General features: G+C 36.1%; 2 protein-coding genes across 2 annotated transcripts; both read left to right on the plus strand.

Moving 5' to 3' along the window:
• Nucleotides 1–4,607: 4,607 nt before the first annotated feature.
• On the plus strand, nucleotides 4,608–114,059 carry LOC114358031 (TWiK family of potassium channels protein 9). Its single transcript, XM_028311891.1, has 5 exons — nucleotides 4,608–4,645; nucleotides 62,827–62,857; nucleotides 106,084–106,116; nucleotides 111,810–112,595; nucleotides 112,675–114,059. The coding sequence occupies exons 4-5, from the start codon at nucleotides 111,869–111,871 to the stop codon at nucleotides 113,481–113,483; spliced, it is 1,536 nt and encodes a 511-aa protein (XP_028167692.1). The 5' UTR covers nucleotides 4,608–4,645; nucleotides 62,827–62,857; nucleotides 106,084–106,116; nucleotides 111,810–111,868; the 3' UTR covers nucleotides 113,484–114,059.
• On the plus strand, nucleotides 48,059–51,731 carry LOC114358032 (sulfotransferase family cytosolic 1B member 1-like). The gene is made up of 7 exons (XM_028311892.1): nucleotides 48,059–48,146; nucleotides 48,988–49,122; nucleotides 49,291–49,390; nucleotides 49,461–49,786; nucleotides 50,634–50,728; nucleotides 51,198–51,381; nucleotides 51,586–51,731. Exons 1-7 carry the CDS (start codon nucleotides 48,059–48,061, stop codon nucleotides 51,720–51,722), a joined length of 1,065 nt encoding a protein of 354 aa, XP_028167693.1. The 3' UTR covers nucleotides 51,723–51,731.
• Nucleotides 114,060–144,179: the final 30,120 nt, after the last annotated feature.

Consider the following 144,179-nt stretch of genomic DNA (forward strand, 5'->3'; position numbering starts at 1 on the left):
TTGCCTCAGACCAGGTCATACTGTTTCCACGTGTCGCTCACGAGGCTGTAAATATTGTAACGAAAAGCATAATTCGCATCTTCACGTGGATTCAGAAACTACGACCAATTCTCAGGCTGTAATGAAAATCGAAACCGCGACTCTTGACCAAGTGTTATTGTCAACAGCATCAGTGCAACTCAGCCTAAAACTAAGAAAGATTGAAGAAAAAGAAACATTTCGTTTTAAACCTTAACCCTATGACAATAAAGTGCACAATGGTATTTCGTATTGCAACCTAAGCCCTGATTGTCTCTTATTGGTCGTAGTAAAAATATAGTAAAATGCGTAACCAATTAGAGACGGGGTGAGCACGTGACCGGAGCGATGCGCTTACGCTAAAATTTCTACAAAGTGGTCAGGCGGAAGAGTCCCCGATAGTACCTAGCCTTCCCTTCAACAACATTCATGTAGGTTATTATTCTACATATTGAAACAATAAAATTTGTATTGGCTCGTTGATGTAATTCGAGAAATTCGAGAGAATCGAGTGACATTTGAGATGAAAAATATTGACAGAAGGAAAAACGAAAAAAAGGAAATATTCTTGCTGGCCAGTGCGCGCAGCCAAGGAGGCCGCCGTTGCGGCCGCAACAGTTTGTCTACATAAGTATCTAGCTATTTCGCAAGTTTTCGTTTTTCTAGAAAACTAACTTGACTAGAGAATAGCAGTTTAAAGACCAGCTATCAGCAATTCAAATGATCAAAGTTGCTGATAGCCTCATCCTGCGACATTACAATTGCCTAAATGTGCGTGAACACTTTAAGTGCTTTTAATCAAGGCCACTGATTCTCAAAGTGAAACCATGAAGGGTTGCTTCTTCTTCTTCTTGTCGTGTCAACAACAAACCTACACAGCATCAGCCCAAAACTCCGCCACAAGAGTGGCGTTGTCAGTAGCCTTCATTAAATCTTCCTGCGTGCAGTTGTTTGGGCACGCAGGGCACGACATCATGGGCTTCGCCGACTGGGGAACAAAACCACACTTGGGTGGCTCAATTCCCAAAACAAAGACCAAGAAGATGAATGTAAATACATCGTGTACCCTATACTCGTACACAATATAGATACTAAAGTACACGCACAGCAAGCTATTAAACAATATACCTATACCTGAAATACGAACTAAAGTCGCTGACATAGCCCGACGGATTTAACGAGCTGAAGTGGCAAGGTTCTGGAGTGGATGCTACGTACTGGAAAGCGCAGCAAGCGGCTTTTGAATGCATTCCTATTTCCTACATGCATGTACGTTCATCAAGCACACTATTTTCAAAATAAGAATTTTATTCTACTTTTATAAAGGTCAAATTATATCTGGATGCAGGCCGCCACCAACCGGCTATTGCATTATGGAACAACCGGCCTATGTACTGCAGTGAGCGCCCTATGGCTGAAATGTTGATCTTTTAAAATAAATACGTCATAATTTGACACTTTCAACGGGGTTAAAGAAAACAATGGAAAGGGGGAAACTGTACCAAGTTTGGGAATCTCTGATCCGGGCCAAGCAGTTCAAATCGTCTTACAATTAGTGTTATTAAGCCACTTAGCTGGGTAATCCTTAGATGGCTCCCCTTGACTTTCTTCGACCTCCTGATGGCTTTCAGATCCGATAGTTTGAGACGGACGGGATCAGCTAAATTGAATTCATTACGGCCTGACAAGTCTTAGTCAAGAACAGACGGCAGATCAAACTATACATTTTTGCTGCAAAATAGCCTGTATCACAAGGAAATAAGACGCCACTGTGTTTAGCTTGACGTGCTGTCGACTGTATAAAATGAAATCATCTGCTACTTCTGTACTTAACGAATTTGGGCAAATCTAATTTATTTTACCGTTGAAATACAAGCTTTAAACGTAGCTATGTTTCAACGAAAGAAAACAGTTTTTTGTTGTGGTTTTGGTGGATGCACAAAGCATATTTTTGCTTTTTTCGTGAGGTTTCATGATGTAGCGCAAACAATGTTTTTGTCACGAATGCCAGTTTATTTAGTGCCACATCCATACACATGGTATTTGAAAAATTACAGTGTGTCTAATTTTTAGGGTTCTGTGCAAATAAAAAAAGTTTTAAATAAAAAAAATAGAAAGAAAGAAAATGGATCTATCAAAAATACAGATAAGATCTTTTTTTCATACCTAAAGTGGTTACGAATAAATAATAAATTAATTAGATTTATGTAAGCAGCCACTTAATCATTTATTCAAACAATTTTCAATTGTTTTCTAGAGTCATTGATTATCATAAGTGCCACTTGTGGTCTAAACTGAATAAATATTTTAGATTTTGATTTTAGATTTTTTTTTATTTATGCTGTTCAATGTACACTCAAACTTTCCGACGATTTATACGGTTTTTAAGTTAAGGAATGCAGTAGACATAATACTAACTTTATTAAATATCTTCCAAAGTAAAACTTTCAAGTTTATTGCAACGTTTAGTTGAAAATAAACCCGCAATTTTTTGCGCCATACTATAAAATAAACATGAAATATTGTAATCCTATCCAATAAAGTCTGAATAAATTCGACCAAAATTTAAACTATGTACCTACTTGCTTATTCCATTTCCTGACCAAATTTTTGCCAAGTTTAAGCTTCGCAGCACTGTGCAGCGACAAAATTATGAGCCTTAACGCGGTTTCGGTGACACCTACCCTAATCCCATACTTTATGATGTACTGCAGTACGCTGTATTCTGTTTTGCTGAGAGTAAGGGGACATGCACGTTTGAGAATTATGCTGCACAGTGGTACAGAGACAAAAACTTATAATAAAATTATAATTTGGAAAAAATATATATAGGGATGAATTTGTAAAAAGGATAATAAAAACGTACATAGACGTAGACAATAATTAATATGAAAATGAAAAATTATGTCAAGGTGTGAAAAAGAGTGCAAAATGATTTGTGATACTAATTAATTTCAGCGCACACTGTCGCTAGAGTTTTGCCTAGCAATCTATGTTTGATTAAATACATTAAAGTTTCTAAGAAAAATCAGCCAAAAACAAATTAAGTTTAATTAAGCGTTTCGTCTTACAGTATTATTAGCATGTTTCTACTGAAGTACCTCATGCCAGCTAAAACGAAATGTCTTGAAAAGTATCACATTTCATTTAAATTGGATACGTTGGTTTTCGTTCACGTTTTAAAGTGTGTTGAAAATAGTGTTTTCTGCTTTGCACAGCAGAGACCCGCTTGAAAAACGTACTTTGCACAGTGGTAACGTGTTGTTATTTGTCAGACGTGTTAGGTGTTTGGCATCTTGAATTTTTCCACAAGAAGTTTGGTTGGTTTTTTTTTGGGTTTTCGGAATAAGTTTTAACTCTACATTTTCTTGAAAGCATGGAATCCTTAGTTTATATTTATAAAATAATGACATTAAATCTTTGTTGTCTAAAAATAATTTTCACTTTATTTTGGTTTACGTAAAAAAGTATTTAATTAAAGGCGGTAGTAATGTAAAGGAATCCTAACAGACGAAGCTTACCTGGAATTGCCCCGTAAAGTGCTACCTAATTTCGCTCCCGCATTTTTAGTGCAACCGCGTTTACTAAGGCAAAGGCGTAAACTGCAAACGGCTTATCACTGTCACGGAATATTATCTGTGAGATTTTACGTCAATTTAGGGCTTGTTATTACGAAGACATCCCGTTTTTTGAAGGATCGCATGTAGTAGTATAGGGCTCAATTTTTCCCTTAGGCAGTTCGATTTTTTCAAGTTACTTATTTATAATTTTCAAATTAGTAGCATAGGTGTTTTAATAGTAGGTAACACACTGTTCTGTTCACATGAACAGTATCCCGTTTGCAGTGCCCTGTAAAAATCCGATCCGTTCGAATTTGGAATTCGAATTTCAAACACATGTGTTCACATGAGAGTCCAGTTTTGCGGGACCCAGTGGTACGATCAATGAATTTAAGTCTGGTGGCCATCGCTACACGCCGGCTGATCGCTTGTGTGGTCGTGGTAACGGGTCCTTAGTTTATATTCTGTTAATCTCGAAATAAGTCCTTATTACCAAAGATAGAATCGATTTTAAAAAGAGTTTCTTCGTATTCGATTTTGAAGTTTATTGAGGCCTCAATTAATTGTTCTTATACAAAAGTCCCTTGAGTTCCAACCATTGGCCAACGTTTCCGCTCGTGTGAATTTCTATCCAGGACACCATGAATTAGAATCGGTGTATTTATCAGCTTATTCCACTCGAAATGCTATAGATCGTTTCATCCACGAAGACGCGCCCTTCCAATTTTTGGTCGAGGGAAGCGCGGGGTGCGGCGAGTTTGATCCGAGCAATCCGAGCGTCATTATTATAGTGTGCGTGCGCACTCATGGATAATTTAGCGTGTACCGATAACACTCAAACATTAGCGGAAGAATGGTGGGGCGCGTCTTTGTGGATGAAACGATCTATACTAATGTGACAGTTTGAGGACAGTACATTTCTTCTTTTGTAAGAGACATTGCTGCTTTCTGTAATGGCTCAGTGACAGACTAGAAGTAGATTTGACTTAATAACTTTACTTATAATTAACAAGTGCTTTTAATTGTTTCAGGATTGCAGCGATAATTGGAAATAGCATCGAAAACTGGTAAGTTGTATTTTTTCATTAAATACCTTTTCACAGTTTGGTTATCAACACAAAACATTTTTCAATATTTTCAACAATCATTCTGCAATCATACCTACACCCTTATTCACACAAATGATGCTTGCTTAAGTGAGCCAGAAAATCGAACGCACAGCATTGAATAGAGCTCTGTATTGATTTGGTAAGTGTGACACCCTGTGCGTCCACGCGAACTGTGAGACCTCATAGTAATGTTTGTGAATACGGGCGTAAGTTTGTTAAAATTGGTGCAGGCTACATCACATCAAATTTTACAATGCTGTTGCAACATCGCTTTTATTACAACTGTATAAGACACCACAGTCTAACTTGATATGCCGTCCACACCTGTAACATAGCTTATTTCAAGATACCAGACAGATTGCTGCTTCAAGATAAATGATCACCATCGCGCACAGACAATCGAAGCTCTGCTGAAGGGGAAAACCAATTGGTCCTCCTGAAACACAGGGTGAAATTGCAAACAGTTGCCAACATTTTTAGTAAGCTCTAAGAACAAAATAACTTTATCGCAATTTTTTTAAACGTAGTATTTTTTGAAAAAATAAATTAATGGCTAAATAAATTAAATAAGTTAAAGGCTTATTTTTGCGCACCATATGTTTAGCTTTGCATTTGACTGTGTATGCGTATTTTTTCTATGAACGAAGTAAGGTAATTTACTTCGTTCACATTAGCACACGTGTGCTAATTTTGACCCGCTCACAGAGGATGAAAAAAATTAAACATGAAAAAATATTTTTTTTTTACATAAATCGATCAAATAACGCTCTAAAAAGTGGCAACTGTTCGCAAAGTCACCCTGTATACTGAAAAACCTTTGTGATTGTATTGTAACACTCCATCTTGGCAAGGGCACTCGATGGTTAACGGAGATTTATTTTTACAACTCCGTTTTGTAATGGCGCCGATAAGGCGTTTATTTGGAATGTGTGAGGGTTTTTATGATTTTTGGGTTGAACCTGGTGACTGTATGGGCATTGTATTTTACAAATGCCAAATGATGTCCACTGCTGGACAAAAGCCTCCCCCAAAGATTTCCACTGCATGCTTCTCTAAAAATATGACTTTTCTTTGTAAATAAATTATAATAAGAACTTTGTGTAATTTTATTTAGGGGACAATTTTGGTTTATTTGGCAGTTCTTGAAAATTCAGCAAATAAAATAATCATAATAATCTTCAGAAAATTTTATTTTTTTTAAAGAAAAGGAAAAATGTTCTCGCAAATCCTATTACGATGCTCACGATGCATTTGCCTGTTTCATGCATTATAAGAAGAAATGGGAAACATTTTCCCACCAACCCATAACACAATTAGCGGCGCATGTGAGCACAGCCGTACCATCCAATCAATTCAACCAAAAAATCGCATTACGTTTCTCCATACGCAGAACACGTTCCGTTTTTACAATTTCATTGTAATACGCTAAATCACGAACGCTGTAGGTAAACGCACTTTGAACACGTGTAATGAAATGAATAATGGAACGGCTAGCTCCATATTGGATTTAGTAGGGTTTCGTGGGTATTGAATTCGCAACGGAAAAATAGAAGTTTGTCGATAGTATTTTTTTCTGGTTCCGCAGGTTGACATTGTTTTTTTGACCTAGGAGTGTTGTGACAATTTCGATTTTTTAAAACTTATTAACTACTAGCGAGCTTGTAACAGTGCGCGTTTTTTAGTTCAAGTCTCGAGCTAATAAATTTACGTTGTTGCGAGCTCGCTGATAGTTAATAGGTTTCCAAAAATCGACAATGTCACAGCTTTCCTCTGCCACAACTGTCCTCGGTCTCCCCTACCTTTTGATTTGACAAAAGAAAAAGGAGCCTCATTTGCTAGGTTTTGACGTCCTATCCGTCGTCCCGGTTAAGTGACTACAAACGCTGCAACGCGACGCGATGCGATGCGACGCGAACAGATACGAAAATATCAAGTAGGTAGGGTAGTCACTGTGTAACCAAACACCCTGTATAATAATGGCTTATACTATAGTCGTGTCTCATATGGGTACGTGTCGTGAAGTATTGGTCGCATTACGGCTCATCTTGGACGACGAATTACACTCTTTACTCATAATCTTTATTCATTAATGAACGAGCTAACAAAGCTCCAAACATAACTAAACTTCTAAGAAAACCTACGTGAGATTTAATATATTATGAATGTTGCGCATCCCTGCCTCCGATACTGAATATCTGATTGAACTAAATGTATTCTACGAAACTGTCCAAGTGACGAAGGCACAAAAACTCAGCTCAAGACAAAGAAAAGAAATAACATAGATTATACGGATATAGAGAATTACTATAAGCGACAATTTTATACTAAGTAAAAGTAGCGCTTTAGTACTGTAATGAGGGCTATCGTTTTAGCGCTCACCAGTTAGCGCCACTGTAGAGTAAGGTCCTGTCACTTGCTAGTAGCGAAGACAGTGGCGCCAACTTGTGAGCGCTAAAGTGGTAGGAGGACTATCGTATTTGCATTCATCAAGATGGCGCCACTGTGAAGTAAGGTCCTGTCAATCGCCAGGGGTGCCAACTGTTAAGTATAAAAACGATAGCCCTCATTACATTGAAATCAGCATAGCTCATTAGTTAGATATCTACTGAAAGTTGACATTCAAATCTAAAAAAAATGACGTTTCGTCAAACGTCAGAGAAACTTCACATGGTTCAGAAATTGTATGCTCTGTCAGGTCATGATATGTCAATGTCACCCCTCCCGTGCTGCTCCCATACCTCAGGCACTGACTGAGTTAAGTTAGACCTTTAATTTTATAGAAGGTACATATTTTTGTTAACTCCGAAAAAAAAAACGGTATCGGAGAGCGTATCTTCACCTTAAAGGCCGGCAACGCACCTGTAACGCCCCTAGGTCTGCGGGTGTCTATGGGCGACGGTAATCACTTACCATCAGGTGACCCGTCTGCTCGTTTGCCTCAGGAGGCATTTTTTTATGTGACAGCTCACATTAAAAAAAACCTTTTTTGACCTAAAATAAGTATCATAATCTGTGTGTGGGGTTGTAAAACATAACGTACTATTTCCTTCAAACTGTCACAATACAAACAACAAAGCATATTAATTTATTTCACCCTAGCCATTGTTTAAATGTCCGTCCATAACACCATTCGTTAAAACGGTTGCTATTTAAATAATGCGCGGACATTTAAATGAAACTTTTGCTTACTATATTCGAGGTTAAAACTTTTACCATAATATACGAGTACTGTGTGCTTACCATGAGTTCACGTTAGGTATGCTCGCTAGCGAGTACGTCAAAAAAATCTATGAAGATTTTATTTCTTGAAAGTAGCCGCTACGAGGCGCTGCACAATAAGTCATACATTTAATGTCATTTTTTTACGCAGTCGCTAGCGAGCACACCTAACGTAAACTCATGGTAAGCACACTGGTCATCACAAAAATCGGCCCACCTACGTTTTACAGGAAAACTCGTTTCTACTGGCTCAATCATGGTGCCCCAACAATATTGGTGTTATTTGAAAGCCCAATAAATATCCTTAATAAAAAACCGGCCAAGTGCGAGTCGGACTCGTGCACCGAGGGTTCCGTACAAACCTGCAAGGTTTACAAAGTTCGTTCATTACGACAATCGAGTCATAACTATGGTATTTTTATTGCAAAATGAAATTCATAACATTACAATGGGGAAAGATGGAGGAGCATAAATTTAAGACAAAGATCTCTTTATCGTTTAAGTAATCCTTTATTTTATAGTATTTGATATGAATTTCAACTTGATAGCTCTACGCGTTCATGAGGAAAAAAGTAATAAGTTTATATTTATTAAAAAATATATATTTTGTAATGTAACTAAAAATTTAAGGTTTTCGGAATTTTTCCTTTATGTGTGCTATAAAACGTTGCTTCATGCCAAATTTCAAGATTCTAGGTCGACTGGAAGTACCCTTTAGGTTTTGATTCCCTTGCGAGTACTTGCGAGTTTCAAAATATGCAGCTTAAATTGCTGTTTCTTTTGATTGCGTTGACATAGAAGTTTGATTTTGTTATGCATACTTACCTACATACGTACCTCATTACAAATAAGTAGATTAATTATTTTTTCACTAGACAGTAGCAACCCTAACAGCGTAAGAAGAGTTCAGAGACACGCGATAGAAAGAGACAAAACTTGTAGGTGAATAAAATTGTAGGTACGTAGTTCTGTGCGAGCTGAATTCCACTGTATCGCGTCGTAGCAAGACTCGCATTTATTTAAATCGTCTTGCGGAGTAATCCTTCTGTACCTGTACTATTACTTATTCTGTGCTATAAGGGTTCCGTTTTTTCCTTTTGAGGTACGGAATCCTAAAAACACATTTTATGTCTTAATAAACGATTATAAACGCGATCAATAAATGTGACTTGAAAAAAGACTCACTTTGGGCTCACCTCTGGGATCAATTAGACCAATTTTTATGGTTATAAAACCAAATAATGATCTCACGTGTCCTCTTTAACAGATGGACAGCGATTAATCCCAACTTAACAGTTTTATAGCCATAAAAGTTGGCTCAATCGTAACTACCTATTTTTACCCTGTCCCCGCAGGGTAGGTATACGATTCAATGCATTTTTTTCCCGTAAAAAAAAGGCCTATAGTATGAACCAAGTAAAGCTGTCATCCATTTAAAATATGGAAAGGTGTTACAAATTCCTGCAAATGTCTTAGTACCTACCTACTTACCTATTAAATTAATTACCAAATGTGCTGACATAATAACTTGATTAATTGCTAATCAGACGCCCCGTCAGTTTTTAGAGATAATAAGGTAACTTAATATCCATCGACTTTAGGGTGAACGTACAGCTTTCCCATTAGACACAAAAATATTTTTTTCACGAAATTAAATAAACTAAACGTAGTAAAATCTATTTTTCTCTTTGTCAAAGATGTAAATTACTTCCAATAAATAAAAATCTAAACGTAAGTTTGTCAAATTGCAATCCTCCTTTTACTTTAGTCTATTAAAGCAAATACATGATAGGATAGATACTTATTAAGTTACTGGATTATTATAAACTCATGAATCTAGTCGAATGCATTTTTTAATAAGGGTGGGATCGACCAAACAAGAGTATATATTAATCTCAGAATAAATCGTAAGTTTTGACTTATATTATTTCCCAAACTGAAACTGTTAATATGTCAGTTATACCAGGAGTTATTCTCGGAAAGTTTGATCGAATCGGGCCTGAGAAACATGACTAGTAATAGTTTATACCCCATCTAGATTATTTATAACTGTGACCACGCAATCTAGCCCGGAATCTGTGATTCGCTAGTATGGCACGCGCGGGGTTAACCACGACCGCCACTAAGCTACGTTTCTTTATTTCTTTTGCGTCCTACGAAAACCTCTTTCTTGTTTTAAGTCTGTTCTTTTTTGAAGACAGAATAATTCTCTATCTTGATACTCGATTTCTGTATATTATTATAAACTTTCATGATCACTAATATAATAATAATTATTGACGGTATTGCTATCATTTACCTTACCTTACCTTGCTCGTTTTCATAATCAAAATAGGTATAGGTATGAATTAGATTCAGCTGTAGTTTGCCGCAATATACGACTTAATTTTAAAATGTAAATTACATTGCAAATTATTCCCACAAGCTATGTTCTTGTTCGTGCAAGTTTGTATATTACTATCACTTCATATTATAAAACAAAGTCGCTTTCCACTGTCTGTCCCTATGTACCTATGCTCAGATCTTTAGAACTACGCAACGGATTTTGATGCGTTTTTTTAAATAGAGTGATTCAACAGGAAGGTTTATAATAATATGTAAACTTAGCACCCTTGCGAAGCCGGGGAGGGTCGCTAGTTTAACTATAATATACAGAGAAGCACTCATACTCTTAAAATATTTTATACAGTGCAAATCCTATAATATGGCATCTCAAATCTGCAAATATTTTTAGCATTTTGACTGTAAATATTTGTTATGAATTTGCCGACTTTCAACAAACTAATTTGATTCTGTTATTTAAAATAATGTTAAAATGTAATATGGTAACATAAATTATTATAGTTTTGTGTTTGTGTTTTAGTCAATTATTTACTAAAATGAAATTTATTATAGCTTAATTTACTGTCAGTTTATTTTAAAATAATCAATATGCCGAGCAGTTATTATATTTAAATAGCTATTAATAAGTAGGTACTGATGTAGAAAAATAAAACGTTTGCCTGGCTTAGGGGCTTGCGGAATACAAAGCCGTTGCAGGTTTGAATTCCGCTGGGGAAAAATGAGTATGGATAATCTAGCATGTATTGTAGAGTCAATGAAAAAGTACATTTCACTCTGATTCTAAGTTACTCCAAACCTAGCCCAAACAGACTTATAAAGGCAACGTAAAGATAATTAACTTTTTTTAAAAATAAAACCGACTTCAAATGCGTGAACACAAAAAAAAACTAAAAATTGAAAATATTGCGTATAAAAAAGTTCATCCCCAATTTTCCACCCTTGGGGGTGAAATATTTTCTTCAAATTCGCATGAAACCACCCTTTTGATAATACCTATTCAACAAAAAAATAATCGTTCAAATTGATTTATAATCGGCGGGGATATTGCGTATAAAAAAGTTCATCNTTTTGAATTAAAACCAAACCAAATCAAAGAACACTAGCAATTATCTAGCTTCAAACCCATAATTCAGCAATCCACTTGCTCGTATAACCTCGCCCTAAGTAGGGGTCAACAATAAATCCGTGTTGAATCAACCGCGTAATTATTCTTTGCCTGGGATAAATCATCTCGTGGTGCCCGATAGGGTCGCTATCAATCATAAACTGCGACAGAGGTGAGAATTTACGGGGAGATTACGTTTGACGATAAAGATGTGGATTTTAGGATAACTTTTGTGTAATGTCTGAGCAATGCTCGGAGTTAAGTTTAAGAAAAACACGATGAAAAAGTTTAAATGAATGCCCGTTTTCACCATTAATCCCTAATTTGAAGTGACCTATTAGGTAATATTTATCAGGAATGGTGAAACACACAAGTGAGCTTAATGCCCGTTGCATCAATTCCACTTTTGTGTTTTAAATTATTCAACATCATAAAACTTAAAAAAGCTTCATGAAGAAACAGCTTCGACATTAAACAGTAAGCATAATGAAAAATGCATCCGTTGATTGTGGCTTGTGGCCATTAGAATATGCACTCTTTGATAGAAATTCTTTATAACGTTAATGCGAATGCATTATTAAACTTGACATTGGACACTGAAGCAAAACGTATTGGTATTGAACTTTCTAACTTATTTGCTTAAATATGCAGTTTTTTTTATTCATGTACATCAGACTTAGCAAAATAGCACATTACCACTGTATAAGATGTCACAGTTTTTTAGCTAGACGTGTTTGTTTGAACTAATATAAAATTAATACTGAAAATGGAAACGGTCTCGCCAAATGTATGAGTTTTTTACGATAACTTTAATTTTTCCTCCATGATTTTTAATCTCAACACAATAAGTCCAAAAAAGAATCCGTTTTACTTTCAATAAAGAGAGCGGAACTCCACTCTCAAATTTCATTTCCGGCGAGAGATAAAGGTTGGATTGCGAGAAATCCGCATTATCCTTCGTCTCCTTTGCTTGGACGGCAGGCTTTATTGCCTGGACTTGTCTAGGCTCAAATTAAACTTAGATATGCCATAGTTGGATTCTAATATGGAAAGAAATGATGTGTGTTGATATAGATTGCATACCACCGATGCTTGAACTCTTTTATTAAGAAAGTTCCATGTATTTAATCGATTTATATAGTACATAATAATAATTAATAGCCACGTACCGGAAAGCGCAGAGTTGACGTCCACCCATGACCTCATAAAGGCGCTGGATGCAGGCCGCTACCAACCGGTCATTATGGAAGTCATTGGGGGAGGCCTATGTTCAGCAGTGGACATCCTATGGCTAAAATGATATGATGATTTATTTAATGAAATTTTTATACTTTTTTAAAAAATATTGAAAAAAGTAATGAATATTGGATAGGATCACATCACTATCATCATTTTAGTATTAAAGGTACTGAATGGTAACTACCTTATAGAATCGACCTGCATCCAGTGGCTTTCTACAACCTTTAAAAGGTCTATCCAACTTGTTAGTTGTTCCATACTGCTAAATTAATAAAACATGTGAGTATCAGAGAAGAAAACAATTTCAACGAAATATTGTTTCAAATAACTATTGGCATCGAAATAAATTTCCAAGCTGGCAACTTTTATTAAAAACCAATCCCGATTGTCTTTTATCCCGCATGACATCTGTTTCATCGTCAATTTCTAAGTTGTGACATTGGAGCTGAGTTCAACTAAAAACAATTTACAAGTCGGTGGCTCCACGAGATCCTATTATGCAAATATCAAAGCTTGTATTGATCGGGGCCCGATATTGGCTTTTGATTTGCAAACAAATGCCGCCTTTTGTTTTTTAAAGGCAATGAAGTCTAGGCTCTGCAGCGAGACTTTGTTTTCGTCTTTTTTGTTAAGTTGGCACTAAAAGGAGTTTATTTAGGCTTTGAGTTTTATTGCTAAGTGGGAAAAAAAGAAAACTTCAAGTTTATTGACAGAAAAAGTATCCAAAAAGGCCAAAAAGCAGACAGTAGAATCTCTGTAATTTGCAACTAAATTCGCTTCAAGTTTTACATTAAAACATTCCCACAGTAATATTAAATTACTTATACTAATCATTTAATAGTGCCTATACATACACATAATAAATGCTCGCATTTTAGTACTTCCGACGATATAACTAGTCTGGCTAGTATTTCCTAGAAACTAGGGGATTATTGTTTGGTATGATTAATAATCTTGGTTATCTACAAATATTAATGCTTTAAGCAGTGTCATATTGTGTTTTTTGATCACCTTCATGGTAAGCCTGGAACCTTAACTTATTAGTTAATCTGTGGCGGAACTCTATAAATCCTTATGGTTCAAGTGTAATAATAATTACATACATTCAACCTGAAATTTTGAGCTACACGTCATTAGTTCATTAAATAGGTACCATAAGTTTTTGGATTGTAATCTATATCACATGTAATAAACACCATGAAATTATCGATAACTTACCAATAGCCCACTGATTTACGACCTCTCTATTTTTCCTCATCACACTTCTACCCCTACTAGGGTAGAAATAAATATACCCCTCCATATATTAGTCCAGACTATCGCAAGTGGAGTCCGGTCTAGACAAATAGCTCGCAGATAAACGCTCGCATTTCACCGTTTCCGAGACCTGGGACTATGACACACGACTGGTTGAAATTGCGACAAATATCTATCCTTAGATAATACAGGGTGTCCTAAAAAGTAGTGTCAAGCCGAAGCCCAGGAGGTAGAGCATCACTAAGGCTGGGTTGCACCATCTTACTTTAACTTTGACAAACGTCAAAAATCGGGACTATTTCCATCTCTCGTTCCCACCACTGCAACTCCTGTATGGTCAAGATATACAGCTTGATCGCCAATAGAAACCCAACCAGTAAAGGTCAAGTTTGTCCCGAGGGAAAAGTTATAGTGACATTGGACCCGCGACGAAATTAATCAGAAGAACATAATAAGAGTTTGAAGTTAAGGTACGACTTCACACCAGTGTAAGTAAAACGGATGACAGGAGACAAAAAAGGTTTAAGTACCTTTAAGTAAAGGGGTAGTAATTATTTCCCTTAATAATATTATTACGTTTGGAAACATTTCAATAAAAAACTGGAATATAGTAGTAAAATACTTGGCTTAGTTAGAGGGGCGGGTCCATTAGTAATTTGTGCGAATAAAATTTCATTATTAAAACTTAAAAAGTGCTAAAAGAGCAATAATATTCTAAGTTAAGAAACTCAAAGGCCAGACCGTTTATTGTTCTAAAAAAAATAGAAAATTGGGACGGTCGAGGCTATTTCAGTCTTCAATTGTTTGAAAAGTATTGGAATAACTTTACGAGTTACTTTAGCGTTGATTCAGTTCAATATAACTTCCTTCGCTTATTATTTAAGGCCGGTATTCATTACAGAAATTACTCCTATAAATGTGCTCGATAGCCTAACTTTTCCTATCACTATTAGAAGTAAGTATGAACAGTCCTTAAACTTGACCGACATAACATTCAGGGACAACAGTTCAATAGTTCATCCCAACAATATGCAAGTAATGAGGAGGTTGGGGATAAACGGATCAGAAACACCACTCAAAGCGTCATCTCGCAAAAACAAAGGGCTGCGCGACATCAACTTCTGAATGAGGCCTAAACTAACAACTGACAACCCTCGTGTCAACCCGCACGCTGCGGTCATAGAATGAGGGCCTAACTACAGTTAGAGCACAATGTAGTAAGGGACGCAAGGATCTCCATAAACCTTTGTTCTTAGTCGTCTACCACTGAATGAAGGTCTTTCTTGCCAGGGCAATCTCAAAATTTCATAATCAACAGTCGCACGGTCAACCTAATAAAAAGCTGACAGTGTCCAATGGTTCTGGAACTCGGGATATCACCATCCGTAATTGACTATCTATTCGTCTGCGTTACCTGGCTGGACAAAGGTATCGCCCAAGGATTTCCACAAAACCGGTCTAAGGCTGCCCACATTCCGTTGATTCCCGGGAAGTAAGTAATCAAGTAACCAATCCGCCAAGTATTTTTTTACATTCGCATAGTGATTTATGTCTAATCTGTGAGTCGAACCTAGTCCTTTCGATTCTAAAGAGTCCAAACTTAATACTGGACCACGGAAGACGTCAATTAACTTTATGGGTGTTTGTACCACCACTAAGTTACCAATTCATTTGTTACGTAAGTCCCTGTCCGCCCAGGTACATTGATCTAGGCGACAAACGGGTGCAAAAGACGTAATAGAACGTGAACTAACGTGATAATACTATTACTAGGGATGTGTGAATGTCGATGGTTTAAATGTCGATAGTTACCTTAAATCAAATGTCAATTTCTATAGCGCTATGGATAGGATTCATTTGTAATTCCGATTATCCCAATTCCCTAAGGTTACTGGAAGATAATGTCTTACACAAGGCATTAAGTTCAATTTAGACTCATTTATGAGATATTAAAGATAAAATAAAATAATAAGTAGGTAAATGAATGGATAAATTATTTGAAATAGCTGTCAATTAGCTTATATCGAGAAATAAAAACATTCATTTCCCACGCATGAAAACTGAGGTATTACTGGATAGCGAGATTACTGTATCTACTTTGATATATCCTAACTACAGTTGAAGAGCGGAAGGACAAAGTAAGCCCAAGGGCAATAGACATGTGGCGTTAACCCAGCATTTTAGTACCTACTTTCCTTTCAACAATCAAATACAGCGGTAGAAATTATATTTAGAATTTACTTGTATGTACTATGTACCCGTGACTTTGTACGCTTCGAGTAGCCTATTTTTTACTGTTAGAGTAGGCGCACTCCGTTGATTTTTAGTTGGCCGATAGTTGTGCCCGATTTTAATTTGTATGAAGAATCGGCCAAATCGAATCGGCGTAGTGTGCGCACTCCCATACATGCCCCTACTGATCAACTGCCCGACTAAATTATCGGCCGACGAAAAATCAACGGTGTGCGCCTACTCTTAGTTTTAATGCGTCAACTTTCTAGAAAATCTATCCAGCAGCGTAGACGTCCAAAACATTATTCAAAAAAGAAAAAATTTCAAAGAAATCCAGTATAATCTAAAACTAGACGTGCTAAACTCAGATTACCTAAACAAGATTGTAGTAAGCTCCTTAAAATGATGTCTTACTACGAAACGACAAATCTTATAACGCAAAAAAAAAAAAGAAAAACATGAAAAAGATCTAAATCTAATTTATTTCAAAGTCCAGTAATAAAGGAGATTACATTTGACATCATCAAAGTTAATTTAGGTACTTTAAATAAACGCATTTTGGAATGATTCATTTAATTTTGCAAAATGTTTTATTGCGTAATAGGTACAGAGCTTAATTATCAGACTATACTTATATTTTTGTTGCTAAATATCACCTAAGTTTTTATCCGACTGCGCCAGAAATGAAATAAATGAAAATCCGTAACACTAAGCGTAGTTTCAACGATAACTTCGTTTTAATTGCTTTTAAAACGTCCATTTACAGATCGTCGATAAACCATTCTATCTAAATACATCACTATTCCCAAATAATAGAGTATCATTAACGGTTTCGAATAATAATTTTGTCTAAATATTTCTCTATTTACATTTACCGGTAATCCGGAGTCGACAGATCTGGATCGGGTGCCAATATTTGCCAATCTCTAAAATTTAGTACCTATGTGACAGAAAACCTTTCATTCGATACCCACCAGTCTGCCACTAAGGCTAAATGTGAAGTCAACAACGTCGTTCAAATTGCTTGCAAATCGTCTATCCGACGATAAATCATTTAGTTTATGTGCCACTTCCATATTTAGGGCACCGCTGATCATTTCTGCGTAAACACAATGCACCTTGGGAGCACCCGGTAATCCGGAGTCAACAGATCCGGATAGGGCGCCAATATTTGCCAACCTCTAAAATATGAGTAGACAATACTAAAACTATTGTTTACTAGCAAGTTCTGCTAAATACCGACTATTGTCACTATCACTACATAAAGAAGCAGCACAGTGTTTATTTTGATGAGTTGTAGTCTGTACTTACCTACTTATCTGAGAGTCTTATTCAAAACGCTAAGCTCAGAAACGTCACTGAAATTGCTTCAAAACGTTTATTTTACGACTGATAACCCATTCAATCTAAATACACCACTATTATCTTATAATTAAGCACCATTTAGTGTAAATACTTCACTTTTTCCATTTAGGGTATCGCTGATCATTTCTGCGTAAACACAATGCACCTCGGGAGTACCCGGTAATCCGGAGTCAACAGATCCGGATCGGGCGCCAATATTTGCCGGCCTATGATCGGCATTTGCACGTGCATTAATTAGCAGTTTGGTTGAATGCTCGTTTTCAAATGGTATCTTGTTTAGTAAATTGTTCCTAATTGAATTTAGCTTGTAAGCTATTAGGTTGGAGGTTATTTGAAGAGGAATTTCAATTTTCAGATGTACAGAAATTTTAGGTCTGTATCGTGTAAATCAATGTTCACCACTGTCCGTTTAGATATAGATAAGCCTTGCAAAAACCTTGTAAATCTAAATTATTTTTATTATCTCTGCATAATCCATTTTCTCTTGACATAATTTAACCATTCCGCTCCTTGATACTTTAGTCGACAGTACAGCGAGCTGAACTGAAAACTGTAGCACCTTATGTAGTTTTATTTGATGCTATTTTGCCAGATATGTACTATGTTTATCTTCTATTTAATTAGGTATGTCTAATTAAATAGAAGATAAACCTACCTACCTATACCTACCTATGTCTAACATGTGTTGACTAGGTATAACCTCTTCGGGAGTAATGTTATGCCCGTTTTCACCATCAATCCCTATTTTTTAAGTGACCCCTATGAATACAAAATTCCTGTTATGTGTTACCATAGGGGTCACTTAAAACTTAGGGATTAATGGTGAAAACGGGCATTAGGCGTCTATAGTGGCTCTTAAAGTCTAACACCAATTCTGACCATTTTGATACAGTCCTCAAAATAAAAAAAGACTTCTAAAGAACCGGTTAATCCGGGTCAACAGATCCGGTCGGACGGTGGTTAGTATTTGTCTGACTTTACAGCTGCATTAATTAGTAGCAGTACTGTTTCAATGTTCATTTTCAGTTTCAAGGCAAACTTACAAAATAAATGAAACTTGGAAGCTGCTTTAGTACACAAAGTTATCTGACCGGCATTTTGGTGGATGCTTAAATTATTTGAATTTCAAGATAAAATACTGGAGTTAACTGGAACTCTCAAAAATGCTGAGAACTTGATTGAAACTCTAAAATAAATTCGAGACTAGCATTTTAAATTAAACCAATCACAGGCTTATTGGTTTAAATTAGATCTTTCAAAACCAATGATTTTTAAAAAATAATTAAAACCTAAATAATGCAAAGGAAATAGTAGAAATTAGTTCCCCAAAACAAATTCCCGGAATGATTACCATAACTTTGGCATTTAAATGGGCAAATAAACCTTCATCAAAGCATCCAAAATTACAAGAAAAAACGTCGGAATGATTATTTATTCACAAAAGGCCTTGCAAAATGAGAACGCAAACCGCAATTTTCATTTCAATAACAGTGTTCTACTCGTTTCATCACAAGTGCTTTCAAATCCCCAGAATTGAGATTAAATAAAATTCAAACTCAAAAAGATGTAGCTACGCATAAAGGAAACCATTTCGTAAATTCAACATTTATTCTGGTCTAATTTAAAATTTCTGTGTCCGGACCGGGGCAGTGTTGACAAGCCGTCTTGTCTGTCCCGGGGTACCGGATTTTGTGTAGCGTAAAATCGCTGGCATAATGTAAATGGAGACAGTGTCCTCTCTGCTAGACAAACTAGTCACTCTTAAATGCAGTGGGCATCTTGTTGGTGAATGGGTGGCACTGCTCAGTTTACTCTTGTTTTTAGGTTTTTTCTTCTTCCATTATTATGTGCCACTGTCATGTCTATGTAATTGCCTGTATTTGTGTGTCAATTGTAATAAATGTATATTTCTTTCATTCTTTCTTTCAAATGTTGTGACAGAAGCCTCTATTCGCTTAAACAGACACTATAGCGTTCTCTTCCTTGTAGCTTTAATAATAGCATATTATTGTTATTTATTAACATGTGACACGTTGTCTTTGACGATAGCCTAGCAACGGGATTTTGGATAACCGATTAATCCCCTTATATTAGGGGAATTTTGGAAAGTATTTCTTAGCGGATGCCAATGTCTTAATAAACCATCTGCGTGCCTTTCAGCTCAATCTATTCAATGGTTTGAGTCAGTCGTTCGTGGATATCCATCCATGTGGGTTGGGCTGGTTTTAGAATCGCGCTGACCGCTCGCTGATCGTCGGGCTAATAAATCGAAATGTATGTAATTGAAGCAAACGTTCCTGAGTGACGCTGATCGCTCGGCGCCGACACTTCATACAATTTGGCTGTGAGCGCTGACGGTCAGCGTGCGTCAGCGTGATTCTAAAACCAGCCTTAGTATACCATTTAGACTGTCACACTGCAAAAATTAATAAGGAACAAAGGAATATTCTGGGTTAACAGGACTTACAGGTGACATACCGGGCCTTCTGAATATTTTTACCTTAGCCGTACTAAGGACCGGTACTTACAATTAGTTAGGAACGATTAGCGATCTAAACACAGTTGAAATAAGGTCCTCATTTGGATACGAGTGAATTTAGTAATTTTAGCAACGTTTACTGTTTTGGATTTAGATTTTTTAACGCTGACGATTTAAAAATAAGAAATTGCAAACCTTGGAGATATTGTGTTGAAAAAAGAACCAGAAATTAAAAGAAGTAAAAGTATTTATAAGAAAATAAATGACAAAATTTCAAATTGAGGTGAGCTTTGCGTTTCTGTCTTAAAAAATGAAAATAACATTAGAAAAATGTTTTAGAAAATATACCGACAAAAAAGACGAAAATCTGAGACATAATAACAGCCTGATAAAGATTCATTCTGCGATTAAAATTAGGTACATAATTCGTTTATCGTCCGTATTCACAAACATTACTATGAGGTCTCACAGTGCGCGTGGACGCACAGGGTGACACACGACCCAATCAAAGAGCATACATTTGCTGCTTCACTTAAGCAAGCAACTCTTATGAATACGGGCGATTGTAACTTATGTATATGAAGCTGTCAAATAGATCGTGACATCCAAAGTTCGTAAAGATTCGAAAAGAACGGACACAAAGAAATGTTGCAATCTTTTTGACTATTTTGGGATTACGAAATGTTTGAGTCTGACTGTACAATGTGTTAGGGGCGAATGCAATGAATATGACGTATAGTCTGATGTACTATACGTACATAATATTATTTTTGATCGACTATGATAATTCTAAAATATTCCAAAAATCAACATCTTCAAATCTGTACAAAATAACTAGTTACTTATCATAGACCGGATATTGCCACCTTCTTGCTCATTTCCGAAGAACCGCAATCTCCAATTCGGAGTTTTCTTTTGATTTTCGTTTACACGTGGAAAGTTTTGGGCTTTTAGTTCATTAACCTGTGCTTTGTTCTAGGACTTTCATGACATTTTAGGGTTCGTTCCTATGGCTATCCAGTTTTGCTGGGACGAGTTGCACGATCCCGCAAAAAAAATTGTGTTTGAAATATTAACGGATCGGTTTTTTGCCAGACACTGCAAACGGAAATACGGAAAGTTCTTGTGAACGTTAATATTAAAACACGTAATCCTACTAAACGATATTCTGCAAAAAACGGGATGCCTCCATGGGAACAAGCGCCATATACTCCAAGACTGGAACAATACAGTATTTTTTTCCAAAATATTTTGTTGCTTTCCTAAGAAGGTGCTTTTAAATTTTCTGGAAACATTTCGGATATGGCAGAAACTATCCTCTTTTCTTTGGAATACTTTGTATTTCTGTGGGGAAAGTAAAGACAATAATGAAAAGAAAAGGTTAAAACAATACCCTCACTAAAATATTATAAAAGCGTTGGTATTCATACAAATAAAGTATCAAGAATTTGCCTTTTTCCCCATTTCTTACACAACAATAGTTCAATCGCAACAATCCGCCTCAATTTGTAGGTGTTTTCCTTCCCACTCGGGCTCTCGGGTTGAGAAGCCACGAAGGCAACTTGACCTAGATCCCGCGGTCAAGGAAACGAACCCTTAAAAGCATTAATATGAATAATAATATCAATATGATGCAGGTTGAGCTTAAGTACGCAATATTGAAAGGAATAAAAATGAAGTGAGTTCACGCCATAATACCCCTAATGGAAAAGGCTGGGCATTTACCCAAGTTTTCCTTGAATAGGTAATAGTAACTGTGGAATTATTAATGTAGAGAAATTCAGTTTCACTAAATGTTGACTTTGGAAATGAATGCGGTCCTTTTGAATTGAAACACTTGCCAAATGTTTGTCTCGAAGCGCTTGTAGGGCAAAAAAAGAATGAGACATGTATAGGCTCCTTAAGAGCATTTGAAGATTTGTAAGTACTAATTTAATTAGTCTAAACAAATAAAGATAATTTTGATTTTTTATTTTGATTTACCGCTTTACCTAATCTAGAATCTAGATTCAATCTCAAGTCTGATTGATTGCTGTATATTTGATACCGTTATCGAATCTATGTTTGATACCATAGATTTGTTAAGTCTTTATACGAATAAAATGTAGAACATGGAATGCAAGAAAGATATTAATTAACTATTGTATGTCGATAGTATACATAGGCAGAATCTATTATACATAATATACTGAAATTGAATCGAGTTTTGAGCGTTCCTTTAAAGTATGGACCTGAGGATATCATTGGCATTAGCAACTCTACAAAAAACCACGACTTTTTAACGAAAATTTGGGAGCTCCCCAAGGTCAATCATTAGACCTATACTATTCCTCATCCTCATTAATGACGTTCAAACTAATCTAAAACAACCCTTTCATCACCTATTATATAAGCTGGCATGTGAACACTTTATATGTCAATTATTCACCGTATCAATAGATATATTGGTGCAGATATATTAGCACATCGACCCTCATCCGAAGCTTAATTACTGTTCATCGGGTGCGATGGTGGCTTCGCTAAATGGGCCCGCATTATATTTTGATTCCGGGAGATTAAACTGATATTGTAACATGTGACGGTTTTCGCTAGATCTCTGTTTGAAAATTAAGCTAGTTGATTCGCGATTTAGATTGTGAATTGTGAATAAAAACCCATATCAAGACTGAAATGAGATGCAGGCCAAGAGCTTCTTCGTTGTGGATAAAAAAAACTTTTTGAAAGAACACTAAGGACGATACGAGCGTTACTCACCTCACTCTTTAAGTTAATTTAAGTTGACATTATGATTTTCTGTAATAATAATTATTATAGCTCTTTTTATTGAAATTGGGTTTTGTGCCTGTACTACATTGAGGTCGTCTGTCCTTTATACCGATACTTCAATTTACGACGGCCTCGGCTAACAATCAATAAAATACACACGACAAGACATGTTTGAGTGGACCTGGACACACTTATTTTTTTACAGCTTACGCAGTGCCAAAACATAAAAATATTGGGGCATTGACTCGACCGAATTTGGTGATGCTACATTCATATTTTTAAAGATAACACCAGTTTCAAATGAAATTGTATTAAACTAAGTATGATAAATACAAAGTTCTTGCCTTGTATAAATAGAATTAGTTATTTATTCGAAACAAGGGAACAATCTTTAAAAATAACTTTTACGAGTAGGCCAGTAGATGACATGAATATTATTTAAATCGGAAATAATTCTTACAAAAGGTTTTATTGTTTAAGCTTCATTTGTTACTCATTAACGGTTCCTAGAGATTGAAAACATTGAACATGTCGTATGGAAGTGCGTACAATACACCGATTTGGTATCGGTCGATTCTTCATACAAATTGGAAGCCGACTCAACTACCAGCCAGTAAAAAAATTGTTATCTGCGGGGTATCTTATAGTGCTAACTAAAACAAACTCTACCAAGACGTACTTATCCCACTATCTACTAATAATTTAGATACAGTCTTCAAGAATTTCATATCAAGTTTATGAACGTTGTTACAGTAAAAACTTTGAAGAATTTTGTTGATTAAGCTGGACATCTTAAATAACAAGATATGAGTAGGTAAGTGCTCTATTATTTTCGACCAATTTGATATTACGGAGTTTTGATGGAATTTAAAGTATAATTGTTGTCTAAAGATAAAAGATCCGTATCTAATCAAATTTTTGAAGTAAACTAAAATGTAAATTAATAAGTCTATACCCTACCTATTTGTTTATGGCTTTGTAATCGTACTTCACTCAAAAATAAAGGAGATTCTAAACATACGAGTGCTTATTATTTAAGTACACGAGTACGTCGAACTTCTTTATTTATAAAATCCTCAATTACATCAAAGCCAATGAGTTGATTCATGTTACAAGTAGTAAAATTTGACTTTCGCATTCTATTTTAATCCATAGCAGACTCATTTCTCAGAAATACTTAGCAATTACACAATTTCCAACTCGTAAGTAAATCATATGAGAAGTACTGAAAGAGTTTCGGCAACAAAATAAGGGAGTCTTAAGGGCTCTTGAGTTAAGTCTAATTATAAAGCCTATTACTCTTTTGAAGCTTGACTTCTGAAGGCGTATATTTTTGATACGAACCAAAGGATGTTTTTTGAATTTCTCAACTCATATGAAGTTCCTGAGAACGCCAACTAAAAAGAAACAAAAGTTTGACTACGAGGTCGGTCTTTACAACCATATTTTTGAAAAATTTGCGCCAACCACCATTGTCGCGCGGCCAAATAAGTTTTAAATAAATAAAAATTAAACTGAAACATAAAAAGGAAAATAATAAAATACTCGTACATTAAGTTGTGTCGCAAGTAACACGAAAGACCTGAATAGAGTCGAAGTCAAACACACAGTAGCGGCAAAACAGTAGGTCGCATTCAACTTAAGTTATTAAAGTATTTGGGGTTAATGAAGTCAGGGTAACTCAGTAGAGGTTGTAAAAAAAGAAAAGACCAAAAGACATAAAAAAGAAAAGTGATTAATTAGAAAGAGGGGATGTTGTTGGTAACACAATTGACAGTTATTGTTTCGTTACTATTAGAATTTTTACGTTGAGGATCGTAAAGTTAAGTACAATAGGTAGGTATACCGCATCCAAAAATATTCATTAGCTCTATGTATCAGCTTGATGTTCCTCGTAGAAAGCACGATTTGCTGGACTATTAGTATTTTTTCACCTGTTGCTCACCTACTTTTCGTGAAGTTTACGTACTGTACCTCACTACACTGTATCAGTTGTGTGAACACTGTAGTTGGCAGCGTCCTCGCACAAATTATATAATTAATAACCGAAATTTTAAAGTTAACGAAATATTACCACGACTTTAATGTCAGTTGGATTGGGTCCAAATCGACTGGCCAGATCTTTGACCCGAGTTTTTTGTTTCCTTTAATTGCGAGTACATTTGGAGCTTTTAATATTCATTAGATTTGTGCTGAGAATTTTTATTGTGAGTGATTTATGATGGCGGGGATCTTAATTATGTTTTTGTAAAGATGATAAAGAACAAGTCATCTCTTTCAAGGTTAAAGAGGGTCAATTGTAAGAGCATTTAGCTTATTCCTTGTTTTTAAAGATAGTATTGTTACTTCCGATTCCCGCCTTTTGTCATTCTTAATTTCAGCCAAATGTCTTGCCTGGAAAAAGGCCACCCCCAATGATTTATACTTATAACTATCGCTTCTGCTTTCCGCGACCTTCACAAAGTCGTCGGTCCATCAAGTTGAGGCCTGCATTCAAGTCTTCCAGTCCGTCCGTCCGTTGCCACTGGATAACTTTTTTGCCCCAAAGGCTTTGTGTATATGATTGATTCCGCCACTTCTTTTGCAGCATCAGCCAATAATGTTGTCCCTAAGTGAGGGTGGTATAGCAAGCTGTATTTGGGACCTGTAAAATTCTAAAGAATTTGAATTTGAATGAATAGCATACAAAAACTCTTCTGCTAAGCAAAACAAACAATATTTCACACAAGTTACATCGTTTCTACCAAAAATCATAATGTTCGCGGTAAAGCAACAGGTTCATTTGGTTGAAGCTCGCTTCCACCAATAGTAATCCAAGTGTACAATATTCAGAGGCACGTAATAGTATTGTTTAGCTGCAAATCCCTTGTGATCAATCGGCGTGCTGCAATATGACCCTTGTACTTTATAAATGGGTACTTCTCATTTACACTCAAATTTGATGGTCACACAATAATATTTCATAAACGGTATAAGTTAGAACAATAACTTTGAAATCAGATGATAAAATATCTATTTAGCTACATACAAAATAAATNTTACAAATCGAGAGCCATTTTCAGTTTCGTTGATAACGAAGCTTTGAATGGCGCGCCCGGAGAGGCTTAGTTCAAACGATCATTGCAAACGTTGTGATAAGGATAGAGACATGCGATTTTTGGTTTTACGAAGGTAATACGATAGAGAATAATACAAAGTAATAAAAACCACCGGTTATAGGGCCATTTTTTGGAGAAATTTATCAAATAACCAAAAAAACACGAATTATAAAGCAGATTTTTTTTCAAAAAGTATCATTTTTTATTATTTGTTGGCCTTTTTTGTGTATTTCATGTATTTTTTTAGTATCGCCTGCTATTTAGCATTATTACTGTTTTTATTTTATCAGGATATACCGCTTAGTTTAAAAGTTATTACGTTTTCTTTACAATAAGTAATTGGAAGAAAAAATATTCTATAAAAAATTAAAAAAAAATCTCAAAAATTTTTTGACCTCTTTTTTGTCCATAAAAATAGGTCTAGTTTCATCTATTTTCATATGTACACTTTAACGTGACTCACACTGTATATGTTTTATAAACACTTAAGAGGCATTTACAGTAATAAAGTTTGAAAAAATTATTGCTGTGAAGTACAGAATCACTTTCGTGGCATCAAAAAATTCAAAACGTGAAAGCTTCCAAACGAGACTCACTATTTGTCTGATTTACTGAGAATACAGTCTTCACATCAAGCGCTACAATTTTTGTTTACAAAAAGTTGAAATAAGTTAGAAATAAAATTCGCCACGAAGGTGACGATGAGAACCGTGGCGATGAGAAATACCCAAATAAGTGGTAACGGCTCCGGGATTTGGATGGAAGATTGGGTCTTCTTGGACTGTCTTGGATTCAATTTCCATGAAGGACCCACTAAAATCACAGGGATTAAACGTACTTACTACTAAAGTTCGTATTGTAGCTAAGTAATCAAACTTAGATTACGAATTCCTCTCAACATCTAACGTAATAAGATTTTTGGTAGAATGCTGATCCAGAATAACTACTCTTATCTCTACATTTTGTAGCTTTCATTTTCGATATTTCGTACATGCTACAATCCCATTATAAGTGTCAGTACTAACCACGAAATCGTAAAACAAAAATACTGGTGTGTACTTTATCAACTAATCATGACGTATGTGTTGACAGTGGCCCGGTAGTTTGCATTGTGGACTGCAGCTACACCAAAGGTCGCGCTTTCGATCTCCATACAACACAAACTTGTGTGTGCATAAACATAATACAATATACATAGTACAGTACGAGCCTTACAGAACTTAGAACTAGATGGGCGCAGTGTAAACGTCTCTAGACATTTTTTTACATTTTATTTCTCCAACAGACAATAAACATACTGAACATATTTACACTGTGGCTTTGCCAACAAACCCTTGGGGTTTCGCCTTACGTGTTCTCTTATGTTATTTGCTATCTCCACGAATTGTATCGCGGTGGTTAGTTTGTAATGCATTAATAAAAGCTTAGATTGCTGGAATCGGGCAAGAGTGGTTATTTCTAATTCAGTACCTTAATTATGTATTGGGTTTTACTGATAGCGGTGGAAAGGTTGTTTGTTAATGCCAATAATTAAGGGGATTTGGTATTGGAAGTATTGACTATTGGAGTATCTTTGGTATTCTGGCATTCTAGTCTGTTGTTCTATTCATATTGTGTTTATTAATTTTATTAGAGCAAGGCTGAGTGGCACCACCTGATATTTACCGTAACTATAATGATAACCGGTGTTTTTTGTATGGAGTTTTTTTTTTTTTTTTTTTTTTTTNTCGGTATTACTGGATTCTGTGGCCCATCTAACAGCACGTTCAATGGCTAACAGTTCCGCTTGAAAGACGGTACAGCTGTTGTGGAGCTTAAGTTTGTAAGTTATAGGCGTTTGGTTAGGCTTCACAATGACATACGCTGCTCCAACTTTACCATCCTCCAGCTTACTGCCATCGGTGAAGATCTTGGTGCCGTCAGATGGGCAAAGTCTATCAATATCTTGCTCGGTATATGCCGAAGAGAATTTGATGCCCTGTCGCACTGCAGGGTGGGGAAGTTTTGCTGGTGGTGTGGGTTTTTGTAACTTGATGTTCGAAGGGAGATATGGGGAGCATTCCGAGAGTTTTGCACGCTCGGTGACGCAAACCTCGTGGACTTTTAGGTCAAGTGGAGTGAGCCGTGCAAGCGAGATAGCAGCAATAGTTGATACAGTACGGAAACCACGTATTATCTTAACAGCAAACCCACGCTGCAAGGACAAGAGACTTCTTTTAACNGAGTAAGACAGATTTTTGACATTTGTCAAAATTAAAGTAAGATAGTGCAACCCAGCCGTAGTTCCAATTATTATAACAGACACAGGTATGCAAAAAATTACTGTAACTAGTAATAAAGATAAGTGAGAGGTAATTGGTTGGGTAATATTTAAAGATTTTTTGATATTATACAATACCAATCTTTTATAGATAATAATAGAGTCTGATAAAAATTATTATGTCTTACATAGTTACATTAGTCTTGTTATTTGGTATTAAAAAGCAATGAAACAATAGAAGAGTACAAGAACACAATAGGACATTTTGTTGAAAACTAATTTCGAATTTTTATCTTGATGAGCCATCGTTCGTACATTAAGCCATTAAGCAGAACTATTAATGTTATAAAACAAAACAGTAATTTAAGCATTTTCCTTTTACACCACATCATCAATCACTACACCATCTCTTTACGATTTTTAACCTTATAATCCTACACTTAAAACAGATAATTCCCTGACACCAGAATAGTCACTTTCACAGCCCATCCAATCTCCGAAATTATCATTTCGTCCAAACCAGACATTTCTACGCGGGACGTCAAGTCACGTAATATCTCTTGCAGCAGCCAGGGTATAGTAAAAGTTAACGGTATGGTTCAGAATTGTGTGGTTTCTACGCCATTGGTGTTTAAAATTAGATTGTTATTAAAAGGATTTTCAACGTTATTTCATAAGTAAATTGGTGCTTGATTATTATAAATTAAAATCACATAGCCACGATACCCGAACGGTGAAGGGGTCGGAGTGGCCGACTCGAGATCCGAGGTACGCGGGTTCGAATACCACCACCGCTCGACTATTGTGGTGAGCCCACTACGAGTGGGCTCACAAGCTTATTTAGCTTACCATGAGGGGCTAATAATCTTTAAAAAAATCATTAAATGCATCTTTGGCGCGAACCAACTCATGCATTTATATTATGTGCTGTGCAGAATTTTTGTCTGAAATCCTTTGCTTGATAGTTTTGTTGATCCTTAAGCCATGGCTAATCGGTATCGTAAATCCACATCAAATAACAATAAATAAATTATTTTATGCCTTAACTTCATCACTGTAACTGTTCTAAATAGGGCGGTGAAAATTTGCTAAGAATTGAAGAGCAGTGTGTTACTATCATGATAATGACATGACTTACTCTGTTTACTTTTACTATGACAGAGCCCATGGAAACCATGAATTTAACATGAACAAAGATTGTTGGTTCAAATGAGCTATTGTTTTGGCATGACAATGTGGAGTCCCGTATTTTTAAAGAAGGCGAATAAGGTTTTTCTTTTAAGCCTCATATCACCCGTAAATTCGTTCGTAGAGCCTTTCGTAGACGTGAGATTGGGTGTTATATTATGATACGGCTTTTTATACAAAAACCTAATATAATTTTGCTTGAAAAATCTGGTGTTGATTTTATATTATTCAAAAATCTTTCGCTTTTTTTTTGTATTACCAACGAGGAAGTTCTTGGCCTGCTTCTCACCTGATGAAAAGTAATGATCAGGTGGAGGCAAAGTTCACCCGGAATCCTCAAATTGATCATATGGTTTTGTATAATTATTTTCTTGTGATAAAAATAATGTAGCCATTTATGACAATAGAGAAGATCAAAAAAGCTTAAGCATCAGGAGACGTTTTTTGAAGCGAAAGAATTCCTGCCACAGCAACTCAACCATTGTATTCGACAATAAAATTGATGATGAGTGATAAACTCGCAATTGATGATGAGTGATAAACTTGCCGTGTGGTGACGGCAGAGTAGAATACATTTCTCACCAACCCCTACTCTTCCCGCAGGTGTCGTAAGAGGCGACTTAGGGACTACACATCAAACAGAGAATGGGCAGCAGCGCTCTCTGAAAAACATCAATCTTTTAAACTGCGATCTCCAACCCGCCTGCCAAGCGTGGAGATTATGGCAAAACCCTCCACTATAGTGGAGGAGGCTCATAGTCCAGCAGTGGACTGTAAAGGGCTGTTGATGATGATGATAAACTCGCATGCTATTAAAAACGTGACTTGATTACATGACAATCCCAACTACCAACCTAATATTATAAATGCGAAAGTAACTCTGTCTGTCTGTCTGTCTGTCTGTCTGTCTGTCTGTCTGTTACGCTTTCCCGCTTAAACCTCGCAACCGATTTTGATGAAATTTGGCATAGAGATAGTTTGAGTCCCGAGAAAGAACATAGGATAGTTTTTATCCCGGTTTTTGAAACAGGGACGCGCGCGATAAAGTTTTTCTGTGACAGACAAAATTCCACTCGGGCGAAGCCGCGGGCGGAAAGCTAGTAAAATATAAAAGTGCCATGGAAAATTTCCCGGGCCATCACTTCCGAATAGTTATTCGCCGACAGGTACTTGCGGCGTCCCTTTATCGATTAAAACGAGGCATCGAGGTGCGAATAATCGCGTTCACAGGGTGTTCTCCCAATGAATCGATTAGGCGACTCCATTTGTCCGTTATTTGTTACTATCACGATGTAACCAAACCCCTTTTCCGTGCCATTTGTTCTGAACCTATTTTCCGTTCGCAACGATACATTTAACCAAAGATTAAGTGCCCTATTTGTTTACAGAAGGCTCGACTGTTGAATGCGATTTATTGCCACTTTTGGTTTTTATGTAGTTCCGTTTGCGTTTCGCGTATTACGTCATACTTCCGCGAAGACGGCAATCTGGTCAATATTGATCAAAATTGCAAAATTAAATGTGAAGGTAATTTTTGTGTGAATTGTTTACCTTAGAAACCACTTGAAGATCACAAATCACGTAGATACCTACTTTCAAGATTATTCCAGAATTAATTACTCCAGAACCAACCATTGCAGATACTATCAATCATCCACACCTTCAACTTTCAAGAAGCGATTTTAAGTAGTTGAAACAGAAGACTTATAAATAGGATTATATTGGAATCTATGACTTTACCTGTTTGTCAAATCAAATTGACTATAAATAATTTCAAAGCTGAAAAATACTTTCATACTGAATCAAACAGCAATTGACTTTTAAATATGTTAATTTTTTTAAAGTAGTTTTTATGTGTACGGTAATGGTATCAACTACCTTTCAGCACCATCTATCCGTCGTCCGCCTTAAGCACCCCATACAATAAACTATTTTCTTATTACCCTCCAAAAAGGCGCCCTAAAACTTGTCCCGCCCAGTTTACAAGTCGCCGACTGAAAGAGTGGCAATTCCATGAGGTCGTTAACCGAGTCGGAAAGTGTGAAAGCGCCTTAATCTTCGGCTGTAAAAAGTACTTTTGTGTTACGGTACGTGTGAAACGTAATTGGTTGGGACAGAATGGGCGGGTCATATAAGTGGGTTCTGTACAATCGAGGGTTTTGTATTGAAAGCTTCAAAAGATGTCTGAATTTACTTTTCAGCGGTCGGGGTTACACGGATTTTGGAGGATCGCGAAACGTATCGGGAGAGACGGTTGGCAGATGTTTTGAACGAGGTTTCGGGCTACAGCACAACCAAGTTACATTTAAAAACTGATTTTATTCCCACTTTTTGGCTCCATCATCAGACCAGCTATATGAAATAATTATATTGCATTATCTGAATTACATAATTATGTACCTATGCAATATTTCAATTCAATCGGTTGTCAGGAAGTGAGTCTAATTCAGCTTGCAAGGTTTGACTCAAACATAATATACCTACTTACTGACATAATTATTTTATATTGTAGGTTAAAATTAAAAAAGCTTGTAAAAAATCTCCCTCTACGTCTTCGATTTTACCTACAGAGCCAGCAGAGTTATTATGAATAACTTAAATTAACTCTTCAAATGCGACAATTTTAATTTTTGACTTCAAATTACTACGAGATTATTGAATAAGGTAATCGAATCTTCTTTAAAGCAATTAGAACGCTTTATTTCTACTCAACATGTCATTACTTCTAAGATTTTCCAATCCCGACATCCCGTTTCTACTAATATTACTAACAAAAGCTTAGGATATACGACCTTACATTATCTCTGTCTAGTTTACGATCATAAGCACCTACAGCCAATAAACTTATACCGACGTCAAGATATGAACGACGAACGTATATCGTGCTAAGAACAATAACTGGAATGTAAATGAAATCTGGTGGTAGAGGATACTATTGTGTTGTGTTTGGTAGTAATAGTTGTTCAGAACATTGGTTTTAGGATTAAAATGCTTTCAAATCGAAGTTCTTATGAATAAGATAGCTGAACAAGATTGAGAATTAACTTCTTGTCATCATCGAGCATAACCCTCTCTAATTTGATAGAGGCAAATGGAGGATTAGATCTACCTATAAGCATCTAATCCCTACGCACTGGCCAGGCGGGTTGGGAAGGCACTACTAGTTTTAAATCATACACATAAATTCAATGTTAAGTAATAATTATGTAGCAAGTGAAATAACTTTAGAATCACAGAGATTTTATGTACCCAATTGAAACGTTACTTTGAAAAGGACCTTACATACCAAACTATCAATAATGCAAAAAGCAGAAATAGGTTACGTAATATGAAAAAAAAAATTACAAACAAAACAAAACCCAATAATTTTATTTCCCCATTTGTTTTCCCATGTGCAGATTAACAATAAGGCCGCTTGTAAACATTCGTTTTTTTACCGGACTACGGCCCGATTTTTTCGCTGAAATTGGCGGTAGTATATGGTTTTTAGTGAACGTGTGCACATGCATCAGGCATAGGTCCGACGAGAAAATTGACAGCAAACAAAGGATATCCCTTTTTGACGGTCTGAGCCATCACGTTACCATACCATTTTGAAATGCAGATAAAAGCAAAAGTAGCTTATGGCGTAGAATTCCACATGTAAATGTAAGCAACGGGGTGCAAAAGGAATCCAAAAACGTACCGCTTATTCGATATTTCCTGCCACGTTCTCGATAAAATTGAAGCCGTTGTGCTTTTATTGATATTTTGACGTGTGCTGAGAAGTTACGTGGCGTGTGTGAGTCTGTCACCGATAAAATTATCATGTGTGTAACAAGAACGATTTATGGTACAGACTAAGGTAAGATTGTGTGTTAAAAATGTGCGACACTCTTTAATGCTTCTATTATAATTAGGACTTTATTTTCTAACAGTCATTTGTTTATAAAGCATGGTCCGTGAGCACGTAGAATCCCGTCCAATGACCCCAATGTTGCTGTCACGCTCGCACACTCACTGCGGGCGCGCGTCGCACAGTCGCGACAGCAATATAATTACGCGCGAGCGATAAGGATGGGTAGCTTGGGTCATTGGACGGGATTCTACGTGCTCACGGACCAGGCTTTAGCTAACAGTTATTAGATATTTTTGTTAAGCTTCAACCACACCAAACGCGTGCAGATCGCCATTGCTGGCGCGATAAAAGGCCAATGACAGGTCGTGCGACCCATGACTGTCCGCGTAACCTGTCATTTGCCTATGACTGCGCCGTGATCGCACCGCCAATGGCGATCTGCACGCGTTGGTGTGGTTAAAGCATTACATTATTAATTAATAACTACATTTAAGATACCGACAGACATACATATTTAGCTTAACGCCTATGCATACCTACAATGAATGGTTAGGTAGGTACTTTCACTGCTATGAAAACAATAATTCTCTCAGTTGTACTAAAAAAATAAATCGTTACGTCTCTGTATTTCCTTCCATACTTCTAACTTCAGAGCATATCATTTTGAGCTTAAAATGTTCTGAAAACACTTTTTACGATATTTCAACCACAGTACAGAGCAAGAAGTGTGTTACAATTCTCTGTACAAAAGGTTACATTGTGTCCGTGTCACTTTTCGGACGAGTTATTTGACCACAACCAGGATCTTCCTTACAATTTTCCCAAAAAAAAAATCATATTTTTAAATACAAAGCAATTTCCCACAATAGAAATTCCTTGCTGCAAAGGAATTTGAATTTTTGCGTCCAAACAACAAGTCGTATACGTCAGCGCCCTGTCTGTTTATTTGTTTTCCTTGTCCTATGGTTCCTTTTGCTAATCGTTTTCACGCTGCGGTTTTTTAGGGTTCAGTAAATACATTTTCAGAATCAGAATCTAGAGGTATAGATACATAATGTAAGGTTTTTAAAGTCAGCATGTAAAATTAGAAATATTTGTTGCAAAATAATAACTATTGCAATTACATTGATTCCACAGTTTAATGTAACTTAATGCGAGGACTGTGAGATCGTTCTTTACTTTATTTGTCCCTTTATTTCTCCTTTATCTGGATATTGAGACCAAGATGAGGCCAAAAACTACCTATTATATGCATAGTGGGCATATGCTGAGTGGGGTCCCGTTGCAGTGGGCATCTTGTTGATGAATGGGTGGCACTGCTCAGTTTACTCTTATTTTTATTTTTTCTTCTTTTATTATTATGTGCCACTGTCATGTCTATGTAATTGCCTGTATTTGTGTGATGTCCATTGTAATAAATGTATCTTTCTTTCTTTCTATTAATCCTTAAAAGTTACCAATTTAGAATAGTTGCATTGATGTAATTGTTAAGTAATTTCATCCAGTATTCATATAAGTTTTTGAAGAATTGCAATTGATGAATTGCGTTTTTAAGCATTTCGCTTATGAACGGCATGGTACAAAAAGAGATGCAGTTTTAAGCCCGCATATTACCAATCACACCACTATTATCGCTTGTCAACAAAAATAACTATTGAAAACAATACAAAATAGATTTTGTTTTCGTGTTTGCTAACAACAGCGTGATGAACCAATTGTTCAATGTTTTATCAAACACATTTTCAATGCGGGCTTCATTGCAATAACAAATTCAAACTGGCCTTCCGTGATTTATGTAGAACAGATACACACACGATGGCTAATAATGCCCTTACTACGTATGAAAGTGCGCACATTACACCGATTTGGTATCGGCCGATTCTTCATACAAATTAGAATCGGGCCCAACTATATCGGCCAACTAAAAGTCGGTGGTCAGTGCCTAGGCTAAGATATCCGTGTGGCTCTGCAAGAGTAGAATAAGACTACTTCTCCCACTCTCCCCGTTGATTTCGTAAAAGGTGGCAGGTCAATCCTAGACACAACTGATAAAAATCTTCTACTTTCTTTCCTGGTGACCTTTTGATATGCAATTAATTGCATGATCACCAGGTTTTTCAGGAAAGAAAATCAATCGGGATGTCCAATTTTCAATCACCCCAGAATATCTAAAACCACCGATAATCAACTAGCATTAGAAAATATGATAGTGATGATGATGATGACATGCATTAGTCCAAGAATAAGACCATAAGACGGAACCATAAGTAAAAATACATTTCGCGCCTTATTCGGATTGCAACTGATTACCATTTTTCATGTAACTCCAGTAAATGGATCCGACGAGTCACGACGACTCGAGAGCGTTTCAATCGGGGCTCTTACCAAATTGACACTGGAAATATAGGGTGTATTGACAACACATACATTTGTATTGAAAAATAGACCTTAGTGCAACTACTTAAGATGCCTTAAAGTTGATGCTTCAGTGACTGTACAATGACGTCGCACTTTTTGTGTATTTGTATGTGTATTTTTCTTCCATTGTAGCAATGACAATGCGAAGCAATAGCAGTTTAAATGATTGATTTTGACAATGTTGATATTGCATTATTTGTTACGACTAGTTCTATTTTTTTATTCCGATTGTTTGATTCATGGAATAGAAATAAATTATTATTCAATATTTTCCTATATGCGCAGTTGTAACAAGATGATTTTGCTAGAATTTTCCGCCATACAACAAAGAAAAAAGTACCTATCTCATGAATTTTAATTATTGATAATGAAGATTTTGATATTGACAATAGTTACACCAATCGTGACCGCTACCAACCGGGCGATGTGGAAATCATGGAAGGCCTATGTTCAGCAGTGGACGTCCTGTAACTGAAATGATGATGACATGACGATGGTAGATAGATACCAATCAATCGAATTTTCATTGTTAGATTTCTATCCCAATTCAATCAAACCCTCCGAATCTCAGATTCTTCCATAACCCATTCTGCCAAATCTTCAATACCAGCCAAGGCAAGGAAATCCTCTATTTACATACGTAGCTAAGATCTTGTCATAAACATTTATAAATGCAGACAATAAGCGATAAAGCACTCCGGTTCATACCACACGCGGATAAAACGCCGCGAAATATGCGACGTCAAGTGGGCTAAGTAATCTCGTTTACATTGAACGGGAGAGGTACACTCAGCTACATAAAAACAAGAGTATTTGTGATTAATTACATTTTAAAGATTTTATTCAGCGAGGAGAAAATATTTGCAAAACAAGTTAAACAATACTAAATAAACAGAATTTTTTTTAAAACTAAGGCAAACTTAACTCTAAACAAAATAAAAATATAAACTTATATTACTCAAAAATAAAAGTGTGTCCGTGAGGCAAAGAGGCGAGAATGCTGGCTGCATTTCCTCGCTGAATGGCAATACTAAGCCTTTGTGCAAGGAAAGAGCCAGCATTTAATTTTAGATTTTCCGAAATTTTAATTAATTTAGGGGAAATGGTCCGAAACAGTAATTTAGCATTCGGTCCCCAAGGTCCGAAGGTCTCGACACCAAAAGTAAATAAATATACTAAATTACATAATTGAAGCTTCTCTGGTCCAATCTATGGTAGAACTAGCTTTCCGCCCGCGGCTTCGCCCGCGTGGAATTTTGTCTGTCACAGAAAAACTTTATCGCGCGCGTCCCTGTTTCAAAAACCGGGATAAAAACTATCCTATGTTCTTTCCCGGGACTCAAACTATCTCTATGCCAAATTTCATCAAAATCGGTTGCGAGGTTTAAGCGGGAAAGCGTAACAGACAGACAGACAGACAGACAGACAGACAGACAGACAGACAGACAGAGATACTTTCGCATTTATAATATTAGTTGGGATTAGCCTCGCTGACTTACAAGTGTTACCGTGTTTTTGTATAAGTTTGAAAGATTTTTGACGTTTGTCACGGTTTGGGGTGAGGTGAGGTGGTGCAACCCGGCCTAAGTTATCATACAGAAGAGCAGTCTCATTCTAACATAAGTTTTACAAACTTAAAAGGATGAGACTCACAACATCAATTGTTTAGACTTATCTATAAATAAATAATTTTGAATTTTTTGAACAAGTGTTGGGTTCGATTCTTGACGGGACGCGCATAAAGCACGGAGATAAAACGCCGCGAAATATGCGACGTCAAGTGGCCTAAGTAATCTCGTTTACATTGAACGAGGGAGGTATACTAAGCTACAGAAAAACGACCTAAAAAATTTTGATTAATTGCTTTTTTCGAATGTTGTAGTTAAAGTTTTTTCTCTGAATATAACAACGTTGCAGTGTCTGTTGATTACAACTTTGATTTGTTCAAAGGCTCAAAGGTTTCGGTTCGATTCATTAAATTAAATGAGATGCGCACAGTGTGGTCACTTATTGTATTTGTTTCCAGTTTGGTTAGGGTCCTGCAGTCCTGACTCTCTGAAAAATAATGTCATTTTCCGCACGTTTACTTGTCGGTCCTATTAGTTATATCAGATGCCCGTTGCAAATCATAAAATCAGATACCTAGTGTATGACGTCAGATGTGTATTATCAAACAATAAATAAAAGAAGGAGAAAAGACACACCACAAATGATACAAGAAGAGTCTTTAGGGAATAATAAATTTTATTGCTAACATAGATCCTGAAATAAAACTTGATCGCTCTAATGGAGAGTTTCAAAAAATGAGAGGCCTTCGCTAACTGGACGCCTAAATGGAAAACAATTTCCACGAAGTAACTCGCGTAGCTAGTTTTTATAAAAACCTGCCAGCAAAGTAATAAATCAAACTGAGCGCCGCAAAAAACGCAATAAATCCACGATAGAAATTGATACTCAATTACTCAATATTTTTACTCAATATTCGGCTGATGCTTTATTTTTCGAGGTCAAGTGTACCAAGCGCTAAAAGGTCCATCTGTCACCAAAAGGCTCGGGGCCACATCGACTGGTTCACGCCCGCAAATAACGCTGACCTACATACAACACCCTGTATAACATCGTGTATAGTACTATGAAGTCCTGATAAAAACATCGCTATGTTTTATACTCGTTTGTATACTAGGTAACCTAGACCAAAGAAGATTCATGTGCGGATTTGCTTTCAAGCATACCTACATTCAGCTTGCTAATGGGCTAGCAGCGACTTTACTTCGTTTACGGATCTCCTCATTTCTGATTTGATCTCTTAAAGAAATACCGAACCGAGGGCGTGTACTGAAATAGGTGGACCAGTGTCGTTATGATGTCCTATCATAAAGGAAGGTGCTGGACGCTGGACCAATCGATCAACATGGAAATCATATGGCCTATGTTCAGCAGTGGACGTCTTATGGCTGAAATGATGATGATGATGATACCATTCCGGTACCAGAAAACGCATAAGGTGGACCGATTATTACCTTATAAAGTAAGTAGCAGAAAGGCACTGGATGCAGGCCGGACCAACGGGGCGATGTGGAAATCATTGGCAAAATGCTATATTCAGGTGGACGTCCAGTGGCTGAAATGATGATGATGATAAACCTACATTTAAGCCTAGCATAGTTCAAAGTGTAATCCTATCAATGACATCGTAGGGTATTATCGTTACAATACAACGCTCAAAATTCTATTCAATGTCTGTCACAGATTGTGTCTCGTGAATGGTCTAATATAGAAATTAAACCTACAAAGCTTCAATCTATGTTCGAAATTGAATTGATTCATTTGCAATAATTTCAATACGCACTAAGACTCTTGGAGAATAAATTGGTAGTCTATGTAGAAGGTAAAAGTTCCCTTTAAACAATGATTTTTAGAATGCAGACTTTTATAATTAAAAATACTTAGTTCAAACACAAAAGATTCAATCATTTCTATAAACATAACGTAGATCACTACCCTAAATAAGTTTACCCGTAACTTTTTAACTGACCACAACCTTCCATTTCCCTATCCCTGACCCAGTCAAACATATTGAAACGGAACGTGACTGCGTACTCTGCGTACAAAAACGTGATGATACATCGGCGACCGATAAATCTTGGGGCCCATCGGACCGACACCTTGACAGTACTCCTGGGTCCACTAACAACATCTGTTTATCAAACTTCGGCTTTCTCATTGATTTATTAGCTATTCCCGAGTTTGTGGAAGACGCTTGAGGGAAGTTGCTAAAACTACTGCAGCGATATTGAGGTCGGTTGAAGGTTTGGAAAGTAGTTTGTTACAACAAAAGTAGTTAGCGCTTGTTATGAGATTGATAATTGAAATTGTGTATCTAAATTGCGTGCTCATATTGTAACACACATCTCATTTAAGACACATCACGAATCCTCTTCATAATACTTACTTAATTAAAATATCAGCCAGATTTACATTTATCATTTTTCAAATCATCATAATAACCAAAATTGTGATACATTGTCACCCATCCTTTTCCCCGACTGATTTTAACAATACGGCCCTCAAATTCGAAACTCGGAAAGAGCGTACGAACATGAGTGGTCATTGTCCGGGAACACTCCAGTTGAAAAACAGGCTTTAAAACAAAAACCAGTTCATTACTCTATACCCGAACGAGGGTGCGTGAGGTTGACATTTTATTTCCCAACGAGAAACTTTTATTGTACAAAAGAGCAGCAAAAATATCCGAACGCTCAAAACGTATGCGAACAAAATGCATTATGACTCGGCGATTCGCTCTTGATGCTGGATTAATGATTCAACTTTTAAATGTGATTGGATGGTTGGAATTGGAGTAGGTAGTATTCTTTTGGGATGCTTTTGAAAGATTATTGATGGTACGAGCATTGGTAAAGCCAAATTACACGAGTGCCTCATTAATATTTTGTTTCAATTTAAGTAATTCCTCTTTAACTTTTGGTATCGCCGTGAGTATTTTGTTAAAGGCGGGAATGGATATTTAAAATGTGAAGTAACGGTTAAATAATTTCAGTAAATTTTCATTGCTATCCGCAAATATTGGGTGAAAAACTTTCTAGAAAAAAATCTGTAGTTGGTAAATAGACCAATAGTTATCACATTTGTCACCTTGTTGTCACCTTCTTTGATGCAGAAGCGAGCATAGTGACACATAAGCACCACAGCTTTTTACTAATCCTAATTTTTATAAAGATTAAATTAGTGTAAATGGTAACAATACAACGTGGATGCTTAATAATTTAACTGCAATACCAAAGCTTGCTAGCTGCAGACAGGTTTTTGGGCATGTAAAGTTTGGTTAAATGTTTACCTGGACTCGTCTCTATTTATTCAAGCTATTCCCTCAGAATTAGACGATGAAAATTTACACTCCAATTATACCCGTTTATCCAGTACACTCGAAGCACTCCAGCTTAAAACAATAGGGCATAAAATAATACGTATAACACCACTAAGCTCCCAGTATCGGTGGTAACTTTGTGTAACATAAGAAGCAACGGGCTAAGTTTTAATAGCTGGTTGGTTTACACTTGCGGTTCCCAAAGTGTTGTATCAGCACCCCGATGGGCGATAAGGAGAGCTCTAAGTACATCTTAAAATAGCGTTAGTGTACAAGAGTTAATTCAGTTCTTAACTTATGAAAGTCTTTAGTTAGAAATAGCTGTTCCCCGCGGCTTCACCCGCGTGAAATTCAGTTTGTCACAGATCGTCGTAAATTATAGCCTAATGTTATTCTGAGTTATTTATAAGCAATAATACTGTAAAGTTTTATCAAAATCCGTTCAGTAGTTTTTGCGTGAAAAAGAACAAACATCCAGACATCCAAACTTTCGCATTAATAATATTGTAGTGACCAAGATTGTTGTTATGTCAAGGACAACCTTCTCCTTTTTTTGAAGTACTTATGCTAAAATGGTACTCTTCATAAAAATTCTCGTCGCCTCAGTGATTATTTTGTTCTACCTCCTATTATTAACTTTGATAGGTAATACCAGCGCTTCAAGACAAACGTAATAAGTACATACCAACTCTTGGTTTAGTTAACGTAGGTACCTACTCGTATTTCATGTTCATCTGACGATAAATAACATGTAACGAATCAAAGTTGAACATTGTCTATTGATAAATTAAGTGCCACAAGTTCATCCAAATATCTCCACAACGTTTCATTGATAACTCAAGTTTCAAAATAATAAACTTTGTAATTAGTTTGTCATGATTAACCAACCAGTCTAAAAGGCAAACTAATACAACTATTTTCCGCAAATTGATACTAAGCACCACCATTGATGTAGTAAGCTTTTAGATCTTGAACATAAACATAAAACTGGTTCAACTCACAAACTTTGGGAGCCTCTGGCTTTCACTATCCAGTAACTCTAGGCTTAATGCCGAGATGGTTACTGCAGTTGAGACTTGTTTAATTTTGTTCCCATCCCATTTGATTGTCCGACGAAAGATCATTTGTTAATGGAACTTTGTCTGTGGACTGAAGTTTGGGAGCCCGAGGAAAATTGAGTTTATAATTAATTATTAATATGATTTAGGCTTTCTCATTTCTATTTTGTATTTGGATTTGTTTTGTTTTGTTGATTTCGATGTTGGAATAAGTAATGATTTGGATGATTATTATCATAATTAGTTTAATTCTTAGGCTGAGTTGCACCACCTTATTTTAACCGTAACTATAACTATAACCAGTGTTTTTTATTGGGAGTTTGACAGACTTTTGAAGTCTGTTTAAGTCAAAGTAAGATGGTGCAACCCAGTCTTAGTTAGACTTTTATGCTTTTGAATTAGAAACTATTTTGCAAACTTTAACAAAACTCTTGATTTTTTTAAATCCACAACATTTAGAAAAGTATAAGGAACTATTAACGAGTTACCAAAAATAACTCAAAGAATAGAAACTTATAAAAAAAAACAGTCAATATTTTACATTAATGGGTTGTTTTCTAAAACTGAGCTGTGCCTAATCTAGCAGTTACTTCAGAAAATTCATGGCCCGAAATTGGCCTATGACAAACTTGGGAGAACTCCCATACATCTGAAGTTTATTAAGACCGCGCTTACGGTGTAAATATTTTACCTGCTCCTTACAACGTTAGACCCTTTAGAATTTGCATTCATTACACATTAGAATTTGGAATGGCATAATTAAGTGGGGTTGCAGACGAGCGTTCGGCAGCTTAGGTAGGTACACGTGTGTACGTTTCACATTATTCATTCACCACCATCGTCGGAACACAATGTAGTAGATTTTAAAAAATGCTCATAAAATAGATTGAAAACAAAATGACATCTAAAGAACTAATTGTCAAAGTCGTACCTAAAATGAAAATAATAATGGATTTCTCATCATCATCATCATCATTTCAGCCACAGGACGTCCACTGCTGAACATAGGCCTCCCGAAATGACTTCCACATCGCACGGTTAGAGCGTGGGACGTCCACCCACAAGGTGGACCGACGACCTGATAAAGGTAGCAGGAAGGCGCTGGATGCAGAAATGATTTCTATTAATTACTAAACCTATCAAGTGAGAATAATTTGTGGTTGAGGATTCCGGATAAAGCTCGCTTCGACTTACTGGCTGCCTGATCATCATCACTTTTCATCAGGTGAGATGTTCATGCAGTAGGCCAAGAGATTCCTCGTTGTGGTTAAGAAATGATTCAGCACGAAGCAGGTATATGACTACCATCATACCTGATGTTTTAAGTGAGATGCAGTCTAAGATAGTAGGTATACCTGCCCTGTAAGTGTCAATACACTAATTGTGCCTCTAAGAGACCCAGATTATAATGCTTGGGAAAGACAGGATACAAAATAATCCAGTCCCTAGCCCTAGCTGTCCATCGTTGACAGATACAAACAAAATATTTTTTACCTATTTACAAAACAAAAATGTTGAGTTTGACCATTTTGACCATAAATCAAAGCATCCTCTTGCCCTATGTCCGTTTTATAACAACTCAAATAAATAAGATTCTCAAATTGGGGACGTCATTTAGGTTTTATTACTACTTTATGTTTTCCTAGTCGTAAAAGTAAAATAGTTTCATTTCCGCAGATGATAGCTTTATACACAAGTAAGTTATGGCTTTAGTAATTGGTTTATACAGGGCGAAAAATATTTATTACGAGATACGTTTAGTAGATACTAAATCATTTTCAAGTTAGATGTTTATCAATTAAACTACACTCGCGAGCAAAAGTATGGAATCACCATACTTGTTCCGAGCGATCGATCGTAAAAACTAAATGACTAATAGAAGATAATTAAAAATGGTACCATTTTAAAGGTAATGTTTTACACTTTAAATTGATACTATAAATACATACATAATCATTCAGTTCTTAAGATGGCTCGGAACCAAACACAACGGCCTGATTCCATAGTTTTGCTCGTAAGTATAGTAAGTGATTCATTTACAGTTCTTCGTTTCAGCCGAATGACGTCATTGCTGGACATGGCTTCCCCCAAGGATTTTCACAACGAACAGTCCTGCGCTGCCCGCATCCAGGTACTTACCGCGTCCTTCACCAGATTCGTCGGTCCACCTTGCGGGAGACCTGCGCACACTATGTCTTCTGGCCCGTGGTCGCCACTCGAGAACTTTTCAGCCCAAACGGCCATCAGCTCTGCGAGCTATGTACCCCGTCCACTGCCACTTTGAGTTGATATAACAATTAATACATACTATTACGATACGCCTTTGTCCAGCAGTGGACGTCATTTGGCTTTGGCTGAAACGAACGATTACGATATGATACTTTGATTGTATATTAGCGCTACTTCTCATAATTTTCGTACTTCGTCAGACGAGTTTAGCGTAACGAAGGTAAAATTGTAGTCAGATTATTGTTTACAGGCTACTTAGCGTCTTGCGTGTACTGACTGCTTGTCTAAGTTAGTACAGTACTTATTTGAATTCTTACCTGGTGAGTTACTGAACCAACTTTGCTTAGAAGCTGGTCAGTGATTGTTGGGAAAACTTGGATTAAATTAGTAAAAGGAATAACCACTGTGAAGTGGTTTGAATGCTGTAGGTACTGTTGCGCTTCGTCCTTTTAACTGCCGTGCCGTGAACTGGCGAAAGGGTATTTTAGAACTTGCCCAATTTAGCAAATCTTACAGATGGTCCCACTCTTCCAGCAATTAGATGTCGTCAAAGGCGCTTTTGGGACAAATATGCGTACATTAGGCCATATTTTAGTAGTACCTAAAGACTGACGCCATCATAAAGGTAGCAGGAAGGCGCTGGACGCAGGCCGCTACCAACTGGGTAACATGGAAAGCATTGGGGGAGGCCTATGTTCAGCAGTGGACGTCCTATGGCTGAGATAATGATGATGATGATGATAGGCCATTTTTTGTCCAACGTGAGGAGTTTATATCCTCTTTTTGTCGCTGGTAAATTAAGATCGTGCTCCTACAGTGAAAACTGAATAACCTAGTAATAATGAAACCGACATCACCTGGATTCGATAGATTCGCACTAAAATGAGCACTTTTAAACCACCCTAAAACTACTTACACATTTTTAACCAACTTAAAAAGGAGGAGGTTCTAATTCGGTTTGTTTTTTATATATAAAGTGGCCCTATGTCAACCAATAACTGCCCGTCTACCCCCACTCATCTAGATAAGTCATGATTTCCGACAGCAGAGGAGTCCCGACTCCCATCATTCCCGACTTTAATCCTACCTGCCCTTAATAACGGGATTATTTTAACTATGTGTTGCCGCCTGGAGATTGAGATTAGGGAGGATTCGGGATAAAGGTGAAATGTAATGTCAAAAATATAGGTATTATGGTAATAATCTAGCTTTTATCCGCGGCTTCGCCCGTGTAAATTTCATCACAGAAAGTCAGTTCTGTTAATTATTAACTCGATAAATCATAGAAATTAATGCTCATTTTGATTTTTAGAGTTTGTCACCCCATTTCTCCTTTTTAGGGTATGCATTCTGTTATAGTAGGTTCAGCTAAATAAAAATATTTTGCACTTAATCATCATCATCTGGTGACCTAATCGCCACTACAGTACTTAGACCGTTTCTAAATTAATATTCCTTGATTAGTATATTCCCCAGAGCAGACGTGCTTGGGCATCTGATTATGTTGTCCCTATGACATCTCTTACAACGTCTACGGAAAGACTGGCAGGTATCTTATTCATCATCATGATTTGTCATCATCAACATCGTCAAGATTTCACCACGGGACGTCCAGTGTCCACTGCTGAACATAGCCTCCGGCATAACCAGCTGATAGCGGCCTTTTCTTCTTATTTATAGCGTGATTATTAAATGTTAATAATAATTTGGTATTAATCTCTTCCCAATAACCGAACGTCAACTTCCACCATCCATTACATGTGAACCAAGCGTTAAAATGTGGTCCCGTACCGCACACCGCAAAACAAACGACATAATCTCCATTTACACAAAATAATACCGCGGCATATTGGTCATTATCGGTAATTTATTACAGATATAAAAACGGTATAAAGACTTATGAATGTATTTGACGTACATTTTCGGACTGTAATAGGTTTCGGAGTTGTTAATTGGGTATTACGTGGAAGCGAATGAAATAATGCGACCCAATGAAAGCTTTTGGACATCATTATGTTTTATTTTAATGATGGGATGAATTTTATTAAGTGTGTCAAACATGATTGTTTATTTCTATTAAACCAGTACCCGCGAGTTAGTACGCGTAAAAATCGCTTGAATATTTTTCCCTTTTTTACAATATTTTTCATTTATTCCTATTGGCCGTAGCATGATAGCAGCCTTCTTCGAAAATAAAATCGTACCAGTAGTTTCTGAGATTAGCTATTCAGATGTATAATACCTATGTGCTATAATAGTAATAGTATCAGTTTTATATTAACAAAAAAAAACCTACTCAATTCAACATAAACCTAATAAAGTGATAATGCAAAATGTTCTGAGATTTGCACCCGCGATCTCTGGCCCAACCTGAGCTAAGTTTTCCACCACTGTGTCAAATTGATCACCACAGTTAGTAAACTTTAGTACGAGTACATTATTAGCATGTTTATAGACATTGGCTATCTCAAAATAAAGGTAATCTTGCCAACGCACCTCGTACCATCGCTGGATATTTCCTTCTACCTACTAACCCTTCACCGCAATTTTGACTGACGCCCTTTCTAATATCACACCCAATTGCGTATCCAATATTACTATAACACCGCGGCTAGATTACTCCAATTACAATGCAAGCTGGTACCGGGCCCAAGAATTCCGTATAATATCGAAGGTTCTGGGGATTTCCCCCGGTCTCACCAATGATTAATGTACCCACAACCCAGGGAGAGCAGGCAGACTGTGTCAGAGAAAGCTAGATGAAAACAATATACTTTAACCGTAACTATAACAATGACCGATGTTTTTGTTTGGAGTTTGACAGATTTTTAACGTTTAAAATCTGTCAAACTCCATACAAAAACACCGGTCTTTGTTATAGAGTAGTTATAGATTTTTGACGTTTAAAATCTGTCAAACTCCATACAAAAACACCGGTCTTTGTTATAGTTACGGTTAAAGTAAGTTGGTGCAACTCAGCCTACAGTTAAAAAGAAACAAAAAATCTACTAAGGCGCAGTTTTTTATCCGTAATCAAAATAACCAATTGTTTATTTACAAGTGGTTAAATAACAAAATGCATTTTTCGAACGATGATTAAGTAGTTTGACTTTACAATTTTTAACTATTACTTTACATTTTGTTTTTATTGAACCACTGGTAACAAAAATTGTCAATTGGTTATTTTAAGTACGGATCAAAAAACTACGCATAACCTTCNTTTTAATTCAATTAATTGAGGCTTTGTCAAATCGATATTTTGTAATTTTGAAATATATTTATCGAATGACGTTAATCGAGCTTTGAGTACTCCTCTTTGCCTTTTTAGGTCTGTAACGGATGTTTTTAAAGAAGTAGAACGTTCTTTGGAGGCTGACCGACTACCCTCCCTAGAAGATGTTTTAGGAATTCTAAGCTTAGAATTTGCAGAAACATATTCCTCATCGCTCATTATGGGAAGAAATTAGAAAGCAAAGAGTACGTACGGTTTTTGGCAGGATCACCTTATTCGCTTACGGCGCACAGTAGGCTGTGACGTTGCAGTTGTCACGAACACCACAAACGGCTGGAATTTTGAAAAATAACACTGTTTCAGCACTAATCGATTAGGATGGGACGTGAAAAGGAAGGATAACACCTGACCGTTGATCCGATTGATGTGTCTTGGCCTGGTTCCTCGTCTTTGGCTTCAGTTTCAGGATACGCGCCGGGCAACGACTTCCGTGCAATATCTTGAGTCCAAGGCTCCGTCCGACTCGTAGGACCAATGTTTCGACGTTTANTACTAAGAAAAGATAAAAAAGAGAGTGAATCGGAGCTCAGAGACCAAGCCAAACTGGACCAAAATTATAAAATTATGTTTTGTCATTATTTTGCCATTTTTATCGTTTTTACCAGGTATATGAACTATTCAGAGGTAATTTAAAAAATTTTGTGTTCCAAAATTGGTTTTTTATTCAAATAATATTTGCGTTATGTTAATTGATTAAATATTTGTTTCTTTTAATTAATTCAAATTACTTTTGACTTTAATACAATCATAATATATCTGCGTACAAAATAATAAATGATTATTGGAAAATAAGTGCTTTATTTCTCAACTAGACCCTATAGATCTTTTCGGTTACGCGCGACCGCTGCCGTTACAAAAGACCGCGCGCCCGCTTGAAGGATAAGTAGTTCAAAAATTAAGCTAGTAGGTATATAAAATTCTTATCATGATATAATATAGAAGATAGGTTATCATTTTCACGAGATTATTTAACTAATCACAATATTTGCGACGGATTTTCCATGCACTTTGAGATATTTGTGTAATTGATACGATAGACACCATTATATAAGACTCCCACAACCTGGGTATCAAGGAATTAAACAAATTTTTCTGCTACAATGACTACTTCAAGTAATAACTTTCCGTTTGAAATAAAAGACTTAGATCCAGAAGAAGCAGATGAAATACATAAACACTATTTCGAAGGTATGTTTCTATTATTTTGGTATCGTTTTATAATAATATATACAGTGTGAGTCACGATAAAGTTTACATTATGAAAAAAGGGGAAAATATACCTATGTTTTTCGACAAAAAAGAGGAAAAAAATTATGTTTATTTTTTTTATAGAATTTTTTTTCTGAAATTTTCTGAATCGGAAGAAAAAAATATCTATAAAAAATAAAAATAAAAATTTACCTTTTTTTTGTCGATAAAAATAGGTCTAGTTTCACATAATTTTCATATGTGCGCTTTATTGTGACTCACACTGTATGAAAATACCTACTTAGGTAGGTAAATGTCATTTGAATAGGTTCTTGCAGTATGTATTTATACAGGTAATTTAAGTACATAAAATAATACTTCCGGGTCTAAGGCGTTTCGTACCACGAGTGATTCCGCGGTGTGAATTGGCCAAAACTTATTGAATGGAGCTTTTCGCACTAGTCTTTGGAGAGAGTTGCATGTATTTATTTTAAACTAGAATTCACATAAAACAGTGTACATAAGGCGGACTTAATGCCTTTCGGCATTTTCCTCCAGTCAGTCTTAGGACCAGACTGAAAATAAAGTAGGCAGTATAAAAATTACACTGACTTAAATGATGGTACATAAGTAATATTTGTATGTTTTTTTTAATCAATCTATGACAAAAATATGTTAAAGACCACTTATGAGCGACTCGCACCTGGCCGAATCACACATGGTGCGAAATACCTAAAGACCCATAAATAGTTACCTAGTACATGTGTAGGTAAAGGTGTTCTACTTCATATATGGAATATTTTTACTTCATAATCACTGCTTTTCCGGTTTTCAATTTCAGGGTATCAGAATGGATTCATTCGAGTCGGCCCAAAGGGATATTTTTTCACCAACGGCATTAAAGTAGATATTAAAAATATTTATAACATGCCAATACGACCTGACGATACTTTTGTGGTCACGTTCCCTAAATCAGGTTACTACTCATATTATTATCTGCCTTTACACTTCCCTTTTAGTATTTTATTACATGAAAAAAATAAGTTTACTACTGATGTTTATAAGTATAATTTAAAATGCATTGTAGAAAGAAAACTCACATGCACGTTTCAAATTAAATTTATAAGTTTTATTATGTTTATAGGAACGACTTGGACGCAGGAACTCGTTTGGATGGTGGCAAACAATTTAGACTACGAAAAATCTGATTCTATGCCGCTTAATGAACGGTTCCCATTTCTAGAGTAAGTAATTTTACAAAAGGGAAACTGTAATATTGATTATAATGTCTGATCTGTAATCGGGTGTTTTCAGAATGTTCATGATGATAAATAGCGACAAAACGAAGAACTATATGAAAGACTTCGCGAAAGGAGACGAGCGACTGTTAAAAATTATAGAGGAAGTGACTACTCCTGGCACCGAGTTTGTGGCGAAGCTGCCTTCGCCACGGTTCATCAAAACGCACATTCCCTTATCCCTGCTGCCGCCGACGCTGTTGGACACCGCCAAGGTGGTATACGTGGCGCGCGACCCTCGAGACGCCGCGGTCTCCTTCTACCACCACAACAAACTCTTCGCGTTCATGGGCTTCACTGGGGACTTCAAACAGTATTGGGAGTTCTTCATTCAGAACAAAAGTGAGTTAATACTTTATCCTAAATTATCTGATCAGTCTGTATCACAACTGCAATGCAGATAGAATCTCTGATAGGGAATTAGCTGTCTGATAAATTACAACACGCCAATGTTAATAATATAAACCTATCGCATATCAAAGTTGGACAGCGTTCGGGAAACTACGCAACATCTTTTCGTCCAAAATACCTCAGTGCCTGAAGACGAAAGTCTACAACCAATGTGTATTACCTGTGATGACTCGCTCGGAAACGTGGCCTCTCACTATAGGCCTTATACAGAAGCTCAAAGTTGCACAGCGTGCTATGGAGAGGGCTATGCTCGGTGTTATTTTATGAGATCGAATCAGAAATGAGGAGATCCGTAAATGAACTAAAGTCGCTGATATAGCCCGACGGATTAGCAAGCTGAAGTGGCAGTGGGCAGGGCACATAGTACGCAGAACTGACGGCCGATGGGGCAGCAAGGTTCTGGAGTGGAGGCCGCGTACCGAAAAACGCAGCGTGTGACATCCACCTACAATGTGGACCGACGACCTGATAAAGGTAGCAGGAAGGCGCTGGATGCAGACTGCTACTAACCGTGCGATGTGGAAGTCAAATGGGGGAGGCTAATGTTCAGCAGTGGACGTCCTGTGGCTGAAATGATGATGATGATGATGCATATCAAAGTTCCGAAATACACCTGAGCAAATTTATTTTTTTGTTTGTCCTACATTTTCATCATCATTTCTAAAAGCTCTATTGGTAAAGTTTGAACTGAAAACGGAGGGAAATGAAATTAATAAAATAATAGATCATTAAAGTAAACAAATGGAAGGTAAACACTTATGTTGTTTTTATTTTACAGTTGATTCGACTCCGTACTTCCCGCACGTTATGGAAGCTTGGGAGCAAAGGAATCACCCTAACTTACTGTTTCTCTTTTATGAGGATATGTTGAAGGTAATACCTGTTGAAGGAATAACATTAGCCGCCTCTGTGGTCTAGTGGTAAGACCACCTGCTTCAGACGCAGGGGTTCCGGGTTCGATTCCCAGTGGGGGCAGATTTTTCTGTTCGGTTTGGTTGGTGGTAGGGCTTGTTCTAAGTCCGCCTGGCTAGCTACCACCATCATAGCTAATTCTGTCGCCATAACAACAACGTTAACAGCATTTTTGTGTTCCGGCTAGAGATAAGATAGCCAGTTCCTCCGTGGTTGGGGATTCCGGGTGAAGCTCGCTTCCACCTTCGGCTTGATCGTCTTTCGTCACTTACCATCAGGTGAGATACAGGCCAAGAGCTTTCTCGTTGTGAATAAAAAAAAAACAAATGTGAACGGAACGTTAATATAAGTTACTCTATGGTCTCCTATTACTTCTTCAACCTCATGTTTTTATACATTATTACAGTATGTACTTTACTTATGTCTGAAGGATTTGCCGAAGGCAGTTCGACAAGTTGCCGAATTCCTAGGCAAGACGATGACTGATGAGCAAGTTACACGTCTATGTGATCGCCTAAAATTCGATAACTTCAAGAAAAACCCAACGGTTCACTACGAAGTCGGAAAGGACCTAGGGTGGATAACTAAAAAAGATAGTACATTTTTTAGAAAAGGTTAGTGGATTGACACAAATTAATTAACGATTTAAGTATGTTTGTTATCTTTTCTACAATTCTGTCGGCTTTATCATATAAAGTATTTGCAGGCTGCTGACACTTAGTTACTTATAACTAAATATTTTCTTGGCATATTCTGATGATAATTTCTATTAATAGTAAAAGGATTATAATCAAACTTGCCTTTCCTTTATGAACTAGGCAAATCTGGCGACTGGCGCGAGCACTTCGACGAGCAGATGGCAGCGCAGGCGCAGCGGTGGATCGCTGACAACCTGTGCGGGACTGACCTGCGCTTCCCGACTATAACTAGTAATTTAGCATCTTACAACAAATAAACGATTTTGGATTATTAATTTTGAAATTATTATAATACTCATACTGAAGCTGAAAACATTGAATTTTCGGATAACTCCAGTTTATTCAGTAACCTATTATTGGTACCGTTTGAAAGAGCTCGTGAAGCACTTTCAGGATTAGTAACCAGTCTTTCGATCTTGTATAAGTAAGAAATAATCGAGTGATATCACTTATCGTTTCCACCCTGTATTCATACGAGCTAATCTAACGTTTGATAAATCAAAGCAAAGATATGATTAGATTATATTTATTTAAGATCTTATCCGTCTTCCATTGAGTGACACAATATATTAACAAAATAAACTTAGGCTGGTTTTAGTGTCACGCGGACTGTCAGTGCGGAATGATCGCTCCCCACAGCCGATCTGTATGAACTGCTAGGGAGCGGAGCGGTTCCTCCGGACCGCATTACTCTAAAACGCTCCCTAGAAGTTCATACAGATTGGCCGTGCGGAGCGGGTCCGCATCGGACGGTCCGCGTGACACTAAAACCAGCCTTACTTATCCGAATATGTACAACTAGCTTTCCGCCCGCGGCTTCGCCCGCGTTGAATTTTGTCTGTCACAGAAAAACTTTATCGCGCGCGTCCCTGTTTCAAAAACCGGGATAAAAACTATCCTATGTTCTTTCCCGGGACTCAAACTATCTCTATGCCAAATTTCATCAAAATCGGTTGCGAGGTTTAAGCGGGAAAGCGTAACAGACAGACAGACAGACAGAGTTACTTTCGCATTTATAATATTAGTTGGGATACAAACTATTTTATTAGAAAATGTACCCCAAGAACTAATGGCACTTACTAAGGGAATTTATTTCAATGAAGGTAAATTATTCTATTTCAAACTATTTATTGACAAATAAAACAGCCTACCATAAGCTCCTACCCAGTTACCGATCCACAGGAACGAACCAGAAATGGAATTTTATTATTCCTAGACTAGAAAGGACCACGCAGACGTTAAAAATGAGGTCTTCCTTGAAAAGCACCCTTTTTTAAACACAAACTATTCTTCAAAGAACACCTTTTATGTTTAATGACCCTTGTGATGTTGATACATCTACCACTTACAGAACACTGAAATCTTTTCTCAAGCACACAAAAATTTTGCTGCCTAAACTCATTGACTTTTGTGATTTTCCGCGAAATCAAAGTATTTTTCCTGGAAAAAAAGTTCCCCGAGGTAAACTGGCTCTTCTTCTTTTGCTGTGTTGAGTGATCTAAGCACTTTGGATTACTGGAACAAGTAGGATGCGGTTTTAATATAAATGTTGACTATAACAGGTAAAAAACTTAGCATGTTCCTTTAACGTTTGACGTTGCATGCCAAAACTTGCACTTTACATGTTTTAACTGACAATTTTGGTGTTTCAAATAGTATTTTGTCAGTAATAAAACTTTACAAAAAGAGTGGAAGGTTTAGATTAGGTTAGCATTTCAGCAATTCCATTACATTAAAATACATGGATTTTTTCCAATTACTGCGATTTCAATTACCTTCATGTGTACTACCACCACTGAGATGGGCGTTGTTTTACAAAACCACAGCCTGTATAACGTTGCTTTCTAATTTCCCAGAAAAATATAAATAATTGCTAATTTATGTGTAATTAAGTATCACAATTTGTATACAAATCGGTGATTAATTAAATTAAAAACCTAATTTAATTTCTTAGGCTTAATCATTTCTACTCAATTCTCACCCCTAATGCATATAACCATGTTTATTATGTAGATATTATTATACCAAGAATAACCTTTATCCCCTTATTTATAAAAGTCATGCTGACTTTCGCCGCTGAGCATAAGAAAGGGAAAATAAGGCAGTTTTCCCTTTGACTTATTTATTGTGTTGACCGCCATTTATTGTTTCACATGATATGAAAATACTTTTTTGGATCCCTTTTCTTTGTCTTGAAAACCACTCATAATTATTAATGAAATGTTTCTAGGAAGATGACTTTTGGAGAATCCCACTAATATAATTTATGTTTGAATATGAAAGTTCGTGAGTTTTTATGTTTGTTTAGATACTTTACGAAAAACTATTGAACGGATTTTGACACTCCAAACAGTTTACAGTCTAGGCTTCATCGTAAAGAAAAAGTGTTATTTACATACTGGACCGTAAGCCAAAATTAATTTAATTATTAATTTGTTACAATACTTGACATTATCACATTGTCTGTATAGCAATGAATACTACAATTTAAAATGCCTATTCGATCAAAAATTTTTTCTATCAGACAAGAATCAGAATTACTTACTTTTTGTTGTACAGAATGTACTTATCTGGGGGCACGGCAGTGCCCCCACCAAGTCGAGCACGGCCGTACCATCCTTTTCTCGAAGCAATTCAGGCCATTTTCGACCGCCTGTAACTTCGTTCTGGATAAAACTAGAAGGCTGAATTTTCATGAGCTATGCAGGCATTGTAAAGACACGGTATATTTCAAATTTCATTCAATTTGAACCACTAGTTTAAGAATTATAACGGGTCAAAGTTACTTAATTTTGTCACTCACTGACTCNTTTATGTGGTACTTTGTGGTTGAGTGACAATCGTCCGTCATTATACTGAGGTGGTTACTGAGGTGGCCCAAGGCACAAGGGCTTAGCGCCAATAAGCAAGCAGAATGGTACATTGCCATGTTTGTTTAAATTACAAGCTTTGCTTAGTTTGGGACTAGAGGCGCTATGTAAAATAATTTACTACTTCTGACATCCCTGAACCCGACATCATAATTTTTACCTCTTTATTTTTTTTTTCAAATCGCAAGGTTGATTTTCTCTTAGTATACCGATCTCGACCGTGATCACAAAGTCCATAAAGTCATACAAAGAGACCATAAAGTCATCTGTCAACGGGTCGATTAGACACGATAAAAGCACTAAATGATATTTGTTTACTTTCAGTGCGACATCGGGTCGTAAGGACCTGATAAGTTTTTTTTCCAAATATTTACTGTGTTTGACGAAACAATTGCAAAACAATATTATTATGTATCTTTCGTACTACTGAAAAGACCGAATATATCCATCCCGCACCAACGCATCCAGCACCTAAGGTCAATTCGACCCGATAACGCAGTGTGAACGTGTTATGTATGCTTTTTTAATAAAAAATAAATCTTTGAACATCAAGTGCCTTTAAATAGTTTCCATCCTTTGACTACAACTTAATAAAAATAAGTACCACAACATAATTATTTTGAAGATTATTTGACATAGACAAAAAATAATTTATACAAATCGAATTANAATATTTGGGGGCACGGTAGTGCAACCGCCAAGTCGAGTAAAATTTTTCATTTTCGGTCCAGTTTTCTAGATACATAACTGCTGTCTACAAAATACAAAAAGAAATGAGATTTGGGGGCACGGTAGTGCAACCGCCAAATCGAGTAAAATTTTTCAATTTCGGTCCAGTTTTCTAGATACATAACTGCTGTCTACAAAATACAAAAAGAAATGAGATCCCATCAAAAACAATACTTGTCAAAAAAACATTGTCAAGTATTGTTTTTGATGGGATTAATATCTACTCGTAAGAGACTCCGTAGACTACAAACCTTTTATCGGCCAATACTTCGATCTCCTTCTTATAGCCGATATCAAATCGGTATGTGCGTACTTTCGTTCTTGTTCATACCAGAGTAAATACAAATGAGTAGGTACAAATCTTCATAGCAACACACCGAGCGCGGTTTGGAGCACAATTTGAACTGACAAAATTCAGCGCACCTCACCGCTAATCCACGCTAAATTTTGTCAGTGTGTGTGCGTATCCGCATACGTATTGGCGCGCTCACATACAAACCGCGCTCGGGTGTTTCTATGAAGATGACCTACTCATTTGTATTTACTCTGTTCATACTGATTAATAAATCCACAAAACTATCGGCCCAACAAATATTTTTCTACGTAAACTACACTAAGGACTACACCAAGTCAAAGTGACTAATTTGTCGGTACTTCTCTCCGCGACACCCCATTTGGGCAGAAGCCGGCCAAGCAATAAAAATGATGCGGTTCTAATTCCATGGCAAATTAAAGCGGAATACCACTTAAAACGTTATTTACTTGAAAATACATCATAGGGAATTCAGCCAGTTCACTTCGTCCTATTTGAAAAAAAATTTGAAGTTGGATAGCACATTTATCGATTAGGCTATTTAACATAGCTTAATAGTCGTTTCCCATTCCTATTGATGCTCCATCAATGAAAAATATTACGAAAACGGTAATGACATTTCCATACTAAACGTCACTGTAAAACACTTTTCAACGAGCGTGTAATTTTTATTAGTGAGGGGGTATTTAGTAGGTAACCTTAGTCAGGATTGGATTTCAAATCTCTATGTCTGAACCAAGTTATACACCCTTTATGATGGATTGTTAATTGTCAAAAAAGTTTTTTAGACAGCGCATGCTGTTCTCGAAGAACACTGGCTGTTTTATTTCGGCTGTAATTTAAAGTCTGTTCAGACAAAGGGTGTTATTAACTGCCACAGGCTAAGGAAAGGGTACGCGAATTTTATTAGCTATAAAATTAATTTGAACCCCCAGTTCCATTGAGTTATCGTAAGAAAACAGATAATTTAAGCCAAACGCTTGGGTTTATTTTAAGTGGGATCTAAGGAAATTGAGGGTACTCCCAAAGGAATATTCCATTTGTGGATATTATAGTGCTATGGACTCGTCATTCGATATTCAACTTTGTCGTTAATATTAATTATCAAACTGTAATGATTTGCTAAGGCTTAAAAATATTATGTTACGGTAAATGTGATACATTGAAAATTATTAATAACACGGTTATTATGAACACAGTCTTTATAATTGTAAAATATTTTATACGAAAGCGTAGCAAACTATTTTTGTTAACATCCCAAAGTTCTCAAAACTATTTCAGTAGATTGGCGGTGTCATAACAATTCGCTGAAGTTCTGACCGACGGAACAAATTACCAACTTACATGGTGACATAGATCAAACTTGGAGTGTAACTGTTTTGTGTAGGTACACATACACGTAGTTAACTCACAGATTTTGAAGTAAAGAATCATTGGCAGGTAGTAACTTCGATATCCTCCTATGTTCTTCTGGGTCCAATGACAGTTAACTTTCCCTCAGTACAAACTTGACCTTCACTGGTTGGGTTTTTTATTAGCGGTTAAGCTGTAGATCCTTGCTACACAGGAATTGCAGCGGTGGGAACGAGAGTTAGGAATAGTCCCGTGGCAGGTAATAGTATGTTCTGACACTTTCTTCATCAGCACGATCATAGATAAGTTAAAATTATTTCGTACGGAAGCGTAGGAAACTATTTTTGTCAAAGTCAAAGTAAGTCAAAGTATTTATTTGCAAAGAATAGGTACAATGGTTTAGGTGTTAAAAGCATCCTATGTTAGCATCCTATCTCAGTAGATTGGTGTCATAACAATCCGCTGAAGTTCTGACCGACGGAACAAATTACCAACTTACATGTGACATAGATCAAACTCGGCGCCGGGTGTAAGTAATCAGAACTGTCGCTGAGTTGCGGCTAAATCAGTTAAATTAGTTACGTCTATTTCTTTACAGAACGTTATACTGGTGTAGTGTTCGGTGAACGTAATAACTTGTAAGTGTGATCTTATTAAAATCTGGAAGTTGCAATAATTATGTAAGTAATATGGATTAGGGATAAAAATGCAGTGCTTATGATAAAATTTTTGAACTTGCTTGATTCGAATTTATTTGGAACGCTATCCTGTGAATTGTGCGCACATCTTTCCATTTTATCTAGTTTCCTATAGTATACAATAGTGTACAATTATTTATACCTAATCAGAACTCCTAGCGAGAATCTACAGTTTGTCTTCAACCATCTAGTTAATCTATTGTAAGGTGCTATGACGTATTTTAAAATCCCTTACCGTATCATAACGGCTACTGCCTAGGCCCGAAATAGTAGAATAGCCAAGAACTAGCAGTCGTGCTCATTTGTGTCCCTTAAATTCTTGGAGCTTAAAATATTTTTTATGATAGATGGATTTCACTTGAACCTCACCTTCAGATGCCTAAAAAATTTGTCTTCCGAACGTCACGACCGTGTGTCCCCAGGAATAACAGGCAAGGTAATCTGACAGCGATACGAGTAAACTAAATTAAGGTTGTGTAACATACTAACAAAGGGTATCTGTTTAATTAAGTTAAGATCCCGCCTGGATCACGATACAATCAAATTAGTGCCGATAGTGGTTTGCGACAATTGACTTTGTTGTGACTTCTAGATTATCCTAGGAAAGTGTATAGCTAAATCTTAATTACATTAATTTCAACTATCGTCACTAATAATATTAGGTTAGTAGGTCTTATAATATATACAGGGAGGAATTTTGTAATGCCACCTGGAGGGAAAGTACTCTTAATACTGCATATTATACGAGTAGAAAATTTTACTGAAAGAAAACATTCCTTTATTTTTGAAAAGAAAGAGAACTGCTTTCATAGATTTTTGGAACCTAACGATCGATGCAATAAAATACAGGTGTAATTTTTAACAGATTTAAGTAAGTTCGATTCCCGGGTGGGGCCAGCAAATTTTTGGAAATCTTTGAATGCAGTTCTATTTCTTTAAAAAAATAAAGGAATGTTTTCTTTGAGAAAAATTTTCTATCTACAATATTAAGAGTACTTTTCCACCAGGCGGCATTACAAAATTCCACCCTGTATACAGGATTATTATTTATAGATCGTTTCATCTACTAATGTTTGAGTGTTAGGTATCGGTACATGCTAAATCATCCATAAGTGCACACGCACATTACAATAATGACGTTTGGACTGCTTGGATCTAACTACCCGCACCCCGACCTTCCCTTGACCAAAAATTGGTGGGGCGCGTCTTCGTGAATGTAACAATCTATACTTTGAATGATGGTATGTCTGTTAAAGATACTTCTTGCAAAACAGTAGCAAAACTAAATGACGTCATTACTAGCGTCGTGTCACGAAGTATCTGCTTCTTTTTCGTTGACAAATAGAAAACAAACGCTTCTAAAATCACGAAAAGGGACAGTCTATAAAGTAAAAGTTAAATTATTTCTCGGAAACTCAATGAAACCAATTCCAAGTGGGATTATTTATTTGGATACTTAATACAGGGTGGATTTCCAATTATGCTCGGCCTTAACTCGTTTCCAGTTGGTGTTCCCGTATTTTGAGAGGTCTAATTTTTAGTCCTCAATTAGTTTTTAACTAACTTACAAAAGGATTTTGAATATTTTTTGTGTATTTTTAATTAATAGAGATTTCCAAGTATTCTAACAATATTCCGTTGAGGGTAAAAATTGTGTGATTAGAGTTAAAGTTAATTCAGCAATGATTACATGTTAACTTATTTGTATGAAGTACAGAGTTAACGGATACTATAAAGACTCTACTATTTACAAGTTAAGTTAATTTTACGTTTTTTTACTAATAAATCAATATTTAATAATTAATATTACATAATATACAAATCTATTTTGTACACGTTAAACTAATTGCTATATAGACACGTACGTTTTTTATTTACCTTTCTTTACCAAAAACCAAACCTCTAAAACGATTTTCAGGGCCGCTTTTTGTGGATTTTCATCGGAACCTTAATTTTCTTTTCACGGGAAACGGTGGATTTCCCTAAGCCAGGGGGCCTATTCTGTAAAAGACTTTGACGAATTGGACTTTACCTATCTCTTTCACCCAGTTCCAGGAGTGAGAGAGACAGAAAGTTTATTTTGCGGAATAGGCGCCCTGTCTAGTTTTGGAGCGAGCTTTGTTGAAGCTTTTCAATAAATATTCCGCCATGTTGTTTTAGGTGGAAAGGTTAAAAGTTTTTTCTAGTTGTGTAAATACCTTTAGTTTGTATGTGGAATGTGAATCTATCCCGTATTTTTCTACGTTTTGATTTTTTTACGTAACTAATGTTACGAACAGTAGGCACTTAACAAAGGTAAGCAAATAGAAGTAGGTAAATATAACAAATTAAGCGGTGTTTATCTAACAAAGAGAGTTTTGTCAGTGGCGTAGGTACTTCATTTGTTTTAATCAAATTATTTAATTAAAATTATGTTAAAAAGACATGAATGATGTCGTCCACCTTTGGACAAAAGCCTTCCTCAAGGTTTTCAAAAACCTGTCTTGATACTCGTACCTTCATAGATTCTTCAGAAAAATGTTAAGTATTTACAGACAGAAAACGGACAATAACAGACAGTGAAAAATACTTACCCCCTTACTAATAAAACTTACACGCTCGTTGAACAGTGTTTTAAAGTGCCGTTTAGTATGGAAATGTCATTTTAATACAGTGGTCAACAACTGTGTAACTTTTTATTAGTAAGGGGGTTATTTACTAAGCATATAAAACCCGTCTGACCAGCGCTGCAGCGTGGGAAGTGTAGACCAAATCCTCCATTTGCCTCTAATAAATAGGAGAGGGTCGTGTCCCTGCAGTGAAGACTAAACGACATGGTCATGAAGTATATACCTACTGTAAGTCATTAGTATTAACCTAAGTTTTTAAGAGATATTAAATCATCATCATCAAAATAAAGTAAAAAATAAAATCATCATTTCAGCCATAGGACGTCCACTGCTGAACATAGGCATCCCCCAATGATTTCCGCAATGGCTGGTTATGAAATAAAGAACTTTTATAAGGGTTCCGGGTTTTCCTTTTGAGTTACGGTACCCTAAAAACCAGCAGAGCGGCTGGATCTGAAAACCAACGGTATTAGCCTGCATTTTAATGGGGCTCTGCAGTGTTAATTCAGGCGGAGTCGAGCGGAGTCGTGCCTTAATCTGACCTCTACTGGCATGGGATTAAATAATCGTATGCTATGCAATACTGTGCATGGCAGGTACAGTATTGATGGCGTTTTTGGTTGCAATGTAGACCCTATGACAGGGTTAGGAAGGTGCCACAGTGTGACTTGCTGTGCTTGATTTGATGTCGTCTGTGCTGATTATACAATAAGTAATTTCAATAATTTACTTCTTCGTCTTTATTGACTCACTTTACAGTGTAATCACGTTATTTTGGTCCAGTAAAATTTAATTTACGGACTAGCACCTGTTAGTTTTGCAAATTAACATTAAATTAACATACGTATACATAAACGTCCATGACCTTTATTGTTAAAAATTGCCGTGGTGAGATTTGAACAAGCTACCACAGCGAGCGAAGCCATCCTGTACAGTCAGCGTCAAATAGTTCGTGACACCCTAAATGTCCAAAAAGATGACAACACAAGCTCATTCCAATGAGGGCTATCGTTTTAGCGCTCACCAGTTAGCGCCACTGTAGAGTAAGGTCCTGTTACTTGCTAGTAGCGAAGACAGTGGCACCAACTGGTGAGCGCTAAAGTGGTAGGAGGACTATCGCATTTGCACTCATCAAGATGGCGCCACTGTAGAGTAAGGTCCTGTCAATCGCCAGGGGTGCCAACTGTTAAGTATAAAAATGATAGTCCTCATTGTAACAAAGACGTGTTGCGAACTTTTTGGGTACTTTGAGTGTCACGCTAACCACTTTTTCTGACAGTCGTCAGATATTTAACTTGGCCCTATCAATATCACTTCCTTTTCAATTTAACAAAAATGGTGGACACCACTCACGTTTTTACGGCAGCAAAAATGATTATATACCCACCGGATTTTCTTCAAATAACATAAGGATTTTATGTCCCCTTAAATTTTAGAGTCCATTCGAAGCTCGGGAGATATTTAGAAGATTTGTGACTGAAAAAGATGGTTCAATCAGAGGTCTTGGACAAAATCCAAGAAATTTAGTTAAAATGTTTGATCGCAAAATCAGTTTTGTGACCATGTGCTTCTTAATGTTTTTTTTTCTGCTGAAATCTGAATTGTATTAAATTTTAAAAGAGAAAAATCCACACTTTATCTTCAAATGTAGTTATAACAACACGTGCGTTTTTTGCAATAAAAAGATAGAGTCTTTTAATTTTCAAACTAACGAAGAAGAAATGTATGAAAATTTTAGTTTTTGAACGTTTCCCGCTAGGGGCGCTGTACAATCCGTCATACACTTAATGTCATTTTTTGACGCGCTCACCAGTGAGCGCTCACCAGTTGCGCTCACGTTAATTTTCAAACTAACGAAGAAGAAATGTATGAAAATTTTAGTTTTTGAACGTTTCCCGCTAGGGGCGCTGTACAAATCCGTCATACATTTAATGTCATTTTTTGACGCGCTCACTGGTGAGCGCGTTTGATGTAAACTCGAGGCCCTCAGTTCTCCATAAGGTACAGTTGATAGCATCTCAGACTTATTAGTTCTTTCGTTTGGGCCAAAATATGACGTCCACTTGCACATATTACAAATTACTTAAGGTGCAGCAGTGTTTTACTTGATGTGACGTCACTTAGATACTGTGGTAGATGGTAACTAAGATCTTTACCATACAAATAAAGACCTTAAATATCCCACACAGTGCGCAAATAATTGATTCGTAATCAATCTTCGTTTTCAATTTCGCATCACTCAAACTGACAATGATAATTCATTTTTGATTTCGTCATTAAATTAAAAACGCGTTTGCGGCGTGTCTCGTAATTTCAGGCCACCCTATAAATGAAATTGTTTTAAATGCATTAAACGTAAACATTGGGTTTCCCATTTGGAGGTTTTTAAAGTATCTTACTTTCGCTTTTATTTGTTCAAATATTTAACAATAAATAAATATTATTGTTTAAAATTTTCGACAACTGCCTGTATAATAAAAGCCATGCAGACATCGAATTTAAAAATACTTTTTATAATATTTTATTTTTATTTTTACAAAAAGACCGATGCAATTAGGTAAGTTCGTACGGAGTTTCTTAAAAAGAATACTGACTGCCTCGAGTCGACACGGTTACGATCCGTTCTCGAGTTGATAAGTGTGCTTCGTCCTTTAATTGCCTTTGACTGTACAAATCGGTATATTTTAGGCAACCTTAGTAAGGAGCGACCTAAAACAACATTTCTTCTGTTTAATTGTAAATTGTAACAGATATTTTGTGATTCTAATTCAATGTTATTTTTGTTACAGGTCAACCAACTGAGAACTCCGACTGAAATAAGTAAGTATTCACTTACTAAAGAATCATACGTAGGAAATATTTGAATTTTTGTATGTTTGTAACAAAACTAAAAAAGTACTAGAGCGATTTCAAAAACCATTTCACCATTAGAATTCCACATTATTAATAAGTAATATAGACTGAAATTCACACGGATGAAGCCGCGGGAAAAAACTATATCTCACTAGCGGCCGCCCGCGACTTCGTACGCGTGGATCCCGTTATACCCCCTTTTCCCGAATTTCCTTTGCTATAAACCTCACGGAGCCCGAGACCTTTCCAACGAATGCAAAACCGTGGAAATCGGTTCGTGCGTTCTGGAGTTATAGCGTCAGGGAGGAAAACCCGACTTATTTTTATATAGTAGATAATGAAAATAATAGTTACGCTGCTATATTTTAGCAATGTTCTAGATCCTTCTCTTAGGCATAGGATTTTCTCAAATTTAGGTATGCTTGAAGATACTAATTAGATTATACGAGATAGGCATTAAGTTTAATGTAATTTATTTATTTATTTATTTATTTATTATTAGGCATACACAACAAGTAACAATCACAATAATAAATAATAATTAAAACTATTGGACCGAATGGAATCGCCTTTGTTCTAGATTTCATTGTTGTCAGTTCTCTATTAATATAACTGGGATATACTAATAATAATAGGGTGTTTTCTATGTATAATAAGTATGTATTCACAAAAAAAGGTATTTAAGTATTTTTATATCCGTTGTCTACTCAGATCATAGAATGATCTGAGGTTGTCTAGCACCCATAGTACAAGCTTTGCTTAGTTTGGGACAAGAAGCGCAGTGTAAAATGTCCAAGCATATTTATTTATTTAATACATGAGTATATAGAATACTGCCAGTAGTCCCATCGTCTTATTGTATGCTACCATGGTTCTAAAATTACTTTATTTGAATTGAGTTCAGCAAACATGAAATATTTTTACATACATACTTACATAAACTGCTCGTTGAGTTAAACGGGACTATTCCCACCTCTCGTTCCCACCACTGCAACTCCTGTGTAGCCAGGATCTACAGCTTGACCGCCACAAAAACCCAACCAATGAAGGTCAAGTTTGTCCCGGGGGAAAGTTAAACTGTCATTGGACCCGCAACGAAATTAATCAGAAGAACATAGGAGGAGTTCGAAATTAAGGTTCGACTTCCCTCCATCTCGCTCGTTGAGTTAGAAGTTATTAGTTAGCAAAACGTGGTATCGATATTTGCCGTGTATAATCAAGTGTAGGCACTTGAAATTCAACTGATATTTTGAAACCAATCATGGCCGATATTTTTTATAAGAACCGTGATGTAATTTTATATTTTGTATCGTAGATAAATCAGAAAGACATATTAATTAGGCTATTATTTAATTTGGTTATAATAAATCCACACAGGCGAAGCCGCAGGAAAATGCTAGTTTTAAATAAAGGTTTAAACATAATATTTAACTCTGATCCACTTTCCATGTCCTACAAAAACACCTGTTTATGTATAACACCTTAAAATTCGGGCCGAGTGCTTAAAGCGCTGAAGAGGCAAAAAGTTCTAAGATGTTCGGTGCAAAAGCCAAGCTTTGGAGCACTTTCTAAAGTTTGTCACTCATTTGAATAACAAGGGAAACCTTTTTTCGTGCCCTCCCCCACGCTGTTTAGACTTAAGCCCACTATACACTTAATCGCCGAAGATTGATACTGATTGATTGAGTATTTTCGTAATTTTAGATGAGTTTCCTAATACTTTCCGAATTTATTGGAATTGATGTTGTAAGAGGCGGCTAAGGGAAAAATGCAAACATCAGTGTGCCTACCATGAGTTTACGTTAGGTGTGCTCGCTAGCGACTGCGTAAAAAAATGACATTAATTGTATGACATATTGTGCAGCGCCCCTAGCGGCTACTTTCAAGAAACAAAATCTTCATAGAAATTTTTGACGTACTCGCTAGCGAGCACACCTAACGTAAACTCATGGTAGGTACACAGGCCTCACCAACCCGTCTGGCCAGTATGAACAAGAGAAATAATAATTATTTTATGTTGTTATAAATACATTTCAGGATTGACCATTTAAACTTGGCGCCCATTTAGATCTCACTTCTTTTGTCGTTGAAGTCAACAAATATTATAATATTGACTTTCACATTTATGTTTTTGATGGGATACATATTTCGATTCGAATTTTTTAATGAATTGTATGTTTTGAATGATAACTAATTACCTAGTAGATATAATTGTCAATAAGCAGTTAGAAATAGTTAATTAATTATTGTTTACCAAACTACCTCCCATATACATCTGCATGTGTATGCGCTTTCTGAATCGAGCATTCCGTATTCACTCCGTGCGTCGAGGGGTAATTGATTCACTACTGTGTGAGCTTAATCAAATATTGCGGGACTAATATTGCATTATAACAATATGTACTGATTAATATTGTGTTTGTTTTAGGTACAGAATAACCTGTATGATAGTTTATTTAGAACCTTAATAAGCGAGAAATGACAGTAAAACGTGTATTTTCTTTTTTTTTCCTATTTTTATTTTTTTTTATTTTTGATAACATTTATTGACGTTATTGATTTCAAAAACCATCGCCGTTTTCCAAACTGAATTTTTTTTTTGTCAAAATTCGAGTGTAAAGGTGCCTTAAATGTCACCCTGAGCCAAATTTGCAAATTGTGGCCTCAATGTTTGCCAATGATGTTTATTCGATTATGTGCTGTATTGGTTTAGTCCACCATAGCCCGTGAACTTCGAAACGATCCGTTTTTCCGACGTTTGCGATTTCTCGGGAAAGATCTGACATTTAAAATTGAGACCACATAAAACGTTTTTTGAGTTATTTACGGTCGCTTTTTCCTCTTAGTATTTCTTTTTTGTTATTGGTTTGTATTTTTTTTTTTTACCTTTTTATCGACTACAAGCTTTTTGAGATTTGCGGTACAATCTACGCATCAAATACTTTGTGAAAATATTTAAGTTTGAAAAAGTCCGTCTTGATCGAAGTTGATATCCAATTATATAGGATTTTTTTTTATTTATATCAACCGGCAGAAAAGGGTAACTGAGTTTGTTACGACGCTTCTTCTCAGCACTCGGCAAAATGTTGGTCTCGAAGCGCTGGTATGGTAAAAAGATTATGAGACATGTAGAGGCTCCTTAAGAGCAATATTTGACGATTTGTAAGTACTATTTAAATAGTCTAAACAAATAAATAAACTTTGACTTTGAGTATACATTTATAAGTTTATAACGTTGGTAATGAATAGACTTATTGTGGGTTAAAGTTGCGTAAAAATACTAAAGACGTGCGCACATCTTACTGTATATCTTTGTTGCATAATCGCCTCTATTACAACGTACACAAGACCATGTACAAGCTTGACGTGCTGTCTGTACACCCAAACCTAATTCAGCCGTAACCTGCAAGTCCGAATTTGTAATTTCGTCGTCAAAGGGCTAGCCGCCGGCAAATTGGTACAGTTTGCAGACCAATTAAATGGTCAGTTTTGACCCTGAATCGCCCCGGGCGAAGCGAAATTCGACAATATACCTATTCATGGTTCTGACTGTATAAATACTGAAAATTGAATAGCGATTTATACTAATGGCTTTTTAGTTTGGTTCTGAGTCTAGACCTAACATAGAAGCTAGCTTTGACGTCAGCTTTTAGAATAACAAGAGCTTACTTCTACTCATGCCCTTCTTCTTTTATTGACTGGTTTAATATTACTGAGGTAACGAGCTTGGTGTCATATTTGGTATACCTAAATGAATTAATTAATAGACATTTTACACACATGTAAATATTTGTATGGTGTGTACTTTTGTATCACAACAAATAATTTTTTGTGGTTTTAAAATCATTCTCCTTTATGACGACAATAAAACCATTATTATGGGATACTTATTTATTTACTTCATGAGACTATAATATCAGAATTCACGCAATATTAAAAAATTATTAGAACTTTAATTCACTAACTTTTCTTCATAATAAATTGGCCTATTTATTAAAGAATAGCACTATAACTTGGTTTAGTGTTTAACTCAGTGCTCAGGTATGGGGGCAGCATGAGAGAGGTAACATTGACATATGATGACGTGTTCTGTCACGTACAAATCTGAAAGAAATCTGAAGTCTCGTTGACGTTTGACCTCCCGTGACGCTCCATACCTCATTCACTGACTGAGTTAAGTGCTAAATCTATAAATATACATTCTAGAATACCTACGACGAGTTCTGCGAGAACTAGCAAGTGCAATATCGTCTTACAGAGAAAATAATTCCCGTTTTGTTCCCGAGAACACTCAATACGACACTCCCATCTCAAAGGGAGATTTATTCCCGAAGCGTTTTTACTATTCCTGAAGGCGATATTGTTATTTCTGTAAGACTATAAGAATTCTTTAAGTAAGTAATTGTCCTAGGTTACGTAGGAGTTTTATGTTTCTGGTTGTTATCGAATGTATGGTTACCTTAACAACAATAAATATTTCTCAAACGTGAATTCTAAAGATCTAATAATGCTAATTAAAAGTTAGTCCCTGTAGAATAACTACAGTGTGTACATCATTTGTAAATATAAATCTGTAAGACAACTTAAACTTTTTAAATCATTACCATACTGTTTCAAGTTTCAGGAATAAGACATGCATACTAAACAATAGATACGGGTTTCTCTTCTCTCAGGCACCAGTCTCTCGCACAAGGTGCCACAAATAATTTTATTTCGTAAAACTGTAATTTTTGTTTTTATATCCGAGAGAAATAAATGTGTTTTTAGTATTATTTTTATAAAAACATAATCAATGCAGCTAGTAGACAGGCAAACAATATCTCTAAAAAATAGGGCTAATAAATTCCGAGACTTATCGTATGCTAGGTATCTGTCCCGGGAAGTTAAGACTTCCCAAACCCGATAATATATTCTGACACAAGGTTCGTGACGTCATTAGCTACAATACACACACATATTCGCAATAAAGAACTGACAATCGCAAACACAAACTGTAACATAACGTTATCAACCACGTTTATTATACCCCTTATTAACAACTCGGGGGGTTGAGGACAAATTCAATTGTTCCAGCCACGAGTACCTTTTCAAGTTTTCCAATTAAGCAAACTTGTGTACGTGTTGTGAGAGCAAGATTTAACTTGTAAGGTTCCCGAGATAATACCGGGAACATCTGGGCCCGTTAACAACTTTCATATTAAAGCAGCATGCAGTGGAGTGAGTTTTGGAAAAAGTTTTGTTACTTGTATTTTACATTGGTGATCAAAGTTTGGGTCTAATGACGTAAGTCTGCGGGTCTTGTGATACTTTAAGTCAAATGTATTTAGGCTAAAGAATTCACTGACGATCAGATTAAGGGCTAGCATTTTACCGTCGAAAGATAGTAGGTAATGACCGTATTTACAAAAAATACTATACCTAGAGGTCTCACAGTGCCCGTGGACGCACATGGTGACATACAAACCTGTGATTGGTTCGTGCGAGCTCTATTCAACGCTGTGCGTTCAATTTGCTGCTTCATTTATGCAAGCATCGTTTGTATATGACCATCATAATCATTGGCCATCACCATCATTGGCATATGACCATCAATGGGCGTATATGACCATCATTGGTCTACCATTAATGAACCACTAGTCCTGCACTGCCCGCAACCAGAAATGCTTCCAGCGAACTTCATCAGATCGTCAGTCCACTGACTTTTCAGTCGTGGTAATCCTTGGGTAAGGTGAGGCCTTTGTCCAACAGTAAGAATCTTTTACTTGAAACGAGAATGGGTTTCTCTTTAGATTTTTATTTTTGTTTACCAAATGACAATATTTTTACAAGCTCCGTCAGACAAAAAAAATCATTAAAGATTTCACTTTTAAAAGCATTATCTTCTTCCTTATTAGTCTCTACGACTCGTATACGTAAAACAAAATATCCAGAAAATAATGGATATTTTTCAGTCGCATACATCCTTTCATTTTAGTAAGTCGATCGTCTTTCGCATTAGATTATTGAATAACCAACAAAGCACGAGGAAAATGCTATAAAAATGATAAATGAACCTTCCAGTATGTGAAATTAGGCATTATGTTGTGGAGATTAAGCCACAAATTATTACGCGCTGTAAAAAACTGCCTCAAAAGGTTACATAAAAAGTTAATCTGACCGAGCTTGTAAAAATCTTATTACGTCACAAGCTAGTAAAAGTTAAGAGCAGCAAGAGTAATGACTGTTTTGGTGGTAACTTAAAAAGTGGCCATGAGTGGTTTGGTTTAAGGGATAAAATTGTAAGTAAACTTACAACATTTACACAGACATATTTTTTTAAAATTTTGATCAACAGCTAAATGTTTTAAATTGAAAACGAGGAGTTGAATATTTACCAAAATAAGTAATGTAAGCCTTCTTTTCAAAGACTTAAATTATTTTAATATACAACTTTTGTTATTTTAAGATTCTATGTTTATATTCTATTTAAAAAAAATGCCTTGAATTTATTTAGAAGTAGGGCATATTTTTATTTTTAACCTATAATTATAAATAATACATTGTTCATAAGTAATCAAAAATATTTATCAGCACCAAGTAACGCAGCATTCATTCACTCACTTAAAACAGTTCGAGACAAAATCAGCTACATTGTACATATTTCCTTTTTAATCTTACTGTTAACCTATCTCAAAAAGTCTGAGATAATATCGCAAATCTTAACCAATGCTAGGCTAACGACCCGCCCTTATGTAATTAGGGAGACCGACCTAAAATGGGCTAACAGCCCAATATTTCACGGCCGCTGATTATGAAACGGTGGCAAAATGAGACATTTTATTTTCCATTCCCAAGACCCTCGGTGTTTTCCCGCCCACTAGTGCTGTTTAGATGAGATTCGGATATAGATAAGTTTGAATCTTCTCCCCTTACGATTAGGGTCAATTGTTATAAGCTGTTTCGGATGTTGTGCGTAGTTTTTGAGAGGGTTATCCGTACGTTTCTGTCTGTGATAAAATCAGTTATGAAAAAAGTAGCAGTAAAATAGAGTAAAGAGGTTGTAACTGCAGTAAAGTAGATTATATTGCGAAGATAAGAAGGCGTAGGAAATGCTGTGGATGTTGGGTCTTGTGAATGCTTGGTTTAACTATAAGTATTATAGGTAACACTGGGTGACTATTTGAATAGCTAAGTTAGTAAAATGAAAGAATTGTTTATGATCGCGTCACATATTATACTACCTTTTTCCATAAGTTTAGATCTGAAATACTAAGTGGCTCGTGCATTAAGTGTTACTTTCTAATATTTATTTTGCATAACAACCATAAAATAGTAATACGACAAAAATTATACTTAGTATTATTACCTGCGGTATTACTACAATAGGTTAGTATTCGCCCAGAGATAGAGGTATATTTTTTCAGATATCCGATATCCCTTTGATTACTACGGATATCCGTGACCTGCCTACGCGTCAGCCAAAGCAAAACTTTGCGCATAATTTTATTTTTCAACTCATCGTCCGAGTCCGAACTTCCTGATTTCTTCCCCACCGTTCAATAGTTTTTTTTCCATAACTCGGTCGAGTCCAATAAACAAAATACTATATAGAAGACGGCAGAAGTTTAAGCAGAGTTCGCGAAGTAGATGGGGGTTGGCAATTTATTTCGTATTATTGAAGTTTGAACGAAATGCCTTATGTATTGAGGTTGATCTGTATTGCGTCTCAACAAATGGGCAATCGTATTCTAACTTTTCCCGTTTCGTATTTATATTTTTGTCAGCTACTATGCCGCCGAAAATTGTATGTCGATCGTCCATTCAAGGTTCGTTCATTACAATTTTGGCATACATTGTCACATTTTTATTCTTCCTACATCAATTTTGATTGCTTGAGGCCTGCTGCTTCTTTCTTATGTTATTTGCCTAAATAAAAAGGTCAATTTGTCACTCAAACCAAAACATGAATGTTACACTTTGTAACTTAATCACTGGAAGTTCAATTTGATCTAGAATTTCATCCTCCTTTACGACAAAAGTTAATTCAAAAATCAAAGAAATCAATGGATATTGAACAAAACTTAGAATCGGATAACTCATCGATCTAAATTTTCAATTCTAGAAATTCCACATACAGTAGAAGATTTTTCGTTGTCTTCCGGATCATTGTCGTCGAATTTTCTTCTTTACAGTTTCGTGATAAGGTTTAAAGTTGTTTGTAAACTGTGGTAGAGTGAATATCTATAATAAGATTGATGTAGAGATTCCAAATGGATCATTATCTGGAGCGATGGCGTCGATTGAACGTAATGGATGGCGATCCGCTTACTCGATTTGGAGTATATCAAGATCTCTATAGACTGGATCTAATTAAACTGGAGAATATTGCTGCTGGTCACAACGTATTGCAGTACATTAATAACATTATTGTCAAGTCAATATAATCGACTTTGGAATGGGAAGATTACTTACAGACTCCCCACAGACTAAAGACTTTTAGTCGGACGATAATCAAACCCGATACTAATTTATAATTAGATAGGTATTATACAGGACGGCCCAGAAAGAAAAGCACTTTTGAAAATTCAATGAAAAAAAATCTGTGTAATTTTAAAGAACTTTATTTATTACAATTTAAAGAAAATTTAATGCTATTTATTTTTAAATTTACCTTTAAATTACATCGTCCATGAGACTTGGCGCTTACAACATTCNAGTATTTCTCTTCGACAAATACTTTAACACATTGTGAACCACTTTTCTTTCACGACTATAAAAAGGTTTTAGCAATTTAATTCACAAAATTAATTACGCACATCCCAACTAATATTATAAATGCGAAAGTAACTCTGTCTGTCTGTCTGTCTGTCTGTCTGTTACGCTTTCCCGCTTAAACCTCGCAACCGATTTTGATGAAATTTGGCATAGAGATAGTTTGAGTCCCGGGAAAGAACATAGGATAGTTTTTATCCCGGTTTTTGAAACAGGGACGCGCGCGATAAAGTTTTTCTGTGACAGACAAAATTCCACGCGGGCGAAGCCGCGGGCGGAAAGCTAGTTTAAAATAAAGTTTGTTTACACTTTGACAGCAATAGACTGACATGCAAGGTGACATTTCAATGAAGTTTTCAGTTACTGTTGCCATTAAAAGAAATTAGTACCATTAGTTTTCCGCAACATGGCGAGGGTTTTTATGTTCCTGGTCAGGCTATAGATATTTTTTTTCAAGGAAAACAATTCAAGGAAACGAAAACTGTACCTACATTTTTATAGAACTTTAACTATTGCAATTTAAAAAAAAAATTATGCAATTTATTTTTAAATTTACCTTTATAGTTCCAAAATACTGGACTGTCCTGTCGATGACATTGACAGTGGGGCGCCACCGTCAATACCGGATCGCTGGTTCAGATTTTTGCCATGTTGGAAACCATATAGTTGAACGATGGTAGCGCCCCCCTGTCATTGAGTTTGGCGGGACAGTTCAGCGTGGGTCATCTATATTAAATTACATCGCCCAGGAGATTTTTTCAAAAAATCAAAATCAAAAAATATTTATTCAGTTTAGACCACAAGTGGCACTTATGAACGTCAATAGAAAATAATAAAAAAAGAAAAGGTAGCCCTTATGTCTCCTTANAAATTACATCGTCCATGAGACTTGGCGCTTACAACATTCGACCAACACACATCAAAATCTTGAAGAGCGTTCGTTAGAGTTACCTCGAAATGAATTCTGTGATGATGATAATGATCCTGTACCATGTGCGCACTTTTTTATACATTATTTGTTGATCTTTGTTCCATATTTGTTCATACTGATTAACAGCCCGACCCAACTATCGGCCGACAAAAATCTGTGGTCTGTGATAAGGCTTATGCACCAGAGAGCAAAGATGGTTTTACCAAAAATATAATAACGTTCAGTATTATGTACCCATTTGTGTGGCTTTTTGTGCTTGTGTTAATAAATAGTGTTTTGAACGAAGAAGTATCTGTTGAAGCCACGGGCGAAAAAGGTAGGTAGTAAATATTTTTCTTCAGTCGGTAGCAAATGTCTGTTATTTTTAAAAGGGANCAACATAATTATTTTGAAGATTATTTGACATAGACAAAAAATAATTTATACAAATCGAATTATTTAAAAAAGTATCACAATATTGAATATTTGATGCTCATTTCTTTTATTTTTGAGGACCAACAAGTAACGATCAGATATAATTTTTACATCTCAATAATTTTTTGCGTAGTTCAAAAGAGATTAAAATATCGATCGATTTCATTTATTTCATGTCTCAAAGAAAGAGGATCAATCATTAAAATAGATGACCATTTAGATTTTTTTATTTGCCGTTTTTGCTAATTTAAAAAGATCATTTAAATACATGCCTTTTTAAAACCAAGTATAACTCAATACTCAATTAGTAAAATACATGAAAAGAAGTCGAAATAAAGTGTGTTTGCTTGAGGGATAGAATAATCTTTCCCAATGGAAAGGTCAAACAATCCCAAGTGATATTTTTAGATTAAATGTCAGCGTTGATTGATTTGCTCTCGGTGAAAGACTCTTAAAGGAAAGCTAGAATGTTAAGATAAATATTGTTTCAAAACAGCTCTCAGGAGGCCATCTTGAAGTGATACAGCTCCAATTTCCACTCGAAATTCCTCAATATTTCAAACCCTATTTTCAACCCTGCTTAGGTCAATGACGCGTGATGTGAGAAAGTACGTCTTCAGGACGCGTATTTTTTATTCAGTTAATAGAAACAAGCGTGGGTAAGACATTAATTAGTAAAACCTAAACGCAATCTACACACGATGCAATTATAGGGTAAACAGGACTATTCCCACCTCTCGTTCCCTCCGCTGCAACTCCTGTGTAGCCAGGATCTACAGTTTGACCGCCAATAAAAACCCAATCGGTGAAGGTCAAGTTCCCGGGGGAAAGATAACTGTCATTGGACCCGCAACGAAATTAATCAGAAGAACTTATGAGACTTATAGGGCAGTTAAGTACCATCCTAGACAGCATCTCACTTAGCATCAGGTTCAATTGTGGTAGCTCTACATGCCTTGTTCTGCATAAAAAATGAGTATCATCAAGATGTAGAAATAAAATTAGAACCAACTTAGATCTGAAATATGGGACAAATAGGAAAAAGATTAAAAATAATCAATACAAATCTAAATATCCTATGCCCTTGAGATGAACTTGGAATTTATTTTATTGTTTGAAAAAAAATTACATGATTTAAAATCTAGCTTTGCGCTTTCCCTCAACTACGTCTTGGTTGATTAGATTTTTATTTGATTAGGTCTTGAAGCAATTGAGTCGTGAATCAGTATCAGAGTTTTGGTAAGATCTAATCAATTATTTCTAAGCCAACAAAGGTCTGAACATAGTTTTTAGATAAAACTTGTTGGACTGTTCTTTATTTTTACAAGTTTCATGAAAGTTGCGAGTAACATTTAAAAGTTTAAGGTTTTCTTTTTATCCTCTAAAGTCTAATTTATTAAAAACATCGTCGTCGACACTCAACAAAAGTTTTGTTGTGATCTTCACTTGTTTTCGCTAGCTTTATTTTTTTTGTTTTCTTTTACGTGACTACTTTGTGGCAGTTAAGAAGGCATATGAAATTTTTAAAAGTATGAAAGGTTAGAAATTAATATTTTGAAATTTTATTACGTTTTACCTGAGTCATTTTCTCAATTCAATCGCATCTTTGACTCGTATTCATCTGTTTTTATCTTCTTTTTTTCATTCACATATTTTTGCTGTCTGAATCCAACCCTAAAATAGCATTCATCGAATGCGATTCCCCTGGGAGCTTGTTAGCCGTTCAAATAAATTCTTGCCCTGGCTCGCGGATGAATTCATAGGGTTGATTTACGTTGCCCGAGAGCAGGGGTATTTTCGTAACTATTTTAATCGGTATTACGTGGTGTTAACGCGTTAAAAATATACCAATCCTCCCAATCTCATGCAAAAAGATATTTATGTTAAACTTGGGAAAATCTTAGGCTGAGTTGCACCACCTAACTTTGACCGTAACTATAACGACAACCGGTGTATTTTATATGGAATTTGACAGTTTTTTGACGTTTGTCAAAGTTAAAGTAAAATGGTGCAACCCAGCCTAAAAGAGCCTTGAACCGATGCAACTTTTTGACACAATGAAAGTGACTTCCGCCCGTACTCACAAACATTACTATGAGGTCTCACAGTGCGCGTGGACGCACAGGGTGACACATGAACCAATCACAGAGCTCTATTCAACGCTGTGTGTTCGATTTGCTGCTTCACTTAAGCAAGCACCGTTTGTGAATACGGGCGTTAAAAGCTATAAAGATATAGGTAAGCAATATCTAAGTGCACTACTAATGGTAATAAGACAAGTATTTAAATACAGTGCAATAAGAGTCACGTTACAAAACGTGTTCCCAAAAACATTTCGTACACCAAATAAATGATTGTGACACGAAACGGCGTTACTCTACAAGCGTAGGTAAAAGACCTATCATCAATTTTCCAAGGAAACATCGTAAGAAATAAGTGCCGTATACATACAAAGTTTCTTTATGAAACACTCTGAATGTCGATTTTAGGGAAATGGGGACATTGGGATACAAAATCTTGTGCTATCTGATTTTGAAAGGTATAACTTTTAAGGCAGCATTTACTTTAGTTTTTTCTTTTGAGTTTTGGTAGCTAGTGGGTTTTTAGACGGACTTAAAAAGGGACGAGGATGTTCGTATGAACTTTTATCTTTATTTATACAACACTAGCGGCCGCCCATGACTTCGTACGCGTAGACCCCGTTATACCCCTCAGGGGTTGAATTTTGCAAAATCCCGTCTCCTGCACACGACGCGCCTTTGCACTATTCATACGCACCGAGTAAAACCGCCGCCGCGCCGCTGCCGCGCCGCCACTGCGCCATCAAAGCATAATTTCGCCCGCGGCGCGGCAGCGGTGTTCACGCGGCGCGTATAAACAGTGAAAAGGCGCGGCTGTGGCGCGGTAGCGGCGTCGTGTGCAGGAGCGCTTAGTAAGCAACTACGAGTACGTTCTAAAAGGAATCCCCATGCAGAGACTCTAGCACTTGCAGTTTCTGAGATTTCGTGATGGGTGAGTGAGTCAGTGACCTTTCGCTTTTATTGATAGAAGTACATAATCTAAGGATCAATTTAAAAGACTAATAATTTTTACTGTACTGCAGTAAGCATTGACTTTGCCCTCGTGAATGAGTCTATCACAGAAAGTAGTGATTTATTTATATTATTCAGGTGTACTTTAATATCTATCAGAACGGAATCGGTTTCATACCTCATCATCATTTCAGCCTTAGGCCTCCCTCAATGATTCCCACAATGGCTGGTTTGTGGCGGCCTGCATCCAGTGCCTTCCCTACCTTTCCAACTTGTGGGTGGACGACGTCCTACGCTGCGCTTTCCGGTGCGTGGCCTCTAGTCCAGAACCAAAGTTTAGCCTTTCATACCTAAGGTAGGTAAATAAACTAGAGAGTGTTGTGCCGTGGTAGTGATAGGGATAGCTTCTGACGTGTCGCGTTTTAACGTGTCACGACACATCAGTAGGCCTAAGATGCGCGCCGTGATAACTTTTATCGACGTCAAAATGTATGGGGAAAATCGATAAAATGGCGTGATCTTAGGCTTACAGGTCATAAAAATATAAATCCACCCTTAATCTATTTGTTATAGGTGCGATTTTGCTATAAAAATCCTGACGACCTTACAAAAATGTGACCTTTTCACTAATGACACAATTTTCCGAATTGAGTTACTCATTTATTGAAAGGTCCGAATTTGTATTTGACACCCTGTATAGTTCAACGAACAACTTTTACGGTTCCTTACCTTTATAGATGGATCAAAATGCTTATTGGACCATGTTAATTAAACCTTTTTAGATGTGATCAAAGAACCTTTCCGTCATGTCACTTTCTTCGGCAGAATGTCAGTTTGTTAATTTAAGGCGAGAGAAGGTCAAAGATAGTCAGGAAAATGAAACACAGAAGTGACTTCCGAAATATATTTTCAAATTACACGAGTCTCATGTTTGTGACAGTCGCAAAATGTCCTAAGTATGATTCCCCATTGATAAAGTCCGTTCCTTGTGACAGTAGGCGAGGCACATAGCTCGCAGAGCTGATGACCGCTGGAGCAGAGTCGGTTCCCCACTATGTGGACCGACGATCTGCTAAAGGTCGCGAGAGGTGCTTCGATGCGGGCAGCGCAGGGCAGATTAAGATGCCAAGTTTGAAGTACCGTCGTAAGTGCGTCTGTGCTTACCAAATTGAACTAAAAGATGTCTTTTAAAGCTTATAACAAGTTATTCTTTGTAATAACTAAAGATAAGTTGTGTTTGTTTTCATATTTATTTTGCAATATCCTTATCTTTTATTATTTTACTAGCTGTGTCCGCGACTTAGTACGCGTGAAAACCCGTTTTTGCAACATTTTTCATTGTTGCTCTGCTCCTATTGATCGTAGCGTGATATCGTATAGACTATAGCCTTCCTCGATAAATGGGCTATCTAACACTGAAAGATTTTTTCAAATCGGACCGGAGATTAGTGCGTTCAAGTAAACAAACAAACAAACAAACTCTTCAGCTTTATAATATTAGTATAGATAAATCTTTTTGAATACTCTCGTAAGTTTTGTTTGTATTTTTTATTTCAAGTAGATCTCAACTTGTCTTCACTTTGATCCTTACTTAGCGTTAAATGTTACCTTTTTCTAGTCTGTTTATACAAATCCCCTTTTTGTCTAGCTTTTATTTTATCAGGGATCTACTCCTAGAACAGTTTTTTAGGTATTTGGTTACTTTTCGGACTTATAATAAGTGTATAAAGAAACATTTATTGCGTTATGAAATAATAAAAGAGTTAAGTGTGACTCGCTTTTTTGTTTATGACAATCGAACGTGGAATACTTACGCCTGTATTCACAAACGATGCTTGCTTAAGTGAAGCAGCAAATCGAACGCACAGCGTTGAATAGAGCTTTGTGATTGGTTCGTGTATGACCCTGTGTATCCACGCGCACTGTGAGACCTCACAGTAATGTTTGTGAATACGGACGTAAGCCTATTTCTGTGCTGAAACCTGTACGTGACAAGGAAAGGTAAAGTGGCTATTACAATCATTCACTTATGAAATGGTATATCCCTGACCCTGAAAATCCGGATAGGACGTCCCGGATTTGTGTCACGCGATATTTCAGGTTCTCGCCCGTCAGTCTGACGGACGGGAGTGCTGACGGATGACAAATCGGTGGCGTTTGGTAAGCAGTCGCTGTGGGGAGAATTATACGGAAGAAATAGAAGCGAGAATTGTCAAAAGATACTAAGTACTTCTCTGATTTAAAGAGCAGGTTTGTTAGGCCCCGTTTCCACCGAAGCGGGGCAGAGAAGTGTGTTGAATAACCAGATTGTATTATTTCGTCTCCGCTCCGCACACCTCTGCTATTCTATAGAAAAAAATAACATTCTGACACTTCTCTGCTCCACCATGGTGGAAACTGGGCCTTATTTATACATAACTAGCTTTCCGCCCGCGGCTTCGCCCGCGTGGAATTTTGTCTGTCACAGAAAAACTTTATCGCGCGCGTCCCTGTTTCAAAAGCCGGGATAAAAACTATCCTATGTTCTTTCCCGGGACTCAAACTATCTCTATGCCAAATTTCATCAAAATCGGTTGCGAGGTTTAAGCGGGAAAGCGTAACAGACAGACAGACAGACAGACAGACAGACAGACAGAGTTACTTTCGCATTTATAATATTATATATTAGTTGGGATTTAAACCACTGAAGCATAATTCGTGGCAAATTGTAATATACTAAAAAACCTAACCTAAACTTATTTATCTATGTTTCTAGCAAACAAAGCATAATCCGTAATTAATTAAGTTGACTTTCCATAGAATAAATCTGTAGACAATTTCACACAGCGCCAGCTAGCCCCAAATTAAGCAAATTATCTAAGCTTATGTGATGTGTGGCAGCTTAACGGATATACTACTTAATTTCTTATAATATAATATAATTTTTAAATACACATATAATATACGTATTTAATCCGTAATTAATTAAGTTGGCTTATAAATAAGAGCGAAAGAAGGTATAATGTGGTGTTTTATTGCCACCTTTTAATACGCTTACAATACAAAACCCTAAATTGCAAATACAGCTGGAAAAGTTGATTTCTATTTAAATCACAATAATTGGAAGACTTTGTAAATTCTTTGTAATACGAGTACCAATTTATTGCTCAGTCATAAGTACCGTCATTAGAAACGTCATGGAAACCCATAAGAAAACGGTTGAAGCCAATTGAGACGTTAACGAGCCAATTAGATGGCTAGTAAATACATAAATTTGATGTTATTTTTAATTAGATGAAGTTTTCTTAGGTAGGTTCGTTCATCCCTTTCAGCCAAATGACGTCCACTGCTGGACAAAGGCCTCCATAACGACCTGCGCTGCCCGCATTCAGGTTTTTCCTGCAACCTTCATCTGCCTGCCTGCCCACACTGCGTCTTCTGACCCGTGGTCGCTAATCGAGAACTTTTCTGCCCATTGGGCCATCAAGCTCTACGAGCTATGTGCCCCGCCCGCTGCCACTAGATTTTAGCAATTCTGCGGGCTATGTCGGTACAATTAAGTAAAATACAAGCCTCGAAATAATTAAAATAGAAACGCTCTCGAAATAAATTTTCGAATACTTTAATTTTACGGAAACCCTAAGCAAAATTATATTAAATTAAATATTCGTACTCTGAAGTTTTGTATTTATGTTGCTGAAACATTTTGCGGCTTGTAACAAATTAATATTATTATAAAAATATAATGTTACTACTGTAGTTACTTGTTTGTATACGGAGGCCATTTTACTACTGTGATTTTGGCTAATTGTTTTTGTTACATTTACGCCCGTATTGGACGGGTGGCACATGAGCCAATCACAGTAGAGCTCTATTCAACGCTGTGCGTTCGATTTGCTGCTTCACTTAAGCAAGCATCGTTCGTAAATACGGGCATTAGTTGCAGAACAAGAGTTAAGGCCGGGTAGCAGAGAAAATGGCGAAAATGAGGTTTACATTAAATTTATGAAGTACTAAAGAGTTAATTAAAAGCTAACATTTTTTTGGACATGTTGAGGATATTTTAGCTAATTTAGCTCAGTGTAGCTCGTGTTTGCATAGTTTGCAGTCTACACAAATAAGGGAAACTGCGTCAGCTATGCGAGCAAAGCTAAACTAACTTAGCTTAGTTCTTGGTCTGAAACCTTCAGCTTGGAACATGCATCTGTGAGTCCCGATAATCATTTTATTTGTCTCTAGCTACCATTTGCATTAGCAAGAGATGTCCATAAGGCAAATCATTTATCGAAAAACCCTATCATAGATCTCGAAAACTTCTTCGAAAGAAACTTGCTGAAATAAAACAGGTATGGAACAAAAATAAAAATAGCAAAAATAGCAGCTTGCGAAGGCGAGCTATAATTCACTATCTCGAGAAAACAGCGATTCCTTCTTGGAAAATAACAAACTTCTATCCAGTAGGTAATAAGTTGTGCAAAGCACCTCAGATTATACATTTTCGTTCTAAAATCAACCTTATCACAACTGCATAAGGTGCCACAGTGTTTAGTTTAATGTGCCGTCTTTGAACTGGTAGTGAGCCGTCTAGGGGACGATTCTTTCTGTTTTGAGTTTAACATTTGGATTTATTTTGGGTTGCACCATCTTACTTTAACTTTAACAAATGTCAAAAATGTGTCAAACTCTATACAAAAACATTTGTTATCGTTATTGTTACGGTTAAAGTTAGATGGTGCAACTCAGCCTAATAAAATCTTTGCTGAGGGTTTGGTGTATTTTAGTTACTGCATCAATTTCATTGAGAGACCTTCCATAAATGTGTGATTATCTGTACTAGACAGACTTTATCGCTATTTCTGTACCCCCAGTGAAAAGGGATCTAACTCGACTTAGATCAAAATTGACTTTATAACATAATGTGAATCTCTGAAAAATTAGCTATTTTTGTANAATGGTGATATAACTAGGTTTTTATTTAATTACGAAAAAACCACAAGCTATATTTCCCAAACTGGCACACTGCCTAATTATATCTAACATTACCTTTCACCTAAAAAATATTTCACCAAGTTATCTCTAATAGCGACGAAGCAGGATTTTTTTTAACTTCAAATGCGATTTCCCAAAAATCACCATTTTCGACTTAACTCCCTTTTCACTGGGGGTACAGATTTGTACTGAAAATCTTCCTTTTTTCCCACGGCTTTTCTTGCTTCAATTTCGGTCTTTCACAAAACGTATCGCGCGTGGCCCGTACCCAAAACTTATAAAAGTTGTTGTTGGTGTCAAATTGAATTAGGTTTTTATAGTGAAGTAATTTGTTCACTAAATAATAAATTATCAGAATCGACCTACACATTGTACTAAAATAATCGCATCCTCTTTGCACTGTCATCGTTATCGTTATATTTATTAAACTCGGACATCGTTACAAATGTTTTGGCAGCAAACATAGGATTTGGAATTCAAATAGCGTTGTGTAAAATTTTATGGGACTAAGTTTTGGGCAAACTTTGCCCCAAAAAAAACGAAATATTACTCGTATATGAAAGGCCAATAAAACAGGAAAAACGTGTGACTTTTGGCTTTTGAAAACAATGAGTAATGATTCCTCCGGGCAAACTTGATCTTCACTGGTTGGGTTTTTATTAGCGATCAAGCTGTAGATCTTGGCTACACAGGAGTTGCAGTGTTGGGAACATGAGATGGGAAAAGTCTCATAAACAACTCATAATTTCAAAAATTACACTAATGTCTCTGTGAATTATCTTGATTGTCATGGTTTCTTAAATATTTCTTCTACTAGTTACTTTAACCCCTCAGGTTCATTCCTTTCTTCGAGCTAGGGTATAAATAGCTCCACGATTTAATGATATAATAGATAATACTGAAATAGGCGTCAATACATACTTTAACCTAGCGAAAGTCACGGACAGAAACTATCAAGAAAAGTTATCAGACAATTAAACAGGCCTACTCAATCTGCTTCAATAGTTTTGTTGAAAAGTCTATACGAGTAGATTAACTAAAAGTTTAATATTATTTAGAGCCAATAAAACTTAATAAAGGGAAAGGCAAAGATAAAGCAGATGCCATTAAATTCAATGATACTTCAGAGGCGAAGGAAAAAAATAATAAATCCAACAAGGATGATTCATATCTGGAAGAGACTCCCGAACGTTCTTATCTGCGACGGGGAGGAGTAGAGAGCGCGTAATTTACTGCAGCTGTGATATAGCACGCTGGAAGAGAAAATGTAAACAGAATTGGAAATCTGGGTTATTGTATTTAAGTCGATTGTCTAAATAATAAAAGGAGAAACTGACTGACTGACAGACCAACGCACAGCCTAAACGGCTAAACGTAGGCACTTGAAATTTGGAAGGGACGTAGCTTAGGTACCGTAGAGGTGCACTAAGAAAGGAATTCCCGAAATTCCCACGGGAACGGGAAATAGCGGGAAAATCCTTTTGTATGAAAAATCTAAACTGCTTAAGTTAGACGCTTGAAATTTGGCATGCAGGTACCTTAGTAAACTTAAAGCTTAGTTACAACAGGATATTTCAAAAGTCCTACGGGAACGGGAGTTAGCGGGAAAAAAAAATTGTATGAAAAAATCTAAACCGCGTAAGATAGATGAAGGGGGTAAAACGGGATCCACGCGTACGAAGTCGCGGGCGGCCGCTAGTTATACATATAACTTTTTCGATAATAACTGACCCATTTTCAAATGGGCTCTGATAGAGGTATGAAGATTTGCAATAAGCTTCAACCACACCAACGCGTGCAGATCGCCATCGCCGGCGCGAGCACAGGCCAATGACAGGTCGCGCGACCCATGACAGTCCGCGCGACAGGGGTGTCTGGTTAAAGCATTAGTAAATCATTGATCTTAAGGTATCTGAGTTAAACTTTAGCTAGCATAACGTGAGATAGCTGTGTGACAATAAATGTATCGACGTATCGTCAAAAATCGTGAAATCCTATTCCAGCCCTCCAGCTAGATGGTTCGATGACTTAGGGTAAGTCCAGGATAGATGCCCCACTTTTTGAAACAGCTCTGTAACTCAGTCAGTAAGTTTTTATCAACGATTTGACCTTAGTATCTGTAAACTTTGGTCTTTCGTCTATGATATTACTATAATTATTTTAGTTTAAGTTATACCGATTCTGAGTAAATACCATTTTAAGTGACCTCTAAAAAGTGGGATAGACGCCTAATGTGGGGGATAGAAGACTCACTGTATGATTGCTTCAAAGGATAGATGCCTGATGCAGGGATAGATGACTCGTTAATACAGTTTTTGAATTCTAAGGATCAAATGCATTTTGAAATCAAACAAGCCAAGTATCATTATTTAAGAATGTTTGTTATTAAATGAATTAAAAATGAAATTTCATATTTTTTATTAAAAATAATACTACTCCTTCTAGCGCAATCAGGTAAAAAGGTAATTCGATCAGAAGGGCACCCTATTTATTACTTTCCTAAGGGTAGACGTACTACATTCTTTTTTTTTTCTTACTTGCTACCTGTGACAAAAAGAGCAGGTTAGGATAGATGCCCCTAGGTGCATGAGACATGGCCCTAAGGGCATCTATACCCAAAAAAAATTAGGCAACTATCCTTTTAGCATAGGATAGGTGCCGTTTTTAATAAAAAATATAATAACACTAAAAATCGAATTAAACATATCTATCCCGTATAATTTATAAGATAGTTTATCAAATTATATAAAAATCTGCTTCATTTTACAGCTGCCAAAAAAATTATCCATTAAAAAATACTTACCAATATCATTTCGACGCTTGCTAAGGTCTGGCCGCGGAAGATTTTTGCTCTCACTGGCTAAACGAATGCACTCTTTGATGGTTTGCGAGGCGACAAGTGGTACGGGGAGGTCCTTTTCTATTATACGTACTATAACTTTAGGCTAAGTTGCTTGTAACATAGTGTACTTAAAATCGCGGCACCTATCCCACTGGGGCATGTATCCTGGAATTACCCTAAGAAAAGTCGCTGGTAGATACTAAATTCGACAAAGAAGACAGGGTTAATAATGGGCTGACAAAAGTGACTGAGTTTTTTGCGCTTCTTCTTCTCAGCACTGGTCCATATTCGTGTCCCGAAGCAGTGGTAGGGTTGAGACGTGCAAAAGTTCTTTTTGAGAGCCTACTTAAGAAAATTGTTTTTTTTTTTTCACATTTTAGTTGACTTATCTAGACTCAAGTTTTTGTAGTTCCATGTCGCAGCTGTTTTGGCGATTTTATTTATAATGTAAACCGGCGCCCGCACACGATTTATACAAATACCTAACTGAGAAAATAAAAGAACATTTTTGTTGGCAACAAGCATATTTGGCCATTTTTTATCGGCTTATATCTGTAATGTTATATAACAAAAATAGTCTCGTCGTTATATGGGCGTGTTATACTGTTTTACAATGACAGGTGTTTTTTGAACAGGATAAAATATGAGTTTTACTTAGTCTGATACTAGACCGTTACAATTATTTTGATACTTACTGGGGATTTACTAATCTCGACTTTTATTTTTATTGTTTTGACTTGTAAGCACTATTTAACAGCCTACATAAATAAAAAAATGACTTTGACACCGATTTTAACGCCCGTATTTACAGACGATGCTTGCTTAAGTAAAGCAGCAAATCGAACGCACAGCGTTAAATAGAGCTCTGTCATTGGTTCGTTTGTGACTCTGTGCGTCCACGCGCACTGTCAGACTTCACAATGTTTGTGAATACGGGCGTGAGAAACTTTCCTGGGCCACATTCTAACCGCTAACTGTGGTGTCCAGTAAGTAGTTTGCAAATCACCAAGACTAAATTTACGATGACAATTTTTGTAAAACAAAGAGCATTTTAAGCCAAAAACTGAGGCATCATAAATTAGTCTTAAGCTCGATTCACACATTTCAGTGAAGCCACAGTTCCGTCACAGTGTCCGCTCAGTTCAGTATCAGTGCTACAGTGTTGCGTCAGTGAAATATTTTGAATATTTTAAAATGTCAGAGAGCTGTTTCAATATTCTTGTTCAGAAACTATGAAGTAAGTTATTTTGTTTTTGATGCCGCGGCGGCGTCCGTTATCCGACAAAAAATATCGTCGTCAACGAATACGTCCGTGATTGCCGGTGTCGGCACTGAGCCTGAACTGTGACTTCACTGATATGTGTGAATCGGCCTTTACAATGCACTAATTTGCAACAAAACTTTAAGTACAGTCTAATGTATTGTCGACTCTATCTAACATTTACCTAGCTCTATCTAATTTCTTCATAACTCGAGTCATTTATTTCCACTGCTACTTATAATTTTATTAGCCAACTTCTAAAATAGTGCTCTCATTTCGTGTTGCATTAAAATTCCAGTGAGTACCTGGCACTTACAGCGGTTTCCAGCGCTTTTTGCTTAACCTCAGCGCTGTAATGTAGAGTTATTTCATAAGTGGTGAGTGGTGTTAGTTAATGAATGCTGCCGTAGATTTAGTTGCTTTGTATAATACACTTTGAAGTCATTCTTAACGCGTAGAAGCGCTTTGTAAAATCTTTTTTATGACTTAATGAGTTTTAATGATTAACTTGACTAATTAACTTTTACCACGCAATCGCCCTAGACTCAGGATTGTATAGACTCAAACTTAGCAAAGTTTGTACGATTTTTTTAGTTATCCAAATACTGAAGTATATTTTCAACTCGTACCTACCTACACTGCAGTGCGTCTACAAAATAAAGCCCAAAACTTTTGTCCAATTTTCATGGTAGATTTAAGCATTAAGGTTAAGCACCAATCAAAGGACAAAGTCTATTCTGACATACCTACTATAATTTTCAGCTTCACGCATCTAAATTGTGTTTAATTTCGTATAAGCAGTAACTAAAAATTTACATTAATACCCACCAGTTCTTTTCACGCCTTTTTCGTATCTTTAACTTGGTTAATCAAATTCATTGATTGTTTAACAAACACTGGAGCACTCTGAAGAGTAATTATCTGTACTCTCAGTAGATCTACAGCGGTCAAAATTTGCATATTTAATCAATTCTCTAAGCAACTCGGGACACAATCAATCTTGGAAGTAGCAATCCAATTATCTATTGAGAAATATGAGATTACAATAATAATGATAATATTGTGTTCTTTCATTATTCATTCACAAAAATAACAAACATATAAAATAATGTAGGCTAAGCTTCCTTGCCTCTCTGTCTTGTAGACACTTTTTACAGATTTAGTTTTTATTTTAATTTCTATATTCAACTCAGAACACTAAACTATTAAAATAAATTAGGTCAAGAAAAAAAGTTAATTGTTAATATTAGTCTAAGCCGATTACAATTTAACTTAATTTTTTTAACATCTTGAGATCAGATTTTCTTAATAAAAATCATTTATTAAACTTAGCACTTATCAAAGTCAACCAAAAAACCTTTTAAGCGCTCAAGATATAATTTCTATTGTTACCTATAAGACTAACTAATTTATATTCTGTGAAGTTTAACCTAGGCGCAGACCACTGATTTTTGTCGGCTGATAGTTTAGTCGGGCAGTTTTAATTAGTTTTTTAGTATGGGCAAATGGGCATGTATGGAAGTGCGCACATTAAATTGATTCTTCATATTTAAATTAGAATTGGGGCCAACTATCGGCCGACTAAAAACCGGTGGTCTGTGCCAAGGTTTACTGATATAAAAACACTTCAATATTTTTTGGTCTATAGGTACCGGACGACTATTCAAAAATCAAAATCGAAAAATCAAAAGTATTTATTCAGTTTAGACCAAAAGTGGCACTTATGATTCTATGAAGAAACCAAAAACGCGGAATCTACTTTTTAGTGTAATTTGCTATCAGATGGCAAGAGTGACTTTTGATTAATTTACTCTAGTAATAATACTCCATGTTATTTCGCATCGTGGAAAAAATATTTTATAAAAACCTATTTTTTGCCCTTTGAAATTAAGTAGTGTTTGAGCCATAATATTCTTATTTGAGTCGCAAAATATACTCATATTTTAAAATATACAGACTGTTCTAATAAAAATATGTTTTTATTACTAGTCTTTGAAGTGCCTCATATTTCGTAGAAACACAAATTAGAAATTAAAAACCAATTACTTTATACAAATTACCTTCACAGAGATAGCTTCACGTTCCTGTAAATTTATCAGGAGGACAAACGAATTTTAAGTAAATATATTGGATTTTCATTAATTTAAATTAGATGGCATTCATCGCATGAATAATTTAAAACAATAGTCGTATCACAACATGACTTTCAAAACTAGATTCAAACTTAATATTCATCCAATAATATGCTTCAAATACTCGTATTTTAACTAATCATAGGCATATCAATTATGTTTTAATCTTGAGTATAAATTCATATTTCCATGTAGTTTTTGCTCGTGGCTTCAGTAGTTTTGCGTGAAAGAGTTACAAAATATCCATACTAAAGTAACTTACTTGTTGGATGCACTAACATTTCTAACTTCTCAATAGATACCAATGCTCGAAAATACTACACACCTCTCCAATTCGTCTATGCCACACCTAGGGTTGCCAGGTCCAAAATCACAAAAGCCGGACTCTGTGCTTCATTTGGCCGGACATTTTACCCTAAAAGCCGGACATGTGACCGTGACCGGCAATTAGTGTCAGTGAGTGAGTGAGTACTATCATCATCGGTTGCTAATCAACATCCTGAATATCTGATGCCCTTCATATTATTCTGTGGCTCGACTTTCACCTGGCGCGGCAGCCAAATAAAAAGCCTAACATAAGCCGGACAGGCCGGACAACACAATATTTGGCCGGACAAGACCGTAAAAAGCCAAACCACCTGGCAACCCTAGCCACACCTCTACTTGCACATCTTTTCTGGTCACAACACTCTAACTCGAGTCGTTACAGCACTAACTCAACTCGTCACAGCGCTATATCAATTTCGCTTCGAGTGGAATCCGCTGCGCTCGCTACACGGCTGTATTGTAGCCGTTTTATCGCTTGCGACATACGATCGCTGTGAATATACAGTAGCTTATTCGCTTGCATTTCGTTAAATATTGAAGTAGAAAAAGCCGATATTTTACTGATAGTTTTTTTCCTCACGCTCTGATGATGAGTTAATGAGGCCCGATGTTCCCATATTTGCTTTGTCCCTTAGACACTTTTACTTTTTTAAATATGGCTTAAGGATTAGGTAATCACCCTGGATACGTTCTGCAGTCTGGAGTCAGGCCAAAGTGAACGCAGCCTGCATCTTAGTTAATATGAAAAACTTTGTCAGTCTCTAGACATTTCGTATTGATGCGATCTGACTCCGTATGAGCAAAGAACGCAAACCACACCGCTGACATTGCTGACATTAATTGCCTTGTCACGGGCCCTGGCAGATTATTTTGCCCGGACCGCTGAACTATTGCCCCAATCGATAATTATTCATGTTAATTATACATGATGCGGACTGCGTTTACTTTGACCTGACCACATCAGAACGTATCCAATGTGGCATATCCTTTAGGGTAATGTCGATGGAGTAGTGATAGAGGGTGCTATGCTCTGAGTTTCCTTGCGTGATCAAATCAGAAATGAGGAAATGCGTAGGAGAACCAATGTGACTGACATAGCCCGCATAATCGCTGAAATCAAGTGGCAGTGGGCGGGGCACATAGCTCGTAGAGCTGATGGTACTTGAGTGGCGGCGACCACGAGCCGGAAGACGTAGAGTGGGCAGGCCTCCCACTAGTTCGACCGACGATCTGGTGAAGGTCGCGGGAGGTGCCTGGATGCGAGCGACGCAGGACCGGTCTTTGTGGAAATCCTTGGGGGAGGCCTTTGTCCAGCAGTGGACGTCTTTCGGCTGAAACGAACGAACGAACAATAGCTTAAAATAGTACTACATTACAGCGGCTATGTATGAAAAATGCTCCCGTATGCATGCACTACGCCTCGACAATACGGCATTGTCGGCACGTCTCAGTGACGTAGCTACAAAATAAAGCTTACACGTATAACGCTTGTATATACACAATACATTCCAAGTTAGACATCTGGGAGTCGTCATGAATATTTACGTTCAATTTTTAGGTCGACACACAGAATATTTGGAAAAATGTGTAGCATTGATGTGACAAGTTACTGAAAATTGGTTTATGTATGCTGTGAATTTGTGACGTGAAATTGGATTCGGAAATTTTGTAGCGTTTTACATTATATACGATGTAGTAATCTTGTAGGTGAATAATTTTTCTCGCTAAAATATTTTTGTGTCCTTCCAAAAATCCCTCGCGCAACGTGGATTGGAGATGTTTCTTATGAAATAATGTTCATTCTGATAAGGATCATTTTTCTGAATAAAGCCTGGTGTCTTTCTGTTGGAATCTACAATGCATTTAAATATTTGTATTTTCTTTCTATTCTGAACTTGTACTGAATATCCAAAGATACATATAATATAAGTTGAGAAAGACTAGTATGTTTTTCCCAATAGATCGATACCAGTCGCAACGATACCAGGACTCCATGGAAAGCCGCTAAAAATGTGTTTTTCACGGCAGCCATTTTCAATTTGTAGTTCACAGTTCAGCCACAGATCAAATAATCCTGCAGCTTGCAGAATTCACTCAAACAGCCATTGAAACACATCGCTTGCTTATGTGTACACAGTGTACACTACTAGTATACAGTGTACACGCGAAAATCTCCTTTGTGCCTCCACAAAAAGGCGCGAGAGTCGCTAACTCTATTTCCTGGACCATTACTCTATTTCGCGATACAAAGAATACTCGGGGCGTAAAGGAACAATACGAAGCAGGTGACGGATTGCCTTTGAATGTTGCTGTAATGTTGCGCGACATTTGATATGTGGGTCGCGTTCAGTAGTTTGCTAACGTAATTGGATTTTGTTCTGCGAAACAAATTGGATTATGAGCTGGTGTTTGTTTAACTTTATAGCTTTACGTACACTTTTGCAGTATTCTTTTGCATTCTGTTTTCAACTGCAGATAGATAATTGAAATTTTGTATTAACGCCCGTATTCACAAACATTACTATGAGGTCTCACAGTGCGCGTAGACGCACAGGGTGACACACGAACCAATCACAGAGCTCTATTAAACGCTGTGCGTTCAATTTGCTGCTTCACATAAGCAAGCATCGTTTGTGAATACGGGCGTTAGGTTGAAAAAATATAGGTCCTATTATAACCACTATTGCCTTGATATGCCTTGTTGTCTACAGGTACAGTCAGCGTCAAATAGTTCAAGCCACCCAAAATAGTCAAAAAGTTCGCAACCCGACCTTTTTACAATTGGAACGAGGTTGTGTTATCAACCTTTTGACCACTTTGGGTGTCACGAACTATTGACGCTGACTGTACAAATAAAAAAAAAACAAATCATATTGAAAAGTTGAAACGATTAAGCCCAAATTAGTCCACAAAGACTGCAAAAGCCATTGAAGGCAGATTTACAACAGTTCTTTAAACTTTTCGAATACCCCAGTGCCTTTTTTGTGGGCACTTTATCGTTCTTTGCCTTTTTAGGGATTCATACAACAAATTTTACATCGACTTCAAACATACTTGGTTGGTTTACATAATGTTACCTTCACCCTCACACTTATTGCTGATTTTAAAATATTTTCTATTAATGATACCAATTTGGAGTTAAAATTACATTTAAGTTGGTGAATGACGATAATAAAATTGACTCTTTGTTACGGCACACCCATTATTTTACTCCCCTGGATTAATTTGATACATTTGATAGTTTTACTGTATACCTTGGAGGCATTTGTTTCGTAAAAAATCTTGTTTTTTAATTTCCATCAATAATTCCAAATTTTGCTGCCCAACAGTTAATTAGGTAGGACTTTTATTTTCAACATACCTATTACAAGATTTGATACAAACCCTGTATTAACTTCAAAATTAGTAAACAAACAACTAGTTAAACTCCATTCAACCCAACTCTTACTTCTGGGTCGTCAACAAAACTTTTTGCTCAACTAAAATAAAACAAAAACTTCTGAATGTGGAGACAACTTTCCGAACGCAACTTAACTTCTGCGATACAACTCGAAACAATCAACTTGTTTCGGGAGAACCAGGGAATGGATTTTAACTAGTTCATTACTAGTTAAGACTAGACTAGTTCTAGAACAATAAATGTTTTGATAAACCACAAATGGTGATTATAAATCACATTTTTTAATTTTGTGAAGAAGAGAAAAATTGCATTTGGTAAAAAATTTTACAAACAAATAAAAAATAGCTCGTTGCTACACTACATTTCTTTAGCATATTGTAAAAATTGTAATTACAATATTTTATAGTCGCAAAAAATTACAAATCATTTAACTAGTTGTGTAGGTAAGTTTCCTTACACAAAATATTGAAATTCAACCAGTAACTAGCTTCAAATGCATATTTTTAGTCTAAATCGCATGCGTAGCCTTATTTAGTTAGTTAATCCCAATACTAAAACTTTTTGTAGCTGTTTAAAAATACATTTTTACACAATTTAAAACAAAGTCGCTCTCGCTGTTTGTACGCTCAAATTTTTAAAAATACATAAGTAACGGATTTAAGTTTCTTCACAACACAAAGTTATAACAGAGCACTTGAGCGAAACCAGGGCGTATCACTAGTTTTACTATGGCTAAATGAACTTGTTGACAAAAAAATTATAATAAAAATAAACTTTTTTAAAAACAAGCTTTTATTCTGAATTTCGAAAGTTTGTATCGCGCATGGAATTTATTCCTCTTTTTCTCTGTTTGCGCTACAAGCTTTCGAGATTCAGAATAAAAGCTTGTTTTTAAAAAAGTTTATTTTTATTATAATTTTATTTTACACTTTTTAGTTATATCTTAATCTCAGGACCCTGGACATTATCTAACACTAAAGTGCTCGAAAAGACAAATCCAACGAACCCAAACTCGATGAGTTTCCGCCGTTTTGTTTAGGAGTTCCTATGGCCACCTCCCTACTCCATCATCAGACCAGCTCAATGGTACCATAATATTGCATTGTCATCGTACTTACATAAGTATACCAAATTTCAGCTCAATCGGTTGAGGAGAACTGGTCTTAAATTCAGTTGCAAGATTTGTCCCACACATACTAACAAGTGAAGTCAATATAAAGCTTGTAATAAAATAGGTCAAGTTCCAAGTAGGTAGGTATAATCGTAATTGATTGGTCAAACTAGATACGTTATATCCTATATAGAGATCCCACAGTCGTAACGTTATTGCCTCGCAAGCAGACATCAGAGCGGGCCATAATATTTTAATGGCATTTTTTATGGTGAGATGTGAATGGAATAACAAGAGGAGAACCTTTAAGATTTTTTATTTACGAACTTTTTTGTGGTGGGCGGTTTTGTGTTGGTATTGCTGTGACAATTGTTTTTTGTTGAACTTATTTTTCTATGGTTTAAAAAACTGCTTTTAGTGAATGTCATGCCATGCCATAGTATGATTAGCTTATAACAATTTAAAATATCCCATGGAAAAGTTATACTTTTAAATGGCCTTTAAAAAAGTCAGAAAATAAGAGTAATTCGAATCTACTTTCCAATGCAAAGTTAATAAATATGTACTTACTAAAGAAATGTAGGAAGTTACCAGTAATATTTTGATGGCCTCAACGTATTATCTTAAAAATCTGAATTATGGTTCTCCTTGCCTCTTTATTGAACATTATAGACACTTCGAGCAAATAAAGATTGAAGATAATATTTATACAATACGAGGACTTGCCTATATTAATGTGATATCTAAAAGCAATTCGGATTGTGAATAAAAAAGAAATATACCTTAATCTTCCTACAAGAAGGAAAATCCGGAAGGAATCCAGTCACTTAACCCATTAANAAGAAATATGAAATAATAGTTATAGTCAAAATAAACCAGCAAACAAGCTGATTTGACAGCTTAAAATTACTGTGTGTTTCAATAGAGTCAAAACATCTTATGGCAAGTGCCTGAAAACACTGAGCCAGTATGGAGAAGGCTTTGCTCAACATGACTCATAAGCGCCCATTGTACTAAACTTAGTACACCCCTGAAAACCTAACTTCTGATTTTGTTTTTGGTTTTCTTTCTGTTTAGTATTATATCTGAAGTATTTTTATAAAGAAAATAAACATTGGCTATGTGAAATTGATCGTAGTTTTCATTTGGGCGTTAATGGGTTAATAAAGAATTGTATGACAATACAAATGATTGGTAAGCGAAAATGTGACCACGTTTGATCAGCAATAACTGTATGATAATAATTCAAATGGAAGACAAACAATGTCGACCGTTTTTGTTTTAGATTTAGAAATTTTAACAGCCAATAACACGCGGCTTTCACCTTTTCTGCCGTTAAAACAGAATCGTTATTATTCAGAGCATTACATTTTTATGTTTCAGAAAGGGGAGGAAGAGAAAACGAATTTATATTGTCATAATATCAGACTTTTTATAGAAGATAAACTGTTTAGCTGCGAAAATGTACGTTTTATGGGAGGCCCTCCGTTGTTATGGGGTGGTCATTTGGTGCGATGACTTCATGTAACAGTGGTCCGCAACCTTTTCTGGACTATGGACCACTTTGATTTGTTCATTGTTTGCAGGAACCATTAAAAATCCGTAAATAAACTAAAAAAACTGTTCGTTCGTTCGTTCGTTTCAGCCAAATGACGTCCACTGCTGGACAAAGGCCTCCCCCAAGGTTTTCCACAATGAACGGTCCTGCGCTGCCCGCATCCAGGCTCTTCCCGCGACCTTTACCAGATCGTCGGTCCACCTATGTAGTAGGAGGCCTGCCCACGCTACGTTTTCCAGCCCGTGGTCGCCACTCGACTAAAAAAACTGTATCAAAAATAATTTAGTTAAGTATTGTTAAGAAAAGCAACTGTACTTACTTATAATATGTATGTCAGTGTGATCTTTGAACTTGCATTCTTCTGTACGGTAAGTTACTAGGATTACCTAGTAGGAATAATATTACTTAAACTTACCCTCTCATGACACGCAGAAGTCTACCTATCGCTCGCGAAAGGAGAAGGTCCACAATATGTAATGAACAAAAAACCCAGATTCAATTGAGACTAAATGTGTGTCAGTACTTTCAATAAAATGCACATTTTACGCTCGAAACCGGCATATCAAAATCAATGGATAATAGAAGTTACAGACTAACATTTGTATGAAAAAAATATGAGTTACTTGTGATTTTTAACGTTTTTATTAAATTGATCGCGGACCATATTTTGACTCCTGTGGACCACCGGTGGTCCGTGGAACACTAGTTGGGAAACCCTGATTGGCATCCCCTGGTTGGGAACCCCTGATATAACGGCGAGCAGGCCAAATGAGCTTAGCGGTGTTACGGAAGGTTAGTTTGGCTAAAAAGGTTTGTTAACAGGCCGTAGTAAACCAGGCAGTGGCAGTAAAAGTCAAGACTATAAGCCGTGACTTTGGAAGCCTTAAAAAACTAATATGGCCGACTATAGGTCAAGCGCTAATTTCAGTCAGTACCTGAGGTATGGGAGCGACACGGGTGTTTTTGTAAAGTCAACGTCAGTGAGATTTAGAATAGAATAGAATAGAATAGAATACCTTTATTCAGCATTAACATTTATATGCATACATGTAAAGAGGTTAAATTACTGAGCCATGCTGAAAAGGCGCCCGCTCAGCGAAAATCGTGTCATGACACAAGTCGTCAAGTCACGAAGCTGGTTTTCAGCGGGTACCAACATGGGGGTTACCATAGAGAAAAGTAATACATGTTAAACCATTCTATATACGCCAGTTATGCGCCCTTTTGACAGTGACGGTTCATCGATAATATTCGTGTCGATTCTTAACACTTCCTGGCAAAAAGGCGCGCAACAGAGGGCGCTGCAGTTACAATAAAAAATCAGTCAATTTATTTAAAAAATACAAAACAAAATAAAAGGTAGACCTAAAAATATGACATTTACAAAATATTAATAAAAATAAACTCCACAATTATTCTTCCATGTACACTAAATAAAATAACGAGAATAGAATTAAATAATTAACGGTATAACGATTTTTTTACCAAAAACAAAAAAAAAAAACTATAATACATAGATTTCAGATCTTCTTCAGATTTATATGCTGTCAATGTGGGTGACTCCCGTTGCCTCTCCTATACTTCAAGTACTGACTGAATTAAACGCTAAATCTATAACATTGACAACGGACCTCCTTTGACTCTATATTTTAGTAAATTATAATTATATTGTTGTTTTCCGGCAGTTAGAGGTAAGATAGCAAGTTCCTCTGTGGTTGAGGATTCCGGGTGAAGCTCGCTTCCACTTTCGGCCTGATCATCACTTACCATCAAGTGAGATACAGGCCAAGAGCTTCCTCGTTGTGGATAAAAAAAATTAAAAAAAAAAACTAATCTTCGATATTAATGAAAAAATCTATGTGTTCAGTTGAAATACACGATACATTTTTGGTTGCAAAATAAGTACAATTTCATAAAATACAGTAGTACAGTTTGTAACAAAGCCTCCGAAAGGTCTTGACCGATTCTTATGAAATTTTGTGTCTATTCTGGTCTGAGAATAGAACGCAAACTGTTTTTCATACTTCTAGCTACAAAACAAAATTTTTGGGTCAGCTGGTATATAAAAATATTCAGATTTCTTTCAAAGACTCTCACAATACAAACGTCATGCAAAACCCCAAAATCAAATTATGTCCCGAAAAGTTATCTCAGTTGTAATTGCAATAAATTTATTCACAATTAATCCAACTCAACCAAGACATTTTTTGCCGCATTGTTCCATTCGTGTTTTTCAGTAATTTATCATCAAACATTTTGTTTGTCTTTTTATTTATAAAAGTGTTTTGTACAATTTTTTGTCGCCGTTACAGCGATTATTTACTGCCTTCTGAAAGGAAGTATGTATATTATTAAAGCAAAGCAAATTCAAGTTTTATAACTTGATTTTGTTATTTATGAGCAAGCGAATTCGGGGAATGTTGGGAACATACCGGAATCAACTTAAGGAAAGTTGTTTAATGTTAATAACAAAAATGTATGTATGTTACACATGAGAAAATGTTATCCTCTTTTAATAAGCCTTATGACGTTTTGTAATTCGTAATGTTTAACCTTTGATTTGTTATTAATTTGGGAAACTTACTAGTTAGGTCAGAAGTATAAAATTATACAAAAGGGGCAGCTAAATCATTGTTCTTTAATTACTTTGAATTTGATTATTAGATGAACATTTTTGTCAGTGCCAGTCCGATTCATATTTGACTCTTTTCTACTAAAAATCTTGACTTTTGATTCAGTCTAAGCTCTATTGCAAGCTTCTGTGTTCTTCTTCAATTAAAATTAAGTAAGTACTTGAAAGTTCCTATTAGCTGAGTGTTACACTGTTGAGTAAATTGTAAAAAACATACATCAGACCAAGAAACATCAAAAGGCATGTGCCATAAGTCGCAAACAACTATCCCGCCGAATCGCTCCCAAGAGCTCTAACTCAAATAAAAATGGAGTATCACCCAAATTCATGTAGTTGTCGTAAAATATTCTGTTTTGGATAGAACTTGTGCTCGTGAAAAATGACGTTCCGAAAGTAATTTCAAGACACGGCTTTTTGCGAATTACAATATTCGGAGTGGTTTATAGAAGCAAACGTATACCTTAGTTTATAAATAAAGCTATATTATTATAAGTGTCATATTTCAAAAAGGTGGCTTTATATGTAAAAGTAAACAGATTCAAATTCTCAGTAGCTATTTTTAGGAAAAAAAATACTTGCTTTTGATATTGTGCCTAGACAGCGCAATTTAGAAAATGTTCTCGTTATTTTTACAAGACGATTATGCTTTAAAAAGCAATCCGAAAGAGCGTTAACACACGCTGCTTTCACTGTCACAAAGAACTATGACAGCCTTTTCAAACCGCTGCAGACATTTTTTCACCGCATTTCAGAATTCATTCGCTCGTTTTTGCGTTGCGTACGCAATACTCCCAAGCCCTTATTTTCATTTCGTCTGCAAAACAACATTTGGAATTAGTAACTGTCCTCCTCACAATACAGTCTTTGTGTTGATACAAAGAGGAGTATTTTGCCCAACTATACAGCAATATTAAGCGTTTTGGTACACGCCGTTCACTCATCCCTCTGGTGCTATTGTGGAGGTTCTTACAAGTGAAATGGGCCATAATTTCGTGGAGCATTGTGAGTGCGTCTTATGTGCTCGATCGAGTGTTAGGAGGGAAAATATGAAAATCGAATCAACCGTTTATGTGATGTGCTTAACAGTTTTTCTGGGGATTTGATTCATTTTGATTGCAGTCTTCTTCTTTATGGAGGTCTTTAACAATATAGTGTCTAAGGGTTCTTTCTTACGGACACATCCTGTTTTTTGCAGTTACAATTTTTTACTAGATCCAGCAAAACTGGATTGTCATGCATCTCTTTCTACTCAGGGTGACGTTACGTAAGCCAGTATATTTTCTAGAAATTAGAGATAATAAAAATACTTGAAGCCGATTTTTCTATTACTTGGTCAAGATATTTCATGTAAAGAATAAATTATGCCATAAGAGATTTTAGCACATATTTCCTTGAACAAAGTCTGTCAAAATGTCATATCTTTTCTGTAGATTTATACAAGCAACTGAAAATCATCTAACCCCTTACCTATCTAGTACATGTGCACTAAATAAATACCTCTATATCCACCTAAGCTGCATGTTAAACCTAAGCCCGTACTTCAAATACCTACTACCTCTCGACTCCATCCCCAAGCAAACGTAATTAATATCTAAACATTTGCAGAGATAAATGCGCCGCCAAAGTAGAGTTGTAAGAAACTCGAGTCTTTTACGCCCGTTTTCACAAACGATGCTTGCTTAAGTGAAGCAGCACATCGAACGCACAGCGTTGAATAGAGCTCTGTGATTGATTCGTCTGTGTTGAATACAGGCGTTAGTCTTCATTTCGAGACTTGAGTCTATTTTCAAGACTAGGACTCAGTCATATGAGTCCGAGTCCTTTGAGTCTTCTGAGTCCTTTCGAGTCTTCTGAATCTTCTGAGTCCTTTCGAGTCTTTTAAGTTCTTTGAGTTCTTTTATTTACTTCAAACTACAGGTATGGATTTAGAGGAGTCCTTCATGAGTTCTTTTAAAAGGACAGTCTCAGTCTTTGAGTTCTTTTTGACAGGACTCCAAGTCTTTTTATTAAAGACTCAACATTCTTAAGGACTTGAGCTTATGTTTAATTTAAAAGACTCGAGTATTCAAAAATGGCTCAAGTTTTATTAATAAATAATAATAATAATAATAATAAATAATAAAAACCTTTATTCAACCAAGTTAACAACTTAGACAACATTGCCAGTGGTCCCCAAACTAGGTAACACCTGTCTCTTGGGGACTGGAATACGAGGCTTGAAGTTAAATGGCGTTGTAATAAGACTCCAAGACTCAAGTTTCTTACAACACTACGCCAAAGTCTCCTGCGATCTCATTAAGCCAACCTAATTAAAATTAATTTCATCAAAAGATGGCAAAACGTTCTAAATGCCTGCGTGTAAACTTGACATTTTGAGATATCAGAAACGTGATTTTGGCAATGAAAAGGTGAAAATTAATTTCTGAAGTTTGTACTCGTTTGTCAGTTTAATTAGACACTTACAATGGCAAACATTCCTTTATTCCCATCCACCCCCTTTAAGTTTTGTGTGGATTGACATAAGGAGCTTATTAATTAGATTAGGTATTAAGGCTTCGGGTCAGTTGAAGCGCGGCAGTAGGCACACTGAAGGCAGCGGCAGTTTCAAAGCAGTAGCAACGCGGGCGGTTGTAAAAAAATACAATATTCGTCAACCGCCCTGCCTTCGGTGAGTCATGCTAATATGGCCGCCATAGTAATACAACAGCGCGGGCCCGCGCTCGCGCCGCTTCTGTCCCGCTCCCGCGCCTCCTGGTTTGTCGTTCGACAGTTACAGTGCGGCGCGGCGCGGAGCGGTTGGAGCGCGGGCCCGCGTTCAAATTTGGTGTGACACACTTCAAAGCGTTTCTTGTATTATTCAAACAGCGCTGCTACTGCCCCGCATTAATATTATCATAATCATCATTATCATTTCAGCCTACCAGTACTTAGTCCACTGCTGGACCAAAGACTATCCTGAAGGAAATATCATCATTGTCTTTATCATTTCAGCCTGCAGTTGGCCTCGATTGTACAAAAGCCAAGGACCACTACTAAGCACGATACAATTTTTTTTCATCCAGCCACTTCTAGTTTGTGGTCATACGTCTATCGTGCACGGTGCTACTACACTACGTTTACCGAAACGTGATCTTTCAATCAATCTTTCAATTTAGATTTAAAAATTTAAACTTGGACCGACAAGTTTTGGTACTTTGGTATGTTGATGTTTAGCTTCAAACCAAAGTCAAGGAATCAGTAACCAAACCTTGATTCCCGTAATGCTTAATCCAATGGAAAAATCGTCGAAACGCTTTAACCGCACCCTTTAAAATTGCGTCGGCGGCTTTAAGCGACCAATCTTGCCATACCCTAATGCTACTTCTATTGGTAAGTGACGTTTGACAGATGTCTAACCTTAATACAAACGCGTAGAAAATAGAAAATGTACATTTTCAGTCCGTTGATAGCTTAAAAACTTGTAAAGCTTGATACTTTTTTCAACGAAATTTTTTCCATAAAAATATTTAATTTTTGCTGTAAAAACATTGAAAACAGCGTAATAATAGTGTATCCCTTGTAAATACTGTAACCACGTTACAACCGTTACGTATTTTTCTTCTCCAAAGCTTTTGCTAAAACATTTTCGCTATTATAAATATTGGAAATGTCAGTAATAAAAATCACAGATTTTTCTCACTAAAAATGAAAGTCCTCATAACAATTTTACACCAAAAAGAACATAAATATTTTAGGTCAATTTAATGTAAATAAAATGGTTTACAGACAACTACTTGTAAGATCAATCTGTCATAGAGGTTATCTGGCTACATTTACACTTTTTCAGTAAGTCATCATCATCATCATCATCATTTCAGCCATAGGACGTCCACTGCTGAACATAGGCCTCCCCCAATGATTTCTACAATGGCCCGTTGGTGGCGGCCTGCATCCAGCGCCTTCCCGTAGCGGGAAGCTTTATGAGGTCATCGGTCCACCTTTTCAGTAAGTCCAACTAAATAATTACAATCTATCTATACTCTTTTATAAAAGTTTGGCAGTTTATTTGACCATACTTTATTAATCTGAATTGGCTAACAATTTTACCGTCAAACAAAGAATTCACTCCACAAAATCTGTTTCACATTGTAACGTCGCCATTTTTCACCTGAGGTTATCGCAGCAACTTTAGTGGTAGTAAAACTTTGAGCATGCACTGTTCCGAGATGAAATTTATGGAACACCGTTGTTTTTATAGTCTTTATGAATCAAATTATGGGATGTGACAATCTTGTGAACTTTCTGTAAATTTTGTTGTGGCATGGCGTTGACGTTAGTAAACGAAAGATTGAGTTGCACCACCTAACTTTGACCGTAATATAACGATAACCGGTGTATTTTGTATGGAGTTTGACACATTTTTGACGTTTGTTAAAGTGAAAATAAGATGGTGCAACTCAGCCTAAGCCTAGCTTCAGACTACAAACTTTTTGTCGGCCGATAGTTGGGTCGGGCTGTTAATCAGTATGTACATGTATGAAAGTTCGCACATTGGTATCGGCCGATTCTTCATACAAATTAGAATCGGGGCCAACTATCGGCCATGCCCGTTTTGTAAATGCCCTTTTACATTTTTATAACCTGTGTTCCTTGCAACATTTATACAAATTATGCGTAGAAAAATATTTTAATGAAACTATAATATAGAAAGATATATTAAATTTTACAACAATGATGTAATGCAATGTAGCTACATATGACATAACATCCAGTTACACTTATCTACAGCAGCTGGTTACCATGGATCTGCACTGTACTCACGTACCTAACCTGATAGTGTTGTGAAAGAAACATCGACATCGATTTAATTCCTCACAGAATTAGTTTAGGCCATTATCAAATCGTATCCATTTGAAGATGATTTCTATAGTAGCCAGATGATCGATAAATATGGGTATACTCACTCATAGTTCGGTGGTTTCAATCAAAATCCATCTACTGCTGGACAAAGGCTTCCCTCACGGATTTCTACAATCCTTTGATAGGTATGGTAGGTAATACTGTTCAAACATTTTATTATTTAATAGTCGACAAACAAATTGTCAATATGTTTCATACAACAACTCTGAACATTTTCGAAATTTAGTATTTATTATCTTGAATCACCACCACCACTATAGGCAAACGTTTCTTCGGGCAATTTCTAAAAGTAAAATTTGGATGTACTTCAATTTCAGTTTTACTTAATATCTTGATAGTTTTTCCTAAATCCAAATCCATTTTAATAGTATCGATATCGATAACACAGCATTTTTCACATCACTACAACACAGCTTTGAGTTTAGCTCCTCGTTTACTTTGCATGTGCCCTCTTTGTGGGGTGCAACTTTTGAACTGTGTCAGGAATGAATTGAGTTCTTCTTTTATTTCTTTTATTTTTTTCTTCACCCCCGACACAGGGTCGTTGTTATTATGCAAGTTAATGTTTAAAATGTATCGTGTTTCTTTGTGTGTCATGTTTTATACAAAAGAAGAGAGAATAAAGGCTGTAAATGTGATTGGATTTGTATTTCATCTACAGAATTGCTTTATGTCTTGCCACATAATTATTTGAGAAAGCATAACCTTCTTTTAACTTTATACCAGTGCCGCGTGGGACAAGGTGGACTGACGACCTCATAAAAGTAGCAGGAAAGCGCTGGATGCAGGCCGCTACGAATCTGGCGATGTGAAAATCTTGGGGGAGGCCTATGTTCAGCAGTTCCTCTAGCTGATATGATGAAAATGATGTAATCATCATATGCCAAATACATCAGACGAAAGGAAAGAAATATGGAACTACTATTGACAGCGTCAAACTATGATTTTTTGCAAAATAGCAGTGATTTATTTACATTTCTGTGATCTGCGGTAAACACTGCAGTTTTTTATTTATTTTAATTGGTACACAAAACAGAGATACAACCATACAATACCATGGACAAAAGCAGGTTATACAATAAAACTTAATGCATCCCAAAATGCAAGTGCAGACAAAATAAATTTTGAAAAAATAATATTTGATGTTCATTTAATAGGATCAAACTGTTTAAAAACCTGTTGTAATATCCAATTGAAAATCTCGTTTCATAGACAATGTAACACGTGATTCACGTCAACAATATCGTTCATAGCCTGTGGAATCCATCGGTATTCACTGTTACGAGCAGTGACGGCCATGAAAATGCAACAATATCGCTCTATCTAACTGTTTTCTTGGAACTGAGGTGTACTCAGTGGGTATGGATCTGGAAGACCGAGGTTCCTTGAAGTTACAGCATTTGTGTTTCGGCTGTTGGAGGTATAGTCAGTTCCTTTGTTGTTGAGGAGTTGTCGAGCTCGCTTGCACTTTCGGCCTGATCATCGTTTTCCATAAGGTGCGATTCAGAGCATTCTCGAAGCGAAGGTGGAAGCGAGCTTAACCCGAAATCTTCAACAAAGGTTCTACCTCCAACTGCCGAAACAAAACATAGCTGTTAAAATTGTTGTTATTCCGACAGACATGAGTTGGATGGTGGTAGATAGCCAGGCGGACTTAAATCCAGCCAAAGCACCAACCAAATCGTGCAGAATTGTTGTCCCTACAAGGAACTGAATCTGGGACCTCTGGATCTGAAGCTGACCTTACCACTGGACCACAGAGATGGTTCCAGGATCAATTATAAGGGATTCATTAGAGGCGCTTGAAGAATAATGCGCTTTGAGGAATACCTTGGAAGACCTCGCATAAAGACCATAACATCTAGCTTCGCAACGTGAGTTTTAGGAAAAGCAATTAATTTTGCGGTGGTATTTTACTTACACATTTTTGTACTTTCAATAATAAAAGTAAAATTAATTTGCCGCAGATTGATAGTGTTAGGGACTGACTGAACCATTTTGAACTGTGTATTTTACGTGCACTAAATGCAACAATTTCTCCGGTTTCCAGAGCTGTATTATTGAAGCATTCGAATACAAAGTTTCGCATACGGATTCACACAGTTTGCATAAAGATAAAGATACATTTATTTATTTGTTCAAACATGTGTACATAAGGTGTTAAGTCAGCATTTAAAATGGTATCAACATGTCGTACCTTTGCGGTGTACAAATTAAATTAAAAAAAAAAATATCAATTACAATAATACTGCATAATCAATCAAATCAAATTAAAGTTAAAGTCAATGTTGCATAATCAGATTAAATGGAAAAAAAATATTAAGAAGTAAATCAAAAGTTGTCACTTTAGGAAGTCCGTCAGGTTATAATAACATTTTTCAATTAATACATTTTTAACCTTAATTTTAAATTCATACAATTCTAATTTTTTTACGAAATGTTTATACGAAACTTAAAGATTTTTATTCATGGCGTTCATCAAATAGTGCTCAATCATATGGATAAAATTAAATGTTGAACGGATGAAATTGGCAGAATAATTAGATTTTTAGGAATGTGTTTAATTTTTGACACAATATTAATTCCACCGATCCCTGTAGTATTCTGGATTTTAATTTATTTGCGTTAATAAAAATTGCTTGTCAAAACTGCTTTGAAATGTTTAAAAATTCAACTCAAGTGTCGATGTTTTTAAAATACGTCCCCTGGACGCATTTTCATTGTCATTGCTATCTTTAGTGGTCATAAAAGAGATGCATACCGCGGCTTCAGTGCGGTGATAATTTACGTGCTATTGCCGGTACATAAACTACTAGTTTACACTTTATTATGTTTTATTACTGCGAGAATTGACTGCCAATGTATCGAATAGATAGAGGATAAGTTGATACTTGTGTAGTTACACAAGATGGACAAACAACCTCATAAAGGTTGCAAGAAGGCGCTGAATGCAGACTGTTACCAACCGAGCAATAAATATGGAAATCATTGGGGGAGGCCTATGTTCAGCAGTGGACACCTGTGGCTGAAATGATGATGACACTTACACGCACTCTAATAGGTAGGTACCTGGACTATGATGAATTTAATTACAACCTAATTAAGGTCTCGTGCTTATCACATTAATATTTGTCCCTTGCGGGATTCGAACCCACGACTGAATGTCAATAAGATGGGATGGAGTTAAGAGTACGACTTAACTAATCAAGCGAAATATTCACCTTCAGTATCGCTCATTCGCATCAACACCCAGCATTCTAAGTAACGCTCGCACTTTGACTAAGGGTGAATTTCACCGATTGTATAAAATGAGTTTCGCTGAATTTATTTTTAGTGATGTCTGTCGAAACATTTTTATGACCTGCTGTAATAATAAAAATATTTTTTTATAAGCGAAAATAATGGACAACGAGAACGAGAGTAAAGGCAAACAATGCTCCTTCTACGTGACTATGATGATAGCTTTTATGGCTCTTTCAAATAAGATGATTTAAGCCGGACGTTAGTCGTCTCTTTGTTTTCTAATCAAGTCTTCATTATAATAAAAAATAAAATTACCAACATTTAATATACGGTCTTGAAAACGCACGACTGTTACGATGTCCTGCTTAATAGTTATAATTTAAAAGAGCCCTAGCCCAATTCAGCGAAATTCAATTCGATTCAAGGCAAATATTATTCTTCATTGGTGAAATCCACCCTTATCCTCGGTTCCTCACACGTCAGTACCTACACAACTGCATCGGGGATTACTGCTTATCTCGGCTTGCAGTGTCTCAATAATCTGCAGCTGTGCAATAACCGGCTTTGATCTTTGAAGGCTGTGATATTAGCTTCAAGTGCGTCTTGCCGGCGCCGGGTGGATTAGCTTAGGATTTGACTGGAAATTCAATGTTAATTTTGGGGTTTCAATGCGGCAGTTATTGTCTATATGACATAGACTATGTAGATGATAGCCACGAATATAAAAATGTAAATGGATTGAAATCTCACACCCGTATTCACAAACGATGCTTTCTTAAGTGAAGCAGCAAATGGAACGTACAGCGTTGAATAGAGCTCAGACTCTGTGATCGGTTGGTGTGTCAACCTGTGCGTCCACGCGCACTATGAGACCTCATAGTAATGTTTGTAAATACGGGCGTCACTTATTGATTTAAGAGTGTGATGCCTAATATTGAATCGAGATTTGGGCGTCTTATTTTTATAATGTTTGATTGATATTGCTTGTAGAAGATAGTAGTGCAATTTAAAAAAATCCTAACAAAAAAATCCACATGTGTGTGACCACGAAACTAATAGAAACTTAATGATGCAGAGTTGCTCTCCATTAAATCTAAACTTGATCTCCTAGATACAAAAACAAGTCTTGAAGTAGCAGTCTTAAATTCAAACAAGAATAGTAGAATGTTATTGCAAGTAACTTTGTTTCCCATCTCCGGACATAAAGTAGCACGAAACTTCCAGTTTTAGTGCTTGTTACGGCAAATTGTGGAGTTATTGCACCTGTCACGACACCTCCCAATTATGGAATCAATTACATTTACTTCGCCTGCGTAGTAATTTCGCAGTAACTTTTTTATTACAAACTATATAAAAGTATTTTTTTTCTTTAAGTTAAGTTAAGTTAAGTTTTATATAAATTCTTGTTTTTTTCCTTTTTTTTCGTAGTTTTTCTTTTTCTTTCATTTTATAAAAAAAGTGCTCGTTCTCGTTAAATGGCATTTTCGTCGGACGTCATAGACTGTGGGATTACGATTGAATTATTATGTTTTTCTGGACTTATAGGAACTTTTTCAAACAATATGCGTTATTTATAAAATTTCAATAATATACCTACTGCAGAATTATTGCGGTTCAATTGCACATTGTATAAACGCGGCTATTATATTATTATAATGTTTCAAAATTAACCTTTTCTTTGTGTTGTTTCAGATAATATTTTCAACACATGGACATGGAAATAAGGTGAGTTTCATAACTATCTGCATTATCAAATTATTCATCATCATCATTTCGTCCGTAGTACGTCCATTACTGAACATAGGCCTCCCCCAATGATTTCCACAATGGCCGGTTAGTCGCGGCTTGCATACAGCGCCTTTATAAAGTGGAATAAATTATTCACTCGCTATTTATTATAATAATAATAATGCAGTGTCTGTGTACATAATTTTGTATGCATTTTAATGTAGGTACTCGAGTTTCGCATTTCCACTCGGCCCCAATAATTACACACTCGATATGAATGTTAAAGCTTAAAGCTTTATTTGCTGCACACTCATGTGAAGCTTTACCAACTCATTTTCGGGGAGAGAGCTTCGTTGAGTCCGCGTTTGCAATTTCATCTGTTTGTGAATTAAGATGCGTTTTGATTGGAAATTACTGCTTTTACATGTGATTAGCAGCATTTAAATGTGTTACATGTGATTAGCAGCATTTAAATGTGTTACATTCAGGGCCTATTTTACTATTTTCGAGTAAAGTTATTAATATAGATCGATTCATATGAATCTATCTATACTCTTACTTCCTGATTAACACTAGCAAGTAATAGCACAGTAAAAGTGAGAAGTATTTTACTCATGTCATGATTTTGTTGCTGCTAGTGACTTTAAGCAACGAGTAGCCTACTTGCCATTTTGCTCAGAGGTGGTGAACAAGGCTCATAACATTGGCTGTTAAGCTATCGAAAGTCAAGTAAAATAGTGGTAGCTAGCACTATAAAATATTTCCTCCACCGGGAATCGAACCCGGAACCTCTGGATGGGAAGCAGGTAGTCTTAGCACTACACCACAGGAGCAGTTAAAATAACAAGAATAAGCTTCATAAGCTTAAACACCAAAAATACCAAGTTGCAAGTATAAAAATACATGGATACAAACAGAAAAATACACTACAAAAAAATTAAATTCAAAATAATATACTTTTATTTGCAAAATGTATGTTTTGAAATAAACGATTCAAGTGTATTCTAATTATTTCTAATTCATCCAAACAAATCATCGATTGTAAAATTTTTGCCACGTGTGTGTTTGTATTTACAAAACAAGTTTTTTGTATTATCACAATTATTATTCATAATAGTCAAAACAACAGGTTTATTCAGGAACATGGAAAACTAGTGAACTTCTAACCGGTTTGCACAGGTGTAGAACTAGTTTCGACCGGTATTGGGGCTGTTGAATGAACAGCAAAGCCAATTTTGGTTTGGGCGGGCGCCCTAACAATTTTCGCCTTATTAGTGGTTGCCGTATTGTGCCCAATCCAATCTGCCTCAGTAAAGTGATATTGTAACGTTGTTTGCGTGTTTTGGAGTGATTCAATGGTAATAGTTTTCGTATAACTGCACAGATGATGGAATTTGTCGATTTTGGTTACGGTAGTGGCGCGGAAGTTTTGTGTGATTTGTTTTTGTAAAGATTAATTGTAATAATTAAGTTATTTATTTGGGGACCTCTGCTTTAGATAAACACAAACAAAAAGTGGATTAGAATCTATACATATTGTTATTTATAACGCCTGAAGCTGCCGCTTTCTGACTCAAGCAAACGAGTTGAAACAAAGTCGTGCTTTTTTGTCAGTTTATGAATAATTATAGTCGTAAAATATACAAAGTTACGACTCGTAAACGTTGTCTTATCTGTCAGCAAGTTTCAAACGAAATTGTTGTTTTGTAAAGAAAATAAACTGAAAACTAGTAAGTATACTTACATAGATACACCAGCCAACTAGTCGACAGACACTTTTGTAGCAATTTGACCCTTATTACAGTGGATTATGGACTGAATTTTTTTACCTGATAACAGCAAATGAAGTTTAACACTTAGACATCCTACTCCTATATACTTACGGGACTATTCCCACCTCTCGTTTCCACCGCTACAACTCCTGTGTAGCCAGGATCTACAACTTGGCCGCCAATAAAAACCCAACCAGTGAAGGTCAAGTTTCTTATGTACTTGTCGTCACAATCTAATTTCAGCCACAGGACCTCCACTGCTGAACATAGGCCTTCTCCAACGATTTCCATAATTGGTCAATAGCTGCCTGCTTCCAGCGCCTTCCGAGATCGTCGGTTCATCTTGTGTATTGGCATCACACGCTGCGTTTTCCGGTGCCCCATCGGCCCACTCCATAACCTTGCTATTCCATCGGCCGTCAATTCTGCATACTGTATCCCCTGCCAATCGCCAACTCAGCTTGCTAATCCGTCGAGTAAATTGAAGATGTTCTTCTTCTTGTCGTACCGACTACAAACCTACACAAAGTCAGCCCAAAACTACATAAGAGTGGCGTTGTCAGTAGCTTTCTTTAAATCTTCCCGCGTGCAGTTGCTTGGGCACGCAGAAAGCACGAATTGATTGGAGATATTTTGGAACAAAGATGTGCAGTCTGATCTCTTCTTGCCTGTTCAATATCTATCAAAATTCAATATCCCGCCTCATCTGAAAAGTGTGGCTGTAAAAAGCATATAAACATTTTCATATTATAATATTTTCATTCCCCACACGTAAAGCATTCGGCCTTAGCGAAAAATCGAGCCGAACGCACGTGTTCAGAAAGTAGATTGTGTTTAAATATTTTTGAATGCATGCGCTTGATTGAGAGACTTAATATTGATCTGGATATGGACTAATAAAAAGTTAATTGGGATAGTAAAAATGGACAGGAATATTTTGTTTGTATGGTAAAAATGTTTAATAAAAAACAAGGTGCGGTATAATATTTGTATGCCTAATGAAAATGAAAGATACACAATGCTAATTTCGAGTAAATCACATTATCATAAGAATGAATCTATATTATAGATTGGATTCAACCCTGTGATGGGTCCACGTGCCATTAGAATTGCAGTTGTTTGAATTGAGTTTTATGCTTTGTTACAAAGTCAATTCTTAACTAATTCTTAACCAAGGTGAGGTTCCGCAACAGTTGGTCTTGCTATCTCTCTGATAGAGCCTATCTTTCTGTAAGGTATCTGAGTAGTTACCTGTTCCATAATAAGTACAGCTATAGAACCAATTTAGGCCCTTGACTTTCATTAATAAAATCGTAAGGTTTAACCCAGAAATTCTCTGATGAATGAAAAATAACAATCAAGTATTAACTTCACGTATGAATGAACGTGACAGAAATAAATGGGTACATTTTTTTTTAATTGTGTCTTGGAAAATGATTGTCATAAGAATATTTTTTGCAGAATAATATTTTCAGTCGAGCCGCTTCTACTGATTTCTGAGAATTGGTAGTTATTTTTGTTCAAAAAATACTTGTAAGTACTTACTAATATTTGATTTGGCGCTACGTGAGCCCTACAGAAAACTCTTCTTCATGTTTTTGACATATTACTATTTTAGGCTTCTTTTACATACAGCATATTATATTATACAAATCATATGAGGTGGCACATTCACTTGTATTTTAAGCTTACGAATACCATACCGACCTACGAGTACGTATAGAATTTGGTTATTTATGTAAGATATTTTTGTTATTGCATAGAGAATAATTTTACTTTAATTAGGTTAGGTTTGCCCAAACTTCTAGGGCTTTTTCAGAGGCATTTCTAGTCGACCATAGTTTATAGACTATTGTCGCATGTCGTTAAGTACAGTTTTGAAATCGTAAGCCTTTCATCCAACAGAAGTATAAAACAGAAACCTTCCCATCTTTTTACATAGAAAAGAATACAGTCTGGATATTTTACTACCACATAACACTACTCACATATTATTGTCAGCGAGTGAAATAAATTTTTATCCAATGGCATTATCGAGCGGTCGTTTTTGCATTATTCATTCTTGATCCGGTCTATTTTTATAAGGATCTTTATTGTTTCAAGTTCGTTCCGCAAATGTTAGATACTTTCGGATTCCTTATTTTCAGGCATACAGATACCTTTTTGGAGATCAAAAACTTATTTTGGTCTTTATTTAAGAAACTAGTCCCAAAAAGTTTGTACCAAAATTATGGCTGGTAGGCTGAAAACTGTCATTCTTGTATATTAAATAAGATGGAATGCAAAATTGTTTCAGTAAACTCAAAATTATTTTGCCTTATTTATTTACAACATAAGCAAATTCCATTGGCGTAAAATTAACATAATTAGAGTCTATAGAACCAATAGCAATAATAACACAACAATTGCTTCTTAAATGTAATCAAACACTATTGTAATTTTTTGATGATAAACATAATAAATGACTACACCATAAAGGTAGCAGGAAGGCCGCTACCAACCGGGCAACATAGTAAGTATTGAAGAAGGCTTATGTCACACTGTGCTTATGTTCAGCAGTGGACGTCCTATGGCTGAGATGATAATGATGATGATGAAACATAATATGGACGAGAGATTCGTTTATATGGACAGATGCCCTTACTAATTATTTACGTTGTAACTTTATCAAAAACAATTTGTGAAACACAAAAATAATAATCAAAAAACGTACTTTATTCGTACAAAATACCTCCACACAATCGAATTTTTCTGCAATAAGTCGTAGGCATTAAAAATATCCGCTTATGCGACCAAAATGTGAGGAGGAAAATCAAACCAATTACTGACAAAATGCCCCAATTTCCGAATACTGAATGTGACTTTTTGTTGAATGTTGTTTTCTGGAGGGTCACCAGGTATTACAGCAGTAAATGTACACCTATATACCTACAGCGCCCATAGATATATGTGATACGTTAAGGTACTATGGTTAGGTACCTATTTATCAAACGTCTGTTATGTATCGTATTTATTTTATTTATTTATAAACTTAATGACATATTATGATTGGTACATAGGGCTAACTTAATGCCATAATGCACTCTCTACCAGTTAACTTTCGGGTTAGACAGACACTATCCTTTGACTTTAACAAGTAAAATAAATTAAGAACAAAAACTTTTGTAGAAATCGTCGTATGCCAACTCTATAGTATGAGGGCCTGATTTCAATTGGAACTTGCAATGATTTTGTAACTTTGCTTTTTCATTTCGGTTACATTACAGGCTGAAATGTTAAATCAGAAAATAAATTCATTCACGATGCTTTAGAAGAATCTTTTAAAAACTATAATTGAGTTTCCCAAATACTAAATTGACTCTTAGAGACGTCTTCAAAATTATTTTTATGATTTAGAAAAGTAGCTGATTAAAATAAAATTATATGAAATGACAGCTGCCCACTCTATTATTCAAATGGCGGAAAAAAGTAATTACCCCGAGTTCCAAGTCTTCAAGTTTTTTATTGACTTCTTAATAGACAGTAAAACGTGAATAGAAAACTTTATAGTGTTTTATACAAGATTAACTAGCCCCAAATTACTTCGGAAAACTTCTGCCTTCATAAATTTAAAATCTTATGAAAACTTATAATTGCTTTAGGAGGGATTATTGAAACGTTTATCCAAATAATTAATTAAGGTTTAAGTAAACCCATATCAATATTTTAGCAGCAAATAGAAATGAATGAGAAATTCCTGTTTCATAAACGTGTAGCCGCGACAAGATTTTAACAGAACATTAATCATTTTCCTAACATCATACTTCTTCATTTGTCACTTATTCCCCTCCATCTAAAAGGACTTTGAAAAATGACTATCCACTTAAGTGTAAGGAAAAATCGCTAGCGATATTAACGAAAAATTTCTCATTGTTCCAGATAGACGACGAAAGGATAATGACGTCACTGGATGAAGGTGGGAGGTAACCGGAGTAAAGATGGATATAGATCATGTTGTACTGGATAAAGAAGCAATCAACCGATTCGAACAGTATACATTGGCAAAGCCTTCACTTAATGGAGGGATACCCTTGGACAGATGCCAAGATGCCGACTCGATGGCATCTAATAGCAGAAAGAGAGCGCAAACTTCGCGCCAGAAAGTTGTTTGTTGCTTTTGTTTTAAAACAACTAAGTACAGAAGAAAACAATTTATTATCGGCTCCCTTACGAACGTTGTGATATTTTCTATTTTGTTGGCGTACACGTTTTTAGGTTCGTTTATATTCCTAGCCATTGAGGGCGGAGTAGAAGTGCCGGCGAGGCCTCGGTTGCTACCGGACAGGCAAAAAACGAGCCACAGAGAGCACAATAGCACTAAGAAACATCCTGAGGACGATTACGAGTATGGTAATTTGACACTTTCGGCTAACTATTTCTGGGACGCCAGGAGCAGAGCCGTCGAAAATATCTGGGAAATAACAGTTTCACTAAACATTCTGTATAGGGAGAATTGGACTAGATTGGCTGCACAAGAGATCTTAAAATTCCAAAACGAGCTAGTTCAGAGGGTGACTACAGAAATGGCGTCGCAGTACGGAGTTAGTTACCGGGAGATGGCCCTCGGTGAATTTGCCGGGAGCGACGCTAGCAACCATTATGAAGAGCACGAATGGAATTTGGCGCTCGCATTTTTCTACTCGCTAACCGTTCTAACTACAATAGGTGAGAATATTCCCAGAATCAAAAGGTTTTTTTTTAGTTTTGTGTGAACTATTTTAACGTAGTTTTTATTTGTTCACAGGTTATGGAAACATCGCTCCGAGAACGATTCTCGGGAAAGGTGTCACGATTATTTATGCTCTCGTCGGTATACCGCTCACTCTGGTGTACCTTTCGAGTGTCGGATCGTTACTATCTAAAATGGCTCGAAGTGTATTCAGCCGGGCATTATGTTGCTGTCTTTGCTCCAACTGTGGATATTGCTGCTACGACGAAAGGCGAATGGCAGAGAAGGAACGGAGAATGAAGCTTAAAAGGCAACAAGAAGAAATGCTCAACAGTCAGAACACTAGCAAAACTCCAACAGAAGAGTGCTATGTATTAAAACCTGACAGTCAGAAAGACTTATCCATATCAGAGAGGCCTACTACAAGTACAGCGAAAGATGACGTCATTAGTTGGCCAGACACTGACTCAAAACTGTCAATGCATGGCTTAAGCATCCTAGCGCCTGTTCTGCTATGTCTTTCTGCGATATTTATCTACATAGTCATAGGAGCTGTAATCCTATTCAAATTAGATGGTATGGGTATCATAGACGGTTTTTATTTTTGTTTTATGGCTTTAAGTACAATAGGTTTCGGTAATATCATCCCTGGTATGAGTTACACGACTATCAGTGGGGTCAGGTATTACACAATCAACTCTACTACTCTATGGTTTTGTTCTGGTTACACGCTGACTGGGTTGGCCTTGACAGCAATGTGCTTCGGCGTCATCCATGACGAGATAATTTACAGGATAAAGCATCAGCAGAAAGAGTGGTCTCAGAAAAGTAATACAGTCAACGATGAGGTCAATTTAAATGATCCGTTTTACATGAACTCCTGACAAATGTTTAATAAGGGGAAGTCGGAGAACTTGTACAGTATAATGGAGGATAATTCTGTAGTGGAGCGTAATAGGATTGAAATTGACAATAGGGATGTAGTTCTTAGTGTAGATGATATAACGACGGCAGTAGATGCTGCTGCCGACTTCCCTCCGCCCCCTTCAGAAGACGAAATAGTTACTATTGTAACTAAGAAGGAGCCGAAAGGATTTGGCAATATGGTGGCATACAATGCATTACCAGAAATGCTTGAACATGTAAATACATAATTGTACAGATTTTCTACATTATTGTAGTTTTTTAAGAATTACTTTCCGTTTATTTAATTTACTGGCTGTGAAATATTTGTTTAGACATATTTTTTAGGATCAAATATCAAGATTGTATCTCGAATTTACTTTTCCACAATATTGTATGATTGTAACTTTGTAAATATTGTAATTAAACTTAGTATTAAGACGGAAACGATGTCTAACATCTTTTATCTAAATCTATTTGTCAACTGTTAATATCAAGAAATGTAATTGTAACAATTTTCATGTGAATAGTTTCTTTGTAAAAAATATCAGTTTAATAAAAAACAAGTAACTCTATGTTCATTTGTTATTTTACCAGCGAGTCCAATATTGGAATTGATTGAAATCTTTGTTATTTTATTTACATAAAATTGGACGATATAAAAGATATGCAATTTTAAAAGGTTCAATTCAGTCGAGTGTGCTATTTGTGTTAATTGTTTGTTCAAATTGTGCTTTTAATAAAAAAAAGAACCTAATCAATCTCAGAACAAAGTTAGCCAGCGCAAGCCGTTTTAGGGCAGGCAATAAAAATAAAGAGAAACATTTCAGGAGAAAGTAATCTCTCCAGGAAAAGGGTTGAAGGCATCTGAGGAAGACAAATAGTGATTTATATTGAAATGGAACGTTCTTTTTGATTTTCTACCCATTCGCGCGTTATATTGCTTTTGTATGATAATTCGGAGTTACACATGCAGTAATAATATAACAATCGGGATTTAAAGACTGAAGACAGATTCCATTTCGGTAAAAATATTCACCTGCTTATTATTTGACATGCATCCCTAAAGATTGGACGTGGTAAGTATTGTAAGTATGAAATAATTAATTAATTTAATACAACGACGGTAAATTAAGATAAACAGTGTGGCACTTAATGTAGTTCTATTAAAGGCCATTTTGAAAGAGAAAAAAATGTAAATAGGTATAGTTTGATGTACTGATGTCGATTGTAAATGTATCCTAATACCGAGGCGATAAGGTGAACTAAACGAATATTGACAAAATAGGCACTTTAATAGCTCAGTAAGGACATTACATGCTTGTCGTTCGAATAGAAGGACGATTTAGTTCTTCCCAAGTCGTACTAACTGCTTCAGTAAATCGAGGCATGATGTGTAAGGTTGACTGACGAAATTCAACCAATCAAAAGCATCAATTTAAGCTTGTAATTTGCCTTTTAACGCAGCAGAAATTAGTGAAGTGATTGAAGTACAATTTTTTATCACCTTCAACGAGCAAAACGTATAACCAAAATGCTCAGAAAATGGTTTCGTGCCCACTAACAAGGCGTCTAATTAACTGTAACCTCCGCCAAATTTGTTGGTATTAATGAATTTTCTAAATACATCGTGACTGCGACTTTCGTACAAACTCTTAACTCTTCAACCACAGGCAGACATTAGAGTGGCTGGGAGTGATTTCCCAAGGGAACGGAGTGCTCCAAGGTAATTTAATCACAGCAACGCTTATGTAGGGAGGGATTATGGTCCATAGATACTGGATGACCGGATTCTCTTTTATGAATGACTTGCATCTTATACCAGTAAGTATTGAAGAAAAGTTAGGCTTGTTTTTTAAGACGCTATCATAACGTAACATACTAATCTGTTTACGTTTTCGTTATTGTTTCATTGAAGCCCTCTTCTTCTTCTTCACAATCATGGTTTCAGACTAATGAGACGCCATAGGTGTCAGACGGTTAATGTGCCCTTCGAAACATAAAATCCTATTTATTTCTATTATGTCATTCGAGTACATTGAAGCCCGAAATGTTCTCTCTGAGAACAATCAATCTGGGAACAATACACATGTCATGACACACTGATTTAATACGTAACTATGTGATGTCCCATCCCATACATGGATAGAAATCAGAACCACCGATTCAAGAGTCATAATATCAGGATAATAGTACCGGAACGTGGAAATAACATTATTATGTATAATTAATAAAATGTTTAGACAAAAACTTCCATTTGTCTTAAGAATCGGTAAGTCGCAAGCGCTGGACGCAGGCCGTTACCAATTGATCAACATGGAAAGCATTGGGGGAGGCCTATGTTCAGCAGTGGACGTCCTATGTCTGAAATGATGATGATAATGAATCTGTAAGTCACTAGAAAAAAAATTTGGTACGTCAGCGTTCCATTGCTGCTAAGTCTATCCACAGAATAATAATAAGTACTACGGTCTATCTAACAAAAGTAACAAAACATTAATACTGTAAATGTATAGTTACTCTGCATCTTACAAACAAACAAAAACAACCTGCCGCCCGAACATCCCACAATCCTGTTTTATGTAAAATTCATAGGGATTTGTGAAGCTGAATGTTGTGAAATGAATAAAAACACACAATGCGAGTTCAGTGATTCGTACGAATTCGGGCTTTGTCAGCTTTTGCACACTGACGTTCAATTTGGTGAATTTTTAATTTGTGATATTGGTTTAGATTTTTAGATTGTGATGCTCGTGTGCTTTATGAATTTAATTAAATAATATTGGGTAGCTAATAATTTCAAGGTATTTCAGCGTCTCTTCCACTAGTAACAGGAGCCGGAGGAGGAGTGGACGCACAGGGTGTCAGATGAACCAATCACAGAGCTCTATTTAACGTTATGCGTTCGATTTGCTGCTTCACTTAAGCAAGCATCGTTTATGAATACGGGCGTAAGTGTTAAATACCTAGCTAACTTCTTGAAACCTTGAAATTCATAAGATCTTATTATAACCCTTGATCGGGTGATCAAGGAAGTTTGTACCAAATAGTTTGTGTGAACTAACCAAAGTTGTGATTAAATTACGCTCCCCGTCCTTAAATTCGGTAAATACATATTTTTAACGTAGTCAAAAAGTTTCTGACGTCCGCGTCAAACACATTCCGACGTCATTCATCATCTATTCAGGTTGCCACCTGAAGTTACTTTTGGAACAAACTTTTTGGGAATAGGCGAAAGGTGCGAATAGTATACAGGGTGATTTTGTAATCAGTATCTAAATTTTTGTAATATGCTCTATAGAACAATTAAACATTACAACTTTATCGTAATTATTTTTCACGAAAAATGTATTGAAAATATATTTCGCGGGTCCATATTTAAATTTTTACCCCCTTATTACAATTATCCTGCTTTCGCCTCCGAGATTTATTTTACCATGTAGTACCCCTGTACGACAACCCAATCCGCACACAATATTCAGCGTAGTAGNAAAATGTAGACTTCGGTTGAACTCTGGTTTAAGATGACATTTAGTATGGAAATGTCATCATAAACCAGAGTTCGTCTCTCAAAGTTTAAAGCTTATTTACGCGTACTATTGTGTCCATTAATCTTTGTAGTTAACTGTGTGGTGTACGTATTTTTCTATGAATGAAACAAATTATCCACGTGTGCCAATTTTGAGTCGCTCCTAAAAATTTGAATACTGATTGCAAAGTCACCCTGTATTTAGATATTAACTTTTTGGCTGAAAGGTTGCTATAACACTTAACCTACATTTTTATCGTAATGCGTAGCGCACTGAAGCTTGTATAACCTTCCGCCAAACACCCTGTATATTTTACGATGTCCAGCCGGGCTGGGATGCCCGCCGTGACAAAATTTTATCGATGATTTTAGATGACAAATGTATGGGCTTATCGCGTAATCGATCAAATGGCGTGACAAAGTTCACGGCGCACATCCTAGGCTACAGGTAGAGATGGTATTTCGTAAAAAATAATCGTGCTCTTTACGAACGATATTTATAAGGATTATACACCACTTCTTCCTAATCCTTCCCATCTTGCAGATTTAATCGTAGGCGGCTTATTTCCTGATTTTGTTTGTGCGGATATTAAATTTTACGTAGATGTTTCGTGTCTTTATTCATACACTGAATTAACAATGGCGGCGTATATTACTTTAATGGAAAAGGCTCAAGATTTCTGGATAGAAAATGGGCGTCCATATCTTTTTGTGCATATATTTTTAACTACTTGGTCTCTAAAATTCTTCACCGATTACAAAAAGAGGGTCTAATTGTTAACGAGTATGATAATTTTAAAAGATTAACTAGTTTATTACGATTGCCATTAGTTGAACATACAGTGGTCGCGATGCCGTTGCATAGTCTAATGAAAAATATATCCAATATTTGCAACACTTTAGTAAGTGTTGTAGTGTCCAATCAACCCCAAAGTGGTTGGCAGTGGTTTATTAATGGGGAAATTCAAAACCCAAAATTTAAAATACCTTCCAGTTGCCTTATATTCTCCTAGTATAACAAAAGTCAGAAGCTTGTTGTTAGCCTTATAAGCCGATACAGGCGGCTAAAAAGGCCCAATCGGATTGACCGCTTATTGGCTAAAAGACCCATCGGCTTAAGTATGGGATAATGTTTCACAGGCTGGTTCATTCATGCTATGTATGTCGTAAACAAACTGGTAAACATGCCAAGTGTTTGTACACTCTATGGCCCTCATAATAATCGAACTCAAACCTCTGAATTGACAGATGGAGGTGTAAAATTCAAGTATTTCAATATATTCAAGTATTAGTACTACGCACTATTAAATAAGTACGTACGTACTACGTAGTAAGTAAGAACAATCTGTTCAAGTGGGGATTCTCAGAGTTGGAGTGCAAGTGTGGTTGTGTTCCCTAGTCGATGAAGCACATGATGTCGTGCCCTGCGTGCCCAAACAACTGCACGCAGGAATATTTAATGAAGGCTACTGACAACGCCACTATTGTAGCAGAGTTTTGGGCCGACACTGTGTATGTTTTTTATCGACACTACAAGAAGAAGAAGTATAAATTTTGGTCTTAAAATAATATTATTATTTTCAATACCTACTTTTATCATGTAGGGTAAACTGCCAGTCATTGGACACTTAAGAAAGTTATTTGACAGTTATTTACTGAATTAAAAATAGCATTTCTATTTCAACAACTGAGAGATTCCGACTGATGGAATATTCATTGTATTTGAAGGAATATTCATTTTAAGAAAATTCAAGGGTTGTTTTGTCCAATGACTGGCAGCGTCCAATGACTGTCGGTTTACCTCATACAAGTTACAAATGTATTTTAATTTACCTCTAAAAGTATCGTTTTAATAATATTTCGTAGAACCCCTAAAGTCCATTCTTACTCCGATAACAAATTATCAGGCCAGTATAAAAGATATGGACAAAAAGCAATATTCGCTCCAGTAGGCCAGAATGAGTCCGGTCCTTTCTCCTTATGATGGATTATCGCCAATGTTATTAGGAATCATAATATTTGCTTGCGTTTCAGCCGTTTATTGGCTGTTGTGATTGGGATGAAGGTTGTGTGCAATAATTGATTTTATTATAGGGTAAATGTACCGTATCTACTTTGGTATTTTAACCTCCTTTTACCAACTGATTGATAGTTTTTTCGCTATTTCGAAACTTGGAATGCAGTGTAATTTTAAATATCTAGCATGCCAGTGACAAACTCTCGTTAACTACACTCGACATCAAATAAATAGCACTTCCCCTGATAAGCACTTTCAAATGTATGCATGTTGAGCCAACTTTTATGGCTATAAAACTGTTAAGTTGGGATTAATCGCTATCCATCTTTTGTGATCATTATTTGGTTTTATAACCATACAATTTGGTCTAATAATTTATTATTATATATTTATTATGTTAATCATTTATTAAGAAATTAAATGTGATTTTCTTTAAGGATATTTATCGGGCTTTCAAATAATACCAATATTGTTAGGGCACCATGATTGTGTCAGAAGAAAATCTTTAAAGTTCGCGTCGCGGAAAGTGCGGTTTATTTGATGTTGAGTATATGTATATTGTATAACTAAACAGGCATGGTAGACATAAACAAGCACAATTTTCGGTGTAAGAGGAAGTACCTTAAGGTTAGGTGAAGCGATGGTACAAATTTCTAGGTTCCCCAGAAGTCGGAGAAGAAATAGATCCGGAGCTGTGGTGAAAAAGTATGACGAGTAGATTAGGTAAGTTATAATTACTGTAATCATACGATACAAACACTTTGCTACGATTGAAAAATGAAACAAGGATGACGGCATCTATAGAAGATTCTCTTACATTTTTAACCTACTTTTTAAACACAATTCTGGTAAAAACGTTGCAGTTGAACGTAGAGCAGATAATTTTAAGTGCAAACCTCACCATTAAATTGCGGATTAAGGCCACTTAAAAGTAACTACTAAGCAAATACTTACTTAGAACACGAAATGGTGTGAAGCTAGTTAGAGCATTTAATTACCTACAAACAGTATCGCAGGCAAATAGAGTAATTTTGGCAAACGCATTAAGCCTCAGAAACACCAGGCGTTTAAACTGCTGCGTGCACACGGCGTTTCTGTCGCATGCTTGTTGCGTCGCGTGAACGCAGTGAGCACACAGCGTTTTGTATCGACAGGTACGAGTACAATAATTACTCCCGAATTTGCCAATATCAGTAACTTATTACTTGATGTAATTTTGAAGTACCTTTAAAGCATAGTTACATACTCTGGATTCTTTTATGTACTTGTTATTTATTATAAATACATTTTTTATTTATTTATTTTTTCTCAAATTTGGCCCAGAATTTTCGTTAATCAGTTTTTCGTGTAAGCTACGTAATTTTCTATTAAGCAGGAATTAATTTTGCCTAAGAACAAGCGCCTTAATCCTCACTAAAAAAAGCGTGTCGCGTTTTCAAAAGTTAACGTCTCCAAGTGACTTAGGAAGGCATTGCGTTTCTTGCAATGCGCACCTCTGTAAAAGTATGTAGTGTGATCGTGGCCTTAGTTCATAGCAGTAACAATGAAAACTATACTCGTAATCTCGCTTGAATTAACTATGAATCTGTGTGCAGAGAATTCCCAAATCAAAGTACTTACTGGTGAAAAATAAATTCAGTTAAGATGTGCAGTAAGTAGCATCTGATCATCTACGTATTCAATATTTTGTGGAACTCCTAGCCGTGTATGCCTTACAGCCAAGGTAAGTACAAAGTTAATAGTGAATTGATTAAGATTCTGAAGACCTTGCCTGTTGAAAGTCAGTAGAATGTGGAAGTGGGTTCGATTCCCGTGGAAAACACTTGAGTAATTGTTCCCAGTTTTCGCCTTACAAACTTTAAAATACCAGACTGCCTGAAAATAAAAATAAAAATGATGATGTGCTTCAAGGAGCACAAAAGCCTATGACCGATCCAAAAATGTAACACCAGTATCGTTGTACCTACTTAATGTAACGGAGCCACCATAGCCTAAGGTGAAGGGGTCGAATCGGACTGGCCGACTCGACATCCGAGGAACGCGGGTTCGAACCCCGCCGCCGCTCGACTATTTGTGGTGAGCAAACTTGTAACAGAAGCACCACGAGGGGCTAATGGGACTATTAGTAATTTGTGCAATACAAATTTACTAATATTCTTTTTAAAAAATGGCATGCATTCAACATGGTGCTCAGCAACCCTATGCTACGAAAAACTATACATTTCATAATACCGGGTGTAAAGCTTGGCGGACGATACTAAAAACATTTCATGTGGCGAACTAAAATCTGTGTATGATTGAAAAATGGACCATAAAAACGCGACACGAATATCATAACTCTCGCTTAAGCCAAAAACAAAAAGTAACCAAAATAATGTTTCGCTAAATGAAATTTATTATTGTTCTTTTCACTTTCGTACGAAACTGTTACCTAGACGACGATATCTCGTATTAATACAGTGTGAGTCACGTTAAAGTGTACATATGAAAATAGATGAAACTAGACCTATTTTTATCGACAAAAAAAGAGGTCAAAAATATTTTGAGATTATTTTTTATTTTTTTATAGATTTTTTTTTCTTCCAATTACTTATTGTAATGAAAACGGTATAACTTTTAAACTAAGCGGTATATCCTGATAAAATAAAAACAAAAATAATGCTAAGTAATTGGTGATACTAAAAAAATACATAAAATACACAAAAAAGTCCAACAGAAAATAAAAAATTATACTTTTTGAAAAAAATCTGCTTTTAAATTCGTGTTTTTTTGGTTATTTGATCAATTTCTCCAAAAAATGCCCTTATAACAGGTGGTTTTTATTACTTTGTATTATTCTCTATCGTATTATCTTTGTAAAACCAAAAATCGCATGTCTCTAACCCTATCACAACATTTGCTATGAGCGTTTGAACAAAGGCCTGCCACAACATTATTCTCCACTGCAGGTAGAGAAAATTTTAATTTTAACTAAAATGCTTATTTTACTTCGAAATCTTTTGTTTTTATTTGAAATTTAACTTGTCTTTATCTAAATTACAAATCTAGAGCCATTTTCAGTTTCGTTGTTAACGAAGCGTTGAATAGCGCGCCCGGAGAGACTTAGTTCAAACGATCATTGCAAATGTTGTGATAGGGATAGAGACATGCGATTTTTAGTTTTACAAAGGTAATACGATAGAGAATAATACAAAGTAGTAAAAACCACCGGTTATAGGGGCATTTTTAGGAGAAATTTATCAAATAACCAAAAAAACACGAATTTAAAAGCAGATTTATTTCAAAAAGTATATTTTTTTATTTTCTATTGGACTTTTTTGTGTATTTTATGTATTTTTTTAGTATCGCCTATTATTTAGCATTATTACTGTTTTTATTTTATCAGGATATACCGTTTAGTTTAAAAGTTATTACGTCTTCTTTACAATAAGTAATTGGAAGAAAAAAAAATCGATAAAAAATTAAAAAAAATCTCAAAAATTTTTTGACCTCTTTTTTGTCGATAAAAATAGGTATAGTGTCATCTATTTTCATATGTACACTTTAACGTGACTCACACTGTATATCAGCCTAACTTTTTTACTGAGAAGATTTTCGTCACTTTGTAATAGATTTATTGTGAAAGAAATAAACATAGAAGTATGTCTGCCGTCTATAAGCTAAAAGGCCGCTAAATGACATTTGGTCATTTTTCACTTTTTTAATGTAACGGTAATAAAAAAAAATTCTCTATCGATCTGTCTATGAACGGTTATTCTATCTTTTACCGTTCTCAAGATATTTGTTTTCAAAAGGCAGCTAAATACAAAAAACAAAAACCTTACATCGCTTAAAGGTCGTTAAACGGCACAACTAGATTAGAAGGCAGCTATACTACTTTAACGTTTGGATCGATTGAACATTTTTACTATCAATGCTTAGCTATAAAACAGTTAATATTCAACAGTTAACTAAAAGGTAGCAAAAGTATTTTTGCGGCTTTTTAGCTTGGTTACTTCGGAGTATAATACCTGGCATATACTTAACTAAAAGGCGGTTATACGCTCTTACTGAACTAAAAAGCAGTTAAAATAATGTTGCGGCCTTTAAACGTTGTAGTGTTACTACTTTTACAATTAATATACTATTATAGAAAGCCTTATTAGACCGTACGTAAAGTAAAATAAATATTTTCCTCTGTGTCTTGCATAACAAAAAAGCCGTTAAATAACAAAACATCGCTAAAAAGCCGCAAACTACCCATCTCGCTTGTAAGTATAGTTCACTTTGTGATACCGGACTATTATGTATTCTGTGATACCGGACCAAATTTTAGTATGTTCTTAAGTATGTCTGTCGGAGCCCATCTGCTGTAAAACGTCTGGTCCCAGAGAAAAGACATCGTCAAAACAGCAGCTGCAACATTTTGATAAATGCAAAGGATTCTGATTCTATGAATCTTACATGCATGTGGGGGGTGTCAAATGATACCATAACTGTTTTATAAAGGTATGATACGCAATATCCACTAAAAAGTACAATAATGAAAATATTTCAAATTAAATGAAAATTACAGATATAAAAACCAAATATTTTTAAATATAGCATCGAAACTATACAAGATAGACAAAAAATACATGTGGCAGACATTACAAGCTACTCATTAGCTATCTAAAGAATAAAACTGTGACTCGATCAAATTGAAAATGTCTTAGTTACATCGTTGTTAGTTAGGCGCTCCCTCTACTTCATGCGCGTGTAGTTTGTTAGTTTTAACTACTTTCAGTGGGAAATAAGACGAGTGAATGACAATATTGTATGTTTATAAAACTTATAAGAAAGAAGAAATGCCACAGTATTGAAATGGATATAATTAAAAAAAAACATTAATAAAATCGATTGAAAATACAAAAATAAATAAAAGGAATTGTGTGGATATGTGAATAACCTAAAAGTTATCCACATTTTTGTTTGGTTTTTATTCATCGTCAATTTATCAATGCGATTCAGGAACACAATTCAAACTGGAATTTATTGGTATTGTCCCCTCTCGCACACTGATAGCTTTGTTTTTTATTTACAATCTTCCAGACTTCTTGATCACGCTTTAACTCATATTCGGTACGAATAGCTGCAACAGAATCATCTAATTGGGCTTGCTCAACAGTGATTTCCGCATCTGTTGGGTTTTCTGCACGATTAAACTGCTGATCAATTTTGAGATTAGTTTCATCATGAAATAAATTTGGTTGATCGAGTAAAACCGCATGTATTGCCGTACTTTTTTGTACCGCTGCTTGTTGCTGTGACTGTGCAATCGGCTGATTACATGCGGCTAAAAATAAGCTACACCCTAAAACCATCCAAATTTTATACATTTTGTACCTTTCCTATTTACCACATGCATTTATGCTACTATGCAAAACTGGATTTCAAAGCAACAAAATGTATGTGACTTATAAGAGATTTGTTGTATTTATCAATCATTTGAACATCATCACAAGTCACTAAAAAAACAAATTTTATAACATGAACATCACCACAGATTAGGCATCAGCAATGTCAGATTTAGCAAAAAAATTAGTAATTATTTTAGTCGTCAGTAGTACGATTGTCAGCTGTTCGAAAAAAGAAGAAGGTGCTGCAAGCGATGCATCTGTAGCGACAGAAAGTGCAGCGCCCAATAGTGAAACAATTCGAGCAAATGCAGCAAAAAATCCTGAACAGCTAGTAAGCACACAACAAAGTGCTCTCGAACAAATCGGCAATTAATTAAAAGTGCTGAATTGAAATTTGAAGTGAACGNATGGCGCCTTATGTGGAAACTTGTATGAATCGTTATTGAGAAGTTTAATTTACCAGAACTACAACAGTTTTTTTTTTATCGATCGGAACATAAGTTTTTTACTGTTTCGCGGATTTACCCACATTCGAAAAAAAAATGCGAACGTTTGGCGAATTCATTTGACAAACAAAAAGGAAAGAAGTTTTTATAATCATCATTTCAGACACAAGACGACTGTTGAACATAGGCCAATGATTTCCATATCCGGTTGGTAGCCTTCCCGCTACCTTTATGAGGTCTTCGGTTCGCCTTAAGATTCAGCAAAACCAACGCGATTACACGCGATCAGCCGGCATGCAGCGATGGTGATCACGATTTAGAGGTTCGGCCAAACCAACGCGATCAGCCGGCGTGCAGCAATGGCGACTAGACTTAAATGTATTGATCGCCATCGCTGCACGCCTTGACTAATGAATGTTCGGTTGACACGAGATGTCAAACCTACCAAATAACTAGTATTTAATTGTCCTAAAGACAATATTCGCATTCGAATTAGCGAATATCAAACATCGTTATTCGAAAATGTGAAAAATAAAACATTTTGTACATCCCTAGTGTGTTCATATTTGAATGTGTACTTATTAGTTTAATAATACAACTTCGTTTGATTAATTTCCTGGTGTAAGTAAACCCAATGAAGGTATTGAGTGTTATTAAACTGAGATACAGTAATTGGGTCAATTATTTGTAAATTGCTTAGTTCTCCCACAAGTTTATTTATAGTAAGTATTGGATAACCAAATAATATTAAGAAACATTGTTATTATTTTATTACCTTAATATAAGTCTTGATTAAAAAAGTTTGGTTTACTTGAGAACATAATGGCTATGGGTACCTACTTAAAAAAATCCATGGAAAAATATATTAAATCTCATTTTCACACTGAAAACTTATTCAAGGAGCCATGGGCATAAAATTTGTTCGTATTTAAAAATAATTAGTAAATAATTTAAATAATCAATATTTATTTTTCTACATAATAAGTATTGGATATCGACTGACGTCAGATCCGGCAACTTGTTCGTCCATTCATTCACTCACTTGTTCAAGTTCAATTACTCACTCGGTTGTTCACTTTATTGTAATTCGAGCACCGGACAGTCAGTCGCTATCCAACCTCCGCTTTGAACGGACGTCTCGAGGAAAGTTTGTGAAGTGTTTTAAAGTGTTTAGTGGTGGAAATGCTCGAGCAAACCCAGGTTAGTTACTTTTTTATGTACATTAATGATAAAATAAGGTTTATGGGCTACCTTTATGGATTCGTTGGTCCACTTTGTGGGTGGACATCCTACGCTGCTCGTTCCGGTACGTGGACTCCACTCCAGAACCTTGCTGCCCCATCGGCCGTCAGTTCTGCGTACTATCTGCCCTGCCCATTACCACTTAAGCTTGCAAATCCGTCGGGCTATGTCAGCAACTTTAGTTCCTTTACGGATCTTCTCATTTCTGATTCGATCTCGTAAAGAAACACCGAGCATAGCCCTCTCCATAGTACGCCGACGACCTCATAAAGGTAGCAGGAAGGCGCTGGATGTAGGCCGCTACCAACAGGCCTTGTGGAAATCTTTGGGGGATGCCTATGTTCAGCAGTGGACGTCTGGACGTCCTATGGCTGAAGTGATGACGATGATTATAAATAACTTGAAAAAATCGAACTGCCTAAGGCGGGAATTGAACCCACGACCTTCTTGAGATGCGACTCTTAACGCTAAAAATTAAATAACTATGATGACGATGATGTTGATAATGAAAGTTTATGGCTAAATGTTAGTTTATACTACAGTGTGCTTACCATGAGTTTACGTTACGTGTGCTCGCTAGCGACTGCGTAAAAAAATGACATTAATTGTATGACATATTGTGCAGCGCCCCTAGCGGCTACTTTCAAGAAACAAAATCTCCATGGAGATTTTTGACGTTTTCGCTAGCGAGCACACCTAACGTAAACTCATGGTAGGTACACTGATTTATAATCACATAAAAGGGGGTGTAACTTTGAAACGGGACCTACCTACCCATAAAAAGACAATAGCAATCTGCAGGAAATCGCCCCAAATACAAACCGGAAAATAAACAAAACGCGTCCCGGCCAGGCAAACTATCAAATGATGAAAATCAAACGATCTTTGTTGCCGAAGTTTTCCAATAAATTGCGACCACTAACCATAAGGCAGTCCATTATTTCATCCCACAACAGTTTATGCGCTCACAACGACTGGTAGGAGCAGTAAAACTCAATAAAGGGATACATTTTTCATAAAGTACCTATTTACGTTTGCTATAAAACTGTGCTTGCATCAGTGATGCGGGCTTTAAAATGAAAGATGGCGCGTGTGTGAATTTTTTTTTAAGTGGACAAGATGGATTTTGGTTGCAGGTGATGGGTTCAGTTATCTAATAAATCATGCTGACATTGTTTAGTATAATTATACCTATGTAAAATATAAGTATATCAAAAATAATTATGGGCAGTTTAAAATATAGAGAGGGCAGAGCACTGTCGCTAAATTGTATCCAAAGCCCGATACCCAAACTTTGTTGATATGGGTCTGCACTCCTTCAAATTTTTGAATAGCTGACCAGCATTGAAAATATGACAGTGTGGTTGTTGAAATGAAGGAATGGCCATTATATTGCGACAAAGCTATTGGCAATAACAGTAATAATGCTGTTATTATTACTGATAATGTATCCGATATTGACTGAAATAATGCAATCGGGGACCTTAAATTGTATGAATCTAGATTCATCCAATTCGAACTACTTTGTTGCTCCGTTTCGTAACACAGACCTTAACACTTTATAGATTTCCTTTTACCCAACATATTAGACGAGAACGTGCTTATTCCATTTGTCGACAAAGCTCACACAAAACTGACCGCAAAAAATAATTGAGACATGAATCTTTCCTCAACTCCGTAACTAGTGACCCGAGAAAAACGGTCACGGGACAAAATCCGACTCAGTATTAAGCCTTGTTCGCACCAGTCGAGAAAAGTAGCTAAACGTGTAAACAACAAAAAATGAGTAGAGTTACTAAAAGCATTTAGTCGAGCTCATCCATTTTGCTACATTTTCACAGGCGTCTCCATGACGCGTCCCTGTTCATTCGCTAAACGAGTCCGAATCGGTCGATTTTGCAGAGTTCATTAAAAATTATTAACACTTAAAAACTCTACCTACTCGACCAAAGTGTGAAAGATTTTTAGGTCAGTAGCGGGCATTTATTTACTAAAAGCAAAGCGAGTTACTCGATTAAAATTATTTACTCAACTAAATTTTTATTGTTCAAACTCGTATATAGATCGTTTCATCCACGAAGACGCGCCCCACCATCCGCTAATGTTTGAGTGTTATCGGTACACGCTAAATTATCCATGAGTACACGCGCACACTACAATAATGACGCTCGGATTGCTCGGATCAAACTATCCGCACCCCGCTCTTCCACTGACCAAAAATTGGTGGGGCGCGTCTTTGTGGATGAAACGATCTATAACTACTAAGTTACTCGCTACTAGACTAAATAATTACTCGACTTGTACGAACAAGTCTTTACTACTTACTGGGCCCCCAAAAATATATCGCTACGTTAACAATGTGGAAATGAGTTCCTTCGTTTTCTATTAAAAATCATAAAACCTTTTTTGCTCCGTGCGGTGCGAGTATGTATGAGAATTCTACCCTATTTTTATTCATAAAGGTATATAACATATTTAGGGTGTCGATTGAAAATTATGGGGGTATCAAGTTGGAGGAAAACTCAGTTTGAAAAAATGATGCTCTCATACATTAAACATAAAGCTGTAATAAGAAGATAGCGAGGTCTTTCAATATCAATAAACTTTGTACATTGATTTACCGTCGGTGATGGCTGAAGATAAATCGTGCGTTTTGGGCGATTCTTCATTTGGTACTCTTTGGTAAGTGACAGAAATAGTAAGTTTTTTTGTTTGTTATTTTTAACATTAGGTGTACGTTTCTTGTGCACGAGTTGAATGTGTTTATTAGATCTTTATTGCAATTAGTGCTTGAATTAGACGAGTGGAACATTTGCAGGTCCCAGTACCTCTATTACGAAAAACTTTCGAGTTCGTTTCGTTTGCGTATTCAAAGTGCCGAACTCGAAAGTTTTTCGTAATAGAGGTACAGATTCTGTAAAAAATAGTAAAGATTTTCATGACGTGGTCTTAATATTGAGTAAGGTGCTTAAAATGCTCTTTTTCTTGGGATATTTCTTTCACCAACTTGAAATTATTTTGTTTGGTGGGTAGAGTTCCTAAATGAGGCAATTTAACTTTCGTGTCACACTGTATGAGCCGTTGTAAGGCTTAATATGCTTTAAAAAAAGAAAAGATACCTCTAATACGATTGTTGTCTTACAAGTCGCCTTTACAAACCATCTAAAGACTACTAAAGAGTTTATAGTGACGAGTTCGGGTTTATTATTATTCTATACAGCGTGTTCAATTTTGATGCCCATGAGCCTCTTCAAAGCCAATCTAGGGCATAATCCCTTCGTGCTTACTCGAATATAAGCTAGCTTTAAACCTTTAGGCTGATGACACACTTAATTTTACACATGAAGACACGTAATACGGGGCGTACGAGGTTACAGGGCGCACGCGGGGCGTTGCAAAAACTGTTTTTTTTGTTTGCCTATTAGAATAAGACTAAGATCTAGAACGCAAATTGCGAACTAGATACGTCAGTCATTTTTACCATTTCACTCTTAGGCTGAGTTACACCACCGTATTTTAACCACAGCAACAATAACCGGTGCTTTTTGTATGAAGTTTGACAGATTTTTGACGTTTGTCAAAGTCAAAGTTAAAGTAAGATGGTGCAACCCACCCTTAAGCTGAGTTGTAACACATAACTTTGACCGTAACTATAACGATAACCGGTGTATTTGTATGGAGTTTGACAGATTTTTGACGTTTGTTAAAGTTAAATTAAGATGGTGCGACTGTTATATGTGAAATGTTCATTGACAACAAGATGAGACCGACCTAACCAGAGAGAAGGCTGAAATAGGTAGAAATAAAAATACTATGTCAATGACTTATCTACCCTGTTTAAACAAGCTCTTGTAAGATAATCCTTATCTTATTTCAATCTAGTATTGGTATTTACGTCGATTAATGACTTTGCTCTTGACATAATTTCAGTCACTCAAAGTTTGACAGCCCCTTTAGACCGTTAAAGAGGAATAGACCCTCTATTGAACACTCAAGCACCTTGAATCTGATAGCAAGTTATTTATTATACGACTTTTAGTATCCCCTGTAAGCACTTATGGTTTCCTTTATTGGAAAATGGGGCAGGCAACTAATAAATAAGAGTTACAGAAGATGTAAACATCGAATTTGTAGGTCGTTGACTGGATTTAGTATAGTGTTAAAGGTTAGTTAGTCGTTAGATTTTAAGGCTATTGAGCACTGAAAACCTTAACTTAAACCTTGCTTATGGAGTATTATAATTTAAAGCTAAAAGTGGACCTACCCTACTCCACTAACGACTTTAAAAACTGTAAAATAAAATAGTAACACTTACTTTGATAATAATGCATAACTTATTATTAATGTCACTACTCTCCAAAGAACGACGTATACTTTCATTTTGACCAAACAAAATCTAGAGCCGTACCTCTAACATAACTTAATTAGTTCGTACTACCAATAAAAAACTAGCCCCAAAATCCTATAAAGTACCTACAAAATGGGCCTGTTATACAATGAAATGAAATTGATGGGCCCATTAATCTAAAACAAATTTATGGCCATCTTCGGTTAATTAAATAGGCATTAAAATCATTACGTTCAGCTTTTATAGCAATATTAACAAATTTAAGAGCAGATTTCGTGGCTGAAAGCCATTCAATTGGCATTTTCTGGGAAAATATTTGATTTATAAGGCTCTTGTAGCAAATTATATTGACGTATTGACACAGAAGGCCTGTTTTTGTCATGATTTATGAACTGGTATGTTATTATTCAATTGACAAAAAATACATATAATAACAGGGAATTAAGAATAGGCAACGTTTTCTGCTCGTAAACCTTACATTTTATTTAGCTTATTGTCTTATTTAAAAAGTATTTTCTTTATTTTATGCAAAGTTTAATGCCTGATTCATATCTTATTATTTTTACTAACAAAAAACATACCATTTCAAGCGAATTGACAACCTCTTCTTTTTGTCGGTTAAAAATATTGAATGTCCTATGAGTTTATTTTTTAAAATTTAAGTCACTGACTGACTTAAAACTTAATAACCTTTAGAAAACCAAAAGCCTTAAACGAAAACTGGCATGTTTTACTCCTTTTACGTACCTACTCAATCAATAAACTTAAAAAGCTGTTCAAACAAAGACAATATTCAATTTTTACGTAGGCTAGCAGAATAAATTTTTAATCTTTTCCACTGGAACACTTAGGAGTTCCAAGTTGATAGGTTTGGGTAACTTCGTCGATAACCTACGAAAACATCTTGTTAATATTTAAGTTCCTCTCTTTATTAGGGACGAGAACGGTAGGGATGAGTGTTGAGGATAAGCTACCATTTTTTATTATCACTGGACTTATAAAATGTTTTAAAATTTCTTGAAAAAAAAAATGCCTTAGTTGGGAATCGAACCCACAACCTTTCGCTTGCCAGGTTATCCATAACGAGGAAGCTCTTGGTCTGCATCTCACTTACTGGAATTTAATGATCACACTGAAGGTTAATGCGAATTTCACCCTAATTCTCAACCACAGAGAAACTGACTATCTTACCTCCAAATGCCAGAACTCAAGTGCTGGACTGAGAAGGAGAAAAACTGCTTATCCTGCATACCTATATCGTCTAGCTAAGAGTGGATCTTGAAAAAATATGATGGAGATGTTACTGATTTGATTGGCCAGTTCCATTGGTTAAGGAATCACAGAAAAAGTAAAATAAATACAAAATGCATAGCCTCCAGGAAAAAGGACTACAGATACTGTAACATCACTACCCCATACCCGAATTTAATAAAAAATCCAACGCCTTGCACTGATCGGAATTCCTGTATTGTCACTGATCCGACAGTTTCTATAGTTTATTCATGTGTACGAAGTCCCTTCGATCGTAATCTTTATATCTTGATAGAGAAAGTCTGTTTTGTGTATGAACAGTCCGTGATCAGCAGTGTCCTAAGACGAAGTTCACAATAGCACAGCTCGTCAAGGATGTGGTGCGAATGTCAAGTCAATATTATTAACACAAAAGTGAACATAACACTTAAAAATGAAACGCTAGTGAATTAATGTTATAAGTAAAATGTCATAAACTTAAGTTTTACTTTTGTTGAATCTGTATGTCATTCATTAATATAGACAAAGAAACACTGAAAGTAAAGGCAAGCGTACGTCTTTTAGGCTGGGTTGCACCATTTTACTTTGACTTTGACAAATGTCAAAAATCTGTCAAACTCCATACAAAATGCACCGGTTATCGTCATAGTTACGGTCAAAGTTTGGTGGTGCAACTCCGCCTTAATGTCTTCCAGTCAACCAATACATCGATAGTTAGAATAAGTTAACCTATCTTTACCTAGTTGTTGTTGCTAATATCTGAGATTTGATTTTGCTAGAATTTTTTCGTCAGATTTTCATTGCAAGCATTTTTTCCCACACCACAGCAATTTCGCACCACACCTTCGTGTAGACCACGCCTAACAATCTAGGGGTGTGCTGACACATTCCACTGTTATTAGAGTCTGTTTTTCTGTATTGCACGATATCAACAGTTTGAGGGAACGACTCAGCTTATAGCTGGGCTCCGGATGTTTTTACGTTCTTTCCAAAGGCATATTGAAGGTCTCCTCCGTTTGTTATTGTGGCCATTCCAGTGACAGCTACGATCAGCAAATGGTGCTGATGAAATTGTTTAATATAATTTGTTGCAAAATTTTGCTGGAATAGCTGGAAAGGCACGTCCCTTTTTTGGGAGATATTTTAGTAAATATTTTGTATTTTCGTGATTGGACTAGTCCCTTTGGAGTTTGGTAGAAAGGACACACAGATCAAGGATAATACACAGAAAAACTTGCACCCGTATTCACAAACATTACTATGAGGTCTCAGAGTGCGCGTGGACGCTCAGGGTCCCAAAAAGCTATTCATAGACAATACTTGAGTTGCAGAGTGACACACACGAGCCAATCACATAGCTCAATTCAACGCTGTGCCTTCAACATCGCATAGCGTTGCTGGTTCACTTAAGCAAACATCGTTTGTGTTGTTTAATACTAATGCTAAAGAGCAGAAATTTCAGGACATTTAGGGCACAGGTGTTCTACATAGAATCCAAACAAATCCTCTAACGTTGGCGTCCTATGTAACAGACATTTCTGTCCTACATAACGAACAATGAATCAAGCTGCGAAATATTAATAACGTGTGTCTGTTTAATGCCGCGTCACGGACGATATAAATTGCCTGCGACGTCACGAGGCAGCCATTTTTGTAGAAATGTGATGAATGTAGTGGAGCTTACTATTTGATGCTTTGCGTGGAACTTTTTCGAAGGTGTTTTGCAAAGAAACTCACGATATTTATCTAAATATATAAAAGGAGAAACTGACTGACTGACTGACAGATCAACGCACAGCCTAAACGGCTAAACGTAGGCACTTGAAATTTGGAAGGGACATAGCTTAGGTACCGTAGAGGTGCACTAAGAAAGGAATTTCCGGAATTCCCACGGGAACGGGAATTAGCGGGAAAAACGGGATTCACGCGTACGAAGTCGCGGGCGGCCGCTAGTAATTTTATATGTATTCAAACATAATTACATTTTTTAACCTTAGCTATAATATTATTTGTTCTTTAATGGTATTTTAATTGTAGAAATTAAAGTTTTTCAAGTTCACGAAAATTAGCTACTAAGGCTGAGTTGCGCGATCTTACGATAACTTTAACAATCGTCAAAAATCTGTCAAACTCCATACAAAAACACTGGCTACTATTATAGTTACGGTTAAAGTAAGTTGGTGAAACTCAGCCTAAGAATATTGGCTATACATAACTTCGCCAGCAAAAGTTTTTTTAAAAACACTTCATAAATCATAAGTTTCACTTTAAACTTTTTACACAACACTTTAATTTAGAAAACATACAATAAAATTTGTGGCAGAAACTTGGCATCAGATTTGCACTCTGAAATGTAGCATTTAAGTTCAAAACGCACACAAAATCATACTTAGCCAAGCCTCAACTTTCTGCTTTATTAAATACAGCAAACTATGTCTGTTGCCTGCTCATTCAACAGGGGCAAATATGATAAAGCACCTTAAATTTCACAATGAGATAGCATGTCTTGGACCAATATATCTTAGTCCTCGCCCGTGTTTGCATCACAGCCAAAAGTATGCAGTTACAAGATTTAAACTGGCGAAGAGGGATCAAGTAACATCGGTCGGTGTAGTTAAGTTTGTCACCGCAAACTCTGGTGCATTTAACGAGATAACTTCGCCAGTTGAGGAAGACGGGGGCAAAAAGTTGACATTTAGTATTGTATGCCAAGACGGTACATTGTAACGAGTTTTGCTGACATAACGTGTGTTTGCTTAATTTTTGGTTTGGGAGAGATTGAGTTAAGACACATGAGACACGGTTTGTGGATTGCTGTAGAGATTTGTGCCACTTGCAAGTTCTCTGACTTTGGCAGTTACAAACTCAATATCTAAAGATTTTAACTGACTCAGTTCCTGAGATGTTTTATGAGAGCAACGGGAAGGCATTTTTGTGAGGGTCAAACGTCAGCGAGACTTCACATCTCCTTCAGATTTGTATGCTCTGTCACGTCATAATATTATGCCAATGTTACCCATCCCGTGTCTCTCCCATACCTTAGGAACTGGCTAAGTTAAACGCTATGCCTATAATAGGTAATATTATTCTTGGAACTTCTGCTCCAAAAAGCTAGATTTTGAAGAAACTCTTTAGTCAATTGATGAAAGATTTAAGTTACACATTTCAAGGAATTGGCCACAATCATCTTCTTTAATAAAATGAACAGTTTTCTTCACAGTTTGACAAGGCCCATCGAAAGTTTTTGTGAGTTCCGCGAATGGAATAACTCTTTGGAAACAAATAAAAACTTTATTTTCATCTAAAGACAGTAACAGGTGGAGATTGGATTGTCAAGATGTTTTTAATCTTATTTTTTTTTTGTTTTCAATGCCATAAAGTAATTTTTTATCCATTATGTTGTCACGATCAAAACGTTTGTTTAGTTCGAGTCAATGTTTGAAGCATAACAAACCATACATAGAATAAATCACAGCTACAGTACAATTTTAATAAACAAATCATCATCATCATCATAAAAGCCTTCCCCAATTTCCATAATAACCGGTTGGTAGCGGCCTGGTTGCTTGATACCTTTATGAGGTCGTCAGTCCACCTTGTGGACACCTTGTGTAAACAATACTCGTTAATTTAAATATTTAATTTTTTGCCAGTCTTCTGGTACCTAACATAAATCGGAACCAGTCATCATTGAAGTCTTGAGTAGGGCTGACAAACATGTTTAATTTATCAGAAACCACTATTTCGAAATAGTTTTATATTATCAACAGTAGGCACTACCTCAATGACGTCCACGCAAAACAAGTCGGATTTTATGTTCGTATAATTAATTTTATATGCAAACGATCATGATGGATTACCTGACATTGACATTTGTCAATGACGTCCTTATTATACCGCAAACGAATATGGAGTTTATCAATATTTGAATCACCTTTGACGAGGAGTCAAAGTGAAAAATTGTAGGTACAAAGGTTAACGGGACTATTCCGATCTCTCGTTCTCACCACTGCAACTACTGTGCAACCAAGATCTACAGCTTGACCGCCAATAAAACCCCAGCCAGTGAAGGTCAAGAGTTTGTCTCGAGGTCACTTACCTAATCCTACTATCCTACTAATATTATAAATGCGAAAGTTTGGATGTCTGGATGTTTGTTACTCTTTCACGCAAAAACTACCGAACGGATTTTTATGAAAATTTGCAGTTTATAACCCAGAATAAGTATAATTTATGACGATCTGTAACAAACTAAATTTCACGCGGGTGAAGTCGCGGGCAAAAGCTAGTAGTTAATAAGTCTACCGATAATTCAAATTAATATTTAGCTGAACAACATAATTATTCGAAAATAAACAAAAGTGTTAAATTATGGTACTTAGCTTTCCCACCAAGAAGTCACAACCCTGTTTGGCACCTTTTAAATCGTTTATAAGCTAAAACATCTACTATTTTTATCTGAATCCATTATCTATATTAGTGACCCACTCCACTGTTCAAAATGACTATGCACAGCGAATAATTATCTGCCACTTGTTCAGCGACAAGCCAGCAAGTTACCGAGTGTGAAATTAATAAGACTGTGCAACTTAACAACAACTTTGTCAGCACAATATCGAACAATAAGTTGTGATCAAAGGAGGTGCTCAGTGCAGGACGCAGTAGAACCAGGCCTCCGTCACTCGCCTATGCCGGCCGAGATAATTACCTACAGCGCGCGACAACTTCAAGTTGCAAATCAGTCAGGACCGCCACGCGCCGTGACGCGCCTGTGAGCACACGCGTATTTCTATACCGCTCGGTCGATCATCGTTGAAATCAAGGTTTATTGTTCCAACAGCACTGTTATTCTTCTTTAATGGAAAATCGTAATATTTAGAAATAATAATTAACTGTAGGATTGAAATAATTTAAAAAAACTACACTTTTTGAATAATTTTGAAATATTTATGTCAAAAAACTGTAGCAAAAAAAATATTTTACCTAATAAAAACATTAACTTTTACCGTGTCTATTTTCCGACACTACACCTTTTAAAACTGTTTGTCCAATTTCGAATTATCGTAACACTGAAGTTTATTAATAGGTACTTTAGAGATGGTACGATTATACAAACACCACTAGATTAAAGTTTACCAATCGTAAATACAATAAATGCTTCTTAAAATTAAGTTTTTATTTATTTTACTTTGCTTATACAACCCTGACGCTTGAGCTGTGAGGTAGATCAATTCTGAACACAAAAAAATAGCGCTCTTGTGAGCGTAGTAGTAAGGTGCGATTTCAAATGCACCATGTGCGTTGGATATTTTGCATTATTATTATTACCGTTAAAATGCCGGCATCTGATCCTACACAAAGGAGTGCAATTTCTGTTGCTACTATTATGTATTCTGTGGTAGAACATAACTTTATGACCGAAGACGCTGCGCTTGCAAAATTGCCGATTCGCGGTAGTTTGCCGAAAATTTGTATGGTTTGACGTGTTTGAGGCGGTATATACTCAAAGGCGAGAGAAGAATTGAATAGATTTATGCAGACATCTAAGTTTAATTATGCAAGGCCTTAATTCTGAATGAGTTAATACAGAATGGTAAGGTAACAGTCATAGTCAGATTTTTCATCCAGCCGGTGCACGCAATCTTCTTGAAAACTTACCATTACACAACGCCGTCGACGTAGTGTAATGGTAAGTATGAGTAGGTACACAATCTTTTATACCGAGATTAAAATTCTAATTCTAAAAACAGCTGTTTGGTATCCTGTAATACAACCCATTACAATTAGGTTATACCGAATCGTCATGTACTATCGGCAACAGGGTTAACTACCCATTGCCGGTAGGTGAGAGCGAGAGCAAAAACGGAAATGTATAGTTAACAGTGTGGCCGTGTGTATTTAGGTTACCTCCGCTCCTGAAAACATTAGGTGCCATTAAAATGATTTCAGCAAATAAACAATAAAAGTTAGAACACAAGATTTAATGTTAATATTCTTCTAAAAAATAAAACCGACTCCAAAAAACCTACACTAAAACGTAGAAAAATTATTACAAATTACCTACTTATTTATTAGGACGAATTATTAATATTTATGTAGGTATACCATGATTGATACTTCTGGAGTCGGTGCCAAGATTATGAAACATGTAAAGTTTGCCTGCACCGACTCCAAAAGTATCAATCATGGTATACCTACATAAATATTAATAATTCGTCCTAATAAATAAGTAGGTAATTAGTAATTATTTTTCTACGTTTTAGTGTAGGTTTTTTGGAGTCGGTTTTGTTTTTTTTTTATAAAATTTTACTTATTTCTTGCTTTTTAGTTAACTAATTATTACCTTGATGTTACCACTGAAGGTAGGCAGTACACTGAGACCAAAAAAAATTGGTTCATAATCGGCGGAGATATTGCGTATAAAAAAGTTCATCCCCAATTTTCCACCCTTGGGGGTTGTTTTTTTTATTATTAAATTTAAATGGGACCACCCTTGAGGTATTACCTATACGCCGAAAAAAGATTTGTTCAAATCGGTTCATAATTGGCGGAGTTATCGCGTAACAAACATAGAAAAAAAAAAAAACATACGGGTCGAATTGAGAACCTCCTCCTTTTTTGAAGTCGGTTGAAAATCCCTCCACTTAACACCAAGACATAATGCTTAAGACTGAAGTTATTTCAGGCCTGGAACATCATTGTAAAAATTAACACGGAAACCCCTCCACTTAATTGGGTACTAAACTGGCCTATTGTTATTATTGCTGAAACAAAAGTGGTACTGTTTTGTTTAAAAATGGACGGCGGTATGCAAGGTGAAGCCTGAACTCAAGGTGGCAATGTTTGGTTAACTTTATTTATGAGTTAGCTAAAAAAAACATCTTAAAATGTGTCGAATATTTTCATATTTTTTCCGCTTGCAAAAAAAAAAACAAAATATTTTAGGAGTATAAAAAATTTTACTTTTGGAAAAGTAAACACGTAAAACTAAAATTGTTTATGGACATGACTTATTGTGAGTAATATAGGTGCAAAGTTGCAAACATTCAATTAACTGTCCCTTTACAGAGTTTTTAAAAAGTAATAGAAGCAAATTAATGGCTAGTAATTTAAAAGTTACCTACATTTAATAACCTCCTCTTTTTTTGAAGTCGGTTAAAAATATAATGACCAAAACTTTAAACATTTCAAAAATAATCTCACTGCGTTTATTTTGCTCAAAACCGTCACTGTTTCGTACGAAGAAATTCAGGTGTTTGAAGCGCCCCTAATAACAGAGAACATTTTTATTCTAATTGCTGTTCTGCAAACGTTATGAAGGGATAAAAAGTTAATTTATTGTTCAACTCCCGCGTTAAACGGGTGCGCAGGTAAAAAAAAACTTTTATTTGCTTATCTCGTTTTCTTTTTGCGAAAGAGGGTCGTTAATTATTTCGTTACGGGAAAACACGGCCTTTTGTACCTGAATTAATCATAAGTGTAAAGAATTTATGAAGTTGATGATGAGCGTTTTTGCCGCTAATTTTCAGACACCTGTAGAGGTGAAACGTATTTCTTTTAAAATTTTCATATTTTCCATTTAATTTTGCATAATATTTCACGTCTGTCCTCCAGTGGTTAATAATTTTGCATAATATTTCACGTCTGTCCTCCAGTGGTTAATAGTTGGGTCTCTCTTAAATAAGATAGTCCCAAATGGGAAACCACAGGGATTCAGGGAATCGAACTTACTGGACTTAAAAGGTTTAAACTGATGGTAAATAATATTATTTTCAGAAAATAAGTTTAATACTTCCAACTTTTAATACGTCACAGGTCGAACTCCTTTCCAGCCATAAAACGAAACATCTCTACAATTTCCAACAAAAACAAAAAGTCCATTAAATTCTTGACCCTTCAGTCGCTATCTTTTTAAACACTCCAAAATCCAAGTTTATGTAACCTACATTCTTGAAAGCGTGCGTTCTACTTCATATGAAGGCTCCTTAATATTGTCCGTTTTTCCCAACAAAATACAACCTTACATTACAAAGTTAAGGTACACAATGGCATGCACCGAAAACAATTTTTAATATTCATGCATGGAAACACATCTTGCTTCGCAAAAGTAATTTAAAGTCTATTGTCGTATAATTGTATTACGTGCCCCGAATGCTCGGGGAGACAGTAAGAAATTATATTTTCTAATAAACATCACCATTAATTACTAAACTTGAGTGAGAATAGCCTAAAAATATGCAAGGGGCGTGATCTTAAACTTAACCCGGTTTTCTTGAGATAAGGGTGTGCGAGAGAGAATGTTTACAACAATTAAGGGTACTTTAAGAATTTTTCCCTCGTAGAATTTTTGATGGCGTTTGTAAAACGTTACGTCATGAAATTATGAAAGTGCCCGTCATTTTAAGGGAATATTAATAGGGTGTAACATAATTTAATTTTGTTTGGTAAGTGAAGTCAAACTCATAGGCTGTTTTGTACCACTTGCGCCATCTAACTTTGACCGTAACTATAGCGATAACCGGTGTTTTTTGTATGGAGTTTGACATATTTGTGACGTTTTTCAAAGTTAAAGATGGTGCAAGCTATAGTTTACATTTATACAAATATTTTGAAAGTTTTAAGGCAAAACACATACAGATACTTACTTTCGTTTAGCATACATAAAAGGAGGGCAAAGAACATGGTTTTCCATCTTTTTATCCAGCTGTATTATTTTTTAGAAATTTCATTATATTCATCGTTCTTTCAAACTTCTCTCCTCTTCTGATACAGTTTAACTTTATTATAGCAATTAGAAAAATTTAAAAGGTTCAACGAATTTTAAGGTTATAATGATTTCACTCAGAAGATAAATCTATGATTCTTTACGAAGCCACTCTACTCCAAAAACATTACCATTCCTTTTGCAGTCTGGTAGAACATTATCTAATTTTTCCACTACATCATGTTGTGCTCTACTTTAATGAGCCCCACATGCTCCACCCATTAATCATTTTGCTGAAGCACCTCAACTGGTTCCAAGTTTGTTACATTAAAGTTCAAACTTGCCTGAATCTGTTTGCAACTACTGATATTAAAAAGCAGTTTTAAAGATCTGTCACATAGGATTTTTAAATCAAAGGTGTGTAAAAATGAATATTCGTAAAAAAGTTGTTTTGCGGTTCCGGAAAAGTAGAGTAAGACCAATAGCCTTATTAACTTATTAACGTAACAAAACTTTAACGGCAACAAATCACTGAGTTGCGATCCTATCGAGTAATCGTTCTATCAAAATGACCCTTGTGAATACGGATTTAGAACTGTTTTTCAATAGGACGACTTCTAAACGTCAACGAGATTTTGACTGTGTCAAAATACGTGAATTGGTCACAGTTCTTCATGTGTGTCTTCACTCAAATGTGACTCAGGAACAACTAAGCGAACAGGCCGGGATCATCTGGCCAGAATTGGGACATGGGTAGTATAAAGCCGGATCTTCACTAGAGGCAGTCTCGACCTTTTAAACGGAGATGCTGCCTCAACCTAAGGCGCTACTCGTTGTGACGAAAATTTCGTCGCCGCTGACCTAGCCACATTTTGTCGCTTGGCCCGAGGATGCATCTAGTGGATACGCAGCTTTAGACTTATTTTCCTATTTAATTTTACCACAGCGGGGAAACTATAACAGCATGCATCTTAACTGATGGAAAATTGTTATCAAGCCCAAGATGGAAGCGATAATGAAGCCCTCACCCTGTATCATCGTATTCAAGATAAAGTGTAATTACAAAAGTACCTACTCGTAAATACTAGCTAAGTCCGATTGTTACGCTCACAGGTTATACTTAAATAATAATTATCTGTAAACTGTTATTTAAGGCGATTAGAGTCCTCAATGACCTTGGGCGTTTGACCTTCACGCCGCGAGCAACACCCGCGTACCCCGCACCAAAAACTCCGATTTGACACCGATCAAAAATACACGGGCATAGGTAGATACAGAATAGAAGCTTTTTCTTCATACATTACTGCCTATTATTTTAAACTTAAATTGATGAACCTTGATGTCGGTGTCATTTAACTCAGGCGTAAAGGTATTTAATAAAAATAACAAAATCCATGAACATTTTGTACGGGATAAAATTTTATTTTATTTTTCGTAAATTTTCTAATGCTTTTGTCGGTTCAGTCGTTCTCGAAATTTGAACAAACCCGACTTTATTACAAGCTTTTATTTAGCTTGCAATTTATGATGTATGTAGGTAATTACATAAATGTTTGTTCGGGTGGAATCTTGCAAGCTGAATTAGTTAGACCAACTTCCTGACGACAACTAGGCTAGATGACAAAATTTCAATTATTTGTCCGTCAGACAGATAATTAGAAAATATTAGACTCATATTTTTTATTTTCTTTCATAATTAAATAATAACAGTGCTACATCGAGTTGAAATGGCGCGATACGCCACGCTTGAGTAGAAGTTTTACTCAAATGTGACGTCACGCGGCTTTTTTGTTATGGATATGTTAATAACTTCCTGTATTTTCTGGCAGTTATTAATAAATCCATAACTTAAAAGCAGTTATGATTCTTTAGCCGCCATTTAGTTCTGCACACTTGAAGCAAGCCTTAAAATTTTACAAAGTTAGAAAGGAAAATGTGTATTTATTGAATTAATTATTAATATTTTACAAAATCAACTTACTTCATGTGAAAGTTGAAAAAAATACCTTTTTTTTGGTATATGACAACATGACAAAATGTTTATAGATACTGAGCAGCATCGGTTTGAAAATTTTGCCGCTTTTTTCTGCTCTAGCTCAAAATTAGATTTTGTCATTTAGCGGCCTTTTAGCTTATAGACGGCAGATGTATGAACATGAACAGCAAATATTTGTAAATGTGTCATTACATTTTCTCGTACAACAAAGCTAAGATGAAGAAACCTGTAAAATATTTACTCCTTACACAATTACAGCATAATTTTGTACATCTGATTTTGCATATGAATTCGCTAAAATTGTATTGAAACTCGTATATTTTATGATTTGCGTGATTTTGTATGTGAACTGTAATTTTAATTCTTTAAAAATAAAATTTTAAGTTACTTTTTTTTTTCAAAGTTAATGTTTTTTACCATACTCCAGTAGAAGCGGAGTAAAAATCACAATGGAAGGAGAATTTTGTTTCGTAAAAGACTGTGTCTATAATTTTTTTACACGCCCTTTATTCCCTTATTTTCCCAAAGGCTTAAGTAAAATGGAAAAAATATACGAACGGAGTCTACTATCAGAGAGGATTATCATTTTCCACGGACTAACCCAGAGGCGAAATATAAATAGCTGCTTAAGCAGAATTATGGAATTAATTTGGAACTTTGGAGCTAGATATGTAAAAATCTAGGCTAATAACGTAATTAATACGCAGCTCTTTTTTATTTCAAACGGGTCGTAAGACCTTCCTTTTACAAAATGTCTAAATTCAAAGTCCTAGACTGTATGAATGTAATACCTACATTCAAATAATTTTCAGAGGCAGCCGTGGTCTGCGTTGCACGTTTATCAGGTAAAGTTTTCGTGAACCCTCTCTTACACTCTGTATAACACTTACCTACTCTATACTACGCACTAACTTATTCTTTCAACCGAAAATAGATTTTAGCTATTATTAACTTCGTGGTTTTCTCGAAGGCCAAGGTTCGTAACGTAAGTGAAATCACTTTTCCCTTGTGACCGGGCTAAGACTGAACCGAGTAAAATTGTTTCTAAGAAACAAATTTGTTATTTCCTTAGAATACAAATTAAGGTTACAAAAAGCAAAATAAGTTTTTTCATTATAAACACAACACCTAGCTCAAAGCTAATCTAAATAGAGACAGAGGCTTTTTTATTCAACAGTACAAAACATAGTGAAACTAACTTAATAAATTAATTATTTGAAAATACATTAATAAAGATACAGAATAACAATAATGGGTAAACAGCAGGAGCACGTATTTATCAAGAGTGATGTTAAGAATAAGAATAATATTCGAGTTAAGTATACACCCACGAAGTTTGTCTAACCTTTTACCAAACACCCTGTATGTGCCGCAGCGATGCAAAAAAGCTTACATCTTAGTTTAAACACTGCTTTAATTTATCTGTAATCTGGCAAGTCGAACTGTAATACATCCTCAAGGCATTATTATCATATATCCACGAAGCGATATAAAGCACGATCTCCCACTTTTTCATCCAGCTAAGATTTAACTGGCTTGCTGTCTTCTAGAGGTCATCCATCTAGCAACAGAGCTTCCTACGCCAATGGTGAGTTTCCACTTGGGAACCCGTTTACCTTTTGTCGGCCAAACTCATCAGCTTAACTTTTTATATAAAAATGTCAGATGGCACGTAAAATCCTTCTTCATATTCATTGAAGATATTTTAGCGCGCGTGAATAAGGCCGCAATCAGTGGTTGGTTCTTATGTATATGACCCGTTTTCA

This window comes from Ostrinia furnacalis, unplaced genomic scaffold (genome assembly GCF_004193835.3).
Source record: "Ostrinia furnacalis isolate ACB-3 unplaced genomic scaffold, ASM419383v2 OfSCF3631, whole genome shotgun sequence".
Taxonomy (NCBI): Eukaryota; Metazoa; Arthropoda; class Insecta; order Lepidoptera; family Crambidae; genus Ostrinia; species Ostrinia furnacalis.

Excerpts from the sequence above, each read along its gene's own strand:
- LOC114358032 (XM_028311892.1), top strand. The coding sequence starts at position 48,059 with ATGACTACTTCAAGTAATAACTTTCCGTTTGAAATAAAAGACTTAGAT. Across the intron at positions 49,123-49,290 it reads GGTCACGTTCCCTAAATCAG|GAACGACTTGGACGCAGGAA; the intron begins GTTACTACTCAT and ends TTATGTTTATAG. Across the intron at positions 49,391-49,460 it reads GAACGGTTCCCATTTCTAGA|AATGTTCATGATGATAAATA; the intron begins GTAAGTAATTTT and ends GGGTGTTTTCAG.
- LOC114358031 (XM_028311891.1), top strand. The coding sequence starts at position 111,869 with ATGGATATAGATCATGTTGTACTGGATAAAGAAGCAATCAACCGATTC. Across the intron at positions 112,596-112,674 it reads AACCGTTCTAACTACAATAG|GTTATGGAAACATCGCTCCG; the intron begins GTGAGAATATTC and ends ATTTGTTCACAG.